Here is a 144,179-nt window from a genome sequence, read left to right as displayed (position 1 = left end):
CCTCCTGCTGGTGACTTCCGGGAATTAGCTTGTTCCAGCTCCGGAGCGCCCTCTGCAGGGCAGCGATCCGCCTGTCCTCTGGCCCCCGTGTCCCTCCCTGGACCCCGATGCCCTTTTACCTGGGGTGCTGCCCCCTGGCAGTACCCCCCCTTAGGGTCTCCCGCTCCCAGGGGAACCCCCACCCACTATCCCCACTTTGCCTCAGTCTTGGCTACTGCCCAGTCTCCATCTAGCCCCCGTTCACTGGGGCAGACTGCAGTATAAGCCACTCATCACAGGCAAAGGGGTTCAGACCTGCTGCCTCTGCCTACCCAGGGGCTGCCCCCTGCAACCAGGGCCGGCTCCAGGCACCAGCTTAACAAGCAGGTGCTTGGGGCTGCCAAGGGAGAGGGGCGGCACCTGCGGCAATTCAGGGTGGCAGGTCCCTCACTCCCTCTAGGAGCGAAGGACCTGCTGCCGATCGTGGCTTCCCACCGCCCCCCAATTGCCGCCGCCGGTCGCAATTGTGGTTTTTTTTTTTTTTTGCTTGGGGTGGCAGAAATGCTGGAGCCGGCCCTGCCTGCAACCCAGTACCTAATAGGCCTTACCCTAGGCCTGCAGCCTGGGGCTTTCCTAGGCCAGAGCTCCCCAGCTCCCTTGGCCTTTCCCCAGCCCTGCTCCACTCTAGGCACTTAGTTAAGCTCCCTGCAGCCAAGCCCTTCTCTCTCTGAACGCAGAGAGAGACTGTCTGCTTGAGCTCCTGGCTCAAGCCTTTATAGGGCCAGCTTGGCCCTGATTGGGTCGTGGCCCCAGCTGAGCCTGCTTCCTCCCAATCAGCCCAGGCATCTTGCCCTTCCAAGGCTGTTTTAAACCCCTCAGGGCAGGAGCCAGTAACCACCCCATTACAACATCTTAGCTGGGGAAAAGAACAGCAACAAGCCCACTTTTAACAACTGCCTAGTAAGAGAAAATTCCAATCAGGACACCAGAAAATTGACCGGCTGTGTGCACACACTTCTATCCCACCATCGAATTCTCTTGGCCAAGGCTACTTATTCTGCTTTTCTTTGTTCTGTTTACATTTCAACAACTTTGGGGGGGGGAAAAAAGTCACAAGATCATAAGTGCAGTAAGGATTTATGATTTGACATCTGGTTAGAAAAAGATGGTCTATATTTGGAATTTGAAACTCTCCATGTTTGAACCATTCCCCTTTTTCATTTCAGCACATGATGCTTCATGTAATGATGTTATGAAAACAGCTGAATGAAACTACACCTCCACTGGAGTGGTTTGTCTCTAAGTTGATTCTACAAGCAGTTCCTTTCTAGACTCTTATCAGTCTGTCTTGCATTAAACAAGGGATCGACTCCTACAGAATTCCAATTGCACAATTCATATACTACTTGCCATTATCAGATTGATTTACTCACATGAGAAAATGTAAAACAAAAGATATTGCTGAAAATATGCCAGAAGACAACATACCCTTTGAACCGAAGGAGAAAAACCTTATGATTTCCAAATCGTTGATGTTAGCTGTTTGCTGTGAATTTTCCTTGGGCTGCTTTTAAAAATGAAATCTCACCTCTGAACTATAACAAGCTTCACTTCAGCATAACAGATGTGAACCAGGTCAACTTCCAGACAAAACAGAAGGGTAATTTTCCTGTAAAGTCAGAAAGAAGAGAGGGACTTTATGTGGCCCAAAAAGGTTCTCAAGCCTTGGCAGAAAGAGACTGCCAAGTGGCCATCCAGGAAATCCTCGAACAGATTTGCTACATCTCATGTCAAATTCCTTCTTAAGCTGCCTGGAATGACAGTCCCATTCAAAGATCCGAACATGGACTCATAAGCAAGTGGAGCTTCTGGAGGACTGTTTTGCTTCAAGCATAAAAAGCAAACAAGAGCATCCCAAATTCTAGGTCATGTATAATTAAGAGCACTGGAATTATAAACTATTGCTACTATATAGTCTCCTCTTGCACTGTGAAAATATTTTCAGATCATTTTACTGGATTTGAAACAGTATTTTGGTGCTGATCTACTTTATTTATTGATAATATTTATTTATTGCTCTTATTTATCATTTTCAGATGTATTTTATAATATTTATTGTATAAATATTTATTTATACAAAATAGCAGCCTACCGCAGTAGTGATTTTTATTCATTCTATATTTAAAACAGCAAAGATCCAATAAAAATCTTATCTTGTTCTGCCTTAAGACTCCAGTTCAGCAAAGGATCTGTCAACATTTGGCTAAGGTTAAGTGCACGAGTCTTATGTTCACGTGTGGATAGGGTGACCAGATCACCCAAGTCAAATATCGGGACGCGGGGGGAGGGTGACGCGGGGGGGGGGGGGGGGGGGCACTTCCGGGCTCCAGGCTCCGGCGCATTTCCTTGTTTGTCCAATGTCCTGACCGCACGTCGGTCAGGACACGGGACAAACAAGGAAATATCGGGACAGTCCCGATAAAATCGGGATGTCTGGTCACCCTACGTGTGGAAGTACCTTGTAAACATAAACTCCGATTCAGAAGTGATTCCATAGGAAAATAGGTATGGTCAGGGCTGCTGGGAGCGGGTTTGGGCCCCGGTGAAAAAAAGGAGTGATAAAGAGACTGGTATTCCAAGGGGAAGACTTCAGACTGTCACAATACAAAATTGCTTGCCCCTCCCTCCCACTAATGAGATGTGCGTATGAACTTCCTCCCAATTAGTCAGGTTTCCATATACACAGCCTCCCTATCCACCACCTTTCAGACTTGTGTGGGCCTAATTTACCCCCTCCATCAGTCAGACTTGGGTGCACTTGCCTCACAATTGACATCAATCAAGCTTGCATGTACCCAATCCCTCCTGCTAAGGTTTGTAAGCACATGGGGCTACCATAGGCGCCGACTCCGTGGGTGCTCCAGGGCTGGAGCACCCACGGGAAAAATTAGTGGGTGCCCTGGCCACCCTCTGGCCAAGCTCCCCTCCCAATCCCCCTGCCCCACCTCACCTCCTCCTCTGCTGCCTCCACCTCCTCCCCTGAGTGCGCCGCATCCCTGTTCCTCCGCCTACCTCCCAGCACTTGCCGCCACCAAACAGCTGTAGCAAGCTCCGGGACGGAGGGGGGAGGAGCAGGAATGTGGCGCGCTCAGGAGAGGAGGTGGAGAACAGGCGGGGCCAGGTATTTGGGGAAGGGGTTGGAATGGGGGTGGAGACCCTGGGGGAAGGGGTTGGAATGGGGATAAGAAAGGCAGGGCAGGGGTGGAGTCGGGGCGGGGCTAGCAGTAGAGGGGGCTTGAGCACCTACCAGCGCCACTACAGTCGGCGCCTATGGGGGCTAACCCTTTTGCCCTCCCCCTACCGGCCTAAAATCAAGCTTGTGTGCTCATAAAACTGGCTGTTGGTGGAACATGCAGTCCATGAGCACNGATTTTCAGTGTCACACCAGCTAGGGAAAAAGAACGAGGAGTACTTGTGGGCACCTTAGAGACTAACACATTTATTTGAGCATAAACTTTTGTGGGCTAAAACCCACTTCAGATGTATGCAGTGGAAAATACAGTAGGAAGATATATCTATATACACACACACACCACATGAAAAAATGGGTCTTGCCATACCAACTATAACGAGACTACTTAAGGTGGGCTATTAATCTCGTTATAATTGGTATGACAAGACCCATTTTTTCATGTCCTCTGTGTGTGTGTATATATATATATATATATCTTCCTACTTTATTTTCCACTGCATGCATCCAATGAAGTCGATTTTAGCCCACTAAAGTTTATGCTCAAATAAATTTGTTAGTCTCTAAGGTGTCACAAGTACTCCTCGTTCTTTTTGCTGATACAGACTAACCCGGCTGCTACTCTCAAACCTGTCAGCTAGGGAAAGATTTCCATCTGCTGGTGAAGTGAAGGAACAGCAGCTTTACACATCACTCCACTGCTCTTATTTGCAGGGTCTGGCAAAAAGAAACTCTGCATTAGTTCGCCCTCTCCCCGCATCTTCCCAAATTCACTGTTATCACTTCAATGCATGGCTAATCTTACTAAGGTAACAGACATTCATACCTAACCATGCTAGCTACAGGTACTTGGGAGTAGACAGACAGGTCCCTACTCTGACCTGTAACTGTAGGATACTGTTAATCATCACTCTTCTTACCCTTTACATTTTCGTTTATCTAATGGGGAAGGGGAGAACCTAAGGAAAGAAATGTAGGGTTTCATTAATATTTAAAAAGGGACTCTTTTTGGTTTTGTTCTTCCGATTGTTTGTTCGCTTCCTTAAATAAAAAGTAGGAAACTGAAAGTAAAAACCTCAGGCATTGAATACCTTGAATACCAGAAAGTGATGAAAGAAAAATCTCTCTCCTACATAATACTAACATTATGGGACAAGATCCTTTTGACGGTCACGGAATGTGGAAACCCTAACATCACCTGCCAGGAGATTCCACTGCTGTAGTCTGGAGCCCAACAGCTCTGCCTTACTCTTGGGTAGTTCCAAATCCCTGACAAGGTCATTCAGTTCACCTTGTGTTATGAGGTGTGGTTCAGAGGAGGAGGAGGATGGGAGAAAATGTGGGTCCTGTGACATTGATGGTTAAGGACCAGAAGTTTCATCCTCATCCTCTTCCTCATCTGACTCAAGTGAGAATGATTCTGGTGCATCAGGAACCGGCAGTCCTTCTCCGTGGGGTACTGGGCGTATAGCTGATGGAACGTTTGGATAATGCACAGTCCACTTTTTCTTCTTTGACACACCTTGCCCAACTGGAGGCACCATGCAGAAGTAACAATTGCTGGTATGATCTGTTGGCTCTCTCTAAATCATTAGCACTGCAAAAGGCATAGATTTCCTTTTCCTGTTCAACCACTGGTGAAGATTTCTTGCACAAGTGTTGCAGCATGTGTGTGGGGCCCACCTCTTGTCCTGATCTCCAGTTTTGCAGCCAAAATAAAGGCGATAGGCTTTTTTAACCATAGTGGTTATATTGTGCTTTTGTGATGCAAAAGTCACTTCACCACAAACATAGCAGAAGTTATCTGCTCTGTTCACACATGTACGAGGCATCTCTGCTCACTTTGGCTAAACAGAAATGTGTCCCTTTGCAAAATCGAACGCTGACAAATAAGAGAGCACGCACTGTATGATTTCTAGAGCGGATATAGGGCAATTTGTTCAGCAGAGTGATGTAAGCTTCGTTATGATTGCAAGGTCAGACTCTTGAAGGTTGAAGCTGTGTAAGCTTCTTGCCCTGGAGACAGTATGCTCAAAGAGAGGAGGCATGCTCCCCCAGAGTCCTGACTGGCTTCGTACGGAGTAGTTCCACAGCATCACCCGGTGACTCCGTGACAACTGGTGGCGGTGGTAGGTTCAAACTGCACCCTGTGGACAGAGCATCCTGCAGTAAGTGACTGGGGAGCAGTAAAACAAAGGGGGATTAGCCAGAGATGTGCATGCTGGAGGCTTCGAGAGGTGCGGCTTAACCCCCGAGAAGGGCTGTCGCACTTAAGGGGTTCCTCCAGGGCTCGTGGGGAGTGGAGAGAGCACAGGCCTGTGAGTCCGTGACCCCTTGGGAACAGCATGGAGATGGCCTATAACCATCTCCTTAAGAAGGACGTCGTAGAGCTGTGCAGAGAGAGAGAGAGAGAGGGCTGCGCACTGAAAAATTCACCAAGGCACAGCTGATTGCCCAGGTGGAAGAGAATGATCGTTCTAAGGAGCCGGTTCCTGAGCCAGCTGGGGCCACAAAGGAGACTAGGAGCAGCCAGGCACTCCCAGGGGTCATCCCAGTCACTGACCCAACCAGGGATGTCGGAGGGGCTTAAAGCAACCAGGCAGCCCCAGGATCCACCTTCCCGACCAGCAGGCGATCTTCCCGACCAAGTTCCCCGTTGGTGGAGCTGAGCCGGTTGGAGTTGTAAATGGGACAGAAACTGAAAGAGCTGGAGGACCGGGAGAAGGAATGGGAGGACTGAGAGACTGAGGCACATGAACTGGTGATGGCAGAGCATAGAGCAGAGAGATCCCCAGCAGAGAGATGAGTGGGGATGGGCCCAAGGTGGCTAAGTCCACAGGGAACTCTGATATAAAAGTGCTGCCTTAGTTTAAGGAAGGGGATGATATAGACACCTTCCTCACTGCCTTTGAGAAGGCCTGCAATGCGCACCAGGTTGACCCTGCAGACAGGTTTCAGCATCTCACCCCTGTACTGGGTCCCAAAGGCACAGAGATGTTCAGCCAGATGGATGAGGTGGAAGCAGGGGACTATTAACTGTTCAAACAAGCCCAGCTGTGCAAGTTTGAGCTGACCCCCAAGGCATACAGGAAAAAGTTCCGGAGTGTGCAAAAGACCCAGGGGATGACCTATCTGGAACTGGTCACGCTGATGGGGGAATACACCTGCAAGTGGGTGAATGGGGCTGGGGCACAGACCAAGGAGGACATGATTGAACTAATGGGGCTGGAGCGACTATATGAACTCTGTCCCCCTGACCTAAAGATCTGGTTTGTGGACAAGAGGCTGAAGGACCTGCAACACACAGAGCTGCTGGCTTACGAGTTTGTAGACAGCAGGTCGGGATATGGAATGGAATCCCAGGGGGACAGGACCACATCAGTGCAGAAGCGTCATCAGTCAGGGACTTTCTGGAAGGGATTGTCAGATAAATCCCTTCCAAGAGGCGCAGCCAATACCAGAGCTGACTGACCGGCCCCAGGGAACCAACGGGACCTGAGGTGTAATTACTGTGGGCAGAAGGGCCACAGATGGGCCCGGTACCAAAAGCTCAGGGACAGGATGTGCAAACCGAGCCCTCACAGAGTTAACTGGGTGGGATCCCAGCAGGAGGAGGGGTTGGCTCCCCAGGTAGAAGGGGCTGGCAGTTTAGCAATGGCCCAAGAGGGAGGAGTCTCCCAGGATAGCTCCTCGGGGAGGATTCAAAGTTCTCAGTCTACAGAGTGGGTGTGGGGCGGCTCCTGAGGAGCGAGTGCCTCATTCCCCTGGAGGCAGATGGGAAGCAGGTCACTGGGTAGTGGGACACAGGCGCTGAAGCGACGCTGGCCTGGCCTGAGGTGGTGGCCTCAAACCGGGTGGTGCCCAACACCTACCTAACCCTGACGGGCATGTACGAACCCCCAGTTAAGGTACCTATGGCAAGGATACATCTGAAATGGTGGGCCAAGGAGAGGCCAAAGATGCGGGGGTGCACCATCAGTTGCCAACCGAGGTGCTGATGGGGGGTGACCTGGCAGCCTCTAGAACGCCCTAGTCATCACCCGTAGCCAGAGCCAGCGAAGGGCACTCTGCCCTGACACCGGAGGTGATGCCCTGCCGGGGGTGCAGGTCCCTACCCTGGCAGGAAAGGAGTCACCGGGGACAGGACTTGGCAGGGCTGCAGCCTTGGACCCAGCCACTGAGAGGGAACAGGTCCCCATCCCTTAAACAGCCACTGAATTCCAGGCTGAGCTGCAGAAGAATCCTTCTTAGAGAAGCTAAGGGAATTTGCTGGCCACAGCATGGTGAAACCCTTGGGGGAAGGCTGCCAGGAAAGATTCCTTTGGGAGAAGGGATTCCTGTACTGGGAATGGGCTTCCCCAAGGGGAAGTGGAACTGTGGGGGATCAGGAGACAGCTAGTGGTCCCCCAGAAGTACCGCCACAGGCTACTGTACCTGGCCCACGATGTCCCTCTCTCGGGACAAAAGGGAATCCAGCGCACCAGGCAGAAGCTGCTACAGAACTTTTACTGGCCCGGGATCTTTGATGCCGTCCAGCAGTACTGGGGTTCCCCCAAGAGGTCCTTATAGACCAGGGCTCCAATTTCATGTCAACTCTGCTCTGGTGCTTGTGGGAGAAGTGTGGGGTCTGACACACCTGGGCCTCAGCGTATCTCCCTCAGTCCAACGGGCTGGTGAAAAGGTTCAATGGGACCCTAAAGATGATGCTGAAAACCTTTATGAACCAGCACCCACGGGACTGGGACAAGTAGTTACCCCACCTGCTGTTCACGTACCGGGAAGTGCCCCAGGAATCAACCATGTTCTCTCCTCTCGAGTTGCTGTATGGGAGGAGAGTGAGGGGACGCCTGGACTTGTTGAGGGATGAATGGGAGGGGAAGGCTTCCCCTGATGTAAAAATCAGAGGTGGAATATGTACTGACTTTCCTGGAAAAGTCCACTGAGCTCATGGACTTGGCCAGGGAGAATTTACCCGGGGCCTAAGGGAAGCAAAAGGTCTGGTACAACCGCTCAGCGCATGCCTGCTCCTATGCTACTGGAGACCAGGTGATGGTTCTCATTCCCATGAGAAAGAAAAACTACAGGCTGCCTGGGACAGGCCCTTTAAGGTCATCAAGCAGCTGAATGAGGTAAACTATGTAGTGAAACCCTTGCGGCCAGAGTCAGGTGCCGGCACAACAAGAGTCCATGAAAATGTTATCGTCCCAGAAGAAATGTTAGAGCCTCAATAGCTGAGTACATCTTTATGAAACTTATTCAACATAAGAGTGGCCATACTGGGTCAGACCAAAGGTCCATCTAACCCAATACCCTGTCTTCCAACAGTGGCCAATGCCAGGTGCTTCAGAGGGAATGAAGAGAACAGGTAATCATCACGTGATCCACCCCATTGCCCATTCCCAGCTTCAGGCAAACAGAGGCCAGGGACACCATCCTTCTTTCCAACAGATTTTGTAATTTAAAGCAGATTCACCCAGTCCTTTAACTGTCATCATAAAGACACATGTACATATGCTGGACATGAACATTAGAGAAGCAATCTGCTACAAATAAGTGGAACAGCTTTTACATTTCTACCGTTCTTATTTGGCCCTGAGAGTCATACGTTTAAACAGACCTCCTTAAAGGCTTCCTCAACATTTGTAGGCAGATTTAGGTGCATGGCAAATTGGTCAGTTACATGTAATTTCTGGCTTTGCATAAGACTTTGTGCAAATGCTGAGGTTTGGCCCTAAAAGATCTGTTCGCTAGCACTCAAACAGGAAACTACGACCTACTTTAAAGCAGATAGGTAATTTATTTACTGGCTTTGAAATATTGGCTCCACCTCTTCAGTATCTACTGCCTGTCCATTAGTCCTCCCCAGAAGGTCAGTAACAATAATATCCTCTTTTATAAATAAAATATTTGCATGCTAAGAAGGGACACCATCAAGGTGAGTTGTCCTAACTCCCTACAACAAGTTATCATGTGTATGTTAAATTGAGGGGAAATCAATCGGTAAAGAAACAGATTTTTGTTTTATACTTCCAGGTATGCATAACAGAAGCAGGAAACAACCCCCCTGCCCATCCCAGATGAAGCCTTGGCTGCAGCAATAATGCCTTTACCTTCCACTCTACTGCCTCAATCAGCCCAATCTAGATGAAACTTCAACTGGTCCAGCATGCTGGCCAGACTCCTGACAGCATCACCTTGGCAACACTTATTAGGCCACATTCAATGCACTGCAGTGTCTCTCCAGTGCAGGATTTGCTTTGAGGTCCTAGCCCTAATCTATAAAGCACCAATAAGGGGAGCTAGATCAGAGGCTCTGTGCAACCCTTCAAGAATACACCAATCCACACAAGAAATATGACTGACAGAGCTTGGGGAGGGGGGAAAAACAACACTCACTGCTCAAGTTACACTTCCCTCTGGAGCTGACATCCCTCGTCTGTGGAGCATCCCTCTGCTGGAGATCAGGAAGGGCCCATATATTTTACAAAATAAAATGCTGCAACATCCTTGAAGGCCTGTCCCCAATAGAGGCCAATGGGGCAAACTTCAAAATGTGTCCCATTCCATAAATACACAATACATCCCATAGGGCTCATTTTCTATACAGCAATGAAAAATTCTTTTGTTGTTGTTGTTTTTTGAATAATGGTGTTGGGCACCTATATAAAGTATTATGGGGATGGTGGTTTTTACTTATGGCTAGGGTAGATACATACTCTGCAGCAGTTGGACATGGCACCAGCTGCACAATTACCTAGCACTTCTATTTTGTGAATTAGATTGGGGGCGGGGATGGAGGTGATACTTTATTTGGGTTTATTTTCTAGTTTGGGGAATCATGCTTGCTATGCCAGTGAGCAAATGAGTCAGATGATCTCAGGTTCCTGTGCGTGTAGGGAATAGGCACATGCATGTATACAAATGAACTGATGTCTGCATGGATATGTTCTGCTTCACCCCACCCCCCTACTTCTTTTTGCTGTCCAGCATGTTGAGAGTGACAAACACACAAGCAATCCTGAACCATGCAGGTCATGACCTCAGACAGGTAGTGAGCTGGTGAAAAAGGAGTATTTAAGAAAGCATATAATTACAGGAAAATTTAAATTACACAGTTTTGGGAGGGAGTAGCTAAATTGGGGCTAATGAAACTGAGTCATTTAGACATACATGCGTACCTGGTTGGATGGTCTCTACACTATGCCATTTAAGACCCTCTATCAAGACTTTCCAGGGCTTGGCATTTATACCTGGGAAGAGGAAGAGTTCTGCTCTTAGGTTGAAATAATCCTGGGAAATGTAGTTCAGGAAACTACTACAATCATTTGAATTAGCTGAATTGCAGCATCAAGTCTGTTCTATATCCTGAGCTACATCTCAGAACTATTCTACCTGAAAAGATCCCACATTCCGTCTGCCTTTGAAGAACATAATTAGGGCACTGACAAACATTTAACATCAGATTTTCAAAAGGCTAGAATGGTGGGAGCTGGCAAGTATGGAGCACTTTTCAAAGTCTGGCCACTTCACTAAAGCACCCAAATGGGAACTGAGCTCTTGAAAATGTGGCAACAAGGGATCAATGCTGCTACAGCACACACTTTTAGTATCTTATTTGTAAAGTTTCCCACTGAAGTCAGGGGGATGACTCGTGGAATAAAAAGTACTGCTCAATGAAAGTAAAGGAGAGGGGAAGCCAGCCCTTAATGCATGGAATGTGCCTTTTCTAGCTTGGAGTTTATTTATTGTTCCAAGGCAGCACAATCTATGTAGAATAAAAGAAAATAAGACACCACACTACCAAATTTGGGCTAGGCCAGGAGCTAAGTAAATTCAAATCTTACCAGCAATACTTATCCCATCCAAAAAAGTTTCAAGTAGGCAATCTTTGATTTCATTTTGTATGAAATTTCTTCCAAAGGACTTATGGAATATGGAAGTAAACATTTCAAACGCAAGTGCAACCTGAAGTGATTCTACTCACTCCCTTAACCTTGTATCCAATATGGACAAAGTAAATCACTTCATGTTAATTTGCTGCTGAAAGAATCCCTTCTGCAGATAGGGGTACATGTACTCACGCAATATCAAAGTGGCCAAGGACAGAGAGTCAGTCATTTACTGTTTGCCAAAGGGGCTATCATCAGTGAGACTGCCTTGGAAGGAAGTAGGAGCTGGATGTAGACTAGGGCTGAGATACAGTGCTTGCCATGAGATGTAGGAAAAGAGAGAGCGGACAAGGAAAACTACAAAAATATAGTTGTTTCAGACATGCTGCAGTTCAAGTCATACTGTAACAGGGTTTACTCACCACTATGCATGGCCAGGCATGGCATCACAGTGTCCTTGTGGGGTAGCAGCCCTTGTCAACAGTCACTCTAGGGCTGTGGTGTTTTCTTTCACATAACTCATCCCTCCAGCCAGGGCACAGTCTTTGCCCGTTCCTTCCAGGGTCAGCCATCCACACTAAAGATGAAAACTATCTAACAGAAATAAAAAGCTTCCACCCTCTCCACAGCTCTTCTTCACTGAGGTCACATTCAGCCTACAGCCCCCTTGCTGGGCTCAGCTACTCTTCTACACCACTTCCTTGGAGCTGGTACCAGAATCCAGTCCCAACCTCAATTCTGGGTTACAGCCCAGGGCCCTGTACTGCACAGCTAAGTCAAATCCTCTACCCATATTGCAGTTTTCCCTGTGCTATTTCCTTCCTCACCTCTTTACTTCCCTTCTGGGTCTCCCCATCTGTACTCTGGTTATCCCAGGTGCCTCCTTGCTCACTCAAGACCCTGCAGGCACCTTCTGACTCCCTGCATTTTCTTTCCTCCAGCCCTTCCTCAGCTGGGCCCACTCAGTAGTTAAACCTGAAATCACCTAATTTCTCTCAGGTGGGGCCCATTCTGTAATCAGGGCTGGCTTAGTCAGGGCTCTCTCTGGATGATCTCTGAGAGTGTTGATCTCTCTCTCCATATATATATGAATTTTATTGTCAGGCTCTGTCTCTGGCCCTCTTACACCAATCACTGTAACTGACTTCTACTCTGGCTTATCTGGATTCTTCTAATGATATTGGGCCAGCCAATGGTGCCATGCTTCATTCCATGAGCTGAGGATCTGCCCATTGTTCTCATGTTGGTGGGACTCTGCCACCCTTATGTTGACTAGTACAATACCCCACAAGCAACCCCCACTGAAATCAGTGTTAGGAAAGTAAGGTATTACTCAGTGTGAGTAGGGGTGGCAGAATCTTGCCTATTACGTCTAACTATTCTTTCTACACGTAGCAATGTAAATTAAAGGCTGTTTTCTAAATACTACATTTTTAAAAGTAGATTTTCTCTCTGCCTAATGCAGCTGCCATCTTGTCCTTAAGATGCAGCACGTTACAGTCACTGTGTTTTCTCTGTCATGGAAAATTTCTATTTGTTCAGTCTTTGGGCCCAATTCTGAGAAGTGCTGAGCACCCACTAGTTCAGTGGGAGTTCAGGGTGATCAGGACCTTACAGGAAGTGGTTAGTGCCTCTCAGGGTTAAGCCCTTTCTTTGATGTTTTTCCTTGACCTGAAATGAAAACAAATCTAGACTGAACAGTATGTTTCACTCTGTGAGTATGGGCATGAAAAACATCGTTCCTGTGACTTGGAATCATCTTTGCCTTAGTCTGTGGAGGTTCTTCACCTAGTGTAAGATTTTGTGTTTAGGTAACAACTACAGCATCTCTGCCTTGTCTATTTATGTCCTTCTGCTTGTACGTCAGTCTGTGTTGTGATCCTGGTGTCATATCAGTGCACTTACGTTTTTTCATACATTATACAAAGAAGTATCTGACAGATGTTCAAGGAGCAGATTTACACCACACAGATGTATACATGGGGAGAATTGATGCATTCTGACTTGTATATTTAGTATATCGTTTTGAAAGTCAGAATATTTCAACATAGAAGATAATTTAACATTTTATTATTTTGCAAATGTCAGTTGCATACATGCTGTAAATATCTGTGCATTTGACCATCGCCAGCATGAATACAGAGTCAAGTAACTGAAAACAATCACCCCGCTAGATATGAAATTGTTCTTTTGTGAAAGGAGTTGTGCTGAAGGGTTGCCACGTTGTCAGAAGTTCAGACGAATATAGGCCAAGATGAGCTTGTCTTTTAGCCAAAACATTCCCCAAGGTTGGAAAGCCCCTCAAGGGAAATTAGGATTAAAGGGGTTTATTTGATGGCCCTTTCTGGTTATCTAGCACAGTTTTGGTCTAACAGGGAGATGAAGCAGTCCATAAAAGGAAAAGTACAGGCAGGTTTGACACAGACCAAGAGAGAGGAAAAAGAGGAGAAATGATGTGGGAAATATGCCATGAATTTTATTGTGGTGCCATAATTGTTAGATGAACAGTAGAAGTAAGGGAAATATAGAAGATAATTATTTAGACCTAGTTTGAAGATCTGTTATTTTCTAAAAGGTATTTATGGACTGGACAGCCCAACAGCGCTTGACATTTTAGAAAATCTCTAGCTTTGTGAAACAGTTTTTATGATGGTGATAGTGTTACCCAGAGCTCTTTCAACCCAAAGCTCTTGATACCTTTTACTCTGTGCGAGGTGGTGTCAGGAAATAAATCAATCAGGGAAGACACGGCCGTCCGACCGATAGATGGCTGGCACAACCAGGACAACACAAGAGTGCTTTCACTTAAAGCTAAGCTTAGCTTTCACTTAAAGCTAAGCGGCAGCCCGTCTGCCGGTGGGGAACACAAGATGCATCCAGAGGGAGAGTCCCGTCCTGAAGAGTCCTGAAAAGTCAAACTTCTCCCCTTATTTTATACATTAGTAACACAATGACATGTCCCTTAAAGAAAATTTGTTAAGCAAGCAGTTTCAATGGTCAAGCAAGAGGTTTTCTTCTGATTATTGATTAACCAGATGTGGGTTTTTCCCAGCGTTTGCAGCCTTGAGGTCCTAATAGACATTCCTGAGGGCACATCCTGCTCTTCTAAAATGCATGTATCAGCAACTTCAACACAATTCTTATCAGGAAGGACACAGGGTCAAGCTACCCTTTCTGTGGCACCCAAATCCCCTCCTCTCCTGCCTTGGTCAAGCTAAGGCTGTTGCATGCCTACTTTATGGCCTGCTGACTTGGCTGCTTTTAGCAATAAGCAATAGTGGTTTAAGGCACTTTACTGATTTGCCGAAATCTCCTCGTACAGCAGGACAATAAACATTATAGTGTCTAGTAGAATGGAGAAAAATCCTCCCCAAAATAAAAACGGTGGAACAGTAAACTGGGTGCCTTGTATAAATATATAGGGATGAACATGAAGAAAAGACACTAAAAATTGTGAAAAGAAACCACCACCGGAAAAATGTATGTATCTCGCTTTCTGTGTTTTTTGACAGGTGGGATATGAATTTCCTCCATGGTTAAGAATCGAAAACAGATCCAAAAATCAGTAGGTGTGCTTCTTCCACCTCTGGTAAGTCTGCTTTCTCTGCTTTGCAGATTGTCTTTCAAAAATTTTAAGCTAAAACCTCATATTTCTTATAAAAGTGCAGGAAGACTTGGAAGACTCTAACCAAATTAATATGCACAATTTTTTTTCAAAGTTTCTTCATATGATTTTTCTTTTTTTAATTTCAGTGTTTTCTTCTTGAATTAAAACACATTTCCCTGCTATGATGGAAACTCCAGCACAAAAGTCTGTGCTAGGGCTTGAGAACCAGAAAATGAAACGTGACCACAGCCAGTGAAGAGAATTAAACAAACTAGAAGAATTTCCCTGCCCAAGCCGAGTAGAAGGCAAATGTTAAAAGAGAAGGAACCAGCAAAAATGGTGAACACTGAATTTGATTTTTTTTTAAAATTATTTGAATTCTTTCATCCCAGGGACACAATTGGTAAAAAATATGTAATGGGACTTCTCTGCATAACCTCCTTCTGACCACATTGTAAATCATAATCATCCATGTGGGTACCTCTCTAGCATGTGTTTCTATACTAATTGCTCATCCTGTTTTATGAATTAGTCTCAATTTTTCACTATTGTCAGCGACTTGGAGCAATCAACAGGACATGATATTCACACCTTCCAACTGCAACTATTCTTCAGCTACAGTATGTATATAAAGACCTGGAAATAAACACTGAGTTAAGGTTTCTCAGAGTATTCTGTCTCCTGTGGTTTCACAGAAGGAAGATACCAATGGTTTGTGCTGGGGGGTCAGCCGAATCTTGTGACCCAGTGGATAGGAATTTTTCCTTATTTATGAGCCACTGACCCCAGTGGACCCTTTCCTGGGAAGTGAGAGAGTGAGAATTTTTTTAGCTCATGAGCTGCTGAGTGGACAGGGCATTTCCCGGAGTGTGAGGGGAAATCCTTTCTAGCTTATAAGCCACTAACCTAGTGGACAGGGTGCCCCCCCCCCCCGAGATTCCCTAGTTTATGAGCCACTAGCAGACAGGGCCCCTCACTTAGTGTGTGTGATTGGAAAATGGGTGGGGGACAGTCTAAGAATTCCCCCTCAACGCCAAAGGGCACCCCTGCGTATTATATGTATGTGCACTATGGGCCAAGGACCTGCAGGTATTTTGAGATTGGAACTGTTACACGCGTGATAACCCATCTAAACAATTCCCACTAGAAGGTACCTTTGATTTAGCTAAACTCACATACCTCAGAGGAACCCTTGCATTACCAAAAGCCTCTGATACACAGTGGGAGCAATTTGTCTATTGGGGAAAGGAACAGATTAATTTGAAAATTCAGCTTGGACCAGATATAAAGAGAAAGCTGCTCTGCGTTCAAGGTCAAGAATTAACATAGACCATGCCAAGTACAGAGAAAAAAAAAACAAAAAATAAAACAAAACAAAACAAAAATTGCTTTCAGCCCCAGGTGGCTGAAAAAAATATAGACAGAGGCAAACCAAAGGCAACACAAATTACAGGACTGAGATTACATTTGCAAAGGTTTGCCGCCCAGTGCGACCCTGGAGCCGGTGTGGTTTGGGGACGCTGAAGAAGCCACAGGCAGCCGGCCTGGACTGGAATACTGAGCAAAGATCTCTGAAAGGGACACCCCAAGAAACCCCAGGGCGGAGAAAAACCCAAGAGCGGAAGCAATTTGGAGATTTTTGCAGTGTACCTCTATTCAACCTGTGCACAGGATAACCTCCCACCCATCTCTCTCTCTCTCTCTGTCTTTCCTATCCGTGGGCCTGGCCAGCCTGGGCAGCGTGTTCGTGAGTAGAAAAAGAAAAAGAAAAAAAGGGTTGCAGGTGGGTCTACCCCCGGTCATAGCAGGACCGGGCAATAAGAGGAGTTGGGGGGGAAAGGGAAGAGATGTGTACCTAACAGCTAGAGAAAAATTGAACAGTTAAAATGCCATTTGGCAATGCATTTTGTCCAGGTGGTAAGCCTCACGGGGAATGATTCGGGTGACCCTTGTGACTGATATTGTTAAGGAAAAGGACCAGAGGGGTGGGGGTTAGTTGAGAAGCCCACTCTCCTTGCTAAATTGGTAGTGAAACAAAGTCTGTGCCCATGGAATGAATGATGCAGAGAGGAAAAAAGGATGGGTCCAGACAAGCAGGCAGGTAGCAGAAAGAAAAAATTGGGAAACGGGTTGGAAACCTTGAAAGCATAGTGGCAGAAGTAAAGGATTAGTAAATGCAAAATGGGAAATTCAGATCTCTAAAATAATAATTGGAATAGTAAAATCTGAGTTGATTGAGGTGTTGTTTTGGGAAAATAAGCAAGTGATTTAAGGAAAGAAAGTGAGAAGTTAACTCTGTAGTTACTGTAGGGAATTAAGTAGTGAAACTTTGTACAAATGTTAAAGAAAAGGTGTTATGAAAGAATTCTTGGTTTCTTTGCAGCCATTCTGAAGGAAAAATGGGCCCTTTTCCAAAGAAATGTCTGTAAATAAATCCAGGCAAAGAGACTATTTAATTAAAATCATTTGGCTATGAACATTTTAGTCGGATTAGAGAAAACATACGGGGTGTCTATTGGAATTTAATCACCCAAATTGTAAGAAGGAATGTCAAGGAAAAGAATAAGTGTAGTGTATATTGTAAAAGGGGTGAGAAAAATGGAAATATGCAATGCTACTTAATTAAAATCCTATTAGGCTCCAAGGGGCTACAATAGTTGGTGTTTTCCTTTTTGAATTACTGTGTGTTTCTGAAAATAGGAGTTAAAAGTAACAGGTAATCAGAACTCTGGTAAAAGTTAATTGTGTTCCTTTTAAGTAAAAGTGAAATATGGGGGTAATTCTTCTGTCTTGCCTGCAATCAGCAAGGGTATTTGTATAAGAAAGAAATATTTTAAACAATGACTGATCGCCCCAGAAGGGGTAGGAATATGTATTGTCTTTTAGAAAATTAGAGAAAGCTAATGCCAGCTAAAGAGCAATCCAACATACCATGCATTTACAAGCACAAAAGAAATTGTGTTCTGTGTCTATGTCCTTGTGGTGTTTATCTTGTGGCTAGAATTGTTGTGTTTAATTTTCTATAGGGCAGTATAGTTCAAAACCAAATAGAAGGGTTAGAGTTAATGCAAATACTTGTTTTATCCAACTTGGAATACAAAGTGGTTTAAATACTATCAGGAAATACTAAGGTTTTAATATATGTGACAGAGGCTCCACCAAGCTGAGAAATGTTCTTGGAGTGCCCTATTTCGAGCAAAGGGGGGATGATTGCTGCAGTTAACGAGATTGGTATGCACCTAATTTTAATTTGCCTGGTAGCTGGTGTTTTTCCATCTTTGTAGTTTTAGATCTGTTGTTTTCCTTTTCCAAAACATCCCGGCTCCGGAGACTGTTTTTTCTGCCTTGGCCTTCACTGTTCTCGCTGTTATCTTTGCAGCCCTGTGTCTCACTTAGTTCTTTTTTTCCTCACAGCTGGTTGAGGGGGGTTGCATCTCCCCCACTTCTGTCTTGGCGGGTAGCAGCTGGCCTTGGGCTGGAGTTCTCTTATCTTTGCATTGAGTTTGTTAGTTGTAGTGATGAATTTCATTCATTCTCTGCTCCATTCTCTTGTTTCTCTTCCCCTCAGCCTCTCATACCTGCTTGCAATAGTGTTGGCCACATACAGTCTGATCTGCCTTTCCCATAGACTCACTGAGGGAAGAGGGTCAGCAATATAATATTGGAATAATACTGCCAGCAACATAATATTGAAAAAGCAGTTAAAACTAGAAAAGCAGCACACCCTTCCTGGGGACCTTTTGTAAATATTCAGATTGATTTTATTCAAATGCCTAAATGTTGTAATTATGAGTGTGTGTTAGTTTTAATTGATATATTTTCAAACTGGGTTGAAACCTTCCCTTGCAGAAGGGCAGATGCCAAGATTGTTGTGAAATTGTTGCTTAAGGATCTTGTACCACAATTTGGCATACCTGTGAGTATCAACGGTGACGGTGGGACTTCATTTTACTGGACAGAAAGTAAAAGAATGCAGTGAAATGTCAGAATGGGATTCTGAAAAACGAACTGGCCAAGATTTGTGCAGAAACAAACTTAAAATGCCTTGCCATTAGCATTGATGAGTATGAGGGCCATTCCCAACCGAAAGACTGGACTTAGCCCACATGAGATCCTGACAGGGTGCCCAATGCAACTTCCAGCAGTGCCTCCTCTGGCCCTTTCCCAGATGGACATTTATTTAATGGATGACACAATGCTTAATTACTACCAGGCACTAGTGAAATGTGTCAGGTCTTTTTATACACAAGTGAAAGAAGCACTACCCAAGGATCCTGAGCAACCCTGCCACTCACTAGAACCAGGAGACTGGGTCTACATAAAGGTCCATCAACGAAAGACTGCTCTGACTCTGTACTGGAAAGCCCTTACCAAGTCCTGTTAACTACCAACATCGCTGTGAAATGCCAAGGACTGACTGACTGCCTGGACCCATGCTTCTCACTGCAAGAAGGTCCCTCCACCTCGAGATGACCCTCCATCTGCTGATCAGCCTGTCCCTCCTTTTGATACTTTTTCCTCCTTCTGAACAGCAAGAGAAAAGGACAAGTTGAAGTGCTGGTAACCTTTCCCTTGTCCACTAACAGAACCACCATACATTCACCATCTGCTGGAGGAACCCAGTTATTACCGGGTGACGTGCTGGTAACCTCTCCCCTGTATGATGCTGAACCACGACTGTTCCAGGAAAGAAGAAGAAGAAGGTATGTTCGTTCCACTGAAATTGCCAAAGTCCAGGGTTTCTTGACTACAAAGACATTAAGAATTGGCCCTGGTGAAAAAGATGGAGTATCGTAACCTGGCAGGGAGAAACTTGTGGGAACTGCACCTGGGACTGTGGTATTGAGTGATGGTTTGGGTTTATTCTGGGGACTGGGCTCTGTGCTTTCAGACAAGTACCTTCAGCATGTATAGCCCTCCCTAATTGGCTTTCAGATGACAAATACCAAAAGCGCCTTGCTGCCACTGCCTCCGCCATTATCCTCACTACCACTACCACCCCTGTAACACATTCTAATACAAACAATACCATATATTTTAATGAAACCCAATGGCCAAGGCCTTACACCTCAGTGATCCCTATGGGATGGTGCCAATAGTGCAGCAGCAATTTGAAACATTTACAAAGGCCAACTATATGACGAAAAATTAGAGCAATTGGAAAAGGCCACTGGTCTTATTACTGGAGCACAGTAATCCAAGTACAGGCTGAGGTTGGTAAATTACATGTTATTTCTGCCCTTAGCTCAATGACCCAGAAGCTGTTGACAGAGATGGTATTGACTATCACCAGGGTAGGAAAGGAATTGCAGTGGGATCTGGCAAGTTTAGAAAAAAGGGATTTTCTAAATGACCAGTTTATGGCCATTCGGAGTGATCTTGAGCATTAGGCGTGACCTACTGCCCTTACAGTGCTTCAGGAATGCCATCTGATTTGTGGCCATGGAGACATACTTGAGAGATTTTCTGGGTGGAAGTGCAGACGTTTGCAGTGCTCCTTCCAAGCATACGGGCCGGTTGGAGGGGTGTGGACTTCCACATACCGAATCCTGCTGGGTCCGTGGGACGGATGCATGTGGGATTGGATAATTCACCGAGACATTTGGGAAATTAAACTATCTGGTATACCTAATCAATTTATAGTCAGTGCTCCTGGAATAATACCCGACATTTGGATAAGGATAGGGAGTCAATGGACACGCTGGCCGTTAGAACTCCCACAATTTCAGTGTGTACATAAACTGAAGCCCGGAGAAGTTGTCACTGTTCACGACAATGTTTGTTGGGAGGGTATGGGACAAGGAACTATCCTGACAGGACACCTGCTTTTCCAAGCTAATGATAGCTTTGTGTATGTTAAGGACGCCACTTTGCAAGACATACATTTTAATCTCACTACTGCTGCAGGCAATAATGTCATTTATTGGCCTGCAGACAGAATTCTACAATCATCCCTTAGATTCCAGATACCCTTCAATTGGACTGTCTTAGCACTTGATCGATTCCAAAATTTGCTTTTACTCCTACCAGAGGTTCAGAAAAATCTCTGAATTACTAGGGCAAATTCATATGCTCCAAAATATATTTATCAAATTGAAAAGTATGCTTTTCTTACAGTCTATAGAGTGTCTACTTTATGTATTAAGTATGATATATTGTGTTCTGTGACTAAGGTTGTACAGCAACCCCATTATATTATTACAATAGGAATGTTAATGCTTTTACTGTTGTTGTTTAGTTTAGGGTTAGGTTATTATTGTTGTAAAGGATGTACTAATAATAGCACCTTCCATGTTCATACTAACTATGCTTTGTTGTTGTATTCAGTTAAACCCCAGAAGGTTGTACCATGTGAGCTAGAGTCAGAAATAAAAGGTTTGATGAAAATTGAAGTTTAAGATTGATAGTTGTGCTAGAAGCACAAAAGGGGGAAGTGTGGAAGTTGGGAAAAGAGCGGACATCTTAGTCTTCCAGGAAGAAGAAGAGTCAGACTAAAACTCTAACAGCTAATAATGCTAGACTTCCAAGCAGGGCCTGGGAGAGTGGAAAAGAACTGTAAGAGATGCTGTAAGAGACCTTGTGTTAGATAAGAACGGAACACAGACTGGAGCAGAAATTGCTGAGGAAAGTAAGATATCAGGAAGGAATATGTATAAACAAAATGCAGTTGTTGATCATTACTGTATGTAACAAAAGGTATAATGCTTGCCCTAATTGTTTATCTTTTGGGAGACCTGCCATTGTGCATTCTTCCCCTTGCAATATTGCTTGAGAATAAACTGCCTCTGACATTTGCAACCAACTTCAGAGTGAGGACTCATTTTTCTCCCACAACCCCCAAAGTACTCTGACTTCTATATATGTAATGTGTTTCTATTATGACCAGGGTTGCTATTTATTAATCTGTCCTCATCATATACCACAGCTTGAGAAGTTTCCTAGAGACATTTATAAAAAATATATGAAGATAGCGTAAAACTTGTGAGATTATGAGGTGCAGAAAAGATATTTTCATTTAATTGATTGACATTAATACAATGGAAAATGTATTTTTCCCTTTGTGTTTCAACCAAATCTTATTTCATTCCAGCTGAGGAGGCAGCGACTACAGAGGTTAAAACAGTTGGATGAAACTCTACCGTTCAGTGGATTCCCTCCTCTCTACTGATCCTTCCCACAGTGACGTCTAAGACTCCATGATGCTTGACCTTGTATTATGCAATACGCTCACTCCAGAATGAAATTCCAACTGCCCATATTACAATTCATGTGATAATACTCTGGTGATTTACTCAAAGTTTAAATTTCAAAATGAAGGATATTGATGAAAAAAAGTTACAAGAAAATTAAGAAAGGGTTAGACAAACATTGTTGACATTATGTGTTTGCTATATATTTCTGTGGTTCAACTCTTCTCTGATCAAATCTCATCTGTGAACTGTAACATGCAGCTTAACCACAGTGTAACAGCATAACAAATGTGAACTGGAAAAACTTTCAAACAAAAAAAAAGTGCATAATTTTCCTCTAATGTCAGAATGAAGAGACACGTTTCAGGTGGCCCCAAGAGGTTTTCAAGTCTTGAGTGTCCCTGAAGGGGAATACCAAGGTGGCAATCCAGGAAGTCTTCCAATATATTTCCTTCTGCTTTTGCAAAAGTCTCTCCGAAACTACCTGAGGTGGGAGTTCCATTCAGAGATTCCAATATAGACTCATCAGCCAGTTGGGCGTCCGGAAACATGTTTGGTTGCAGTGATGGAAAATGGGACTCTCCGACCGGAAGAAAGGACCTACAGTTTCCCAGGATGAACGTGAAGAGATACCAATTATTTCATAAGAGACAAGCAGTTCAGCCTCAGTGCTAGCAGGAGAATCCATGTGGAATTATGGGGTTTTCAAACATAGGACAAACTCATAAAGAAGTTTAGAAATTTAAATACCAACATTTTAGACGTACTAACCGAAATCAAGTAATAATTTATACATGATTTAAAATGAGATGCAGTCAAATTTTAAAAGCTGTTGTTACTATTTATTCTATACGTGCATTGTGAAAATATTTTCAGATCATTTCATGATATTTGTAACAGGATATTTATGTCAATCTATTATTTATTTATTGTTCCTATTTATGTATTAATCATAGATGTTTGTTACTTATAAATACATAATTATTTTATATAAAATGGCAACCTATAGTAGTAATGATTTGAATTAAATAGCTATTGAACTGAAAAGGAGAATAACCCTCCCCCCCCCAGTAATTGTTCAGCCTTAAAACCCCAATTCCAGAGAGTACTTATGCATGTAACTAACAAAATATGTGAGCCATCCCACTGATGTTGATGCTTCCAGTTAGGAACATGCTTAAATACATTGATGAATCTGTGTCCCAGTTCGCAGAAATTCCATATTAAAAATAATCGTTACAGAATGATCATTAGCCTTTCCATTCAAACAGACCACACACCACACCTGAACTCTGACAACTTTTACTATTCTACTTTTTACCAGGTTACTTTTCCCCCCCAAAAATTGTCAAGTTGGATGTTTGGTGTTGTAGACGGTTGTGTTGGAAGAGGCTAGATTGGTGCCCTTTCCCCCAGTAAGCAAGATTGCATGCACTCCTTCACACACACCAATTGTTAGTTTGTAATTAGCCTACCCATACCCCATCGATCAGGTTTATGTGCATTCACATACCCTCTCCCCTCACCAAAATCAAATCAGGTTTGTATGTATCCAGCACCTACCCACAATACTTTTACTAGCACTGTCCCTGATATTAAGTCTGTGCTCACATGCACTCTAATCACATTTGTGGCCCCACTGCCTGATGCCATTACCTCTGTGTGCGCCCAGGCTAAATTCATTCTTGGGCGTACACCACAAACAAAATTACATGTGAATAATGAGAGCAGGAAGAGGCCATTTTGTATTAGGATTATCAAAGTTTCTTTTTGTCACCTCTAAAATGCAGCTCCCCATTTGGTGGAATACGTCAGTCAGTTACTACCCAGGAAAAATATGGAATTCTTCTGAAAAAGTCTAACAACCCCAAACCTATTCAGCTCTGGAGGGAAACTATTCCCCTTCATTCCATCACACCTTTAATAAAAAAGGGGGAATGCTGAACGCAGTGTTCAGTTGAGCTCTTTGACAAGATCACCCATATAATAAGGAGCAGCCATGCCTGTGGGAAATCCCAGCTCGCATTTTTTAAAAGAGAGGAAAAATTAGTAAATATCTCCCTCTGAGATTTCTCCCACAGCCTTTCATTCATGGGCAGGAGGAAGGAGGAGCGGGTTTGTCTGTTGACTTCCTCATGGAAGTGGCTGTCATTCCATCTCCAAACTCAGCAGATTCTGTGGTTTCTGCACTGACCAAAAAGGTTTCTCCAGACACAGAGATCTGCAGCATTTGTCTCAGCTCTGGTCCCATTAGATTCCCTGCCCCCATCTTTTCAGTGCCAAGTAGTATTTTCCAGGGCTGTTCCAGGCTGCCTGCAGTTGCCTCAGCCAACCTTGTAAAGAGTCATTTTTGGGCAGCTAGGATTAGGTGACCAGCTGTCCCAATTTTATAGGGACAGTCCTGATATTTGGGGCTTTGTCTTATATAGGCGCCTATTACCCCCCACCCACTCTCCCAATTTTTCACACTTGCTGTCTGGTCACCCTAGCTGACAACTGGGATCTGTCAGCGTTATAAGTGGGGGCTTCCTATGATTAGGAAATTTCATGGCAACAACTCCATAATATCAACTAGAATTCACAAGTCTTACAGACAAACACCCACCCCCACCCCCACCCAAACAAATCAAGCCATATGAATCAGGCTTGTGAATATTCAAGTCAGAAATTCTCTCCCTCGGTTTTCTGACCAACTGGTGCCACCCCTCCACACCCTCCAAATCAGGCTTGTGTGCTCCTTGCCACCAACAACCAGTTTGGTGTACAGAATGTATTAAACTTTCAGAATTAACATGAGCAATGCCTAAAAATTACCTAAATCCAACATTCAAAATTATAGTAATAAACCTGCTGGTGGTATCAGATCTAGCAAGGATCCACCACTCTACCAAGTTTTGTGTAGGTGGATAGTAGTTCTGAAAATACTACTTGGCATTGATAGGATGGGGGCAGAGAATCTAATGGGACCAGAGCTGAGAGATGCTGCAGATCTCTGTGTCTGGAGAGACCTTTTTGATCAGTGGGAAAACCATAGATTCTGCTGAGGCTGGAGATGGAACAACCGCCAATTCCATGAGGAAGTCAATGGATGAACCCGCCCCTCCTGCCTGTGAGTGAAAGGATGTGGGAGAATCTCAGAGGGAGATAGTCACAAAGCTTTCCTCTCTTTTAAGAAATGCGAGTTGGGATTCTCCACAGGCATGGCTGCTCCTTATGATCCGGGTGATATTGTAAAAGAGCTCAACTGAATTCTACGCTCAGCATGGCCCTTTTTTAAAATTAAAGATCTGATAGAATGAATGGAAATAGTTCTTCCCCCTCTCCCCCATACTGAGTAGGTTTGGGGTAACTAGACTTTTTCAGAAGAATTCAGTATTTTTCGTGGGCAGTAACTGACTGATGTATTCCCTCAAACTGGGAGCTGCATTTTAGAGGTGGCAAAGTGAAACTTTGATAATCCTAATACAAAATGGCCTCTTCCTGCTCTCATTATTCACACTCTTACAATTTGATAAGCATGGAAAAAATTCCTATGAGAGATTGGGACCAGACAAGTCTCTATTAATCTCATGCAATTTCTGGCCATTTGAAATATGAGAGAGGAAAAACCATGTGTGTAGGGAATATCAGAGGATGGACAGAGGGCACTGAGAAACTGGGAGGTTTACTTAAGAATCTGATACCAGCTGTGAAAACCTGAGGAATAGGTACAGTTGAAGGGTGTGAACATGCTATCTTCTCGGGCGTTTCTGAGTAGTTCTCAGTGATGTAGTGTAGTGACATGGAAGAGAGTTGTCCAAAAAGATTGTGTGGTTAGTAATAAATATGCTAGAGTGACTGACATAGGAATGTCACTTTCAAATGTGTTTGCCCTTTCACCATTCAAGCTATATTTTTTTACAATGTGCATTTCACTGAGCTTGAACATTGACATTCAAGTGGTCTGATGAATAAAGTTTGCATCCTGTAGCAACTTTCACGTTCTGTTTTTCATACCATAGCACTAGGTTGTCATGTTGGAGTTTCCCTCAGTGAAGGGGAACGGTTTTCAATCCAAAAATTGAAAAGGAATATTTTAATATTAATTTTAAAAAAGGAAAAGAAGAAAAACATTTGTTCATGTCACTTCTTTTACATCTCCCTGCCTTATCACCTCAAGCACTTTCTTTAATCATAATCTAGAGTTTTGCCTAAACCATTTGGAAGTGTCACTTTAAAGAATGCAGTGTCACTTTAAAGAGACCCCAATCTCACATTCACTCCAGTGGGAGTTCTCTGTGTGCATTTCCTGGAAAGTTGAAGCTTCAGGAGATAATATTTATATGAAAAAGAGAAATTTTAAAATCTGAATCTAAACAAGAAAAGCTAAAATAAGAAAGCAATGGAAGTAAAGGCACATAGTCTTGCAGCATATTTGCATCAGCCATTCACCTGTTTTCTGGGAAAGGTTAGATGCAGACTCAGCTGGGTGAAATATTTGCTAGAATTTGATTAAATATTGTATATTTAAATTTCAATGAAAATAGCAGGAATTTTTATTGGAATTTTTTCCCTCTGTGTCAGCCAGCTTATTTGAATGTGAAATAAGAGATTAGTTTAGCCCCTTTTCCTATTTGCAAATAACCTGCAAATAAATTCAGAATTTGCTAATGTGTTTATTTTAAATGATTTGACAAATGGTTTATATACATTCCACTTTGATTGCTCAGGAGCTCCTCACCACATCTTTTCCTATGAGTATTTGCTATGCATAATTTGCTACTTGTTCTGTATGATGGTTCACCTGAGCCAATGCTATTGTGTTTGTTCCCAGACTGGTTGCCTTCAAATTCAAAACTGCTTTCAAGATGACTGCATGAACTTTTCTGGAGAAAATTCTCTTTAAAATATGTATTTATATGAGTGTGTGTTATACTTTCTCATTACACTGCTCTACAGCCAAAATGCTTCTGGATAAGTGAGTTATAAAGGGAGGGAATCTCAATTTAAACCAGAAATGACTAAAATACCTCTTTGACTGGATCTATGAATAAATCTATGACTGGGTTTGGACAGTACTTGCTTTTTAGGCAAAACAATGAATGATGCAATCTGAAGCTGGTATTGCGTCATACATGATATGAATTGCATCATGTTATTCCTAGAAGTCATAGATGATGCAATCATAACAAAGCTTACATCATTCTGCTGAACAAATTGCCCTATATCAGCTCTAGAAATCATACAGTGTCGTGCTCTCTTATTTGTCAGTGTTTGATTTTGCAAAGGGACACATTTCTGATTAGCCAAAGTGAGCAGAGATGCCTCGTACTTGTGTGAACAGTGCAGATAACTTCTGCTATGTTTGTGGTGAAGTGGCTTTTGCATCACAAAAGCGCAGTATAACCACTATGGTTAAGAAAGCCTATCGCCTTTATTTTGGCTGCAAAACTGGAGATCAGGACAAGAGGTAGGCCCCACACATATGCTGCAACACTTGTGCAACAAATCTTTGCCAGTGGTTGAACAGGAAAAGGAAATCTATGCCTTTTGCGGTGCCAATGATTTGGAGAGAGCCAACAGATCATACCAGCAATTGTTACTTCTGCATGGTGCCTCCAGTTGGACAAGGTGTACCAAAGAAGAAAAAGTGGACTGTGCATTATCCAAACATTCCATCAGCTATACGCCCAGTACCCCACGGAGAAGGACTGCCGGTTCCTGATGCACCAGAATCATTCTTACTTGAGTCAGACTAGGAAGAGGAAGAGCATGAGGATGAAACTTCTGGTCCTGAACCATCAATGTCACAGGACCCACATTTTCTCCCATCCTCCTCCTCTGAACCACACCTCATAACACAAGGTGAACTGAATGACCTTGTCAGGGATTTGGAACTACCCAACAGTAAGGCAGAGCTGTTGGGCTCCAGACTACAGCAGTGGAATCTCCTGGCAGGTGATGTTAGGGTTTCCATGTTCCGTGACCGTCAAAAGGATCTTGTCCCATTCTTCTTCATGGAAGGTGATCTTGTAGCCTGCAACAACATCAATGGTGTGATGGCAGCCCTCAACATCGTTCACGATCCAGATGAGTGAAGACTGTTCATTGATTCATCGAAGATGAGTCTTAAAGCTGTTTTACTGCATAATGGCAATGTTTTGCCATCAATTCCAGTTGCTCATGCAGTCCATATGAAGGAAACCTATGACAACATGAAACAACTTTTGAGGTGCATAAACTATGACCAACATCAGTGGCAGCTTTGTGGCGATTTGAAGGTTGTTGCTCTCTTGCTTGGTCTGCAGACTGGATACACAAAGTACTGCTGTTTTCTCTGCGAATGGGATAGTCGTGCAAGAGAGAAAGATTGGACATCAAGAAAGATTGGACACTCCGACAGTCATTGGGGCCTGGGAGGAAAAGTGTTCAGCATCCACCACTTGTTGAATCAAGGAAGATTTTGTTACCACCCTTACACATCAAACTGGGTCTGATGAAGAACTTTGTCGAGGCCATTGACAAAACACAGGCAGCTTTCAAGTACCTCCGTGGAAAATTTCCAAGGTTAAGTAAAGCTAAGATAAAGGAAGGTGTCTTTGTTGGTCCTCAGATTCGTGAACTTCTTTGAGATAATGCATTTGACCATGCACTGCGTGGCAAAGCCTGGAAAGCACGGAAAGCCTTCCAGTTAGTGGCAATAAATTTTCTCGGAAACAACAAGGCAGACAACTACAGGTTGTTGGTGGAAAACCTCCTCAAGGCATACAAAAACCTTGGTTGCAACATGTCACTAAAGATACATTTTTTGCACTCTCCTCTAGATTTTTTTTCCACCGAACTGCGGAGCAGTGAGCAACAAGCACGGCGAGCAATTTCACCAGGACATTGCAACAATGGAGAAACGCTACCAGGGCAAATGGAGCCCATCAGTGCTTGCAGGCTATTGTTGGACAGTGACAAGAGATGCTCCATTTAATGAATAAAGTGATTTTTAAAGTGTTACATAAACAGGACAGGTGAAATATTATCATGTAAAGCAACCATAAACACATGAAAAGACCTAGGTTTACAATTTATGATTAAAACTCTACTATCTACACAATATACATAGACATAAAATGTAAAAACTTAAATATCTTAGAAACAGTAGCCAATCAGTTGTTTTAATTGTCATATTTGAATTCAGCACATCAAAATACATAATAAATAGCACATTTTATCTCTGAAGCAGATGACTTCTCAAAAATTGTAGACCAGTGTTACAGAGATGTTGTTTTCTAACAAAAACTCACGTGTACAAATATTTCAGAAAATGTTTACAAAGGGCCAAACATTTTTCATAAATGTTTAGGCTGTAGCTGAAATATGTTGTTGGCAGTGCTACTGTTGACTGATAGCTCTTCAGAGCTACTCTCCACCTATGAATGACAGATGAAGAGAACTCAGATCCAAATGCAGGATTTCCCCTGTTTTGTGATATTAGATACAGAAGCTAAAGTAAAGTTTTGGGCTGGGAGATTGACAGGCTCAGGTGGTGAAGTTTTGGGCTGGGACGTTAACAGGATCAGGTGGTCTGGATACCAAAACTGTCTTTGCCATGCTGGCTATAAGGATCAGCTTTGCTGCATTCTGTCTGATCTTGCATAGCACTCTGGGGATCAATGAAATTGAGGAATAGGCGTATATCAGTAGTCCTGACCATGGAATGAGGAATCCATCAGCCTGTAGTCTGGGCTCAAAATGTAGTAAAATCTCATTCTGTGTCAAGTGAATGATAGAAAATTAAGGGAGCTCTCATTTTATTTGTAAAAATCTACAGAATCAATTTCAATTGTGTCACCCTCAGTGGCATGGTGTGTGTGAGGGGAAGGGCGACGCTTCCCCTCACAACTCCTAGTCCTGTGGTTGGTGGAAATTTTGATATGGTAATTTAATCAGAAATCAGTTGAATTGGTTATCTTTCGAAAGCTCTCTCCCATGAACACAATGGTACCAAAATATCTACATTGTTGTTCTAGATTTGTTATGTATTTGAGAAAATGTTTCAAAATCAAATTTTAAATTATGTTTTAACACAGAGATGTACTGCTTACATTAAAAAAAAACACAGGTTTTTGGTAATCCTAAGGAAATTAGCTTTGACATATAAGACTGAAAACATTTATTCATCAAAGTCATCATCGGTGTCATCTCTGCCTAGGGCACCATTGTTAGACATGTCACATTGATTCTCGTCCATGCTAGAGTCATACATCATACAAGATAGGCTGCTGGCCAAACATTTGATGAATGGTGAGCATCTGGTCTTTGCACAAGAGCATTTCATTAGCTGAAAGACTGATTCAGGAGTGTATGATATTTCACACGTAACTGGTGTAATCAGTCCATCGTCCAAGACCGATCCATGCCCACTAGGGAAGGATACTTTTGGATGTGCTTGCTCACCGTGGAGCCATTCATAATTTGCCCTCTTGATAACAGGTGCATCCCTTGTTGGTGGGAATTTTTCGCTGCTTGTCTGTTCTTGGAAAACATCCATCAACATAGCTCTGCAAGTGCCATAATGGTGGTATGCAAATGGTAACCTCAGCATATGAATGCCTCCTGTGCATTGATGACCTCATCAGTGACTGTCACATTCATTCTAAGCCCCTTCAGAGTGAGGAGACAGTCTTTGGAGGCTGAATCAAATGCCTTCCAGTAAGATAATATGATCCTTCCAGCCAACCTTCCAGTAGTGTTACATCCTGAAAAGCTGTGGAAACATGGCAGAATGGTGGCTTTTAGTGGTCCAAGTGATAGTGACACATCTCTGAGGAATATATAGCAATTCTGTTCCCCAGCAGCAGGAACAAAAACAGAATCTTGTAGAAGTCTTGGGAAGCATCTCACAGAGAGAACCTGAACATCTGTGTCTTGTGCAAAAATCCAGAGTTTAGGAGCATCTCTCTTTGTGGCATTGATAGCATTCAAGATAATTTTAGTATCAGCCTCCTTAGAAGAACTATGAAGAAACTCCACTGAACAGTGCAAGGTGGCAGTTTCATTACACCCTGTGACGATAAAATTCTTGTTTACCCTGTCATAATTCCCGGTGCTGAAGTCACTATGACCACCAATGCACCACCTAAAAAAGACATACAGGTCACACAGTATTACTTTTTCAGTTGTTGCATCTGCTATGTATCACTGAAACTCCCACATACTGCAGGATGAAATTTTTCCATAAAAATTTAGCAACTGCAAACAATGTATTCATATTACTGTTGATATCAGCGCTTTCTTCCACTTTTGATAGTACCTCTGTGGGATGTATGTCTCACAAGGCAACAGACACAGAGCAAATGCCCATCAGAAACCAGGATTGACAACCGGCAAGTGAGGCAGCATTTGAAACCCAGGGAGCTGGGCATGCCCCTTAGAATAGGGGTTCTCCCGTGTGGGAGGGTAACTATATTACACTAAGTTACTAATAACTGAAACAACCTCCTAAGAGAAGAAGAAAAAAAAATTGCAGAAAAGAAAACAAACAGGGAAGAGATAGGGTAGTTAACTATTAACTTACTAACTAACTGGGTTCTAAAACGAGTACTCCAAAGTTAAAATTTTGACTAAAGATAAAGCTCAGAGGCACTGCTGATTGCACCGTCTCAAGCCAAGGGTGGTAGAGAAGGAAATGAGGGGGGCATTGATCGCACAGCAGTATGTAACTGCCAGAGACAGCGCAAGACAGGGACAGTGCATGTGCGACCAAACCAGGCACTTCTACTGAAATTCTCCGATTACAAGCATAGGGCTGCAGATTCACTAAAGTGGAGCATCCACTGGGACACTCCTTGAAGAATAATTTGTAACTTGTGGGATGTTTCTTGGACTATCTCCCCAGGAGAATCCAAGATGTCTGTCATGTCATGTAAAAGGTCTTGGAAGATTTTAAAATCATCTGGCTGGCTTGGAGTGGAAGGAACTATTGCCTTTTCTGGGCAGAAGAGGATATTTCTGCTGGAATCAGTCACTCTTCAGCTTCCTGCAGGTGTTCTTTATCACTATCCTGTTCTTGCAGGTACAAGCTATGGGACTGAACCAACTGGCCCTCTTGAGTAGGCCTATGATATCTTGCAGGGGAGAGAGATCTAACTCGAGGGTGGTTAAGCAAGTAGAGGAAGGTTTCCTAGCTGGCTGCATACCCCAAAGGGCCCAGTACGACCAAGAATGTATATTACAGGAGTAAGGGGCTGAGGGCTATGGAGATGAATACCCTGGTGAATTTTCCCCGTAAGATCCCAGGGGCCTATGTTTATAAGGGCAACTCCTGGATTCCCTGTCAAACCAGTAAGGCTCATATGAATGGGAGTGAGGTGAATGCATGGGAGGGTAACACCCTGGGAGGATCAGAAGGGGAGGAAGAGACTGAATACTCTTCTGGGGAGAAGAAGGTGGGGGCTACACTGTCTGGTGTCCTAAGGTGAACTCAAATCCCCACCCCAACCAAAGCAGGAGACCTCATTGGTACCCCAGCAGTACTAGTGATTGGTACGAAAGGTACTCTAATGGCAGACAAGAGCAGTGGTGACTCTGGGTGTGCGGTACCAAGTATGTCTTTGATGACAAAAGCATCTGCACTGCAGGGGTCAATGCCAAAGTCAAAAGTACCGGGGTCACTGGCATCAAGAGAGTTGATATAGGGACTGAGAGGTGGGAACTGGTACTGGGTAAAGTGCAGACTGCTGTCTCAGTGACCAGACCATGCCAAAGTATTTGAGGAATCCAACTTGGTCCTTGAACAGCCTTTTGTTGCATCCATGTAGACAATCACTCAAGGAAGACCATTGTTTTCATTTTGTGACATCAATAATGGCAGACTTGCTGAGCAAGGCTTTGGAACCTAAAGCAAAAAATAAAACCGAAGTAATGGTGGCTTCTTTTCCTCCTAATTTTGTTTTCCTGATAATATTCCCTGATCTTAATGCATCCTATCTATCAAAGTCACTCAAATGCTTGAAAGTTGTGTCCCATTATTAAATTTTCTATTACTTCAAAATCACTGTTAGAATCTGTTTTTCATTCAAAGCAGAGATGAACAAACCACATAAATTCAGGGGCTCTCAAACTTAATTGCACCATGACCCCCTTCTAATAAAAAAAATTACTACATGACCCTGGAGACTGAAGCCCGAGCCCACCTGAGCACCATCGCCCCAGGTGGGGGGACAAAGCCAAAGCCCAAGCCCAACCACCCCGGGCAGGGGAGCCAAAGCCAAGGGTTTCATCCCTGGGCAGGGGGCCTGAAATCTGAGCCCTGCTGCCCAGGACTGAAGCCAAAACCTGAACCCCGAGTGGTGGGGCTCAGTCTTTGGCCTTGGGCTCCAGCCAGTCTAATGCCAGCCCTGGTGACCCCATTAAAACAGGGTTGCAACCCACTTTGAGAACCGCTGATAAAATAATGATCTACCTACATCTTCTGTGGATACGATGGCCAGCCTGGAAGCCAGGAGACCCAGTTTCTATTCTCAGCTCTACCACTTATTTTGTTGTGTGACTTCTGTACCTCAATTTCTCCATCTGTAAAAGGGGAAAAATTATACTTATCCACATTTGTAAAGCACTTGGAAATCTACAGATGAAAAGTGTTCCTTAGGATGATTGGTTCAAATAATTCCTTTTACTTTTGCCCTCCCTGACTTTTACATACCATTTTCACTTGTTTCTGCACTTTCTTGGTTCTTACTGAGACTGAAAGAGAAAATGCTGAAATAACAAAATATTCTTGAAGAGTTTCTTGCCCAGTCAGGGCAAAAAAAAGCATATCCTTGGTTTTCAGATGTGTGGAACAGATCTGAACAGGGACATTAGTAAACACAATCTTTTTTTGGGGGGGGGAAGCAAATATGCTAAAAATGTATTACTTATTAAGTTAATACATTTTGTTTTAGGTCTGCCATTTCCATCACTGTATTTTCATTTCAAGTAGAACTTTAGCAGCATTTTATATATATAGAAAAATACATTATGGCAACATTTGCAAAAACAGCCTCTAAAGTATCCACAAGTTTTATTTTTGAGCGTCCACAAACTTTAGATTTGCAAATGCAAACAGCATGCATGCAAAATGAGTAATCGTTTAGCTATTAAATTCACACATGAATATCCAAGCCCAAATCGTTGCCTAAAATGTACACACAAAAACGTGCAGAAACTAACTTGGGAATTGTCTACACACAGAACTTGCATCAATTTAACTGAACCAGTGAAAACCATTGTATAGATACATCATTTTTAAGTGATCAGCAAACATCAGTTTAGTTTGCAGTTGTAATTTTACAGGTGCACTCTAAACTGCTACAAGCCAGGTTTAAATAACTGCAAGAGTTTCCATATCCTGAGAGTTGCACCAATTTAACTGAATTGGTTTTAAAATCATATCTTTTGTACAACTGTACAACTGTCAGTGGACCAGGCATCATAGCCTGAGTTCAGGCTACTTTGAATAAGTGACATAATATTATTCAGCCTTAAGGAAATGTCAACTCTCCACCCATTCATTCACTTCAATGAATTATTCACTTCAAAGCCATTTGGAACTATTAAAATTCCACAGTATATCAATATTAAGTAAAGGTAGCTAGGAAATAAACACTGAGGTCCAGACAACGGTTTATGGTCTTGTCTCATCTCTCCATCCTTTCTACAAAATCAGCTTTTTCCTTATTTCACAATGGGACTTTCCTGACAGTGACAATGTTAAAAAGAGATTAGCTTCTTCTCTGCTTCTTCCCCCAATAGAATTTTATTACATTTCCCAATAGGCTTTTAGCTTGGTTACAAACACAATTAAGAGCCAGTTTACACTACAAGCTAGAATCATGTTTGTGACCAAGGGCTTCCTCACTGGATTGTAACTGAAGGGTAACCAAGGCTTTAGTTCCTCACCTATATGCACATTTTTTGGCAAATCTCCCAACACTACACTGCCCTGCGACTCCTGCAGGAGTTGTTATGGGCTACTGGTGCCAGGACATACATGTTTTAACCACTGTGTTGTGAGAAGCTCTGTTCAGAGCAGGTCTGTATGACATGATGGTAAAAATGTTTGTAGTTGGTTTCTAGCATAGCTGCTGCTGGTGAAGCTGCACTGGTGGTGCAACCCGGGGAAATTTTCCTAAAAATGCTAGTGTAGGCACAGCCAAACTGGTTACAAATATATTAGAATACTTATAGCTTCACCAGTGCAGCACAACGTATGCTGTTTCCTGTCTACATTGGTAGAGAAAACCTGTTCCTCTGGACCTGAGTTAAAGACCTCATCCTAAGTGTGGTAACCGTTATAACCCAAGTTTGCAAAATGCCTGGTCATTTTGTGTGGGTGCAAGACTTTTTACAGGTGATGAATAGCTCAAGGGGCTTTCTGTAATGCTTTTTATCTATTGTAGTCTAGGCACCTTTGCCTCTTCATCACCGCTACGGCTGAATTCCACCCTTCTTCATTATTCCAGCAGAGTTTTTTTATATGTAACTAAGGGCAAGGACGTGATATACCTCTCTCTTCTGCTTTTAGGTTTTAACTGATAAACACCAATAAAATACCAATTTCTTTTTTATAAAAAGGAAATCTGTGTTAATTCAATAAACACCAGAAAAACACCTGACATGGTTACTTGGACGAAAGAGCTTGCCTACATGGAGCAGTAATGGGGACTATAAAGGTGTGATTTCTAAAGTGCACTGACATGTTGTGCATTAACTGATGCATCTAAATCCCACTGATGCGCACTAAAGGTTCCCTAGTGTGCTTTAACGCAGTTAAACTATGTTAAAGTGCATTAGGGAACATCACAAAGAGATTACTCATTACAGTACATACTATTGTAATGTGTAATGTATATAATATACAGCTATACAAACAGAAATCCTCTGATTCTTGGACTACATAAAACTCAAGAATTGCTAAAAATAAACCCCAAAATATGAAATTAAGAAGCCCCCAAAACAGAATCCATAGCTATATAGCAAATGATCAAGAGTCCTTTTCCCCTTTATTTTTAGTTGCTCTAGGGAAGCTTGACTCTGGCTATCATCATTTGTCAGAGAATAATGATGAAGAGAAGAATTGTATTCACAAAATTACTCTTTGCCAATTTTATTATTTAGTCATCAAGCCTATTTGGCAGTCAATCAATCTCAGGTTATTTCAGTTATCAAACAGGACTTTAGACATGTGAATATACATTTCCAATAATTCTCTTTATAAAACAGGACAGTCCACGAAAACTGCAGACTGCTATGTACTTCTCCAAACAAGCACATTTGCAAATACCTCCATTACAAGCTTACACTTGCCAAGTTATTTTTCATGTAGTCATCTGAAGTTTCACTGTAGTGACAAATAAATTTGCAGAAAAATTCAAGCAGAACTAATTACAATGTAAATAGTATTTTTTAAAACCTGCTAATGGGGTTTCTCCAATTTTCTTCCACGTGCGATAAAACCATGGCATAAATCTTCCTATACCAGCAGGAAAAAAGAAAAGCTTGTGTGACATCATTCCCTCTTTAAAACGAGACTGAATCTCCTGTCTTAAATCCTCCCAAGCAATAATGAAAGTAATTCTACTAAAAATCAACCAAAATAGTCTTGAGAAGAACAAAATCTTAGAAAGTCAATACCCAGTTCCACCACCAAAATGAAAACAACATGCAACAAATGGGCTGGCATATGTGATCTTGGAGAAATTAAATTATCAGATAAGAAATCACCATTCTCCAATGTTCCTTTCTGCCTGTCCAGACATGAGGAACTTCCACTGCAGCACTCAGGTCCAGAACACAGTCAGTGCCTAAAAATTTTTGAGTTGTACTAAAGTACAGCATACAGGCCCTGCCCACAAATGGAAGCACCTGAAAAGAGAGCCACATGCCTGTAATTGTAAAGGCACACATGGTGGCTGCTTTCTACAGTTTTGAAGAGGAAACAATCCATCTCAAGAAGCAGACAGCTCTTAAAAAATGAGGCCTGGTCTACACTACGATTTTAGGTCGAATTTAGCAGCGTTACCTCGATTTAAGCCTGGACCCGGCCACACGACGAAGCCCTTTTTTTCCGACTTAAATGGCTCTTTAAATTGATTTCTTTAAACCCCCTCCGACGAGGGGATTAGCATCGAAACTGGCCTTTCCGAGTCAGATTTGGGGTAGTGGGGCCGCAATTCAACGGTATTGGCCTCTGGGAGCTATCCCAGAATGCTCCATTGTGACCGCTCTGGACAGCCCTCTCAACTCAGATGCACTGGCCAGGTAGACAGGAAAAGGCCCGCGAAATGTTGAATTTCCTGTTTGCCCAGCGTGGTGGAGAGCCCAGTGAACACGCAGAGCTCATCAGCACAGGTAACCATGATGGAGTCCCAGGATCGCAAAAGAGCTCCAGCTTGGACCGAACGGGAGGTACGGGATCTGCTCGCCATATGGGGAGACAAATCAGTGCTAGCTGAACTCCGTTGCAGTAAATGAAATTCCAAAACATTAGAAAAAGTCTCAAAGGGCATGAAGAACAAAGGCCATAACAGGACGCACAGCAGTGCCGTGTGAAAATGAAGGAGCTAAGGCAAGCCTACCACAAAACCAGAGGCAAACGGAAGGTCCAGGGCAGAGCCGCAGACATGCCGCTTCTACGCGGAGCTGCATGCCATGCTAGGGGGTGCAGCCACCACTACCCCAACCCTGTGCTTTGACTCCATCAATGGAGAATCACGAAACACGGAAGCGGGTTTTGGGGACGAGGAAGATGATGATAAAGACATTGAAGATAGCTCACAGCAAGGAAGCGGAGAAACCGGTTTCCCCAACAGCCAGGATACGTTTTTCACCCTGGACCTGGAACCAGTAACCCCCGAACCCACCCAAGGCGTGCTCCCAGACCCTGAGGGCACACAAGGCACTTCTGGTGAGTGTAACTTTGTAAATATTACACATGGTTTAAAAGCAAGCATGTTTAATGATTAATGATTAATTTGCCCTGGCATTCGCGGCCAGTACAGCTACTGGAAAAGTCTGTTAATGTGTATGGGGATGGAGCGGAAATCCTCCAGGGACATCTCCAGAAAGCTCTCCTTGATGTACTCCCAAAGCCTTTGCAAAAGATTTCTGGGGAGGGCTGCCTTATTCCATCCTCCACGGTAGGACACTTTACCATGCCAGGCCAGTAGCACGTAGTCTGGAATCATTGCATAACAAAGCATGGGAGCATATGGTCCCAGTATTTGCTGGCATGCAGACAACATCCATTCCTTATCTCTCTTTGTTATCCTCAGGAGAGTGATATCACTCATGGTCACCTGGTTGAAATAGGGTGATTTTATTAAGGGGACGTTCAGAGGTCCCCGTTCCTGCTCTGCTGAACAGAAATGTTCCCCACTGTTAGTGATAATCCCAGAGAATTGGGTGTGGGGGGGATAGGAGGAGGTTAGTTGCATTTGTGCTGCAAGTTAACCCAGAAACCGCAGCCCCTCCTTTTAAATTGCAAACCCATTTTAAATGGCCAACCCAACGGCCGCTTAGTATGGGAAATGAGGGTGCTGCTGTTTGAAATCATTCCCACATGTTATGAAGGTTAAAAAAGCCAAAGGACTGTGGCTTACCATGGCTGCCTGCAAGCCGAATTCTGTTGCCTGGCACTGCGTGAGTCATCTCTCACACCAAACCAGCAGGCCCTCAATATAAGAGGAAAAATGCAACCTTGTAACGAAAGCACGTGCTGTGTAATGCGAAAAGCAAGATTTAACTTGAAAGAGTGTACCCATTGTTCTCTAAAATGTGTCTTTTTAATTACCACCTCTCCCTTCTCCTCCACCAGCTGCAAATGTTTCTCCTTCACAGAGGCTAGAAGATTAGAAGGCAAAAAAGGCGTACTCGGGCTGACATGTTCTCGGAGCTCCAGATGTCCTCCCACACTGACAGAGCACAGCAGAATGCGTGGAGGCAGACAATGTCAGAGTGCAGAAAAGCACAATATGAATGCGAGGAGAGGTGGTGGGCTGAATCGCGGGCTGAAGAGAGCAAGTGGCAGGCTGAAGAGGATAGGTGGCGTCAGCTTGCTGACAGAAGGCAAGAGTCAATGCTCTGGCTGCTGGAGCATCAAACTGATATGCTCCAGCGTATGGCTGAGCTGCAGGAAAGGCAGCAGGAGCACAGACTGCCACTACAGCCCCTGTGTAACCAACAGCCCTCCTCCCCAAGATCCACTGACTCCTCACCCAGACGCCCAAGAACGCAATGGGGGGGGGCCTCCGGACACCCAGCCACTCCACCCCAGAGGATTGCCCAAGCAACAGAAGGCTGGCCTTCAATAAGTTTTAAAGTGCAGTGTGTCCTTGTCCTTATCTCCTCCCCCATCCCACCCGGCGCTTCCCTCCTCCTCCACCCCTCCCGGGCTACCTTGGCAGTTATCCCCCTATTTGTGTGATGAATTAATAAAAAATGCATGAATGTGAAGTAACAATGACTTTATTGCCTCTGCAAGTGGTGATCAAAGGTGGGAGGGGAGGGTGGTTAGCTTACAGGGAAGTAGAGTGAACCGGGGGGGGGAGGGAGGGGTTCATCAAGGAGAAACAAACAGAACTTTCACACCGTAGCCTGGCCAGTCATGAAACTGGTTTTCAAAGCTTCTCTGATGCGCACTGCACTCTGCTGTGCTCTTCTAACCGCCCTGGTGTCTGGCTGTGCGTAATCAGTGGCCAGGCGATTTGCCTCAACCTCCCACTTACTCTCACAGATATTGTGGAGCGCACAGCAAGCAATAATAACAATGGGAATATTGGTTTCACTGAGGTCTATCCGAGCAAGTAAACTGCGCCAGCGTGCTTTTAAACATCCAAATGCACATTCTACCACCATTTTGCACTTGCTCAGCCTATAGTTGAACAGGTCCTGACTACTGTCCAGGCTGCCCGAGCCATGGCATTAAGGGGTAGGCTGGGTCCCCAAGGATAACTATAGGCATTTCAGCATCCCCAATGGTTATTTTCTGGTCTGGGAAGAAAATCCCTTCCTGCAGCTTTTGAAACAGGCCAGAGTTCCTGAAGACACGAGTATCATGTACTTTTCCCGGCCATCCTACGTTGATGTTAGTGAAACGTCCCTTGTGATCCACCAATGCTTGCAGCAGCATTGAAAAGTATCCCTTGCGGTTTATGTACTCGCTGGCTTGGTGCTCCAGTGCCAAGATAGGGATATGGGTTTCGTCTATCACCCCACCACAGTTAGGGAATCCCATTGCAGCAAAGCCATCCACTATGACCTACACGGTTCCCAGAGTCACTACCCTTGATACCAGCTCTTTGATTGCGTTGGCTAATTGAATCACAGCAGCCCCCGCAGTAGATTTACCTACTCCAAACTGATTCCCGACTGACTGGTAGCTGTCCGGCGTTCAAAGCTTCCACAGGGCTATCGCCACTTCTGAACTGTGAGGGCTGCTCTCATCTTGGTATTCTGACGTTTCAGGGCAGGGTAAAGCAAGTCACAAAGTTCCATGAAAGTGCCCTTACGCATGCGAAAGTTTCGCAGTCACTGGGAATCGTCCCACACTTGCAACACTATGCGGTCCCACCAGACTGTGCTTGTTTCCCTGGCCCAGAATCGGCGTTCCATGGCATGAACCTGCCCCATTAACACCATGATTTACACATTGCTGGGGCCCGTACTTTGTGAGAGGTCTATGTCCATGTCTATTTCCTCATCACTCTTGTCGCCACGCTGCCGTTGCCTCCTCGCCTGGTTTTGCCTTGGCAGGTTCTGGTCCTGCATACAGTCCAGAAAAATGCGCGTGGTATTTAAAGTGCTCATAATTGCCGCGGTAATCTGAGCGGGCTCCATGATCCCAATGCTATGGCATCTGGGCTGAAAAAAGGCATGAAACGATTGTCTGCCGTTGCTTTCATGGCAGGGAGGGAGGGAGGGTGGGAGCCTGACATGTACCCAGAATCACCCACGACACTGTTTTTGCCTCATCATGCATTGGGATCTCAACCCAGAATTCCAATGGGTGGCAGAGACTGCGGGAACTGTGGGATAGCTACCACAGTGCAATGCTCCGGAAGTTGACACTAGCCTCAGTATTGTGGACGCAGTTCACCAACTTAATGCACTGAGAGCATTTTGTGTGGGGGGACACACAATCGACCTTATAAAAACGATTTCTAAGCAACTGACTTCTATAAATTCGACCTAATTTCATAGTGTAGACATACCCTAAGACTTCACTGAAGGCAGGGCCTCTTCCTCCAGGAACGGTAAACTTCCTTAATGCAACGTCTTACTCAATGAACTTGGAAGTCTTATGAGGTTAATAAGCCTTTCTTGGGAGTAAAAAATGATAAACCATTGATCCAAATTCCTACTTTCCAGACTTCTTTTAGATAGATATAGAGTCCTCTCTATTGCAGGATTGAGATGGTGCTTTAATTTCTCATTTCAAGGTGCTAGACAAAAATTATGTAGAGAGAATTCTTGGGGCAAGTAGAAAGAGGGAAAACCATCTGGGGAAGAAACTGAGAAACAAGTTTGAGCCTTAACTTGATGAAAAACCAGGCTGAGGCAGCTGCAGGATAGAGCTTAAAGCTCCCCACTCCCCTGGCTGTACAAATGCCTCGCAGAAGAGCAGTTTAACAGTGATGAGCTGTGACGTTATTGATATAATCTGGGCCCATATAGATCATTGTTGCAACCAAGGTCCTGTAGTGGCACCAAATCTTACATAAAGGGGGTCAAATGAGGTGTCTAAGACAAGATTATGGTTTGCTGGTTATAATTATGCTGTTTATATGTGTGTATCAAATTTTGTAGTTGAAGTCATGAATATTGGCTCTATACTGTCTGTATTTCAAACTTATGCTATGCTTCTGGGAAACATCCCAGACAATTTAGTGTTAGCTCTGCCTAGCCTGCTTGATGGCCCATTAAGGACCATCAGCTATACAACTGACCTATTGAGAGAAGGCAAATACGCCTTGCAACTCAGCAAAGTATGCAGGGACTGGCCCATGTGACTCCAGACTCCATTTTGCTGTAATTTTCCACAGTAAGGACAAAAAGGTGTTCTTATACCTGAAAAAGACTATAAAAGGCTGATGCCTCTCCTCCATCTCATCTTCAATCCTGCTTCATACTTCTGGAGGAACTTTGCTACAAGCTGAAGCTCTGAACAAAGGTCTGATGACCCATCCCAGCTGGGGATGTATTCCAGAGATTTGATTTTGAACCTGCAATTTATTTCATCACTGCTACAAGCCTGAACCAAGAACTTTGCCATTATTGTATGTAATTGATTTCATTTAACCAATTCTAGCTCTCATCTATATCTTTTTCCTTTTATGACTAAACCTTTAGATTTTAGATTCTAAAGGATTGGCAACAGCATGATTTGTGGATAAGATCTGATTTGTATATTGACCTGGGTCTGGAGCTTGATCCTTTGGGATCAGGAGAACCTTTTTTCTTTTACAGGGATATTGGTTTTCATAACCATTTGTCCCCATAACAAGTGGCACTGATGGTGATACAGGAAACTGGCATGTCTAAGGGAATTGCTTGTATGACTTGTGGTTAGCCAGTGGGGTGAGACCAAAGTCCTCTTTGTCTGGCTGGTTTGGTTTGCCTTAGAGATGGAAAAACCCCAGCCTAGGGCTGTAACTGCCCTGCTTTAAGCGATTTGTCCTGAATTGGCGCTCTCCGTTGGGTCCCACCAGAACCGCATCGTTACAGGAGCTGAGATATTTCTTAGGGGTTTAAGAGAAACACGTGAGGGTATTCAGCATCATGCTAAGAGAGTCTCATAGATGGTGAAAATTCAACTTTTAACATATTCTAAAGTAACTCCCCTTCTACGGGTGAGAGTTTATGGACAAACACTCCTTCCTTGTTTGATAAAGGACTAATCAAACTCTCACTAATGTTAAGAAGAGTCTTTCCATTCCCTTCAATGGGCACTAGATCAAAGCCTAGTTGTCACAAACACCCAGGACAGGACTGTAAAATTTAGGACAGTTCCAGCCAAATTTAGACTGCTGATGGCTTAGGCAGGGTCTAATGTGAAACTTTCTCCAGGAGTCCTGTACGATTGCCTGAATGGTTTTAAAGTGGTTCTGCTCTGAAAAATGAATCTTAAAAATGGCATAAGGGGTTTCCCTGTTTATTATCATTCAATTTCTTAATCCAATATGCTCAGTTTACAGACTCAACCTGGGATCTTAAGAGTCCACCTGCATTGTTTGCAAAAGAAGGAATAGGTGTGATAACGGCAAAGCTAATGAGTGTAAAAAAGCAGTGAAAGTGTTTCTCTCATCCACGTCAGCAGATATAACTGAATACAGAGATGAAGCAGATCTACTGTGTAGGTAATATGACATTTTTACAGTCACTTTTCATAGTAGAGCCAAACATGTACTTTTCTGGTAGGCTTTGGGTCCCCCACCATCCTCCCCCAAACAGACATCCCCAAGTTATACAAACAGCTTAAAGGAGGATTTGAAAGACCCCAAAAGCAAATTGCCTGTCTGGTCAGCATATTTCCGTTTTGAATGGAAATGGAAAAGACCCTGGGTAAATGAAAAAAGAAGGGCTGACCTTCTGGGATTTAGCTGTCTAAATAAATATGGTGATTAGCACATCAAGAAATATGTATTTTATATAGCTCTTGTTCAGCCAGTGGAATCTTTGGTCAGAAGAGGGAGTCCTAGGAATTGTGGTGAACCAGCTTGTGTTTGCTAAAAAATTTTGAGGGAAGATGATGGTAAAAGAAGCCAAATGCATTGGAATGAGATCCACACAATGCTAGGGAGAAAGGCAGAAAAGCACCTTGAATTTGGGAGAGGGGACTTCTTTTCTGATCTGAAGGTCAAATTCAAGAAACAGATTAAAGAGGAGTCCAAAGTGAGCAGAACGAAAAGGCTTCCCCTAATGCAATCATACCTGGCACCTTGTTATCAGAAGGGAATCTCGTGGAGGCTGACATGTCTGCCCAGAGCTGGAGCACTCAAGAGACCTCTTCTCCAGGAGCTTGAAGGGGTCCAGGCAACAGGAAGCACAGAAGGCATCACCTGATGAATTGATCATCCCTGATCCACAGCTGGAGCTCCTTCTTTTTCTGTTTACTAGAGCAGTTGCCACAACCTTGCTTGAAGAGCTTTACTGTACCCATGCCCGTTATTTTCAGAAGAAGAGGAAAAAACTGATCTAATGGAAGTGACACAGGAACTCACTGAGTATTCTTGATTGTGACTGGATGGCTATATGGCGATACATGGGAAGGAGAAGCAGTCCACTGGATCTGGATCGGTGGAGCCCAGCCCAAGCAGAAACAAAAATCCATATGAGTTATATTCTATCCATGTTCCTTGTGCAGAACTTCATTTGATGGCAGCAGATGTTATCTCAGCAAAGACTGTGGATACTAGATGGTTATATATTCGCATGTCCAAATAACTAAACATGCAGAAGCCTATATCAAAATTACATTAGTAAAAGTTACATTTATGTGTTGTTGGGTTCCCCCCCATCCAGCATACTGATAAATATTCATATACATACAAAAAATATGAATCTGCTATAGGAAACAGGAAGAAAATAGTTCATCATAAACACATGAAAGAAAAGATTTGACAGAAACACCATTTTGAAAGTAATGAAAATGATTTCTTCTACAACATCAAAGATAGAAAGCAAAAGGTCAAAAATCACTTCATAATGAGTAAGACTATGATTTAGTCACACGTATTTTTAGTAAAAGTCACAGACAGGTCACAGGTGCTAAATTAGTCACTAAATCTTAGGTGCTGGGGAGGAGGGGGCTGCTGGGGGTGGGGGTGGGGGCGATGCTCCAGCCATCGCTGCCGCTCCTGGGGGGGTGAGCGGCCCAGGAACCTGCTGGGCTGCTGATCCTGGGACGGGGCAGCCAGTGGCCCTGCCACTGCTGCTCCCCTGGGCGGGTGGTGGCCCGGGACCCCGCCACTGCTGCTCCCCTGGGTGGGAGGTGGCCCGGGACCCCGCCACTGCTCCTCTGGGTGGGGGGGGGTGGCCTAGGGCCCCGCCATCGCCTCTGCACCTCCAGGCAGGGGGCAGCCTGGAGCCCTGCCGCTGCCACTGCTGCTCCGGGCGAGGGTGGCGGTGCTCCTCCTGGACCACTGCTCTGCGGCAGCACCCGGGACCAGTTGCCTGGGGCTGCCAGAGTAGCGGCCGGTGCGGCTGGTCCCAGGGCCGCCCCAGCTGCTCGGGCGGCCCTGGGGTCAGCCACACCAGCTGCTGCAGCTGCGGAAGTCATGGAGGTCCTGGAAAGTCACAGAATCAGTGACTTCTATGTCCTCCGTGAAAGACTCTCAGCCTTAATAATGAGAGTTTCTTTGAAATATGAAATCTGTAAATAGGAAACCTGTTCCTAATTATTGAAATCATATATGTAATCCAAATCACAGCTCAAAGCTTTGTGGCTTAAATAATTCTTTTTGGCAAAGTTCCACACTGCAAAATTTTTCTGTATTAATGCATGCACACTGGAAAGAGGTGCATGTATAAATTCTTCTCCCACGATGCAATAGTCTTAAAATACTGTCAAAACAAAGCAGTACAGCAACTTGATTTATTACATGCAGATTCTTCTGCATTGTTGCTTAACAGTACACTGGTCCAAAATTACTAAAATACTTAAAAAACTATACATTATGTAAACAAAACATAAATAAGACAGCATAGTTCTTTGTACATATAGTTTAGTACAGATTGTTAAGGATCAGGAATATGTACAATTTTACACCATGGACTGGATTTTTACAATGCATAAATATATTTTTTACAGAAACAAATCAAACAAAAATAAGATTTGACAAAAATAAAAAAAGACACATACTGTTATAAACATGCCGCCTAATGGTTCAAATCGTAAAATGAAACATGTCAATGTAAATGTGCAAAATGCTAGATTCCTTTAAACTAAAATCAAATTTTACACTTTTAACATTTTATATTAACAAGTTGGTCATTTTGACCATTTTATTAAATAACCCTTTGAAAGCTTAGCTTAGAGGGAAATCAAACAGATCCTCTCACATCTCCCACAAGGAAACTGAAAACAGCTGCAATCTAATACAAAGTAGTTTAAAGAAATCAACTATTTAAAGTATGTTTCAAACAGTGTAAAAAATGTTCAACAGTTATAATGATTTCCAAAGTCCAAAGAATGCCCCAAACATGTGAAATTGGCTCGCTCACTCCAAATTCAGGAGGCGGCTTTGTCAGATTTACCTAGGCCAGATGACTGAAAAGCAGGGAAGACACTAGTAGCATTTATGCTTTTGGACACTGCAACTGGTGACAGGGATGAAGACAGAGAAGAAACCACCTTTGATGCTGGAGTATTTATAGCATTCAAAATGGCTCCTTCTGGGCTGACCAACAGTTTCTTGATAGATGTATCCAAGTGAAATACTGAAGTGCTATTTGGTAACTGAGAGTTACCAGCATTTATGGCAGGAACCAAAGAAGTTTTAGCTAAAACATTAACTGGAGGTTTTATCACTGAAGACACAGACAGTGTTGTTGTAGAGGGTGGAGCGCATGATTTAGCAGCAGTGTTTACTATCTGTGGTGTTGCATGTACGATAGGCAGAGTGTTTGCTGTCCCAAGAGAGTTCACAATTTTTGTAGAGCTTTTCAGAGGATGTTTTGATGTCTGCCAACTTAATGAATTACTTGGTGCTAGTGTGATGTTCTGGGGAATATGATTAACAAATGGTACACCTCGAGCCCCTTGGCCATTGTTAAGAAGTAGAGGAAGCCCATGTTTTGGATTAGCAGAGATGAGAAGAACATGGCTGCCTGCTCCAAGGCCTTGCGGTGGAACAATAAATCGAGTGCCATTAATCATGATGTGAGTTCCAGGTGCCAAAGGTGTACAGGTGTTAATAACTATTTTCTGTTGAATACAAGTTTCATTCAACTGACCCATTGCCTGGCTAGTTACAGTCGGTGAAGCAGCAGCAGTCTGAATAACAGAGGCACCTGGAGCACAAGAGTAAGCATGAGCTGTTTTTGCTAAACTAGGAGGTATCTGCTGGCATGGGAGAGAAGCAAAGTTGGAAAAACTAATTATTTTACCTGTATTTGGTGAAGCAGATGGCAATACATTTTGAGGTTTGTGAAAGTTTGCATTAGTTGGCACTGCAGCTGAAATTCCTGGTGACTGAATTTTTACCAGTGTGGGGGGCTGACCTTTTGGAAGGGGCAGACACTGTGCAGCAGCTGGAACTGCTGTCAAGCGAGGAACAGTCTGAATGACTTTAGTGGAGGCTGCCACAGGTCCAGGCAAGGTAACTGGAAACTGTAAAGCAGATGATACACTTTGAGAAGATACTCTTGGTTGGGTAGTTGAAATAAGAACAGATGACGCAAGATGTCCTGTTTTCACAGTTGATATGGCCATAGTATTTCCAATATTTGATGTACATAGTCGATTAGTTAAAACTGGCCTTATTCTTGAAGAAGTGTCATTTCCACTAACCAAAACAGAGGGTCGCGTGCCAATAGAAGTCCCACTTGGTGTCACTGAAACAGAATCTAAACATGCATTTGCTGTTGTTACTGTAAAAACTTTTGCTGCTTTTGTTGCAATACCTATAGATTCATTAACAGATGTAATACTTTGACTCACAAAACCTGAACATCCTGGAACTAAACTACCACTTGTTGACAAAGGCAAAATAAAACCCTTGCTGTTTATGTCATCTGTTCCTTTGGGGGCTGCAGATTTCAATATGTTAATTGGTGGAACATGCTGTGCACTGCCTGTGGTATTTACAATGGCTTGACCTATGTTTAGTCCAATTTTAACATCTTTTACTTGAGACACAGTAGGTGATGAACTTACTTTTACTGGTGCCCCCATTGTAGATGGAATTAGAAGTAACTGAGGTTGTTCCGGGGTGTTAACATATGTTTTGCCTATGGAGGAAGGCAGGGCCTGTTTTAATGATTCTGCAACTAGACTGGTGTTTGACGGGCTACTGGGAATTGGAGTATTAATGAAAACTAATTTTTGGGCAGTAACACCAGTGGATGTTGGAGCAGGTATTATATTTACTCCTGTAGCTCCACAAGGAGAAAGAATAGGTGGATTTGTGACCAACATAAGTTTTTGAATCGGAGTACCACGGATCACATCTCCATTTGTTGCTGTAGCAGTCTCAGGTTGTGTAACAGGATATTTTTTGGTTTTAATATCAACTTGTTGCTGTGTTGAAGGAGTCTGGGTAATGCCTGTGCTCCTTTGTTCAATATTTCCTGAAGAAATGCTAACTACATTAACAGTACTGTTTGGAGTTGCTGGCACCAAAGTGCTAGTTGATGAAATAGAGGACAAGAAAGTAGGAGATACTTCTTGAGTTTTCTCTATTACTTGATCCAAAGTGCCACTAGTGGGAAGCTGCCCTAATGGAAATTTGAGATTTTTCCCTATTATCTGGTTTAAGCCTGCAGGAATGGCTGGAATGGTAACAGAAGATGTTGTTGAGGGGGCAAACCCAGAAACAAAAGACTGACCAAACAGTGGGAGACTAGATGCAGCTGTCACCACAGATGAAAAAGTAGAGGTTGACAACGTAGTGGATTTTGGAACCAAAAATGCCTGAAGCTGAGGTGCATAAGTGAAAACTGAATTTGGAGATAAAGTATTAGGTGAAATCTGGTCTGGGTTTGTCTGTACTTTAACAATTCCAGTGTTCCCCCCTCGTGTTGTGACAAGAATGGACTGCGATTCTCTTATACAAACTGTTTTAAGCTCCTGTTTAGCTTCACAGGAGTCACTAGTCTGCTGTGGTGCTACACTGTGAATGGAACAAGTAGTATTTGCAGATCCACTTAGTGTTGTTGCTGATGCCAAAGGCTGACCTAATGTGGAAACAGTGGATGAAGGTAAAGGTACAGAGAATGTGGCAGGTGAAACTGAAGTCTTCGTTTTGCCAGCTTCACTTTGGCTCATTTTAACTGCTGATGCTTGTAAGTTACTTGTTGCAGTTACAGAGGACAAAGTTTGTGGTCTGTTCACTGGACTAGTCACTTGTGACAAATGTGTAACACTCTTGTTAAAAACTGTACAAGACAGTTGAGTGGTAGCATTTACAGCTGGATTTACAAGAACAGGTGCTAAAGAATCATTAACATGTGCTGCCTGTGGAAAAGATGTACAGTGCAGCTTTGCCACGGCTTTTCCTTCTTTGTGTTGTATGAGAAAATTTTGGGGTAAAATAAGAACTTGCTGCATGACTTTTTCTCCTGTTTTAGGGTCAATCACAGGCTGCATTTGAATCTTCACTGAGCTGTTATGGACATCTATTGGTACACAACGGCCACTTGGCATTTTGTATACCATTTGTAAAGGACTATTTGAATTGGTCTCGCAGGGCAATGCTGGCTTTAGTGGGGATGACTCTACAGGTGACATAACTGCCTTTTCAGAAGCAAATATGTCCATACCCATAGGGGTTGTCAGCTGATTTGTTAAGGTCACTTTGTTCCCAATATTCTTAGCAAGCAAAGCCTGGATGGGTTTGGTCTCTTTCAGAAAGCTTGATACTGACGTTGCAGAATCTGTCAAGGCAAATGATTCTAGAGGTGATAGCTCGCTTTGTTTCAGTTCACTCAAACAACTGTTAGTGTGCATCTCACTTTCTGCAATCTGGACTGTAGCCTCATTTGTGCTTAATTTAGCTTTCTTCCTTGGTGAAAGGTCTTTTGTGCTATCATCCAGGTAACTATTTTGCTTGGACTGACGTTTAATAGATTTGAGCAGTGTCTTCTGTATTTCTTTAGAAGTCAATTCTTTCTTCAGTAGCCTGCTCCTTCCTGCAGGAAAATCCATTTCTAGCAGTTTCATTTCATCTGCAGAAAGAATTAAAACAAGTAATTGTAAATATATCACAAGTTGAATGTTTGCAACTGACACAGCTATATGATAGTTTATTAGTGTTTAGCTAAAAGCAATGCAGTAGTTTATAAGCATGCTGTCATGTCAAGAATAGTTTCTGATGGGATGACAGTACTTATCATCACATTACCTACATGCTTAAACAATTTAAAAAAACCCATAACAACTTAGGCTCCAGCCAATTTACATTTAAAATCCAATTGAGCAAGCACAGAATTTCATTTAAAAAATCATTAAGTCCCAAATTTGTATTTATGAATGCATCAAACTACAACCTTTGCATTCTAAGTGACAGCACAGTTTCCAGGATTTGATGTTACAATACTTTAGTTTAAAGAAAATTCAGGAATTAAAAAAAGAAATCCAGAAGTTTTTATACAAAACCAATAGATAGTTATGGCTTCACTGCCTTTCACCCCAATTCATCCTAACTATTAAAAGAGCACAGAGAAAATACTAGGGATTGATCAGGAGTAGGAGGGTACACTGAGGTCAACAGGAATTTGCAGTATCGAACTATCCATAGACAGTCCTGTAGCAGATGCTGTCAGTTCTAAGCTCTAATTCACGTTGGGTACCATTTCAGCACCCACCACAGGCCAGAATCCAGAGGGAACAAAGGTAGCACAAAGACACCTTTGCCCATCCTTTCTCTCAGCTATGCTTCCAAGGAGGTCAGCACAGAATCTAGACCAATATAATTCATTATAGTAAAAATAACATGTAATACACAGCTATAACAAACAAAAAACCACAACACCAAACACAGGAAAACTGTAGGCCTTGTAGCACATCCACATGGTCACTAAATCCCAGCTAAGTGCTTACCAAACTCTGAGTGAGCTTTTTGCAGGATCTCCAGATGCTCTGCAGCTTCTGAAGATTTACTGGTTACTGCACTGAAAGATTCTTTTCCATTATCAACTTCACCTTCTTCATTACTCCATAGTTCTCTGGTAAATTTATCATGGTCTGGCTGTCTTTTGAAATCATCATAGTCCTTCTTCAGTCGAGACCTTGAACAGAATGTCAGACATAATGACTAACTTCTGCAACCTATTTTAAATATTTTATTAAGAAAATACTTAACTGTTCATACTTGTACCTATACTTACTGCCCAAAAACAATGTTCATTAACATAGTTAAGATTCCCTAGCACAGGCTTGTGCCCTTCCCAACTGACCACAGTGACTAAACTTAACCCTCTGAAAACCAGGAAATACGGAGCTAAGGTAACGTCTCCCCTCTTGCCACAACCAAAATTCTGTCCCCCTGGAGCTGGCAATAGTTACTGGGACCAAATCAAATCTGACCTATTGCTAACAGTATCTGCCACTTTTTGTGTTGTATCCAACACTATTCTATGCCGTCATTCCTCTTCATACACTCTCAGAGACCCTCACTGTTTTTGGTGCAGCTGTATTGGTTCAGGAATCAGTTGCAGCAAGTTCCCCGAGCTCACCTTGACATCTGAGTTGAGGTACAGCTCCAGCTAGAGAAATCAGGGATCTCTGCTTTTGGTCAGTGTTATATACTAGATCCAATTAGATGATCATAATGTTTCCTCTTGACTCTAAAAATCTAAGCATGCCTGAAAGAATTTTTAAAATGTCTCGTCTCAGGGTTGCTACATCAGTTGCTATTTACCTCCAGTGCCCGATATTCCACTAGGTATGTAAAGAAGATGGGACCATAAGAGTGCTTCACCCCATTTTAATACAATTTTACATATTCTCAGCGCTCACCAGAATTTCACATCTGTCCTAGCATTCACACACTACCAGGCACTCTTTGTCCTCTGTTCTGCACTTCTGCTCTGAGAAGTTCTACAGTTTGTTGGAATATATCGAAGAGAACCAGAAGGATAAGATATTGGTAACTGAAGATGATGACTGAGAGGGAATCCTTAGTACAAGGTGTTAACAACTAGCAAGTCTGGAGATTTGTCTAGAACAGGTAAAGTGGTCAAGTGTAATATACAGAGCTAGAAAGACCTATTAACAACATTTTAAATACAGCTCCCTTGATGTGGAGCTTGGTGCTGATCTGCAGTGGAGGTCAAATCTGACACCAGCTGAGGTCAGTCCAATCAGGTAATCTCAGTTTCGTGCAAATCAGTGCCAAAGTTTGAGCCACAAGTGGGTGCAAAAAATTTGTAAGAACAGGAAAATTTTATTCAGTTAAAGGTGTTGTATCTCAGGACCCATGGGACCGAAGGAATCCAAATTTCCATAATTAACTCTACTCTGGGCATTGGCTTGGCATACTAATTCTAAAAACAATCTGAGTATGCATGGGGATTTTAGGGCATTTTGAAAAATCAGTTGTTAAGTCAAAAAGCTCTGCTCAATCATATCTATGGAGTTGTTAGCACTCCTGCATAACATAAAAACATATAGCTCTTTAAACTAAAATACTGTCTATACCTCACACATAGCCTTGAAGGATTGTTGTCACCAGGATTTTAGCATCAATTATTACTTTTAAAAACGTAACTTTTGAGTTTTGTTCATCTCTCTGACATTGTTCCAAAGGGTCTCTCATTTACCTGTTTCTCTGAAAAGCCTTCATTAGTTTTGGTTCCCATGGTAACAATTCATTTAGCAGTCGTACCAATGTACAATGCAATTCCTTTACTGCTTGTTTCCGATGGTACCATCTTCCCTGCAAACATAAAAACATTTCTTTATTATTGCATTATAGCTGCATCTAATAAATATATTAGTTTGACACCAATGTCAGTGTACTTCCGTGCAACAATATAAAAAAGAAAATACAAAACTAAATATATATTACATTTGACTTTATCAATGCAGTCCAGTCTCAGCTTTAGTAAGGCAAACGCTAATCTTATTCAGAATACTTTTATTGAAAACAAACCCAGAAACAAAATCCTCATAAAGGTCTCTTACTGAAATGTTTACCTTTTCAGGGTGCTGAAAACTGGGACTAAGGTCCAATCCTGCAAACGTTTAGACATGTGCTTAACTTTACTTCTATGAGTAACTTTAAACATGTGAGGTAGTCCTATTGAGCTCAAAGGGACTACTCAAATGTGTAAAGTTTCATGTGTAAATGTTTACATGATTAGGGCCTAAAATTGTATTACAGCAAACTAAACACTATTTTTAATTAAAGGTACATATTTTATGAATTATCAGATTTATATAGACACTTTACAAAAAGAAAAGATATCTTATAATTTTTCAGATTATAAACTTCCCAGAAAATTACTTTTAGCGCTAAAGTGTTTTACAATTGTATTTTATCCAACGGTGAGTTTCTTGGGAAAGTTCTATACCAGGGCTATATCTGAGTTATCAGAAAATAGAAGGAGGAATACTTTCCTTTTGTGACAGATTTTTTCTAGGGCTGTCAAGCAATTAAAAATATTAATCATTATTAATTGTGCAATTAAAAACATTAATCAGGATTAATCTCACTGTTAAACAATAGCATACCATTTATTTAAATATTTTTGGATGTCTTCTACATTTTCAAATATACTGATTTCAATTACAATACGGAATACAAGATGTACAGTGCTCACTTTATTTTTAATTTTGATTACAAGTATTTGCACTGTAAAAAAACAAAAGAAATCGTATTTTTCAATTCACCTAATACAAGTACTATAGTGCAATCTCTTTATCATGAAAGTTGAACTTACAAATGTAGAATCATGTACAAAAAAAACTGCATTCAAAAATAAAACAATGTAAAATTTTAGAGCCTGCAAGTCCACTCAGCCCTACTTCTTGTTCAGCCAATCGCTCAAACAAATTTGTTTACATTTTCAAGAGATAATACTGCCCGCTTCTTGTTTACAATGTCACCTGAAAGTGAGAACAGGCGTTCGCATAGCACTGTTGTAGACGTCGCCGCAAAATATTTAAGGGCCAGATGCGCCAAAGATTGGTATGACCCTTCATGCTTCAACCACCATTCCAGGGGACATTCGGCCATGCTGATGATGGGTTCAGCTCGATAACAATCCAAAGCAGTGCGGACTGACGCATGTTCATTTTCATTATCTGAGTCAGATGCCACCAGCAGAAGGTTGATTTTGGTTCAGGTTCTAGAGTTTCAGCATCGAAGTTTTGCACTTTTAAGACTTCTGAAAGCATGCACCACACCTCGTCCCTCTCAGACTTTGGAAGGCACTTCAGATTCTCAAACCTTGCATCGAGTGCTGTAGCTATCTTTAGAAATCTCACATTGGTACCTTATTTGCATTTTGTCAAATCTGCAGTGAAAGTGTTCTTAAAACGAACAACATGTACTGGATCATCATCCGAGACTGCTGTAACATGAAATATATGGCAGAATGCAGGTAAAACAGAGCAGGGAACATACAGTTCTCTCCCAAGGAGTTCAGTCACAAATTTAATTAACACATAATTTTTTTAACGAGCGTCATCCTGGAAGCATGTCCCCTGGAATGGTGGCCGAAGCATGAAGGGGCATATGAATGTGTAGCATATTTGGCACGTAAATACCTTGCAATGCCAGCTACAAAAGTGCCATGCAAATACCTGTTCTCACTTTCTGGTGACATTGTAAATAAGAAGAGGGCCACATTATCTCCCATAAATGTAAACAAACTTTTTTGTCTTAGTAATTGGCTAAACAAGTAGTAGGACTGAGTGGATTTGTAGGCTCTGAACAAAAAAAAAAAATCTACATTTGTAAGTTGCACTTTCACGACAAAGCGATTGCACTACAGTACTTGTATAAGGTGAACTGAAAAATACTATTTCTTTTGTTTATCATTTTTACAGTGCAAATATTTATAATAAAAAATATACACTTTAATTTCAATTACAACACAGAATACAATATATATGAAAATGTAGAAAAACATCCAAAATATTTAATAAATTTCAATTGGTATTCTATTGTTTAACAGTGTGATTAAAACTGCAATTAATTGTGATTAATTTTTTTAGTTAATCGCGAGTTAACGGAGATTAATCGACAGCCTTAATTTTTCCACTCAGATAACTCAAAAATGGTTTTACTTTCCAAACTGAATCTTAGTTTGTATAATCCTCAATGAAGAATGCATGTTAAACAGAGTAACGTGCATGTATAGTACATTGTTTTCCTTACTAGTTATTTAAATGGGCATCAATTGTGATTGTTAAAAAAAAATTAGTAATATAACACTATCAATTTACAGGGCACTTTATATATAAGCATACATGTCCTGCTGTGTGTGTGTGTGTGTGTGTGTGTCTCAATAATTAAGCGCCTGTGGCGTGCGTGCGTATCTATATATATAATATATAGAGAGAGAGCGATACACACACACACACGCACGCATGCCACAGGCGCTTAATTATTGAGATAGTCATAAAAATGAGTCTGGATATCCAGACTCTGTCCTCATACTTTTGCCACCCCACTAAGTTCAGTGTACTAGAGGAATGAACTGGACTCAATGGGCCAAATCCTAGATTCGCTCTTGCCATAGATGATATTGAGACAGGGAAAGACGGCATGGTTCTGCTGCAAAAACAGGGAGAAGAGTTGGTGGGAACTCATCTCCACATTTGATCTACACCCTTAGTTTGCTGCAGAGCTCTGCTTCTGTACCCCAGAATGCATGGAATTTTGAGTCAGGTGCTGCAAGAAGAGTTGGATTAGGGCCTGAAGTTACAGCCCTTCAAGAGTCTGCAGTAGTCTCCATGGCTTGTTGGAAGGATTCTTTTCCACCTATCCCCAGGAGACTTCCCCCAGTCCACAGAATGATCACTCAGGTTGCTAGCTGGTTTGAAAACAGTCCACTGTTTTTACTATGATGTGCAATCATTTGCATTTTATACAGCAGAATGAATGACTACTCATTGCTTATTCATTAATTAAAACTACAAAAAACAAGGTACTTGAATGAAAAGCTATACATTAATGCCAAATTATGATTAAGATTTAACACACAGAGAAGTCAGGAAATTATGTGTTTTAATTCCCCCATGTGTAAGTTGGTCACACAGCACATATTATATATTGAAGTAAAAAACTGTCAATGGATACTATAATAAAAAGTTATATAAGTGCAATATAGCCTAATTAGAATCCTGATACTGATTACTCGTGTGAGTAGCCAATAGAACTATTTACAATTAGTTTGAGCAGATTTATTTCATTTTAAAGAGTATATTTAAAATCCCAAATAGAGAATTACAGAGATAAATGCATTTGTATATTATATATTACTATTGGAATACATAAAATGGGTAACACTAAAACAAAACATTAAAATAATTAAATAGAATGAGACTGATTTCAGGACATTGAGATACTGTACATGTCTTGAATTCAGCACAAATTAAGACACATAAAAGGAAGATAAAGACGACGGATTAATATGTGAAATGTAGCTTGGGTGGAACAAAGACTGAAGGAATAAATGGATTTTTCTGAGACTCTTTTACCTCTAGCGATGACTGATATTCTGATTTGGGCAGGGAAAGCAGAATTTATATTAGGTGTATTGGGCCACTGAATAAACTTTAAAGTAAAAAGTTGTATAATGTGCTGACCAAATTGGCACAAGCATAGGCTTTAGTGTAAGATTGGACTATGACCTTTTATTAGATTAAAATCACCTGAGGAGGGAACATCAGATGTGTAGAGGTCACATTCCTCTAACTTAAAAAGCAAGATGAGAAATTCTAAATTCAATTTCTTAAGAAAATTCATGTCATCCAGATTAAAATCTCTGGACAACTCCACATTCTGTTCATTTTCCCAATCATTTCTGTGCGACTGATACAAAATATCACGGCTTATTTGAAATCTAATTATCTTCTTGAATCCCAACTGTTCATTTTTCTCAGGATCCTGGAGTATAGCTGTTGGAGATAAACCCACTGGTATTAATGCATAATGATGAGTAGAACAGAATGTGCAGAGTACTCTTTCCTCACATATGTTCAAAGCACAGTCGATAAGAAAAAAAGGTGCAAGGCCATTTGTTTTACTGGACCAGGTTTTTTATCAGTGCAGTTCAATGTAGCTTTCAGGACAGAGAGTGTGATTTGTGAGAAGACCCTTTGTGGAATAAATGATCTGCTAGCATACTTCATACATAAAACTAGTCAAAAACAATGAAAATAGAAAATATGTTTTCTGAGGTATATTACAAAACCCAGTATTTTACTTCCTACACAAGTGCAAAATAACCAGGACTCTATTTCACATCTATGATAGAATATATAGCCTTGTATTCTTTATTACAGAGAAAACTAATTCACAGTTAAAGGCAGGGATCAGATTGGGTCAGCTCATGGTATTACGCTTATATAAGCAATTCCTTGGTGGCCCACTAGTTTCTACAGAAATTAAGCCTTCATTTAAAAATAATTATTTCTAGTCCCTATTGTCTCAAAGACAATGTTCTGAATGGGACTGGATTCAGTGCCGAATCTACAGACAAATTGAATGAAAAATGGCTGTTACAACCAAATGCTGCTTTTCTTCCTTGGGCACAGAAAGGGCCAAATGCAGTGGAACAATGATGATTCAACTGCACAAAGAAAGAGGGTTTGGCTGCACAGGGAACTCTACAGAAGTGGTTTCATGAAGTGACTAATAAATCTGTCACTTTCCATGCACAACTCCTTCCCTCAGTGAGGGGGATATGTATATGGGTTTCAACATTACCAAATCCTGTGGGTTGTATTAGTGGAAGTGGATATGCTCCACATCAAGCCACTGTACTGGAGGGGTAAGGATCCTTTCCCCCAAACACTTTTTGAGCAGAGGTCCAACATTTGTTCTTAAGAGAAATGTGACCTCTTACAATTTGTTTCCTTGAGCTTACTGCAGACCATGATTATAACACTTTACAATCAACATTCTTAACTATTTCTCTACTGATTAAACAAATATCCAGCACCTTTGGGGTTGTAGGCAGAGCTTTACATTGGGGGGCAGAGCTGGAAGAGATTACCAATACCACTGCTTTTCTCCCCAATGTGACTCCTATTTATAGGCAGTGGCAAAAAATTTGTATTTTTGTTCTGGTAGCAATAAGTTATGATATTTGGACCTTTGAACAAATGATCAAGAATTTGTATAAAGAAAGGTGTAAAATGTGCTCTTTATTGGTGGCTTATAACTAAATTTAACCAAAGGAAAATATCATTTAGAATGATGTGCTGAATGTTCCCATATGACGAAGGTTAGAGAGACAGTCAACAAATTCTGAACTTAAAACTTACCTTTTTTTTTTTTTAAATTAGGTTTCCGACATCCAGAGCAGCCATGGAATGCTGACTCCGCTCTCCGTGATGCCCCAGCATACACTAGTCTGATAATGGCATACTCATCATGGAACCCCAAAGCAGACTGGAGCCAGGATATGTATACAAGGGGTAAGGACTAAACTTTTATTTTTTAAATAAACACACACACACAACCACAATATTATGCAGTTTTATAAGATTTTTAAAAATTCTTATTTTATATCCTACAGGACATAAAATAAAGAATATTAGGAATCTTATAAAACCATGCAATATTGTGGTCAAAAAGGGTGGTGGTGGAAGGAGAAAACTTACCTTACCCTTATAGGCCTGCTCCATTCTGCAGCGGGGTTCGGTGGAATGTGTGACATCACCAGTCTAGCGTGTTCTAGTGATGTTACACGGAGAGGGAGCTGGTGAACTGCAGCTGCTTTGGACATCAGACACCTAAAAACAAAAATTGGTAACTTTTAAGTTCAGAAAGTTTTGAATGCCCTTCTTACCTTAGTTATGGGAGAAATCCTACAACAATTCTTACTCAGTCCCACTGGATTCAATAGGTGTTCTGAGTGACTAAAAATGCAGGATTTAACCTTATGGGGGGCATTTAAAATATAAAACACAGGTGCTTCCATTTCAGTTAACAACAAAAGTGGCTGCAGGTCAATGACATGCATTTTAACTTCTGCAACATAATTTCCAAATAAAAATTACGTATAAAATATGTGGCTTTAGTTGTCATCTGAGGAACAGGAATGGAAACAAATGAAAATCTGTGAACTGTCTTTCATATTCAGAAAGTAGAACTTCTAAAAAACTCATTGCACATCTCTGCATCAATTTAATAGTTAAGAATTTCTTCTGTGGCTATGGAACTGGCAGGGAAATTATCAGACTTCAGCTCAATATGTTTCTTTAAAAATATCTGGTTGGGACTGCAAGATGTGTAGGGAGAGCCAAGAAAACCAAGCTGTTCCCAGAAATGAGGCCTAGCCTTTCAGTGGCTGTCTACTATTAACAGTACTTCCTTTAACAGAAAATAAGACTTAATTTCTAATACAAAATGAGTAATAATTTGTTTCTCTTAGCGCTTATGTATTCTCTTAGCAGGCAAATGTGCCAGACTACAATAAAAAACTTCAGTAGATCCTCAACTAATGGTTAACAATTCTTTTCCTCATCAGTGGCACATCCCAATTTTACCTGGTTAGTTACAACAACGTTCTCCACATAACAGAATCCTGAGAAGAGTACAACTACCAACAAAGCGATTGCTGGACAATCTGGAACTATCAAACCTCAACAGTTATCTCCTCAGTGAAGATAGCACTGTACATCAAGGGGTTCTCAAACTTCATTGCACCATGACCCACTTCTGACAACAAAAATTGCTACACGACCCCAGGAGGGAGGACCGAAGCCTGAGCCCCGCCAAGCTAGGCCTGGGGGGGAGGGTGTCAAAGCCTGATCCCCCCTGGGGGAGGGTGGGGGGGCAAGCCCCGTCACCCAGGGCTGGGGGGGGGAGGGGGGAGAGCCCTAAGGCTTCAACCCCAGTCAGGGGGCCTGTAACCTGAGCCCCGCCACCCCGTGCCAAAGCCCTCGGGCTTTGGCCCCGGGCGGTGGGACCCAGGCTTTGGCTTCGGCCTCAGGTCCCAGCAAGTCTAACACCAGCCCTGGCAGCCCCATTAAATTAGGGTCACGACCCACTTTGGGGTCCCAACCCACAGTTTGAGAACAGTTGCATCAGACTTTTGCTATACTAAACCCTTAAACAACTACTGCCAATTATGTTTTATCATGAAAGATAAACAAGCTGATACACTTTCAGAATCATGCAAAATACAACCGATTACATCAGCACTTTTCTTTCAGAAATGGGTCTTGAAAAACAGTATCAATGAAAATAAAGAAATCTTGTTTCTGTTTTCAAAATACTGAGGCATCACAAAATGAAAGCAAATTAACAATAGACTCCTAGCTGCTGATAATGTCTTCATTTTGTGGTTTAGTCTTTATTACAATAAGCCTAATCAGAGAGATATGGTCAGCCCATTCAGCAGTGTTCTAGTTTCCTTAAGGAAACATAAATTATCATTTCATTAGTTAATTTATAGCATCTTATTTTTTAAAGAAAATTTGGGAAAGCGTAATTCAAAAATAGCAGACATTTTTTCTAGTCTCAGTATGAGCTCTGTAAATTTTATAAACCAATGGCTCTCAACCTTTCCATACTCCTGTATCCCTTTCAGGAATATGATTTGTCTTGCACACCCCCAAGTTTCACCTCACTTAAAAACTACTTGCTTACAAAATCAAATACCAAAATACAAAAAAGTGTCACAATACACTATCACTGAAAAATTGCTTACTTTCTCATTTTTACCATAAAATTACAAAATAAATCAATTGGAATATAAATACTGTATTTACATTTCAGTGTATAGTATTATATAGAGCAGTATAAACAAGTCATTGTCTATATGAAATTTTAGTTCGTACGGACTTTTCTAGTGCTTTTTATGTAGCTTGTTGTAAAACTAGGCAAATATCTAGATGCGTTGATGTACCCCCTGGAAGACTTCTACAGACCCCTGGTTGAGAACCACTGTTATAACCTGAGACAGTAAGATTCTTCAACACAGGACTAGTCATTTGTTGCTCTCTGTCAAAAGAAGCTCCTGGTTTTTACCAACATTCATTCTCAACACATTACAGCATATACTATATGCCATCTCTTGAAGATTTACAGAGTTTTCCTTTATGGATACTAACAATCCTGTTAAATTCCCTTCCAGTTAGTTGAATCTTCCACCCTCTTAACTGCTGATAACCAAACATTTCCCTACACCTTTTCATGCCAATATTTTAAAGAAAAGTTAGATATTTAATTATAACTACTGCTGATGTTTGGATATGTTGCCTTACCTACTTTTGAAGATTAAGATAACCTTCAGATATATAAGGCACTTTAGAACAAGTTGAACAAATAACAGCATCTCTATCATAAATATTTCACAGTCTAAAGGCATGAATCAATACAATGCAGAAAACTAAAATGCAGAACACCCAGAGTAGTGTGTGGCTTTTACAGCTGGAATGGTTCAGAGAACAAGTAGGTAGTCAAGAGTTGCCAGAGGATGGCTCTTGGAAAATATTCACTGGAAAGCTGCTCCAACAAAGAGAAAGCATGAAAGAATACACAAAACTGTATGAGAAGGAGCCAAACGGAGCAGTTAGAAAAAAGCTTGGGTTAAATACAGGGAAGGAAGAGGCATTACAGGTGTTTTAAGAAAAAAACTGAAGGCTAGGGCAAAAATATACAGAGCCTTGAAAGTGGGGACAAGTATCTTGAAATTGATGGGCCTGTGAAAGGAATCTGAAAGAGGAAATAGGTGGAAATATAGTCAGAGCAGTAGAAGAAGAAAATTATTTTGGACTTGATTTCAAAAACTGGAACCTAATATTTGACTTATTAATTCATATTTAGGCCCCTTATAAATGACCTCATTTTCCAATGTGCTAAGCATCCAACAGCTTCCCACTGATCCTCCAATGGGAAATGCTAGGTTCTCAGAAGTTTTCAAAATCAGGCCACTCCTAGGTATGTAAATATAAATGTACACGCCTAGCTTTAGGTTCCCATTTTTGAAACTCTTGTTCCTTGACAACACTACCATGGAAAGACTGGAGGAGGGAGAAGTGGTGTACAGACACAGGGAGGCCAGAAAGTAGAGGTAACATTAGTCAAGACATTACAGCCATTACAGAGGAAGAAGTGGCAGGGCAGTGACAAGCTGGCTGTAGTAAGCCAGAGTCTAGATGTAGGGGAAAATAAAATGTTTCAAGGGTGTGACAATTTTTACAGATTTTTTTTATTCTAATGGAAAGTGAGTTGCATGTACAAATCCCTGTACATGAAGATGAAACTATATCCCTTACTCTCCACCCCAACGTAACCCAAAAGCAAGCCCAGATTTTGCCCTTTGTGGTTCTACTTTGTCAGCAGATCATCTTATTTTTCACTTTGTTACAGCCTGCTATAAAGGAATAAAGGTCCATTCACCTTTCCAACTATTTACTTTTCCATATTTATCTCAGGCAATAGCATTACCTATCTCTTAAGTTTCACAACTATAGAAGAAAATTAAGAAATATAACAGGCAACTCCTTATGGCAGTGGGTCTCAAAGCATTGTGTACATATCACCAGCAACATGTACCACAATCAGTAGGTTTATCAAAACGAGAACCTGCTATAACTACATTGACCAAATATTATGAAGGTGGTACTCAAAGAACAAATGTGTTTTGTAGGTTATACATTTTATGACCTAACATGGAATACACCACTCACAAAAGTAAATCAAAGAGAATGAAATTAAGAGGCAACTGAATGACAACAAAAGTATTCTTACCACATATTCATAAAAAACAAGCAACAATTGGGTTTCCATGGGTGCTGAATGAGAAGACTCCATAGGCTTCTTTAGTTTATCAGTTATGGAGCTTCAGTGAATTCACTAACATTTTGGTAGGACCTCAATCAATTATTTCAGATTCCAAGAATTTCAACAAGCGAGTGGTAGCAAGTCCGTTACAAAATGCGTAAATTTAGTTACTTAAATGTTCCATGTATAAATGTGATGATACACTGGCATGTTGCTGGAATCAGAGACATAGGAAACCCAGTGGTTCTACTTGTCCCATTCCTCCCTTCTGGACAGAAACTAGTTACTGTAAATGGACCTGAATCCTGAACACCACATGCTTTACATTAACTGGCCAAAGTAAAATCACAAAATCTACATCAGTCATGTCCATCCTTTTCATCCTGAGGAACAAACAGTTTCTGAAAGCTCAAGGAGCCAAAATCAATATTTTGAGGCAGACACTCTGCCCTATTCTACTCCCTTTATACCATTCAGGCAGAGAAAGTGAGGAGAAACCACACACTAGCCTCCACCTGGAGATTCCCCTGGAGCTACAGTTAGTACAGCCAACTCCTATGCCTCCCTTTTTACAGCCCCTGGCACAAGCGTGTGTTGGAAGTGAGAAGAGGAAATGGCTGGAGTGCACGGTGTTCTCATTATCCCTAGCTGGTGTACGGCTCCTCCTAGAAGATACTGCCAGCTAGGATGAGTCAAAAGCAGCCATCAGAAAATCAGGGAGCTGTACCTGGTTGATAGTTTTCAGCTTCTCCTCTTTTTATCCTCTCTGGGGCTGCCCTGACCTGCATGGGGAAGAGGAGCCACCATCCTTCACTAGATACTCCTCTAGGTTCAAGCAGATTTGCATCTCTTTGACTCCCACAACCCAGAAAGCAAGCAAGCAATGGATTAGCCAGATTTATTCCCTGCAATTCAACAGGTAAGCTAGCAGGGGAGCTGCTGACCAGCTGCAGCAGGGAAAGGACATTAGCTGCTCAGGAAGCACCCAGCTCACATCAGAGGTACTGCTGTGAAGGGCTGGGGCAGCAAGGAAAGTGGTGCGAGGCGATTTGGCAGGACGCAGTGATGGGGCTGATTCAATTCCAGTTTAAAAATGAATGGAGTACCTCATTTTCAGTTCATAATCAAATACACATTTTCTTCTTAACAGGTCATCCTCAAGGGCCACATGTTGGACAGCTGTGATCTATGCCATTAGGCTGCTACAAATCTAGGAGTAATCAGGAGATTGATCCTCTTCTGCACAGTTTTTCTTGATGGAAGAACACTACCCACGACTAAAGCAAAAGATATTAAATTGTACAGAGGAGTCTAGGATCAAGCTGCTTGATACATCCAGACACAGAATGAGTGAAAAACTTTTTCAATAGGTCCATTATTTTCATTATTGCAGGCGCAGCTGATAGCAACGCTGATAGCTAAATTAAGGTTGCATATCACTTTCCATTATACGAACCCATTTTCAGTTGCTTATAATTTTGTAAAACTTAAAACCATAAGGTCTGAAATTTTCCATGCCACAAGTCTACCTCAGGCTGAACTGTCTTGAAAATTTCAGATAAAACTGTTTAGCCATTTCAGAAAATGAGATCTGAGGAAAATATGCTGTTTTTCCTATGTTAAAGAAACCTTACAACTGTTTAATTAAGAGGCTCTGGCACCTCCATGTTTTGGAGCAGAGATCTGAAACTTGGCAGCAGTTACCTTAGTATCAAGAAAAAAGAAGAACAGGAGTACTTTGTGGCACCTTAGAGACTAACAAATTTATTAGAGCATAAGCTTTCGTGGACTACAGCCCACTTCTTCGGATGCATATGCATAAGCTCTAATAAATTTGTTAGTCTCTAAGGTGCCACAAGTACTCCTGTTCTTCTTTTTGCGGATACAGACTAACACGGCTGCTACTCTGAAACTTAGTATCAAGGATATGCTTATTTGCTATTCCTGGGAAAATCCACCCAAATTTAACCAAACGATGAGACTCTAAAAACTGGTTTGCATGTGGTCAGAGGTATGTTAGCTTAGCAACTAAATTCTCTGAAGATTTACTCCGCACTGAGAATGCTCCATCTCCTCACAGTTCTTAAGTGCTGACAGAACAGCATATGAACTAACCCAATACATTCATTGAGCATGTTCCTTTCTAGAGCTGCAGGAGCTGAGCAGGACTTTCCAAGTAATTGCTCATCGTGGCTCTAGGGATCCCCTGTGGTGCTGGGCAGAGGAACTGAGAGAAGGAGTACTACTATCTTGCCTGTGTTCTGAATGCTCCTGTTGCTAGTGCCCAAGCAGCAAGGAGAAGGAAAACGTATGAATGTATGTATGAAGTATGTAAGTCTGAAGAAAGAAGTTTGGAATGACTAAATATCAGGAATAAAAATCTCTGGCCTAGTTAGGCTCTAGCATCAATTCTGCCGTTTCTAAGAAGTTAACTTCTTCTGATAGTCTCTCATGAAAAAAATCTCTTAAGAGGTGAAGAAGCTGGTTTTAAACTAGAGGGTGTGCTCCTCCCATCATCAGATAAACTCAAGGACTCACTGGTCTTCAGAAATATTTCCAAATCTGGCAAAAATGAGGACAGATGGTCCCTAAATGGAAGAATAAGGGTAAGGCTACCAAAGTCCTCTGGTAAATCTTCATACTAGCTTTTTAGCCAGAATTACAAAAACCTGATGGCCTTGAGACCAATCAAAAAGACAGTTTATGCCTCCACTAGCCCTTAATCTTTTCCAGCTCACTAGCCCTAGAGTCTTGGTAAGACTGGAATCCACTTAAGGAGGAAAAGCAGCTGATGGAATTGGCCCTTCTGATACACCCTTTTTCTCCCCTCAAATAGCAGACCTATCACCGTTGTCTGCATCTTTATTGAAAGACCAGAATTTCATAGCTGTGTGCCTACAAGCAGCATTGATTTCAACCAAAAAGAAGTTAGTAGACAAAATCCTAATATTTACAAAAAGCAGTAACCTGCACAACTATGGACTATGCAACACACTATAACAGTGACCAAGTTTTAACAGAGTAAGATAAGAAAAATCTAACTAAATTTAATAATGTAACTACACAGGGAGAGTGTTATATTACATGACAGAACAGACTAGTGGAGAGAAACTGAGGGATGACTTGTGGGTAGGAGATTTTATACACTGTTTTAAAACAATGGGTTTGAGGGACATACATCCTCCCCCCAGCAATGTTTCACTGTGACAGATAATACAACTCCTAAAATGGGGATCAGCAGGGGGAATGTCATGAAGGAGAGAGAAATTCCAGTCGCTTCAAAGGGGTCATAATTCCAAAAAAAAGGCCTCTGATAATTCAGCTTCTTCCAATGATCCTGCTAGAAGAGTTTCAGTGTCACTCTTTGGACAGCCACACAGAGAGAGCCAAAAACAAACCAGGCCTCAAGAGGAGTACAGCTCAGCCCAAGACCATCAGATATAAAAAGCCGCTGAACTTTTTTTGGGCAACAAATTAGAAGAGTCTGGTCTTAACTATCAAGACATGATAACACGCAATATAACATAGGAACTGCCATACCATATCAGACAGTGGTACAGCTAGTGCAGTGTGCTGTCTCTGCGAGAACTAGATGTTTCAGAGGAAATTGCAAGAAACCTCATTGCAAACACTTATGGAATTGCCTCCCAAAAAGGGAATGTTATTCTTAGGGTTTATCCACAGGAAGACATAATGCACACTAGCCTGCCATGCAATAACTGGCTCTGTAGATCCTGCTACTGCATATTAGAAGTCCAATAGTACACTTCGACATACGCAATACAGCACTTTTTAGTGCATGGTAGCAGGGTCCACAAGACCAGTTAGTACAGAGCACGCTAGTGTGCTGTAGATTTACACCCCAGCTTGCCACTCACTAAGTTTCCATGTGGATAATCCCTTAGCTTCTGTCAAAGAGAGACCGGCCCATGCTCTGAAGAATTAAAATGTATATCAATTCTATTTTTTAAATTTCTTATCGAATTTAACTGTGGATGTTACAACTGTGGCTTATTATCAACATAATTTTATCATAATTATCAAAATAATTATTATCTTATTATCAACATAAATTTATTTGAAGTCTCCTAAACTCTTAGTTTCAATGACCTCTCCTGGCAATAAACTCTACAGGTTAATCATGTGTTGTAAAGAATTACTTCCTTTTATCAGTTTTAAGTTTGTTGCCTAATGATTTCACTGAATATCCTTTTGTTCTTGCATAGTGAAAAAGGGTAAATAGAGCATATGATTTACCTTTTCTATAGCATTCATTATTTTGCATCATTTCCATTATTATTTATTAATTCCCCGTTTAGTAATCTCCTCTTTAAACGAAACTAAACTTAGTCCCAGTCTTTTAACGTTCTTAAATTTTTATTTTATTTTTATGTACCATTTACATTGCTGTAGTGCCTAGAGACCAAGCAGGTCTGGTCCTCATTATACTAGGCCTATACACATGTATAGAATGTGATGGTCCCTCCCCCAGAGAGCGTTACATGGAAATCTTGTCCTGACTCTGTGCATTGTTTGTATCTGTACTCCCCAGGATTAATGCTATATTCTTTTAGAGACAAGGCAACCAGAACCAAGCACAGCATATATAAAGGTGTTGTTACATTTCAGTTTAATGAGCAATTATGAAAAATTTAGATATTTACATACCCTTCTAAAAGTCTTGCTGGTATTAGATAATCCCTGATAGGAGGAACACCAGCAGAATACACATACAACTATTAATTTGTACTGCTGTACATATATATTACTTCTATATTACTAATCTCTGCCATTCTGGTAAACCTCTCTCAGATTATTGTCTTGAAACAAGGTCACAGTCTTGCAGCTATAAAATAATTTCAAATGGGGTCCATAACTGCAGCTTTGAGTGTTGTTATATGCATCATTCTGAGTTTTTAAAGTGAAGTCTCTATTTTTCATAGTCCAGGTTAACATTTAATACCTCCTCCATTTCTCTAAACCTACCAAATCCACTTTTTTTCTTTTTTGCAAATAGAACATTTGTTGTATCAATAACCTAAGGTGACCTGAACATACGTCTTCAAGCACTTGAAGCAATATAGGCTGAATAGCCTAATTTTCCTTCTAAAATACAGAGACAAAGTCATTTAAAATTGTTAGGCATTTCTGTGGCATTTTTATGAACTCTATTGATCACAGTTGTCATAGATGAAACTTTTATCAAGAGGCAGAAAGGAGAATGGAGCTCAATAGTAGAAGGGGTTTGAGCCAAAGAGTCAAGAAAACAAATGGGTTCCACCATTTATGCTTTTAAAAACATTCATCTTGGTGGGAGACTCTCCCTCTTTGCCACCACACCCAATATCTGCTGGATTCTTTGGTCTAATGGGTCTGATTTTGGTGTCTTGAGTTATGTGGTCCAACGTCTGCTAGGTATGAATCTGTCCCTCAATCCCTACTCCAAAGCCAGATGAAATGATCGTGATGCATTGCCTCCCCTGAATGAACGCTTCAGCAGCTGACTATAAATACAAAAGTCAGTTAAGCTGAATCTGACTACACATTTGTAGAAGGGGAGGAGTCAGACATCAGCATAGACATTATGTGGCTACATCACAGGGCCCTATGTAACCATGTGTCTGTCTGGATGGAAATCTAAGCAGAACCACAAATATGTGAGGATTCCATATTTGAATTAATATCAGAAAGGCCCCAAGGAAAGGTGCTCAGAGAATAAGTACAAATAAACCTACTCTTGTCTAAGGTACTATTGCCCTGCCCAAGCTTTACTAAATCAAAACCCTGAAAAAATGGTTAAAGATTGCTATATACTTATTAATTTCACTGTTTCTTGACAGTAATTGTGAACTGAACACTAATATAAAGATATGATGGAAATAAAAAATAAAATCTTTCTAACTAGTTAACTCTAAGGGCTTCCATACAACTACTCATAAGACCCACATTATAACAATTCACAGGCTCCAAAAAATAACTGGAACAATTTTATACCCATACAAAAGAAAGTTTTTGAACATCACATACCGATTTCTTTCTAATGTTCTCCAGATCTTTGAGTTCATTCTCGATTTTTGTGATTAATTCCCTGAGTTCATCAAGATTAGTGCAAATAAGCTAAAAACAAACAAACAAACAAACAAAAAAGACTTGGTAATGCATCATTTAAAAAACACACTGAATTTGAAAAAAAAAAAAAAAACATCTAAAAAACACATTCTAATGCTTAAGTTTACCACTTGATCTTTTCTTTACTTCTGCAATTAATATAACAACAAACAAGGAAAAAATCCCCATAACTTTTATAGAAAAATCTTATTAGACAGACTTCAGTCTTCAAGCTTACATACAGATGGAACAGCTGAAATTTGGATGTGTGGCTGCGTCTCCATAAGTTCTTACATAATTTACACTTCCCCACTTGTCAATGCCTGCATCAGAATCCAGGCACTTTCTAAAAAATAAACTCACAGTGCAGAATAACACAGATCAGGAAACTTGCCCTAGTTTTAACTGTGCCTCTGAATACCTTTGTGCATGTTCCAAATGATTCCTTAGCAAGTGAACCCATGCTAACACTGAGCTGCAATTGTGCTAGTAAGGTAATTACACCTTATTTTTGTTTGTTTATACAAAGTACCAGTAAATAAGTGTAACTAAAATAGAAAGTCAACAAAAGACAATGGGCCAAATTCAGTCTTGGTGTAAGGAAGTACAACTTCATTGATTTTAATGAGTTGCACATGTTTTCACTAGACACCCATGAAAGGTAATCCAAATAACACAGCTGTTTTCACAAAGTAACATGATTTGAACAAAAATAAAGCACCCAATATAATGTAACCCAATATAATGTACTGTTACTAATTTCTTCAACAAATGGCTTGTTTTCCTAATATTTCCTTTCAGAATGTGGCTGTTAATTTCTTGATTAACTATGGGCTTGTCTACATTAAAAAGGCTGTGCTGATACAGCTATGCTGCTGAAGTGGTTCTGTAGATACCATCCACAGCAATGGGAGGGATTCTCCCATTGGCGTAGGTAACCCACCTCCCCGAGAGGCAGTAACTTGCGCTGTCTACATGAGGATTTAGGTAGTTTTAACTATGCTGCTAATTAGTGTGGATTATTCACACCTTGATGTAGGTAAACCAACCTAATTTTCTAATGTAGATCAGGTCTATGAGTACAAACATAATGTGAGCAAATAGTAGAAGAATTCTGGTTTACTAATGTCAACAATATGATTTTAATCTAGAAGCCATAAAACTAGAAATTTTTTATTCATAACATTGAATTTTAGGAACTGTAGGTCGGTGGTGGTGGTGGTGGTGGTGGTGGTGGTGTGTGTGTGTGTGGAGAGAGATTTCAGCTGACAGCAACTTTTTTCCAAAGGCTATAACTCTGCATGGTTGGTCACTGGATTTAAAATATCAAAATAAGTGATATCAAAAACCATTCAAGTCCATCTTCAAAATGTTCACTAATGATTACAAACATAATAAAATCTTTTAACAACAACAGAACACAAAATAAAAAACGACAGAATACAATTACTAATATTTATGGCAAATCATCAAATTATTCTAACTCACTCTGATTTCAGTTGTTTTAACACAGGAAATTTTAGCATGGAAGCAAGTTAAAATAAAATTGTATGTACACTGATTTGACTATTTTAGCGTCCATATGCCTACCTTCCCCCAATACAATTTTTTGTTGTTGTTTCTGATACTTCCCTTCTCCAACTCTATTTTTTTTAAAATAGCCTTGTTAATAAAATATAGTACATGATCTTTTGGCAAGATACTGAGGTTTGAAAGACAGCTAATGCATACAGGCAACAATTACTTTCCATAACATTTTACTGAAAAAAAAGAGAAGTTTTATACACACTTCAGAGGGTCTTTTTAAGAAAGTGGAGTCACTCTAACTTTATTAAAAAAAGCAGAAATGAGAGAATAAGTGAGCAAATGATCAAGATATCTTAGGCTTTTTCAAAGTATTCCTTTTTTACTGCAAAAACAAAAAGTATATGTTTGCACAATCTGCTCTTCAGGTAGCTAGTAGTGCCACCTATTCTTAAGTTGCCCAACTCTTTCCATTATAAAACTGTTTTCAGTTGCTTATAACTTTGCCAAAACTTGAACCATTTGGGCTGAAGTTTCCCAGGCCAGGTTTCTGCCTCAGACTGATGAATTTTTTTTGTTTTTGTTTTGGTTTAAGTTTCAGAAAAAATGGTCCAGCCATTTCCACAAATGAAAATAGGGAAAATACATTGTTTGGCCCAATGCTGAATAAATTATTACAACTGTTTTGTATAAAACTCTAGCACCTCCATGGTTGGGGGCAACAGCTTGAAATTTGGCAAGGAGATTACCGGGGGAAGATGAATTGTGAGGGAGAAGGGATAACTGGAACTCAGATCTAGAAGTTAGACCTGGATGGGCATGGAGACTGGGAAAGGGAAAGGGAAAAGTTGCCCACAGTTGGAAACTGGGATTAGCTAGATGAGAACACTGGGATGAGGAGCTGTGGAGGTGGAGAAAACAGACTGGGATAGTGACTGGATGAGGGGGATGGGGCAGAAAGTGTCAGGCTTAGGGAGAACAGGAACAGAAGGACTCACAGGACTCCTGCATCATTCAATGTACAGGATGTACTGTGTTCTCAGGATGAATCAGAATTATATAGTGAAGGAGGCTGTAATACCCCTACCTCATTTGTTGCAGAAGTTGGAAGGTGTGCAGTGAATAAGGCAAGGAATTGCAGGAAGAGAAAGGATGGTCTCATGATTAAGGCATGAATACTACCCTAGAGAACTGGATTCTATCCCTGCCTCTGCCGCAGAATTCTTATGTGATGCTGGGCAAGTCACATCCAAACTTTTCACAGATGTTCACTAACTGTGTGTTCTTGGATGCCCAAATTGAGACCCTAGGGATTGATATACAGAAATGCTGAGCACTTATAGTTGCACATGAAGTTAATGGGAGATGTGCTCTGAATATATAAAGGGCTATATAAAACTAAGTTGTCTGAAAAATCAGATCTTAGGTGTCAAGTTGGGCACCCAAAGTGGATACTTTTGATTTTAATCTCTAGGTATCTCAGTTCCCCATCTGTAAAATTGGGATTATATCATCCCCTCACCTCACACGTGTACTGCGAAGGTAAATTAGTTAATGCTTATGAAGCACTCAGATACTATACTAATAAATGCCTTAAAAAGTCCATGAAAATATCAGTAATTGTGTATTTACAGCAGGATTTGAAGAATTTGCAGTAAATAAAGCCTGAGGCCACACACTGAATGAGGATACAACAAAATATTGAAAAAACAGCTCCGTCAGTGAACACTATCAATTCTGTGCACTGAATGATGACAGGATTCTATGGAGGGAAAAAGTATGTGATGATGTAATTATAGACTGTACCATAATGCATAAGCGCAAGAGGGCAGAATTAAGGTTGCACAGGCTACTTTAATTTTTAAATTTCCTAAATTTTGGGTACTTGACTTTGAAAACTTAATGATTTTTAGCAGTTTTTGTGGGAAATATAATTTAAAGGATAGTTTTATGGCCTCTTAATGGAGGATCAAATTATTTACAATATTTCAAATATGAGACAAATCAAAGAAATATTTTCAGCCTTTATTCTGTATTTTCTTGCATTTGCAGCTTTAACCCAAGACTCTTTACTTTAACTTCTACTATATTAGGGAAGAAAAAAGACTGTAAAATCATAATGTACTGTTTCCCCTTAATACAAGATTTAAAATACATTATTCTATCTTCCTCTATAAAGCCCACTAACACATAAAAACAACAACAAAAAGAAGATACGTTTCCTTATGCATGCTACTTTGAAATGGGAGCAAGCAGTCAGTTGTTTGAATGAGACTGCATAAAGAAACATACCTTCTTTTTGTTGTTGTTGAAGGACTAGTAAGCTGAATTCAATGTTTCATTTTTTTTGTGATAATATTGCATTCTAAATTGGTTCAAAGATTTTGCCACTCAGCTTAAGGGAAAATGCCACTAAGGAAACCAGAACACCTACATTTTTCTTCATGTTGTCATGTCCTTATAGCTAATTGCTCGGGGGTGGGGGGGAGGGCAAGAGAAGCATGTAAAACAACACACTTTCTACTACTAAATATTTTGAACAAGAAAAAGAATGTGGGAAGAAAGCCGTGCCCTTTATGGTTTTTGCAGGTGGTGATGGAAGACAAAGTTTGGGTTTTTCAGGCACCTAGTCTGCAAATATTTATGTATATGATAAAACTAAGCGGTGTGAATAGTTCCACTGAAGTCTATGCACATTCGAAGTTAAGCATGTACATAAAAAAGAATAAAGGATTTGGGCTGATTACCAAATATGGGCTTGATTTTCAGAAGTGTTGACTAATTACTATGGCACGCTGTACCTCAAAGCAGCACCCTGGAACCCCCATATTTATGCCATGTAAGGTATCAAATGAAAGGTCATGATTTGCTGAAACCCATTTTTCTGCCAAAATATGTATATCATTAGTGTGTATGAAGTAATCAGATTTTGCTGTATGGTTGTTACTGAAATATGCTGTAAGTTTGCTAGTGACATGATAATGATGATGGGCGATCACTCATTACCGAGTATGATCATCTTCCATGAGAGTTATGGGTCCTCAGGTGGCTAATAAGGCCAATCTTTGAACCACAAGTTCTATTACAATGAGGGCAGATATTTTCAGGCTCAGCAGGAGGCTGTTGACCATGACTGGAGACCAGTCTCTCCTTCCTCCTGCGCCCTTGTCCTCTTTGGCTTGTTGGCAAGCAAGTTCAAAATGCAGGGAACCATCACGTAGGACTTCACTCCAATTTAAGCGATCCTGGGCAAGTGTCTCCCAAGTATCAATATTAAATTTTTTAGGTTGTCCTTCAGCAAGTCCTTATAACGCTTCCGTTGTCCATCCACGTTACGGTACCCTTCTTTTAGCTGAAAGAACAGGACCTGTTTTGGGAGGCGATGGTCTGGCATCCGGACAATCTGACCAGTCCAACGGAATTGCTGACTGATGATCATTGCCTCGATACTGGTGGTCTTTGCTTCTTCCAGAACACTAATGTTGGTGCGCCTGTCTTCCCATTTGATCTTCAGAATCTTACGAAGGCAGCGTTATTGGTGCCTCTCAAGGACTTGCAAGTGGTGTCTATAGGTTGTCCAAGTTTCAGACCCATACAACAGTGTTGGGAGAATAACAGCTTGATAAACAAGAAGCTTGGTGTCTGTTCGAATGTCATGATCTTTAAAGACCCTGTGCCGTAAACGAGAAAAAGCTGCACTGACACAGCTCAGGCAATGTTGAATTTCTGCATCAATATCTGCCTTGGATGAAAGATGATTTCCAAGATAGAGGAAATGATCGACATTCTCCAGTGCCACTCCTTTGATTTTGATAGATGGGGCATGTAATACCTCATTTGGAGAGGGCTGATAGAGCACTTTAGTCTTCTTGATATTAAGAGTGAGATCAAGACATGCATAAGCATCAGCAAACACATTCAAGATCGTTTGAAGTGGGCAAAGATTGCGTTGTGATCAGCATACTGTAGTTCCACAATAGATGTTGTGGAAATCTTACTCTTGGCTTTCAGCCTGCTAAGCCTGAACAGTTTTCCATCCATTCTGTTATTTCAACGCCACCTGTAAACTTCCCAGCAATTAGGTAAAGAATGACGGCAATAAAAAGCACAAACACAGTTGGAGCGATGATACATCCCTGTTTGAGTCCTGTTTGTACTATGACAGGTTCACTCAGAGCCAGTGCTGCTCAGAACAGTTGCTTTCATGTTATCATGAAGCAATTTTAGGACATTGATATATTTATCAGGACATCCAATCTTAGAAAGTACAGTCCAGAGGGCACGGCTTTAGTTAGATCAATAAAAGCCATGTATAGTGGTCGGTTTTGCTCCTGACACTTGTCTTGCAGCTGCCGTGCTGTGAAGATCATATCCACAGTTCCACGACATCGGAAACCACTCTGTAACTCCAGTAAAATTTCTTCCGACAGGGCAGAAGGCGGGTTGCAAGGATCCACACCAGAACTTTGCCTGCAATAGCTAGGAGGGAGATCCCACAATAATGTCCATAATCCACTTTATCCCCTTTCTTAAAGAGGGTGACAATCAAGACATCCCCTATTTCACGGGGTAGCCCCTCCTTTATCCAGATTTTAAGGAGAAGCATGTAAAGCTGCCAAATTAACTCTGGTCCACCGTTTTTAAAGATTTCAGCAGGGATCCCATTTAGACCTGCTGCCTTGTTGTTCTTCATCTGCATGGTGGCATTGTGTACCTCATACAAATTGGGAGGGTCTCCAAGCTCATCCCTAAATGGTCATTGAGGGATTTTCTCAAGGACTTCATCTACAACCACAGAATTACTGTTAAGGAGATCTTCAAAATGTTCTTTCCAACAAGAATTAATGGTTTCGTTGTCCTTCAAAAGTGTGGTTCCGTCCTTAGAGCCAAGAGGATTCATACCATGACAAATTGGCCAACAAATAGTGCCAGCCTTAGTGGCACTAAAGATACCACATGTATTGTGGATGTCCGTGAGACATTGGAGTTCTTGCACTTTCTTAGGCCACCATTTGTTCTTAAGTTCTCTGGTTTTACATTGTACTTCCGCCCTCGCTTTGGCATGGGCTTCTCTCTTTATATTACAATTTATGTTGTTTTGCTTAGCATGAAATGCCATTCTCTTCTCATTGAGGAGTTGCTAAATTTCAGCATCATTCTCATCAAACCAGTCCTGATGTTTTCTGGTGTGGTAGCCTATGGTTTCCTCACAGGCATTGATGATTACTGCTTTCAATTGGCTCCAATGTTCTTCAATTGCTTCTGGAAACTCTGATGGAAGCTTTTCTTCTAAGACTGCTTGGAAGTGGTCATGCTTAATAGGGTCCTTCAAATCTTGAACCTTCAGCTTGCGCCTGACCTGCTTCTTTTGCAGCCTCCATTTGGGAGCCATCTTAATTTTCATTGTGGATCGAATAAGGCAATGATCTGTCCAACAGTCATCAGCACTTGTCATTGCTCTTGTGAGAATTACATCACTACAATCTCGGGCACAAACTATGACGTAGTTGAGGGGATGCCAGTGCTTTGACCGTGGGTGTCTCCAAGATGTTTTGAACTTTTCTTTTTGTCAGAAAAGGGTGTTCGTAACAATAAGTTTATGTTCAGCACACTTGGTCAGAAGCAGAATTCCATTTGAATTGCTTTTGCCAACTTCTTCTTTCCCAATAGTTCCTTTCCACAGGTCTGAGTCTTGTCCAACAGGTGCATTGAAAGCCCCCAGAAGGATGATCTTGTCTTCTGTAGGGGTCTCCCATAAAATGGTTTCCAACTGAGAATAAAAAAAATCTTCCTTTACATTCTCATTGGCATCCACATAGGCACTCACAATAGTTGCCTCTTGATTTTTGGTGAGCCTCAGTCGGAGTGTCATAAACCGTTCATTCATGCCAACTGGTACCTTAGAGAGGCACCTTACGAGCTTGTTCTTTATAGCAAAGCTCACTCCATGCAATCGGGGTTCATCTATAGATTTTCCCTTTCTTCTCCCTCACCTGTCCTTCATCAGCTCTTCTAGTTTCGGACAAAGCAGCAATATCGACGTTAAACCGACTCAATTCACAAGCAATAATGGCTGTACATCGCTCTGGTCGGTCACTGTTTGAATTGTCCATCAGGGTACGTACATTCCAAGTTCCAAAGTTGAAAAGTTTTTACATTTTCGACCGCTGAGGTGGTGATCCTGCTGAATGCAGCTATCCAGCCAGGAAAAACAGAGGAAAGACTATTTTTAAGGTACCTTTTCTAAACCCTCCCCATGTAGGGTGAGCAGAGTGAATCTTAAAAAGGACTGCTCAGTCATGGGTGCAGCTGCCGAGATACTCAACCCGCCTCAATCCTCGAGCAAGACAACTGTATCCCACACCCACCGCCTGTGTGTCGGTCTGTGACTAGGAACTTCCGGATTTCAGTGTCCTGTTCCCATCACCACTCGCGAATCGCCACCGGACTTTTGACTTGTGCAAAAGTCATTTTCCTAAAAACTGGAAGATGCCTGTGCGGAACTTCTTTTAAAGTGGTAAGACTGATGCACAACCGTCACCACACTATCCTTGACAGATAGAGGACTTTAAACCAATGGAATGGACACCATGACAATTGGAAATGCTCTATTTGCTGCAGCCTTCATCCACCTTCACAGCTGTTGTAACATTACACAACAGTTTCACCTCCATTGTGCAGTTATCCTCCATCTGCTCTGCTGTTAGGGACTTCTAAGAAGTCCCAAGAAGAAGCTAGTGACATACAGAGGTGACTGTGGCATTATCTGATTAAAATATGACCATGTAGATTATTGTTGCTACCACTGTGATATAATTGCAACAAATTTTATACAAGGCCGTGTCAAGTAAGGCGTCTATGGAACGGTTCTGATTTGCTGAATAGGATTATACTATTTGTATGCATGTATCATTTTGTATTTGAAGTTATAAGTATTGTCCGTATTCCTGTATTTCAAATATGTTTGCTCCTGTGGTAACGCCCACAAGGTATTTAGCCTGCACATCTTGAAGGGACTATACAAGTTAAACGGCTCATCAAGGAACACTTAACTCACAATGGACCATGGAAGACGCCCATGCACACCTGATAGACGTCTAACTAGAGTATCGGTAATGGCTTCTGCTATGACTGAGCAAAATCATGCATGGACATGTGACTTGCCCATGTGACTCCAAACACCATCTTGTTACCTGTAATTTTCCACAGTAAGAACAATGGATTTCCCTTCAACTGGCAAAAGCTATAAAAGGCCCTGGAAACACCTCCATTTTGCCTCTTTCCTGCTCAAACCTCTGGACTGTGAACTTATGCTAATAGGAGCATTCTAACCAAAGGACTGAGGACCTTCCAATGATTTGGAAGCAACCAGAGATTTAACAAGACAGCATGGGCGGCGAGTTCTATGGGCCCGTGGTGCCTGGGCACCATGGGCCCGGCTCCAGCATTCTGAGGCCCGGTCTCTCCCTTGGCCCCGCCTTCCGTCCGGTGCATCCCCCAGGCCATTTAAAACAGCCCGTGGCCCCCACTCATCACTGGCAGCGCAGCAGAGCTGAGCAGCTTCCTGACTGCTCACTCCACGTGGCTGCCGGCCCCTCCCTGCAGCCCCTGGGCAGGGTGGGTCTGTGTGCCATCCCAAGAGCCCCTGTAGCCAATGGGAAGCTGCGGGGGCAGTGCCTGGGGGTAGCGGCACATGGAGACTCCCGGCCCACCCTGCCTAGGAGCTCCAAGTAAGTGCCACACTCCCCCACCCCTTCCCAGAGTCTGCACCCCGCCCTTTGGCCCCCAAACTCCCTCCCAGAGCCTGCACCCCGACTCCCAGCCCAGAGCCAGCACCCAAACTCCGACCCAGAGCCTGAACCCCCACCCCCTTCTCCCACCCCCTCTCCTGCCTCCAAACTCGCTCCCAGAGCCTGCACTCAAACGCCCTTCCAGAGCCTACAACCCTCACCCCCTCCTGCACCCCAACCCCTTGCACAAGCCCAGAGCCTAGATCCAAACTCCATCCCAGAACCTGCACCTCCACCCCCTGCCGCACCCGGAGCCTGCATCCAGCACCCAAACTCCATCTCAGGGCCTGCACCCCAGACCTCCTCCCCCGCCCCAAACCCCCCCCCAGGGCCTTAGGCAGGTTGGGGATGGAGTTGGGGGGGGGGGCAGGTTCTGGGCACCACCAACATTTCTACAAACCTGCCGCCGCTTGCAAGCCAGCAATTTATTCCATCACTGCTACAGGACTGATCCAAGGACTTGGCAATTATTGTGTGTATTTGATTCCTTTAACCAATTTTAACTCTCACCTTTCTTTCTTTTTTTATAAATAAACCTTTAGATTTTAGATACTAAAGGATTGGCAACAGCACGATTATTGAGTTATATATTGGGTATGTGGCTGGTCCTTTGGAATCAGAGGACCCTTTTGTTTGATGAAATGGGTTTAAATAACCATTCTCTTTAAGTATAATGTCTGGGTGTTGAATCCAAGATTGGAATGCCTAAGGAGACTGCTTTTTTGACTTCTTGTTAGCCAGTGTGGTGAAACAGAAATTTACCTTTGTTGCTGGTTTGGGAGCATAACTAGCAGTTTTGGGTGTGTCTGCCCTGTTTCTCAGCAGTTTGTCCTGAATTTGGTATTCTCAGTTGTGACCCACAAAGGCACAGTGACAGTGACCCCCACCCAGCTAGGGTTGCCAGGCATCTGGTTTCCGACCGGAATGTCCAGTCGAAAAGTGACCCTGGTGCCGCCAGTTAATACTGCTGTTAGTTACATGTTTGTATTTTGGGCATTCACACCTGGTGGCTGTTAGAAGGTGTGAATAATAATTTGCTCAGCCACTGATATTCTTTTTAACGGATCTCCCCAATAAGATCTATCCTGATAAAATGAAGTTCAATAAATAATATGTAATTGGCATGTCCACATTATGGTTTTGTACATACAGCGTGAAGAGTTTCTATATTGCCAGATATGTCTCATGTATATAAAGCAACTTTTGAGAACAATTCTGACCTTTATGTATTTATTTTACAATAGGTCTATGTGCAAGGATAGCAATACTCTTATGATTATTAAAGTGCCTCACTTTGCATATTTCATACCCTAAAAACAGGCTTGCAGAGCCTCACTTAATTAAAAGACTACCACTATTAATGAAATGCTATAAATATTTCTTGAGTACATATTTAGAGCACAGGTCACCAGGAGAGCATTATAAAGGCACACTTTATCCTGCCATATCCAAAAACTTTAACAGTATTTCCACTATAACTCCTTTCATATGTATATATGCTTGGACAGGACTCCTCTTTTTCAGCCCTGCCTGCACACTATTAAAAAAGATTTCCTGGTAAGGCTGAACTGTCAGTATTGACAGGTCATAACTTAGTTAAAATAGTTTTAAAACTCACTGGGGCTCCATATTATCTGGAAGACAGTTTAGATAAGTTATGTCTTGCCTACATTGGAATCATAGCTCGATTAACAAACAGTTTTTAAAAAACAATAGCATATTCAGGGCCTTATGAATATTTAATTGTAAATTAAAATACATGTGGATAATATGCCAAGAAAATACAATTTTTGTGGCATACTTGACATATTTTCCTTTCTCCCCTCTGTTGTACCAGTACCCTTTCCTCCTCCATAATCTAGCACTTCTACAGATGCTAGTTGCAATCTAGTACCATACTAGGAGCACAACAAAAATGTTTAGCTATAGGTAGTGATCTAGCATCTAGGGTTAGTTACAAAGCATTACCATTTAGAAATTCTTCCTGTGACCTCTTCTGGGACACTGCATCTTCACAGAAGAAATGGTTCTATTTGTGGTTTTCCAGAATTATTCCAATTTATGTAAGGCCTAAGTGCTAAGAATATTATTGATGCCTTTTTTTAGGTAAGAGATATAAAAGAGTAAAAAGACATTCTTGTAGTTACAGGAGCTCTCCAATCCAAGTGAACAGGCATACATAAATCATGATCTATAATAGAAATCCTGAAAGACTTTAGCTGTAGTAGCACAAGAAAACAACACTATTAAAGTTAGCATTCTCTGAGCGCTCCAGTCTAAAGTTCATGTACAGATAAGAGTTAAAACTTAAAAAAAAAAAAAAAAGATTTCACAAGTCTGGCTTTTTTCAGTCTCAGAGTAAATCAAGCAAAGTCTCCCTTATACAAGGATATGCAATGTCACACAACATGTAAAAATGCAACTAATTATACCCATAGAAACTACAGGTCTGTTAATATGTACATAGTATTACCTGAACCACTATTAGTTTTTCAAAGCATGTTCTGTATTTTTTCCTTGACAAACGATCTTACTTACATAGCTCTCAGCAACACTACGTAAGGTTGTACATGATTAAATATATACGAAAACATTTACTACCACAAAAAGCAGCACACACATCCAAAGAATTAATCTGATAGGATTTTCAGATCTGCTTGTCTGTGATGGGAAGAAAATAAGAGTCACTCCTCATTAATTGCAAGCGTAACTTCTAGAGTCACAGTCAATTGCAGAAGGAGATACATGCTCTAAAGACATTTAGATTTCAAGTATATTCAACAAAAATTAAGACATTTACCTGAAATTCTGGCACCGCAGGCTTTGTGACAGCTTTCCTCTTCTTTGTAATTGCTTTTTTAGATATGGATTTTTTTCCTTGTAAGATTAAAAGAGAAAAGTTTCATAATGCTGTTTATTGCGCTTCATTAATAAAACCAAATTACATACAACCTTGAAAGTTATAATTTAACTAACAGATAGCTGATGGTGAGTCATGCAAACATCATGAAACAGAACCGGACTCAGCAAAAGCAAACATTAAACTACAAGTACCTGTGTGCGGGGCAGCCTTATTTCAACAATGAACAAACCCAGTATAAACTCCAACACACCAAATGAAAATTAAGAACATTAGTAAACTATGAAAGAAACATTCACACTACCATTGTGATGGGGGGATGGGGAGAGGGGGAAGATGCATAATTTAAACCAGAAACATAAATTGGTTTAAAAAAAAAAAAAAAAAAAAACTTACCTACAAAAACTCTTCTCTGATGTTAGTATCCCACATTGATCCACACACTAGGCCTGGGGCCTTTGGCATGTGATATTAAGTGTGCTCTCAGAGCACAAGTAATTTCTAGAAATCACCTCATGGACACACTGGAGTTACCATACCAGAGGAGACCACTGCTCAGTCTAGTCCAGCAACCTGTACCTGGCTGCAGCCAAAACCTAATCTTGCTTTAGAAAAGGCAAACACTTTCCCCACAATGTGTTTCCTTCCCAATTGCACAATGTAATGATATGAAAGAAAAATTCCTATTCAACTTTAAAGGCAATCAGTTTACCCTTGAAATATCAGGGATAATATTCCTTGTAACCTCTCAATCTAACAAAATAGCTATAAATGTTACATGTGGGCAAGATACCCAGGGAATAAATTTCTTTATTTCTACAACCACCCAGAACTGTACATATTTAACATCATTGATCTCTTCATTTGCACTCTAACCATTAATCCATCTCTGCCAAGACTACTATTACTATTCCAAATCTCAGAGTAATTTGCAAAAAGCTGCAAATGAACAAAAATAACCAAATAATTTAAAAACAACCTACCACATAAAGTTCCCTTTTTTCCCCCCTCTAGTATGAATCAGGTAAAAAATTACCAAGTTCTTCTCATTGACTTTCCTGGAGTAAGTGTTTCGGGTTTTTTTGTGAAGTGATTAAAATTTCATTAACCATATTTTGGTCCATATTTTTCCAAATTTAGTCTGATAAATTTTAATTATTATTTTAGTGTGCAATGTACTTTGTAGTGAATATTCAAAGATATGGCTCCTGTTAAGATGTATCCAGAACAGCATAGAAAATAATAGTGAAAATATTATTTATATATATCAATGATACATTGTCACCTGGAATACTCTGTTATGGAATATTCTGTTCTCATCACACTATTTCAAAAAAGATATAGCAGAAACAGAAGTGGTCTAGAGATGGGAGACAAAAATAACTGTGGACATGGAAAGACTTCCATATGAGAAGCAGCTGAAAACCACTGGGATATTATAATTTAAAAAGAACTTGAATAAAAGAGGACATGATAGATGAACACAGAATAATTAATAGTATAAACAAAGACTGAGCACTCCTACCTGCTATAACAACATATGAACAAGGGGACATTCAATTAAACTGAAAGGTGACAAATTATACAACTATTAAAAGGAAATGGTGCAACAAAGAAATGCAAGGTCTGGTTGCCCTAATGAAACAACATCATGAGAAGAAGTGTTCCTTCTCAGGAGGAAGCTGCGTTGAAGATGATGAAAGGAACAGGTCTGAACACGGAGGATCTTCAAGTTGGTAAACTTTTTTATTTCATACTTCTTTCTTAAGGACTGCCTGTCTTCCTTCTGGACTATTCTTGAATTCTCACGTTTGAGCAAAAAATATAGTTGTTACTCTATGGTACTATCATTTTAGATGCAGTTGTGATTAAAAAATAGCTGAAATAGGCAGATCTTTCTTTTACAATTTCACCTTTAAAGTAGTACTGAGTGTCAGTGAATGCAATGAGTAATATGAAATGAGCAGTATGCTAATAATAATTAAATAACTGCATTGACTTATTTTGTTTAGGAGAATCAATCCTCAACATACAGGATTCTGAAGACTATCCATCTTCAAGATCACCATCATTTTCTATAATTTCAGAGTTATCTGACAATGGTAGTGTTTGTCACATCATGTATGTTACATAGCCACAGTATAGCACCTGTAGCAAAAAGGAAAAAAAAAAAAATCTCCATCATCCAGAACAATAGATAAGTTTGTGATAAGAACCAGCAGATTACAAAAAGAGGTAATTGATGGAAAAATTGCCCTGTTTGTTTACGCACAAACTCTCCTTTCCGTATGACTGAGAAACCATATTTCATTAACATGGTTCGGTCATTAAGACCAGGATACAGTCCACCCAACAAAGCAGATGTAGAAGGCAAATTGCTGGATAAAGTGTATGAAAAAGAAATTGAGCAGTGTGCAAAAGGTCTAGAGGGTAAAATTGTTACCTGAGTCTTGCTGGGTGGAGCAATGTCCACAATGATCCTGTTGTATGTGCTTGTGTGACAACAAAAGAAGGGAATGTCTTCCTTACAGAAACAATTGATACATCAAGAAATGCACACACAGCAGAATACTTACAAGAAGTAGCAGCAAAAGCCATAACAAACTGTGAAAAAAAAATTCAAATGTCTAGTACGCAGCTTGGTCACAGACAATGCTGCAAATGTTTCCAAGATTAGAAGAAACTATTTAGAAAAGAGTGAAGAGAGTCCCAAGCTAATAACATATGGTTGCAGTGCTTATTTGATGCACCTCCTCGCCAAAGACTTCAGTGTTCCAGAAATAAAGGCGAATGTTGTTGAAACTGCAAAATACTTCCGTTAACAACCACTTTGCAGCAGCTGCACTGAAAAAAGTGGGAGGAACCAAGCTAACTCTCCCACAAGATGTGCAATGGAACTCAGTAGTGGACTGTTTTGAGCACTATATCAAGAACAGGCCTAATCTGATGAGTTTATGAACAAAATAGTGAAAAAATAGATAGCACGATCATAGCCAAAGTTCTCAACATTGGGTTTAAGTTCCATTTCTTTCCCTCACTCTGTCTTGTTTCTAATTAAATCTGTATTCTTTCTTAAACAAATCCACTTTTGTTTTATTATAAGTGCTCACAGGTACTACCCTGTTTCCCCGAAAATAAGACAGTGTCTTATATTAATTTTTGCTCCCAAAGATGCGCTAGGTCTTATTTTCAGGGGATGTCTTATTTTTCAATGAAGAAGAATACGGTACACATCGGTGGATGCCTTATTATCGGGGAGGTCTTATTATCGGGGGGATGCCTTATATTACAACGAGAGGCAAAACTGTAAGTAGGCCTTATTTTCGGAGGATGTCTTATTTTCGGGGAAACAGGGTATGTAATTTACAAGAGCAGTGGTTTAAGGGAAAACTGGTGAACTGGGGTACACTGCTCCTTTGGGGGCACAGGATTGGGGATATCTATGAGTAGCCAGTGTCAGGGGCTAGACATCACAGGGTAATAATTCAAAGAGATTCGGGAATTGGGACGCACCTGTTAACCTGCAAGGTGAAGACTGGGTTAGCATTGCCCAGATGAAAGTGCTTGAGTGGCTGAAAGGCTGGTGATGTTAGGGAGCTAACACTCAGCTGCCATAAACAAGACTCCCTCATGCTGGAGAAAGGGGATAACAAGGTGACTCTCAGTCCTGGGTACCCCAAGAACTGTCTCAGCTACATTTTAAAAAATGTTACTAAATATTCAAAAGCTAGGAAATTACAGAATTCATTATGCCTTCATTAATTCTGCTTCCTTATGAGCACTTAGAGATTTATTGATGAAAAGTGCAATGTAAGAACTACAAGGTATTATTATGTGAATGCACCACAATTCAGTTGTTAATCACATGATCTTTTTTCCATAGGACCTTTGCCTCAGTTAGTACTCAGTGAAAGAATGAGGGGTGTGTAGTGAATATGGCCGTTGTTTTTACGACTCTGAGTCATTCGCTGTAGAAGGTGGAAGATGTGTAGAGAATGAGGCAGAAAAGGCACACGAGCATTTAATTTTCAGCCAAGAGAGAGTAGGTTTTGTGATATATTAAACTAGGATTAGATTACTTGCTGTTAGTGCAAAACACAATGTGATATGATTTTAGGAGGGAGATGGCTTCCCTCTAATATTATGTGACAGCCTTGCAATTGCACACATAGCTGGTGTTGTCAGGGACAAGACATTTAATTTGCAAATCACTCCTTGCATTACACACTTATTCAAACACAGGTGTATACAAATTATATATGCACAAACTTTTTTTTTTTTTTTTTGTAAATATCTGAAAAATGTAAGCCAATGAGATGACTGAGCAGACACATTATTCCAGTAGTGGTCAGACCAGTGCTAAACACAGACATAATATAACCTCCTTACTACTCCTATTTAATATTCATCTGTTCATGCACCTAAGGATAGCATCAGACCTTTTGGCTACAACCTCACACTGGGAGCTCATGTTGAGCTATTATCCAACAGGACCCTCCCAAGTCTTTTTCCAGAGTCACAGCTTCCCAGGATAGAGTCCCCCCATCCTGTAAGTATGGCATTGTACATTATTTGTTCCTAAAATATATTATTTTACACGTGGCCAGAATAAAATGCATATTGCTTGCTTGTGCCTAAGCTGACCAAAAGATCCAGATAGGTCACTGATCCAGAACAATCTTCTTCATTATTTACCATTCCCACAATCTTCGTGTCATCTGCAAATTTTATCAGTAATGATTTTCTGTTTTATTCCAGGTCATTGGTAAAAATAACTAGCATAGGACTAGCACTAGAAGCACAACTACTACTTGATGATTTCCCATTTACATTTTGAAACCCATCCGTTAGCCCATTTTTAATCCATTTAATGTGTGCCATGTTGATTTTGTATCATTCTAGTTTCTTAATCCAAAAGTTGTGCAGTACCAAACCAGATGCTTTTCAGAAGTCTAAGTTCAGGCAGTCCTCGATTTTATGACGTTCAATTTACGACAAACAGCACTTACGACGCTTCTCGATTGACACGCTGATTCAACTTACAACAATTGGTTTCAACTTTACGACGCTCGGTCCCGCAATGGAGTGGGTTGCAGTTCCCAGTTATGACGTTTCAACTTAAGACGCAATTTTTAGAAACCAATGACTGTGTTGTAAGTCAAAGGACTGCCTGTATATTACATCAACATGTCTATTTTTATCACCCAAACTTGATATCTCAAAGAGTTAGCTTGACAAGATTTATCTTCCATAAATTCATGTTGACTGGCATTAATTATATTACCTTCTTTTAATTTTTCATTAATCTAGACCCGTATCAGTCATTCCATTCTTTTACCTAGGACTGATGTCAGGCTAACCGATATATACCTATCCAGGTGGTCCCCGTTTACCTTTTTCAAATATTGGCACAACATTAGCTTTCTTCCAATTCTTTGTAACTTCCCAGTGGTAACAATATTTTATTTTATTTGAGAGAATGAGACCAAAGCCCAACAACGGGAAAAGCAACAACAAAAATTCTTGTTGGACTACTAAATTTGAAGTGCCTGTGGAGAAATCATCAGAATTCACTTTCCGCAGCCTGGGAACATCTAATTGCAGCTCCCTCTTTTCTCCAATAGACAGAGAGAGCTTTCCTTCCTTATTCTGAACTGGAGTAATATGTACTATATAAAGTTCCATAGGTCTGTTCTAAAACAAGGACCTTATTTTTTCTTAAGTTTTAGTGCTTAAACTACCATATTGACAGCCCTGGGGACTACTACACAAATCAGGCATTAGCAATAAGAGTACAAGTTTCCTCCGTAATGCCATGTCCATGGGCCTCAACTCAGACCTAGAAGACCACCTTTAAAATGCAAGAATATAGTGTAGTCCTATACTTGATATACCTTGACCTCTCTGCAGAGGTCCAGTAAGACATAGACAAGATAAATTTATAGCAAGTCTAAGCAAAAAATAAAAGTATCAAATACCCAAATAACTTCTGCACTCAGCAGGTTTTATATTCTGATATTTTAATTCCTTCCTCAAAGCAGTCTTTGATCAGCCAAATTTCCAGGTTTGAAAATGCACACTCACTGAATATATGAGATAGAGCTGACACTAGACTAGAAAGGAATTTATCAAGTGATGCACCACTAAAATAATATCTGATAATTAAACCAAGTGTTTTTGAAAGCCATGATTTATTTTAACAGGGACAATGGAGATCATATTTACCATTCTGACCGACTTTAAACAAGTCTACTTGTATTTGTAAGTTTCACGGTAAGGTCTCACTGATGCAATTCTCTCAAAATATCTCATAATGGCAAATATAGTGAACATCCCAGAAAGATATTTTTTGAGACTCTTGAACAATGCTCAAGACCTAGCTTTTGGAAATTATTTTTAGACAAAATTTTGCAAATGCTATCACCTGTAACCTGTGAGGAATTCCTCTTGACTTGAAATTGTAATGGTTTACAAGATCTGGAATCTCTTATAATAAAGAAGGGTGGGGTTAGGTGAAGGTTTGCTGCATAGAAAAATATGGTTTGAGACCTTGTGGCTCTTGATAACTTGTTTTAGTAAGATGCAAATATTTTCACAATGGAGCTTTTTTGAGTGGAGTGTCTGAAGCCTATGCCATCAGATTCTCATAAATCCAAAGCAGGGACTAAAAACAGGGAGTGTCTTAAATTACTCTAATTCTTGCCATTAGCCACAGCAAAATACAGGCTTATTATCTACACTTGAAATGCTGCAGCTGAATTCCAGCACTATCTAACCAGGGGTTAGGTAGGTTTAACTGCGTCATTCAGGGGTGTGGGTTTTTCACACCCTTGAATGACACAGTTACACCAACCTAATTTCTTAGTGAGAACCAGACCTAAGGGTGAACTCACATAGCCACTTGGTCCTCATGCTTCTTAACTCCACGAATTGTAACATTTTCAATCCAATCCCATCAAAAAAATTGACTTGCCCTACCAGATCTTAAATTGAATTGCAGGCCTGAACTATCTGTTAAAAATAGTAACACCCGGTTACCTTTATAAGGGTGTAGGACACACTTTATCCCCTCCTTTTGTTCCCTGAAGTTCAGAGGGCAACTGAAATCTCATTTGTTAGGTGCTTCTTTTATTTTTAAATGTAGACTATTCTAGTCCCACCCAACAGCTCCTCATCTAGAAATACGCAAGGTTCAGGAGTCCAGCAAATCGAGAGACAGAATGCATGTCAGGGGTTTCTATGCTGACATTGTCTGCATCTGCCTGTTCTCAAAACAGCAGAGGTCTTACAACAAATGGATAATTAACTGACTCACAACACAGAATGATGTTAGCAAATAAAATGAAATCTCAGTGACACACATTTCTGAGGACATTGGTGCTGAATGACAAACACAGAGGCCTGATGCTTCAAGAACCCTGTTACAACTTAGAAAAATAAAGTGGTCCTACAGTATTTCATTATATGCTCATGACCTAGTTGACAGGCCTTTCTAAATCTAGATCAGTGGTTTTCAAACTTTTTTTTCTGGCAACCCATTTGAAGAAAATTGTCGATGCCAGCGACCCAGCGGAGCTGTGGATGAGGGGGCGCTGGGCTGCAGGGCTCAGGGCTGCAGAGTGGGGGTAGGAATGAGGGGGTTAGGGTGTGGGAGGGGGCTCTGGGCTTGCTGCAGGCTCTGGGGTGGGGCCAGGGAAGAGGGGTTTGGGGTGCAGGAGGGGGCTCAGGGTTTGAGGGGGCTCAGGGCTGGGACAGGGGGTTGGGGTGCAGGAGGGGGTCAAGACTCTGGGCTGGGGGTGCAGGCTCTGGGGATGAGGTGTTTGGGGTACAGGAAGGGGCTCCGGATTTGATGAGGGGCTCAGGGCTGGGGCAGGGGATTGGGGCACGATCTTACCTCGGGCAGCTCCCGGTCAGCAGTGCACGGGGGTGCTAAGGCAGGCTCCTCGGAAGCAGCCAGCAGCAGATCCGGCTCCTAGGCAGAGGCACAGAAGCAGCTCCATGCAGCTCTCACCCACAGGCACCGCCTCCCCCCCCCCCCCCCCCAAGCTCGGTGCTCGGGGCAGGGGCAGCACATGGAGCCCCTGGCCCCCCTGCCTAGGAGCTGAACCTGCTGCTGGCCGCTTCTGGGGCACAGCACGGTGTCAGAACAGGCAAGGACTAGCCTGCCTTAGCTGGGAAGTACCGCCAGCAGGACTTTTAATGGCCCAGTCGGCGGTGCTGACCAGAGCTGCCGTCATCCAATGCCTTGCATTCCGCGACCCACTACTGGGTTGTGACTCACAGTTTGAAAACCACTGATCTAGATTACATTTTATGCTATTGTAACAGAATTTTTACATCTCCAAGAACAGAGTTGAGGGTGTGGATGGAATTTATACTAAACACCACCAGATTAATTACCCATGTGTTAAAAGGAATCAGTACTTAAATCTCAGAGTCTGAATTCCATACCAAACAAACCATGTTTATGTTCTAAATAAGTGTTTGCAATTTTGACTACAAAGAAGGGAGAAACAGTGAATACTTAGCAAGTGTATTGCTTTGAAGCTCTTAGAACATTATTACAAGGTTCAGGATTTATATCAAAGCTCCTTTGAAGCCAAGTATTTCAGGGAATCTCTTGCATTCTGGTAGAGCTGTCGCACCATCCCAGAATGGGCTTTCTAGATCAATGAATCAGATTTACAAAAATCAAAATAATTATTTTAATCCACTTTTGTAGAGTTGTCACAGTACTGCACCTCTAATCTTTCCTGGTCTCTCTAAGCACACCCCTCTAGATCTCAAGCCTCAGGAGCTGTCACCGCTCAATGTGGATTCACACAACTGTCCCACACTCAGACCAGGCCTTGAGTTGCAGTCTCCTGTGTATCAACCATGATCTATCTTAGCAGGTCTGACTTGCGTGATTAATCGTACTGTTAAACAATAATAGAATACCATTTATATAAATGTTTTTGGATGTTTTCTACATTTTCAAATATATAGATTTCAATTACAACATAGAATACAAAGTGTACAGTGCTCACTTTATATTTTTTTTATTATAAATATTTTCACTGTAAAAATAAAAAATAGTATTTTTCAATTCACTTAATACAAATATTGTAATGCAATCTCTTGATTATGAAAACTGAACTTACAAATGTAGAGTTACATACAAAAAATAACTGTATTCAAAAATATAAAACTTTAGAGCCTACAAGTTCACTCAGTCCTACTTCTTGTTCAGCCAATCGCTCAGACAAACAAGTTTGTTTACATTTGCAGGAGATAATGCTGCCCACTTCTTGTTTACGTCACCCGAAAGGGAGAACAGGCGTTTGCATGGCACTGTTGTAGGCAGCGTTGCAAGATATTTATGTGCCAAATGCGCTAAAGATTCATATGTCCCTTCATGCTTTAACCACCATTCCAGAGGACATGCGTCCATGCTAATGATGGGCTCTGCTCGATAATGATCCAAAGCAGTGCAGACCAACGCATGTTCATTTTCATCATCTGAGTCAGAGGTCACCAGGAGAAGGTTGATTTTATTTTTTTTTTGGATGGTTCAGGTTCTATAGTTTCCGCATTGGAGTGTTGCTCTTTTAAGACTTCTGAAAGCATGCTCCACATGCCGTACCGCTCAGATTTTGGAAGGCATTTCAGATTCTTAAATCTTGGGTCGAGTGCTGTAGCTATCTTTAGAAATCTCACATTGATACCTTCTTTGCGTTTTGTTATATCTGCAGTGAAAGTGTTCTTAAAATGAACAGCATGCTAGATTGTCATCCGAGACTGCTACCACATGAAATATATGGCAGAATGTGGGTAAAACGCAGAGCAGGAGACATACAATTCCCCCCCAAGGAGTAAAGTCACAAATTTAATTAATGCATTTTTTTTTTTAAACAAGCATCATCAGCATGGAAGTATGTCCTCTGGAATGCTGGCCAAAGCATGAAGGGGCGTACGAATGGTTAGCACATCTGGTAAATACCTTGCAATGCAGTCTACAAAAGTACCATGTGAATGTCTGTTCTCACTTTCAGGTGACATTGTAAATAAGATGCGGGCAGCATTATCTCCCATAAATGTAAACAAACTTGTTTCTCTTGGCGATTAGCTGCATAAGAAGTAGGACTGAGTGGACCTGTAAGCTCTAAAGTTTTACATTGTTTTGTTTTTGAGTGCAGTTATGTAACAAACAAACAAACAAAATCTACATTTGTAAGTTGTGGTTTCACGATAAAGAGATTGCACTATGGTACTTGTACAAGGTGAACTGAAAAATACTATTTCTTTTATCATTTTTACAGTGCAAATATTTGTAATAAAAATATAAAGTAAGCCCTGTACACTTTGTATTCTTTATTGTAATTGAAATAAATATATTTGAAAATGTAGAAAAACATCCAAAATATTTCATGAATTTCAATTATTATTCATTGTTTAACAGTGCAATTAAAACTGCAATCATGATTTTTTTTTAAAAATCGCAATTAATTTTTTTTGAGTTAATCGCGTGAGTTAACTGCGATTAATCGACAACCCTAAATAAAATACAATACAACTCATCTAGTTTACCAGGTGTTCAACCATCTTCCACACGGGGACCCTAATAGGACCCGCTCCTTATAGACTCTTCTGCAGAGTCTTTCTCTGTCACCTTGTCTGCCTATCAGAGCTCAGTGACATTCTCTGGAGAGCTTCTGGTGACTCCTCCTGCCCTCTGCGGGGATAAAGATACTTTTTAAGTGATGATAGCCCTTTTGCTCACTACCTTCCCAGCCTGAGAAAACAGCTAAGTCACTTCAACCTAGAGCCTGAATGGATGCCATTGTCTTCCAACAGTGTGCTTGGGTGTTCTTATGTGGAAAGCCATTGTGTTACCACCATGTACAAACAATACTGAATTCAAGCATTACAGTTGTATAATGAACATTCTTCTATTTCCAATATAATTTAAATCAATATAGTCACACAGGAAATTCTAATAAAAAACCATAGTTATACAGTAACTTTACCTCACTGACCTTGTCACAAATTATTCATAAAATGGTTACATTTCAATATTCATAATACTATATCAGTTGCACGTCTATCACAAGGCTCTTGATAGGTTAAAGGCAACTTTCTCTGGTGAGTCATATTCAGAATTATGAAAAGTTTTAAGCTAAGCAATGCATAAACTATAATTGTTTATAAAGATATTTTGTGAGTTATCTTGGGACGAAACATGAAGATACAAAATGTGTTTCTCCTTCTGAGACTCTTATGGGGGAAAATGTGTCATATTACAGAGGTGTGCTGGAGCATCTAGCTAAGTTAAGGCTGTACCTAGTTGTTCAATTTAACATAACTCGAAAACCAGCCTATTAAAAACACAGAAGAGTATTTTAAGAATCAAAAAGTGAAAACCTGTTATTTCTGAAGGAGGAAGAGTATACCTAAGAATAAATATATACTGATACCACTGCTTCTGAGATTTTACGACATTTTTTACCAAATCCCATTAACTGCTCTCAGTTAACATACATACCTATAAACTGGCAATATTTAGAAAGAGTATGTATGTGAAATCATGCTTTTTATATTCAAATATGCTAAAACAATAAGACATAATTTCTATTATTCAGTGTAACTTTCAGTATAACACAAAACCAATTCTGCCATGGGGTGGGGGGGGGGGAAGAGGCAAGGGTTCTGCTTCCAACAAGTACTCCTGCAGTAATTCTGCGCTATGCACAGACGCAGAATTTATGCGCGATGCAGAATTTCCCTCCCCCCCACTAAATACATTCTGCTGGAAAGGTGTTGCAGTTATGCCTTTTGCCAATTGGGGCTGCTGTGTCACCAGAACAGAGAGCAGGTGTTCCTAGGCCAGCCCCAGCTACAGATAGGGAAGAGAAGAGGCTGCCTTCCTCACAGTGCCCTGCCCAGGGGGCCCTGGTAAGGAAGCATGGGAAGGAGGTGGCTGAGTGGGGACACATGGTCACATGGCGGAAGGGGAGAGAATGCAGGGCCATATGGCGTCGGGGGGGGGGTGCAGGGAGATTGTGGAAGCTGAGTGGAGGCACAGGGACACATGGGAACAGAGAGGTGCAGGGACAAATCGGGGGTGTGACTGAGTGGGGATGCCAGGCCACATGGGGATGGGGGGAGGATGGGTGGCTGAGTGTGGGCACAGGGACACATGAGTGGAGGGGGTTGCTGAGTGGGGGTACAAGGCCACATGGGGCAGGAGGAGGGGGGGCAGGGCCACCTGGGGATGGGGGAGTAGGAGTGGCTGAGTGCTGGTTCAAAGACACATAGGGACAGGGGAGATGTGCCTGACTGAATGAGAGAGGCTAAGGGTCAGCCAGGGTCTGCCTGGTGGAGGCTCCCTAACAATCCCTATTCCATACTTCTCCCACCCACACCCAACAACCTTCCAAGTTCACACCCAGACTCCTTCCCAGCAATTACTTCCCTCTCCCTCAGCTCCTCCATTACCCCTGACTCCTGCAAGCCTTTTCACTGCTTCTGAGGGGTGCAGGAAATACATTTTTGTACTGTAATTTAAATGAATTATTACTCAAGAGTTCTGTATTAACATGCCTAGTAAGAAATCTATTTGTCAAAAAACATTTATTAAATCTTTTTTGTTGTCCATATTGGTACAGACATATAGGTGCTGACAGGTATTTTGAAAAAAATTACCAAAATAATTGAAACTGGTGCGATTATATTGTGTTATTTTGAGAAAATATGCAGTATTTGAAAATACTGTACACAGAATTTTTAATTTTTGGCACAGAATTCCCCCAAGAGTAAACAAGCCATATCTGAGGGTCATTGAAGGGCTGACAGTCTGAAAGAGCTGCACCAGCAGATTTTACAGATCCACTCTGCATCTGCCTTTAGCTGCTATTCTCCATTCTTTCTGCCTTGTAGTAGCTACAAAATCTGCTGCGGCAGAGCATCCTGACTGCGTATCTTCACTTCAACAAACCTCAGGTGGCTCATCAGAAGCAGAGCTCTGCAAGGTAGATTTCACCCTACCCTCCCTATATCAAGCATATCTAGTGTCGATGGGATGAGAAGAATGCCCAATATCTCCTTCACGGTTTATTGTAACCTCTTCTCCCTCCCCTGTTGGTGTGGTGAGAATGGGGTAAGTAAGGACTGATGTTACTGCTGGGAGCAGACAGAGAAGAGGGACCCGGGGAGGTGAGCCCACCAGTGTTGGAAGCCCATATATCTACCACTCTGGGCCATAAATGCTGAATGGGCTAGGACAGACCCAGGACAATCTCTTGCCCCATTCAGTCAAGCAATCTTCCTGACCCTATATGTCCCTCATTATGGCCCGTGGTCATGCTCCCACATTGTGCATCCTAAGACTGAGGAGAAGGGGTTCCCTTACTGCTGTGAGATCCATGTGTCATATAACAGTATCTCCACAGCAGCAGCTCCTCTGTTTATGAAGATGAGGATTTTCATCACACAAGAGAACAAGCTGAGAAAAAAAATGTACGTCACGGTTCTCCCCAAACCCAGCTAGGATGTTCCCTCCCACCTTTTCCTTCCCTCTCCCCTGCCATGTCCATTTCTGGAATTCAACTTGAGTGATTGTCTCTTGCTCTATGTTCCTGTCAGACACTGTCTGGGGTGAACCTTTTTCTCTCTCTAGGTTCTTACATCAAATCATCAGTATGTGGATGCCTTGATTTGCTCTTGGTCTCTAGGCTCAATCAGGGCAAGGCTGTAGGGAAGTTCCATGTCTGTCTGAGGATCTCAACTGTGGAAATTCCTCCTAGAGGAGGTCCACAGAGCACCTCACTCACTCTCTTTAGTGCATGCTAGAAGTTTCATCTACTTCAGTTGACCCATTTTTTTAGTCTTTGGAGTCCCTCCTTGGGCATTTTTTTTTAAATTTTTTTTTTATTAACCGTGTACCTTTTATCTATTCCTCTTACTAGATTGAAACTGATCCTTTGGTGCTGTTCTGGAGTTTTTTTTTATGCAGCACATTGCACTCTTAGCTGATTTCGCTTTAGTATTTTTTGTATTTGTCTCCTTTGCATGGTACTCAGATGCCTTGTGATAAGCACACTATAAATGTATTACACACAAAAAATATATGGAGGCTCTGGCATCCTGTACAACCTCCCCCACATTCCCAACAGTCACCTTGATACAGGAAATACTGAAAAACTCTTAATGTGTGAGAGCATTCCCACGCCATCTGCTGTAGCCCACTTAATTTAATAGTGGGAATCTATGAAGGAAAAGTGTAGATAGTAGACTAGAATTACAGGGAAATGTATTTTTTAACAAATCATTTACATTCTTTAATATTTCCCATGAAAAATTCACCATAACAATTCCAGTGTGAAACTAGGATTCCTTATCATACAAAGTGCAATTTGATATAAATAACCAGGTACTCCCATTAGTTTACTGCTAGATTTACTACTTAGTTACAGAAACTCATTTTATGACTAATATAATACTATTTCATTCCCACCTTTTTTTTTTTTTTTTTTTTTTAAATTTGCAGCTTAGCATACTCATTTCTGTTATAATAGGCTCTCCCAATATAACATGCTTGGTACCCAAAGTATACCTTAATAAAGATTAGTAGAAATAAAGAAGTCCTTAAAATAGAATCAAACAAATTACAACTGTCTACAGACTCATTTGACAGTAGATCCTAGCTCACAAAGTTGCCTTAAGCAAGATAATATTGTTTATGTTTTAAGCATTAAAACAAAATGAAAAGTTAGTATGTTACAAAAATTGAGCATCAAATTACAGCCACAGCAGCTAACACAGATGAGGAATTTGTGATAGCAAGATTTTTAGTGCTCAATGCACTATATATAAGATATACAAAGTGAACCAACTGAAAATAGCAATTTTTCCCTGATCTCTGTCATAGTAATCAAGTTATCATATTAAAAAGTGTATTATTTGTAACAATAGTTAGTTAAAAAAAATCAGACAGAATAATTTTTAAGGGCCTGCTCCTGCTCCCTTTGAAGTCAATAGCATAATTTCCATTCATTTTAATGATGAAAGGTCAGGCACTTTGCTCAGTCCAACAATCTGAATATTCAAAATGTAAAAAACTTTTCACTATGTACACATGGCAAAATAGTTTGTAAAATCATTTCTTTAAAAAACAATTGGTATTTCTGAGAGCACTGCTAGTGATGACCACCTTGCTAAAGAGTTTGACAATACAAGTATGGCAGCACCATGTAAAACAGTGTGCACAATTTATATCCTGTTTAAATACCACGCTGCTATTTTACTCGTGCTAGTGGGCAGTGGTGTCTGTACTCTATACGCTACGTAAGTGTAGATATAGCCTCAGATGCTTTTTGCATCAAGTGAAAAGCCTCCCAGAAAACTACACTCACTACAGGCTACCCTGAAAACTCTGCACTTTAATCAAGTTTTGTCAAATTTTATCAACTGATGGACCTGCTCTGTGCATACCATATATTGGATGTGAAACTCTTAATATCAGAAACATAAAATGCGTGATACTGTTCCCATTCACAAAACAAAATACAACAAATACAGCTACAAAGTCTATTTTAAGAACAGTCCACTATCACCTTCTCTCTCATTTTTAGCATAATAAAATCAACTTACCAGATTTGTGCTTCTTGTGTTTTGTTTTCTTTTTGATGATAAACAACTTATTCTGGATCTCAGGTTTGTAAGTTTTGAATGGGTGAGGATGAATCTCACGCTTTCTTTGCAGGTCATCACGCTTTCTCTGCAGATGTGCATTCAAAATGTCTTTCAGTTTCTTTTTTTTCTTTTTCTTCTTTTTTGCCCGCATCTTAGTAAGTTTTAGTTTCTTATTATTCCATAGTGAATTCTCCAAAATCATTTCTCTAGTAACTTTGTGGCATTTCATGTCTGGATTGTTGCTATGACTCCCATTCACATGTGCTTGGCAGGTTTTAAGGGTATTTGTTTTTAATGGGCTGGGCTCCGTTTTTATTAGGGAAGCTTCATGATCTTTCTCTCCATTTTCTACAACCCTGATTTCTCCTGGGCTGAGAGGTTCTCCAAAGCCAATAATTTCTCCTGGACTAATTGGCTTCTCCTGGTTCTCTTTACAGCAGCCAGGGTTTTTTTTGTCACAGGCTCTATGCATTTTAATTTCACAGTTGGGTTTCATTTCTTTTTCCGTGGTGATACTGAAGCTATCCAAGTGAATTTTTGCTGGACAACAAATAAGAGAATCCATACTTTTCCCTGCTTCGATCTTACAGTGAGGTAGCCGCTCTTCTCTACCACCAAATCTGACTTCCCCATTGCTTTTGCTGACATACTCACATTTCACTTTCTCCAATTTAATCCGTGGTACTTTTTTTACTTTGATGGGTGGAGTTGGAAATGCAGGGGCTTGAAAAGGCTTCTGTTTGTAAATCCGTACATCAGCACCACAGAACTGTGGAAAATGAACATAGGCATTCTCCAAGAAATCATAACCAAGGATCACTTCCCTGCATTCATGGATAGGCTGCCCAAGCACAGCATCTTGAACATCTTTTTGTGTTTCATATACAAAGTCACAGAGGCCTTTTAGCAGCCATACTTTTTGGTAGAAAGGGAGCTCATGAAATGGTTTTCCCTCCAAAGGATTAATTTCCCCAAGGACTTTAAAAAACTGGGGGCATAGCCCAAGCTTTTCTGCACAGCCATCAGGGTTGTCAGTTTGCCCTACAACAGTGTACCACTGTTGCACTTTCTGTCTAAGTGCTGCTTCCCAAGTCCTGTAAGGAAGAGTTGGTCTTCGATGCAAGGTAGATCTGCGATGAGGAGGACTTAACAAAGAAGTCATTATTTTGGATAAAAAAGCATTACATTGAGGCATTAGAAGACAACGTTCCAACTCATAGAAGACTATTTCAGGCAAGTTTAGAATTTGTTGTGCTAAACAAAGGAAATGACCAATAGCTGGAATTTCCCACATGGTCTCCATCCTTGTAGGTGCTGCTTCAGCTAAAAGTGACTTTTCCCATTCTTCTATTTCTTTCTGACTAGCTTCTTCTGCCTCTTTTCGTTCTTGCTCTCGTAGCCTATTAAAATAAAAGAAATTTCACAAAAATTCAGATGTGATTTACCTTAAAAAACAGTGAAGGAGAAAAGTCAGAAATACAGAATGAAAAACAAATAGACATTGTTTAAAGCAACAAAGAACACAGCACATAAAATCAGAATTCAGTTTGTCTTTAATATGGATTACATAACACATCAGTACTCAGAATGGGAAAGTGTAGGTGATTATACCTTACCTACACTTCTTATTGCTGTCAATTGGAAAAAGAGGTGAGGGGATGAGAAAAATCTTGGCAGATACTATCAGGTATTCCCCCAACAACACTTCTACAGCCCTTTTATCGGCAGACACTGTTTTCTCACCAAGTATCCAATTAAAATCCTATTGAACTGCATACCTCTTGAGACTTTACCCTCACACTGCTGTACTGTGACTTCTAACAGCTATCTTGTCTCGTTTTCACTTAACATCTTTCTGATTTATACATAAATATACACACTTAACAAAAGGTATTCTAATGTATACATACCCTTTTTCCCCATGTGTGTTTTATTAGCCAATGTGCAAAGTGGGTTAAAAAGAGCAAATAAAATGTGAGGATGCATAAAGAATGAGATGGAAAATAACACAGAAAATATAACGATATTACATTTATAAATGGTATGCCCTCAGCTGGAATAATGTATTCAGTTCTGGTGCCGCATCAAAAAGGATACAACAGAAATAGTGCGTATTCAGAGGCAGGTGATATAGAGACCTACCTAGAAAAATTTCAGTAGAGAGGTTGAAAAGACTAAAGCTACTTTAGACAACACACTAATATGAGGGAATTTGATAGATGTATACAAAATAATAACTAATATAGAGAAGACAGACAGGACACTTCTATTTACCTTTTTCATAATGCAAGTACACAGGTACATTCAATTAAATGCAAAGGCAACAAAATTAAAACTGTTTGAAGGAAATGTTTTCACTACACACAAAATTGGCCTGTGGAACTAATTGCCACAAGATAGGATAGAGGCCAAGAGGTAGCAGATTTCAAAGAAGAACTGGACATACATATGGACAGTAAAGAAAGATTTTTATTTTTATTTTAAATTTGAATGGGGGTATAAACCTTCTTGTTTGAGGGCATACACTAGACCAGGAATTGGCAACCTTTCAGAAGTGGTGTGCCGGGTCTTCATTTATTCACCCTAATTTAAGGTTTTGCGTGCCAGTAATACATTTTAACGTTTTTAGAAGGTCTCTTTCTATAAGTCTAGAATATATAACTAAACTATTGTTGTATGTAAAGTAAATAAGGTTTTTAAAGTGCTTAAGAAGCTTCATTTAAAATTAAATTAAAATGCAGAGCCCCCCGGACTGGTGGTCAGGACCCAGGCATTGTGAGTGCCACGGAAAATCAGCTCGCGTGCCGCCTTCGGCGCACATGCCATAGGTTGCCTACCCCTCACTAGACTAACTCAGAGGTTCCCAAAGTGGGCAATACCGCCCCCTGGGGGGCGCTGGAACAATCCAGGGGGGCAGTAGTAGCCTCAGGTGCAATTGGGGGGCATTGAATAAAAATAAGGGGGCAGTGGAAGCATAAAGAAAGAAGAGAATATAAGAAAATTTTGAAAAACCGTTCGTACATGTTTCATTGGTTGTGTAACAGAGTTAAAGTTGTAGTGATTACTTTATTTTCCAAATAAATTCACAAATTATAACCGATCAGGTGTCAAGTCCGCCAACAGCTCTTAACAAGCAAGTGTTGGCAGGCGAGCGTGTCGCGCATTGTCGGGAAGTCCAGCATGCATCAGCAGGAATATGTGCGTGTAATGACTTGTTTACAATACGATACTATAAATAGGCGACATGTATGAAATCTAATTTAGATTGTTTCTGAATTGTGTAAAAAGCAGTTAACAATAGTGCAATAAGTATTTAAAAATTTTTATTCATATTCGATACCTTCGATCTTTATGATTACGGATCACATACAAAGCAAATTGTATTATTGTTGTTTCAATAAAACAGCAATTTACACGTGAGTATTTTTATACATTTTCTTACATATCTACTGTATGTCTCTGTGTCTCTAGTGCTTACTAATAATAAAATCGTAGCAGGCTTGTGTCGGTACAGTACAGTACTATTTGAAGTGTACAGTCAATATATTTGTCATATTTTTTATTACAATATTAATGAAAACAGGGGAATGAAATCGTAAAAAAACTGTTAACTATTAACATTTATTTAATAACTTCTTCTGTACAAACGAAATTTAGGACGAGGAGAATTCAGCCAGTTTCCAAATTTATCAACAGTAGAAAAACATGATGAAGACTTGCTTACCTATTGTCAGCACTTGGAGGCTCTCCATTCTGATTGGGTTTTGGACCCTTTTTCAAGTACAAACACAGAAGAATCTCCAAAATTACAAGAAGAACTGATAGAAGTAACAACAAATGAGGAACTGAAATTTAAATTCAAAGACGGCTACCAACAGTTCTGGCTGCAAAAGCAGATACCTACACTTTATCCTGGATTATGGGCTATAGTACAAAAGTTTTTAATTGCATTTTCTTCATCATATTTAGTGGAACGTGGGTTCAGTGCGGTCACAAATCTGTTAACTAAAAAAAGAAACCGACTGCAAATAGCTAATTGCGGTGATTTAAGAATGCTGCTGACAAAAACAGAGCCGAACATTAATAAATTGATAGCAGCGCACCAGGTTCACCTTTCTCATTAGGATTATTTTGAATGTTATTCGTAATTTTTATTTTAATATTATCCTTCGTTATCTTAATTTTCTGTGTGTAATGCGAATGTTACTATGGTTGATTTTAATAAATAATTTTATAATGTCAAGCTTCAAGGTGTCTTATTTACAACAACACCTTTCTTTACTATATTGTAGGACGTAAGTAGAAATATAGATACACAAAAGAACGCAAATTTGTCACTGCATCTTTCTGTTTGTTCGCTTAAAGAATGTAGATTTCCAGGGGGGCGCTGAGTAATTTTTTTTCTGAAAAGGGGGCGGTAGGCCAAATAAGTTTGGAAACCTCTGCTCTAACTCATAGGTTTAGGGAAAAAATTTCCCCACGGAAAAGTTATTCCAGAACTGCGTAGAGTTTCTTACACTTTCCTTTTGAAGCATCTGGTACTGACCATTGTCAGAAACAAGGATATTGAGCTAGCCCAATCTCCGGTCTGACCCAATATTGCAGTTTCTATTATCTTATTTTCAAACTGCTTGCCTCAATTCTCCCCCTTAACACAAAAAAAAATTAATATAAAACATAAATTCAAAGGATTAACTCCTCCCAATTAAACCAAAAGACCCAACCAAACGCTGACTCTATTTGATGACAGAAAACTATTAATGAGTACTAGCCTCTAAAATATACATAGAAATGTATAAAGTGGCAGATTTATGTCTATGTATTGCATTAATAGCCTAGTTTAGATTGCACCTTTGTTGCAAAGAGGGAGAAATATACCACAGACTAGCACTTTTCACAGAGAGAGTGTGCTATATGTATTTATGAATGTGCAAGAACTACAGACAAGTATGTGATATCAAAATGTAATTCCAATGAAAGTTTCATCTGACAAATCATGAAGAAAGTTCAAATGGTTTGTAATGGATCCCCAAGATGAAGTTTCCTAATACTATATTGTTGGATATTTGTTATTTATGTACCTATTAACGCAACACTAAAACATTTAAATTAAAAAATTTCAGTAAATTCAAAAGTTGATGTTCCCACATCAGGGTTAATTCAGCCACATTATACGTATGAGGCCAAATCTTGCTTGCTTTACTTGGATGATTAAGCCCATTGAAGTAAACAGGACTACTTGCATGAGTAAAGTGAGCTGTATCTGTCTTGCATTATATTTCAAAGTTAGCAATTACAGGCAGTCCTCGACTTTACGACATTCGATTTAGGAAGAACAGCAATTACAATGTCATAAGTCCGAGGACTGCCTCTATTAAGGTTTTAAATATATGCCATTAACAAACACACATGTACAAAGGTGTCTGAATTCATTGGGAACCTTCATGTCTACATTTTCTAACTTTTGTCCACTGAAATGTTATACAATATTGTATTAACATAGGGTTTCTCAGTTAATTTCCTGAGGGTGGGGCAGTAGAATAGAAAAAGAGAAAGTAAAAAAAGTTAAGTGCTCAACACCCACGCATTCCTAAACCTCTCCTCCACCTGTGAGAAGCCTGCCGTTCCTTCGCAACTGCATAAGGCGGCTTCCAAATGCCTTATTTCCTCCCAAGCAGCTAAATACTCTAACATACGGTAGTGTGTTTATTTGAATATGTGAACTCTACATTGAAATAGATGTATAGGTAAGTTCTGTATATTAGAGCACTTGGGCTTGAAAAAAGGTGGGACCAAAAGGGTTTCTGCATCTTGGAGATGGGAGTGTCAGGGTTGCCACTGGGAAGGGAATGGTCAGGTTTAGCAGATGGTGAAGGGGGCCTGTCACTAGGAATAGCTGTTGTTAACCAAAACCAATCCTTAATTTATTAAAGATGTTGAAATTACAACCAAAGATCGCATGCAGGCACACCCATGCAGAGTATAAGTAGTAAATTTGGCTATATAAATATTTTCCCTATATCAGTAGGGAAAAGCACATTTAAGGTTTTTTTAATTTTACTGTTCTGATTATCAGTTCAATAGAACTTTGAAAATATTTTTGAAAGTGATTAAAGTAATTAGTAAAAATTCATGCAATTAGTACTGCATTGGTGAAATGTATAGGCATCAATATTCCCTCAATTATCATTATTATTTTTTGTACTGAGGGGACTACAAACTCCCCTGAACATTACATTTTTGTCCTCTGGTCACTTACTTAAAAAACAAAAACAAAAAAACAAAAAAAAACCCAAAAAAGTGAGGGGTGAGCACAAGGGCGGGGGAGGGTAAAGGAAGAGGGGAGGGTGCAGTAAGGGGTATGTACGGGAGGGATTGTGCGTGTCTGAGGTACAGTGTTTAGGAGAGGTTCTGGGGGGGAACTGGGAGAATAGGGTGAAGGGAGGGCTGCTCCAGGGTGGCTCCTCCCCAGTCTCACACATTAGTCTCTACTGCCACCATTCATGATGTCCCAGAGGAAAATGCTTTGCTATGCAGCAGCTAATTTAGGAGCCTGGGGTAGGGAGGGAGTAGGGTGACCAGACGTCTCTGGTCAAGACACAATTTGTCCTGATATTTCGCTCCACCAGCTTTTTTTTTTTTGCTCCGCCAGCAGACTCCCCCCCCGCCGGGGTCCCGATATTTTCTTCCTCTCATCTGGTCACCTTAGAGGGGAGAGAGACAAACACTCACACACCCCACACACCTTCCCTGGGCTATGGGTTTCAGACCATGCCCACTGGGGACTAATAGGAATGGGGCTGGGCTGGAGCTCACTCCCCTGTTGCCTCTTGGCAGCAGCAACTGCCTTGTCCTTGGACACGAACTACTGGGCAGATGAGATACGGGTATAGGGTCAGAGGTGTGTGGTTCTGCCTTTTCAGGCCACAGCTCTGGAACCTCCGCTAAACCAGGCCAGCACCACAGAGCCCAGACAGGCTCCTCATCTGAGCTCCTTCACAAGGGGCATCCCAGAGCCACAACCTCCTCTTGGTTCAGCCAAGAATGACACAAAAACAGAAGCACTTGCATTCCCTTGCAGGAAGGAAGAAAGTCCAAAACCTCTGTCATGGGGGAGGGAACAAGCCCATTCGTCAAGAGCCACACCACAGGCTTGCTGGGGCCACACAGAGGAGAGACAAGCAGCGTGATTTCTGACATGAGCCATATTATAAGATTGCTGCACAGTTTACATGGAATTATGATGGGTTTTATTAAAACAAACTACAAAAAGTATGCCACAGTGTACTTGTTAGTGTAATGTTTTTACTCTAATTCCACTAAACAATATCATTTTTGTCAAAATATTACCTTTATTTGTCCCTTTATTACCAAAAAGACAATCTAAATTAAGGAGGAATTCTCAAAATAAAAACAAAATCCCAAAGACATCTTTGCTTACTGCTTGGCAAAAACCCATGCAACTAGTGTCGATTTTATTGTTTTTAAAACCTGTTCTTGAGAATGAATCTACATCATTTAATAAACATTTATTGCACAAAGTCTTTCCATTTCATTTTATCACACAATATTTTGCTGTGGCCATATTTTATCTCCAGTATTGCATAACTAGTTTGGAAAGAGCAACTAGAAATTAAAACATGATTTCAATATTTGGTGTGTGATTGTGTGTAAAGTAACATTTAAAAGGGAGTCTGTTTTTCTCTGCCAATCACATAGGTAATAATGGGAAGTACTGTACATTTGGTAATGTCAAAACATTGACATGATGAAAACACTGCAAAGAGTGACTGCAACAAAACGATACTATTATCTGACTAATAAAAATATCTGATCTGAACATTTTTCTCTGAATGACATGTCCAACAAGCTGTCATAAATAGATTTCCTCTTCTTATAGTGGAATCCTACATTCCTTAGACAAGCAAAAATTCACACTGACTTCAACTGGATTTACACTGAATAAAGGCTCTAGCTGAATTTTAATGGCCATATGAACTTGTCAATTCTGGGTCTTGCACTTAAAGACTCCTCTTATGCTTCCTGTGGAGAGAGAACTTTCAAAATTTTAACTATTTGAAATTAACATAAAAATAACTCCTGGATGGTAAATATATCTGAAACAAATTAAGAAAGCAAAGCATTAAAACTCTACATTTGAAAAAAAAAAATCATACTCTGAAAATTATTTACCTGCTACTTTTAAAAGTAACAGAGTATGACAGAAAGCGATTAAAAACTATTTTTTTCTGTTTATTGATTGCACCTTGTGTATAGTCAGATAGGGCCCAGTTAGGCACAGGCCTTAAACTGGTACATAGTGCAGGTGGGCACAACAAACATGTGCCATGCCCATGCCCCGTGCATGTTATAGTTGCACATAATACATTTTGTTGGACATATTTGTTCTTTAAAAATACAAATTAGGAAATTATATTCAATATGACTATGTTAAACATTATCTAGGTTGCTCAGTCAAGCACTCAATAGTTATGAAATACTAGAATTATGGTTGAGCACACCACCTTAATTCTGCCACCTTGTTCACTTACCCTATGACAGAGTCTTCAATTACATGATCAAATACAATATTTTTCCAGAAGACCCCTGCTTCATTCAGTATACAGAAAGGACACATGGGCTCAGAATTAAGGTTGTGTTGCCAAACCCAATTCTGTCATTCCTGAACTTTTGAGTGCTTGACTTTGCAACCTAAATTACATTCTTTTAACACTGGGTTGGGTTTTTTTAAAATGTAATTTTCTATAAAATAGCTAAAGGTCAGATTTTGAAAAAATATTAGGCGTCTAAAATGCAGACAGGTGCCTAGTGGGATTATTCCACTAGGTGCCTAAATATCTTTGAAAATCTGGCTCTCCATCACTAAACCCAGTTTTACAATTTTTATTCTTAATTCAAGCAAGCAGTCAATGGGGTCTTACAAAGCTCCCACAATGCGGAGCTGATAATCCACAGAATCAGGAAGATGGAGAAAATTGAATACAAGGAAACTATAAAAAAAACATAGTCAGATGTTATTACGTGTATATGCACAATTGCAAAACAAAATATAATAAATTTGATGCGAGTGAAACAAGTACACAAAAAATGTCAATTTCAATAAAGTAAAATAAACTACTGTAAATAAACATTCTATTAAAAATGTTCACACCCACTGGTTCTTCAAGGGGTTCTTTTCAGATTGGGTCCACCCTGGTGAACATGCCATTCAGAAAAGAAATGAGCAGGCAAGAAATGTTCAGTTTTTCCTCTCTCACGGCTTATCTGTGAATACATTCTAAGTGGGAAGTAACAAAGAATCACCAACGGGAATAGCAGTATTGTACGAATATAACCTTAAAAAACAAGAGAAACTTATCAGCCTGGTGTACTCATCTCCCAAAAGATGCATCCAAAGACACTTGTAAATGCAATCTGTAATATTCTGCAAAAATCACAAATGAAAAACCAAGCTACTATAGTTTATTTATTTCTTTCACTGAAGGAAAGGTTCCTTCTGCCCAAAATAAGACCGAGTATATTAATGCCTGATGAGTAGGATAATCCATAGGTTATTATACTTCTGATGTACAACATCTGATCCATCTTGTGATAATAGATTTGGACAATTTCATTTCTTCTACACCTTTAATGAAATGAAATAATCAGCAACAATGGCTAGCTGAATCCCTCTCAAGTAGACCTTGAGCATTCTTCAGGCATCCAGTTTTTTACCATGAATGTTCTTTATTAGCATACTTATCATTGCATGGGGGAAAAGGATGGCGAACTAATTTTTTGTAATCTGAAAAAGACTGATTAATCTTTTGGTAAAAATATAAATTATCTTTAATGTTATTAAATTGTACTTAAGATGAATTAGCAGCTTTAAACAAAGTATTTCCCATCTAGCACTCTTTTTCTTGATGTGATTGCTGTTTACATGGATAAGTAGCAGATGTGGCAATATCCTGGGAAAACCCTACTGAATTAAGTTTTAGAATCTTTGGAGTCCATCCTATTAAATGCAAAGATTATATATTATTGTGGACATGAATTATCAAAAAAACTATACTGAACGTGGCAGACAGAATAGTCTTCTGAAGGACAATACATGTGAAGTGGATTTCCTGGGAAATATATAGAGGGAATTGAATGCAAATTCCTTCCACCCCATCTTCAGTTATTCAAAAACCCAAGTTTTTGATACTACACCCTGAAGAAAGAACCATTGTCTCCTGGTTACCTGTTCCTGAAGGTTGGAGAACAAAGGTGCAAGATGCATGAAGAAACAGGATGATCTGCTTATTCTGAGCTAAAGCCATTATTAGTTTGTAACCACAGAAAAACTCCATGGTGGGGTTTGAAGGAGTGACTCCTACAAGAGCTCCTACTGGAGATGAGGAGGAGGAGGATCTCTGGTAAGGTTATTAGCATGCACGCAGGTTTTATTTTTTTAGTATGTTTTTTCTGCAGTGCTTTCACCTTAACAGATAAGGCAGCTTAAGTCGACCTAACTCTGTAAGCATCTGCACTAAAATGTAGCTCCCACTGATGTAACTCGCCCACTACACTTACTTAGCTCCTCCTCCGAATAAATAAGCATATAGATTGATGTGGTTCGATTGAATCAAAATGTCAGTGCAGACACTGAGTTGCTTAAATCAACTGTTGCTTCAGAAACCATTCCACAATGCCCCACACTGACAGTTAAATCAAGCTAAGCACTCCTGGTGAGGCACTGCTGACACAAGGAGCGTGCTGTGGACATGCAAATGCAATTTAATTACTCCAGTGGCTGTAGGTCGACGTAACTTAAGTCAACTTAATTTTGTAGTGTAGACTTGCCCTCAGATATTTAAGGCCCGAAACTGGTGTTTATAAACAAAACACCCCATCAACCTTAACTACCCAAGAAGTTAAAAGAGTCAGAACAGGCGCTTGACATGGCATGCTCTACTCCCAAGGAGGCAGAAATGGGGGCTAAGCAACCATGGAAGTTAATGCTGTTTGATGCTTCATTAGTTTCTCCTAATGGTGGTCCCCACAAAAAAGTCACATAAAATAGATGTGAGCCAATTCCAGCATGGTTAGCTCAATGGTCATGCTGCCATTGAGGAATCTGGAGAAGAGAACTGGAAACTATGCAGTGGCATCATGAAGGTACATGAGCCAAGATCCATGAAATTACCTGCGGATCTTCAGCCTTGTTCCTTTCCATTCTACTGTTTTCATATCTGGAGGAGAATGATAGCGGAGAAATAGGCTTCCTAAGAAGACTTCAGATTTAATAAGTAAGTTCTCCCTTTCCACTATTTTCTATATGGATGTGGATACTACGACCTTGAACTACTACACATTATAGCAAATGAAAAGGAGCACAAGCGATATGCCCTATCAACATACAGTCCTTGTAAGAATGATTCCCAAACATAGTTCACAGAGCCCCAGAACAGAAAAAGAATACTGTGGGATAAGTTTGGGATTGATAGGAGACAGTCCATAAGTGGATCTCTTTCAAAGTGCTCCACAGAATGAAATATTTATTGAACAATACTTTAAAACATCCTATACAGAACATATAAATGGACATACACACACCATACAGAGAGAATAAAAAAGGTGATTGATTATATGCTATTGGTATCAGGATGAATATAACTATTCTCAAAATGTATTGAATTAAGGAATTATAAGGAATGTATTGCTCTAGACTAAAAGTTATATGTAGTTTTTTATTTCAACAAATGTGGCTGCACTTCAGTAGTGACTGCTTATAGTTCTGTTATAGTCATACAAAAATGGTCGTAGGGGAAGTATGGTAAATCAGGATTGAGCAAACAAGGAATATGTCCACAGACTACTGCATTCTCACTTTCAAATGCTATTACAAATTTCCTGATATTAAAATATCAGCAGTTTTAAAATCATTTACACCATTACAGTGTTTGGGAAATTTTCCAATAACAAAAGTGAATTAAGACTAACTAGAGCTTTGCAGATACCATTTTGTAATGGTAAAATTATGTGTAATTCATGGCACAGTCGCAGTAAAAAACAAAACAAAACAAAACAAAAAACACAACAGAATTTCACACTATGGTCACAGTAACCTCATGGACCCTGCTGTCGCACATTAACAGTTTGTTAGTTCACCTTGATCTAGTTCTCTTTGAAATGGGACTAGATCAAGGTGAACTAATCTCCTGTTAATGCACAGTAGCTGATCTTATGACCTGTTAATGTGCAGTAGCAGGGTCTACATGAACAATTCATTAGTAAGCACTGACCATCTGCTGCACATTAACTATATGTCAGTTTACTTGGATCTGGCTCTTTTTTCACTGAGAACTAGATTGATGCAAAACTAAAATTGCTAACGTGTGGCCACGGGGTCCATATACATGGCAAAATGGTTCCATGACAATGGTGACCTTTCAGTGTCAAGTTCAAATATATGGCAAAATTCATGGGTTCTGTGACAGTGGCAATCACCATAATGTAATTGTGTTCTTAACTATATTGTAGTCTAGGGTTCAAAAGTGAACTCTGTACCACAAAAAATAGGTGATGTATTTGGTCTTCCAGAAGAGAAACATTTGAGAAATGGAAAGGCAAGACTACAAAAAAATTTACTTTTTCCTTTTACCTCTTTTCTTCTTTTGCTCTCTGTTGTTCTTCTTGTCTCAGAACCTGAACCATTATGGACTCAAAAAAGCCTGTTGTCAAGCCTGCTAAACTGCGAGGTGTGGAACGACGCCTTGTTGAAGTGCATGCTGTTCCTTTCTCATCTTCCAACCCATAGTACCCTTTGGATGTTACTGCTATTGTTGTCTTCTCTCTCAAGTGCCTTGCAAGAAAAAATAGATCAATGCAAAATAATTTTTCCTGACCAGCAGCAATCCACTACCTACACCTTTAAAAACGTACAACAACTAGGTTAGGTCAGAAAAAACTGATATTGTTAGAGTGTCATCACTATCTACAACTGAACTACCAAATTCTTCAGAGATGAAATGACCACTCCTTTACAAAATATTAAAACTTAGATGCCATCACCTGAGACTTTTTGAAAGCCTACACTATTAAAAATGGTGAATAGCTATCTCCTAAATAAATAATTAGATTTTCTAAATTAATTTCCACATTACGTATTTTTTAAACATCTATACACACAAGTATTATAAATTTGAGCTCAGATAAGGCCATTTTCAGAACACACAAAAGCATTCCGAAACAAAAGATATGTTGCAAACTCAACATGACAGATTAAAATTTGAAACTTTGGCAGATTACAAAATTGGGAATATTTTACTTTGAAATATTTAGAAAATGAAATAGCTGAAAACAAAGGAATTATCTTTTCTTGTTTTAGATCTCTCTCTTACACTGTGTTAGGAAACTAATGAAGTTTAATGATAAAAAATACTTTTCACAACACTGTCTTTTTATTCAATTAGTCATCATTTTAGATTGTCAAAAATCAAGAAAAATTACACACACTTTTCCTGGGTTACTAAAGGTAAGAACCCAAACCACCACCAATTTCCCAGACTGTACCTAACAAAGTAGAGAATGCCTTTCTCTACTACAAATAAATAGGAAAAATATATACACAATAAGATATTAGAATTGTTAAAGACTGAAGAGTTAAAGGTTGTTTTGTAAAGAGTGTTAACAGCAAAACAGAGAAAACAAACTACCAGTTATTAATAACACTAGGCAATTATATTTTGTAAGCTAAGATGCAAAAAATAGTAAGTAATTCAGGTTGTGAAATTTTATGAAGGCAAAAAATACAGATATTGGCTGCCAACGTATTTGAGGACCTTTATTATTATTAATTTAATATATTCCCTGACATACTGGTGAAGAAGTTTTGGGTACAAAGAATGCATCAAAGGGAGCTACTGTCCAAAAAAAACTTCTCACATTCAGGTTCACAGGGTGTGAAAAAGCCACAATGCCATTCCAACATCACTCATCCAGCACACTGAGGATGAACATGATGAGAGCAAGAAGCAAAATATAGAAATACCTAAAACAGCCATGTTAAAGCAATGTCTCCTCACTACCCCGGCCTGAACATGAAGCAGTTAAAAGCAGGGCTTTGGAGCGGAGCCCGGAGCAGGAGTGCGGAGCAGCAGAGCTGCAGATTTTTGCCTGGAGCTGGAGCGGAGCACAGCTCAAAAGCCCTGGTTAAAAGTGTAATCCTGGGAAATGTCAAGAACAGAACATTCCCATCTGTACTTGTACACTACTTCTACTTGTTCCTCTCCACTGTAAGCATAATAAAAAGGTCCATAGCGTTTGGTCACTTATAGACTATACTGCAATTTACTCTGAGGATGTTGTTAGGGCCCACCAGCAAACAAACTGGAATAGCATGCAGCAGGCAATAACAAGGTAGCACTTAGATTGTAATCTCATTTTTAGGATGTAAGCTCTGCACGGCAGGAACCTTGTCTTCCTATAGGTCTGTACAAACCTAGCACATTCTAGGCCAGTGGTCACCAACCCCTCAATCACATTTAACTGATCAATCCTGTAGGATCTCCAAGCGGGGCTGCCGCTAAGACAGGCTCCCTGCCTGCCCTTCCCCCATGCCGCTCCCAGAAGTGGCTAGCATGACCCGGGGCCCCAGGGGTCTGCTTTTGCACGCTACTTGTGCTTGTAAGCACCACCCCCGCAGCTCCCATTGGCCAGGAATGGGGAGCTGTGGAGAATGAGAGCTGCAGGGGCGGTGCTTGCTGGAGATAAATGCTGCCCAGTGGGAGACCACACTCCAACCCCCTGCCCTGAGCCACCTCCCGGAGCCAGCACCCCAAACAAGCCCTGAACCCCATCCCGGAGCCAGCACCCCATACTCTCTCCTGCACCCGAACACTCTGCCACAGTTCACTCCTGCACCTAAACTCCCTCCCAGAGTTTGCACCTCTCATCCCCTCCCCCATCCCAACCTCCTGCCCCAGGCTCAGCCCAGAGCCCCCTCCCACACTATAAACCCCTCAACCCCAGCCCAGAGCCCACACCCCTTCCTGAACCCCAACCCCCTACCCCAGCCCGGTGAAAGTGAGTGGGGATGGGAGAGAGCGAGTGATGGAGAGAGGCAGGGATGGAGTGAGTGGGGCGGGACTTTGGGGAAGGGACGGGATAGATTCTGTGTTGCCCTTATATTCAAAAAGTAATCTTGGGCATAAAAAGGTTGGAGACCACTGTTCTAGGCACTGCTGTAACAAAAATAATTTATCAGAATGGTTGCCACTTGCTTTGCAACCCCCACCCCACTTGTTATCCTCAATGGTAATCCCTTGGCTGATGGAGTCCAAATCTGAGCTCAGGAAATTGGGACAAGACTATCCTTGGTGAAGAGCCCATGATTATGAAATACATATATACAGGAGATAAAGCCAAGTCCAATTCTAACCATATTTAGAGTAGTCTCCCAAATTACTCAACACAAAAGGAATGAACCACCAACACAATAAACTGGCATAAAAAGAGAAGAAAGATTATCTCTGCTTACTACAGGGTAAATACTGTGAGCAACAAAGGAATCATTGGAGTTTGTTAATTTGCTTGCTATCCCCACCTTGTGTGATGAAACTACAGGAATTCTGGCAATGTACCATGAGAAAAATCAAGGCACAGAACTGAGTGGCAGAGCATTGCACCATGGGATGTCTATCCAGACTACTGAGTGGTTAATTCGAACAAGCACAGAGCTACATGGACACAATGATTAGCAAGGAAAGTACCTTAAGCTGGAATAACACAATGGTGTGAACACACTTCAGTTCAATGGAGTTAAATACCTTCACTTATAGCAAACAAATTAACTGGATTTAACATCCCCATATAGACATGGCCTAAGAGCTTGTCTACATGGGAAGCTATGACGACTTAATCAAAACTGAAGTTAACGCACATTAACTTCAAAACTTTAGTTACTTCATCTTAACTTTCCAGAGTGTCCCCATGTACACTAATTCTAATTATAGTCTGATCTAGAGTGGTGAAAGGAAGGAACAGAATTAGATGGCAACTATGCTGCCTGGCAATGAGATGAGTGCACAGGTGATCAACACAAGGTAATCTCAGAGATACTCCACCTTGCACAGGTGCTAGAGTGCTTAGCAGAAAAGCAATCCAGTACCTACCGTGTGTGTATATTTCACAGCCAATACAGTACCAGAAGAAAGAACTACAGTTATTAGATTTTTAACATCTAGCCTATATCCGTAGAAATGTCTTTAAATGCAGAGGTGTGTGTATAGTTTGAGTTGGGGATTGGATTACTGCCCTGTAGCAAGGTGGTCACCCCGCTCTGGGGCAGAGAGGTTAAAAACAGCTTGGGGGGGGGAGGGAGACTGTGGCTGGAGAAGGCAGCTTGAAGGCTGAGCTGATTGGGGGAAGTGGCTGCAGCCGGGGCCACGCCCCAAACAGACTCAGCTGGCCCTATAAAGGCAGAGAGCTAGGCACTCAGACACAGTCTCTCTCTATGTACAGAGAGAGAAGGGCCTGGCTGTAGGGAGCTGAAACAGAGTACCTAGGTGGAGCAGGGCTAGGGAAAGGCTGTGGAGCTCCAGCCTGGAAAGCCCCAGGCTGTGGCCTAATGGAAACCCAAGGTGATACTGGGGGTTGCAGAGGGCAGCCCAGGGCTCGGCCAAGGCAGCAGGTCCAAACCCAACCTTGTCTGTGATGAGTGACCTATACTGCAGTCTGCCCCAAGGCATGGGGGCTAGTTGGTGACTGGCAGTGGCCTTATTCTGAGGTGAGGTAGGGATAGTAGGTGGGGGTTCCCTGGGGAGGGGAGACCCTAGTACTGAGGGGGTACTGCCATGGTGGCAGCACCCAAGATAAGGGCACTGAGGTCCTGGGAGGGACATGGGAGCCAGAAGTGGCAAGGTGGCTCACTGGCCTGCAGAGGATGCTCCAGAGAATGGATTGAACTAATTCCCTGAGAGACCAGCAGAAGGTGCCGTGGGGTGAGTCCGCACCCTTACATGCCCTTATAAAAATTTTGTTCTTTAATCAAAAGTCATGCTTTCATACCCAAAGAATAATTTTATAATACATGTGTTTAGATTAAAAAATGTTTACTGCACAAGAGCTTCATCACCTATTTATCTGTACATTCACATGCCAGACAATTAGTAGGTAGCCTTCATTTTACAATTATTGCTAAAGAATGATACCTGCTTTTTATGCCACAAACCTCAACAAAAATCCTAGTTAGCGTGATGGTACTGACTTTTTTTTTTCCTCCTTGGTTGCAAATCTTATGAAAGTTTTCATATTAAAGCAATGTGAATTTTCTTCTTTTGTATCTCATTCAAATATCTTTTGCAGCTGTACTGTTTCATAATATTTTATGACCAGTTTCTTCTCACTTTTAACTGATTTTTTTTTGGGGGGGGGAGGCCTTTTGTGTTGATTTTTAAGAGTTTTCTACTTCATCAAGTTCAGCAGAAGCTTTAAAATTACACACATTTTCATCAGTCCCTAACTCTTGACCGTATTAACAATATGGTACCTCATTTAGCCAGTTACTGAGTGACTGCTGGCAGTCACTCGTGTTCAGAAACTAAATTCAAGGTCAACCAATTCACTGTGTCAGTTTGTTTAGGAAGTGGTTTTCAGAGTATCTTTTAAATCTATAGAGAATTTGATTCTAAAATGCACCCTTATATACCAAAGGTTTCCAAAACATTTTTGTTGAACTACTCTTCTGAGATTAGTGTTCCATGAGTGCCCCCTTCTTTCTAAGAAACAGGAGGCCAAGGGGTCACCGATAGTCAGGGGGGCTGATACAGTGCGCCCCACACTTAGAAAACTTCTGTTACACAGTGAACCCATTTCTTCACAGATATGAACTAATTTTCTCTTTTCAGATATCCCATATCTGACTGGAAAAGCCTTCTAACTGACAAGAGCTAGACACAGTGCACCCCAAAGCCAGTCTCCTGTGTTGTCTAAGAGGAGCTGCTTCAGGTAATCACAAGCAATCAAGCTCCAATCCCACTAACGGCATTGGTGCAACCAAGTTTCTAAGACAAGGCCTGAAATACACTAGTTGAAAAGCAAAAAGGTTTCTGAGGTAAATCATTGTCCCTGTAGTTGACCACCTTCCTACAAGCATTTCTTTCTACATGGTATTATCATTCCCAACCAAGCTGAGTACAAAAATCTTGTATATATCCCTGCAGTTCAGTCCTGAAATATTTAATACGAAGTTTCAACTTTCTATCTGTTCATAGCTGTACTACTTTTAAAAAGTACACCTTAAAAATTGGCATCTTTCACCACCCAGACAAAACATCTGATTCACCTTTTATTGATGAGAACACCCTCAATGGGCTTTGACTTCATCTTCTTGTAAACCTCAGGTCTTATTCCCACACCATTCTTGTGTACACATCACTCAGGTCTGGTCTATACTACCCACCTGAATCAGCAGGTAGAAATCGACCTCTTGGGGATCGATTTATCGCGTCCCGTCCGGACGCGACAATCGATCCCCGAATCAGCGCTCTAACTCCACCAGCGGAGATGGTAGTAAGCGCCGCCGACAAAAAGCGGCAGAAGTCGATTTTGCCGCCGTCCTCACAACGGGGTAAGTCGGCTGCAATACGTCGAATTCAGCTACGCTATTCACGTAGCTGAATTTGCGTATCTTAAATCGACTCCCCGCTGTAGTGTAGATGTACCCTCAGGCTAAATGTAGTAATCTAAAGGCATTCTTCAGTTCCTGTTCTAGAGATGCTCACAGTCCATTGCAGCAGGTGAGAAGTCCAGGACTCAGCACTAGAAAAGCTTTTATATAGCTCTCTTAGAGAGTCTTCTGCCATTTTCTGCTATATTTGCCATTTTGGATTAACTGGGTCCTATTTTTTTCCCCCATCAGCAGTTTATAATATGAATTTAACTAGCTGTTGCAGCTATACTTTTATAACAATTATAGAATTAGGTCCCTCTGAGAAATTACTAACGTCCAAGTCTTCACTTATTATCCAGATTCAGCTTTCTTGAGGTTCAGTCCTCATAACTCAGATGGCCTAGTTTGAGGCTAATGTGATAATTACTCTCAGTACCAACACTACCTGTTTTCAAAATGGAGAAGTACAACATCCCTCATGATAAAACTCACTTGTTATCATTCCATTATTGTGACATGCTGTACTTCAAATTAGCATCCTGGAACACCCATATTCACACTGTCATATGACTAATACCTCTACCCCGATATAACGCAACCCGTTATAACACAAATTGAGATATAATGTGGTAAAGCAGCGCTCCAGGGGGGTGGGGCTGTGTGCTCCGACAGATCAAAGCAAGTTAGATATAATCCAGTTTCACCTATAATGCAGTAAGATGCTTTTGGCTCCTGAGGACAGCGTTATATCAGGATAGAGGTGTGTGTTTCCTACAACACATGCTTTTTTAAATCATTTTAAGTCTTTATCTGTTGAATTGTATGTACTATCATTGTATGTTAAGTTATGAAGTGTTGCTGTATGTATTACTGAAATACTTTGAGGTTGGGAGATGCCCACAGCTGGCCCTTCATTGGGACAAGGAGCAACCGTCACTGGCCAGATAGGCATTAATGGCCCATCAAGAAGAATCCACTATCCCAGAGACTTCTCAGAGAGGGCACATATGCAATGGGGACTGCCTCACCCATAGGGACTCCCCCAGGTGAGGGCAAGGATCTTTCTAGCAGCTGGAAGAAAGTATGAGAGGTACAGTGACATCACTTGGCCCCTCTCTCCTCCCCACCCAAATCTCAACACCTGAAAGAACATCTGGAAGATAAAGACTTTGAAATAGGGAGATTGGTCCCAGGCTGGAAGGGAGCTCAGTATGAGTACTGAGAAGTGTAAGCTGCCTGTAACTTCTATCAGGGTGAGAGACTGTTTGATTCAAATCTTGCTTAGTCTGTCAAAGTTAAAATTTAGACTGAATTTCTAGGATAATGAACTTTGATCTCTATGCCTGTTACTTATATTCACTTAAAATCAGTCTCTCTGTAGTTTTATGTTTTACCTAAAACAGTGTGGTTTTGGTTGAAGTGCTTGGGGAATCTCAGCTCAGATTACAAAGGCTGTTGCATGTCCCCTTTCCTTTGAAGAAGTGGCAAACTTATTAATGAGCTTGCCCTGTCCATGTGAGCCTTGAGCAGTGTAAGATGGTATATTTCCGGGGTGATTCGCTGGTGCCTCTCCCTGTACGATTCATAAGTGGCTCAAGGATCATTCATACAATTTAGCTGGTTGTGTGGCTCCAGACGTTGATGGCTGAGTGATTACAGCGCTTAGAGGGGTGTTTCTGCTTGTCACTGGCATAGCTTTCTGAGAGACAACCCAGGCTAGACAGCTAAGGAGGCACAGTGGTCCCATAGTTCCAGGTTGTACCCTGGGAATCCCTGTCACAATTATAAAGCCATTTGTAGAGGTATAACTGTGTAATCCTATTTGGTTAACTGGCCAAACTTTGAAGGTCATATACTTAACTTGATAGCATTTTTCTGTTTGATCAGATGTGGCATTGAGGTGGATAGACAATTCCAAACTTTCAGGGAATGTTCTAGGCACCAATGGCCAAAACTCTGGAAAATTAGAAAACTGCAAGAGAAATGAGGATTTTTGGAGCCCCTGCCATCTGTTTAACACACAAGCAGCTTCAAGCATCTCTGCAATTGCCTACAGATCAAACAAATGGTTGGTGGCACCAATGCCTTCCAGCACAACAATACCTATATTTCATCTCTGCCCATCATCCCATTAGAGTTTAACCCTGAATGACTGATCTCCTAGACCAGTGGTTCCCAAACTAGGCTTTGTGAACTCCCAGGGGTTCACAAAATGTTACAGGGGGTTCTCGGGGGGGGGGAATTCCCTAATGGTGGACAGAGCTGTCCCTAGGGACCGCAGGCAGTACAGGGTCAGCAGCCCGGAGCCCCTAGACTTCAAGAGCTAAGCAGATCAAAGCAAGCATATCTATCACATGGAGGAGATTTAAACTTTAAGACTCCTTATAGGAAAGGGAGGTAGATATTTTTTGCTGTTTTTAAAATTACATAGGCAGCTAGTATTCTTAAAATTATGAAGAACAAGTTTAAGCTTTGTTGTAACATGCATTGTGTGCCTGGACTGCTCAAGACCTGAATGCTTGTGTAGGAGAAACTCTGTGAGGTGGATTCTTAAATACATCTGATACTCCTTGAAGAAACATATGAGCCTTGCCTTATAACAGGCTTATTCAAAGTGATACAAGCTACGAAAGTGAGATCTTGGAAGAGTGTTGCCATTTTCATAATGTAATAAAAATACTGTAATGACTTAGTGTGTAATAAGCATGTCATAAAAACAAATTTTATATTTCCAAGATCACTGCTTTTATAGTTTATACTCAGGTAAAGAAGAAAATCCCTGGAACTATTCATTTTTAGGAGGGGGTTCACCAGACTTGACATTTTAGTAAAAGGGATTCACAGGTTAAGTTTGTGAACCACTGGCCTATACAAATAATAATGGTAGGGGAAAGTGGGAGGTAGGTGTGCACTCAGCCCCTTTGAATGGGAGAACAGCGGGCCCTGAAATAGCACGAAGAGGGAATGGGAGGCATACAGAACCTCTGGTGAGGCGGAAACTGGAGACCCTGATATGGGGTGAAGGGAGAATAGGGAGCACAAGAAGCCCCATGAATGGGGGTCTAAAAGAGACATTGTCATGAGGGAATGGGAAGTGCACAGAGCTCCAAGCATAAGGGAAAAGACACAGGGAAAATTCCTGAAAGAGGCCAATGGGAGGATGGCACACAAGGACCTTTTGTGTTGGAACACAGGGATGTAAGGAGTCCCTGATGTCCAATGAGCTCAGCGTGCAGAAGGTACAAAGTATGTTACACACGTAATGATTTATTTACAAACCATTATTATTCTAAGCCACCAGTAAATCTGAAGCTAGTCCACACACACAGCCACCAGCAGCTATCCACTTCAACCTATCAGAGCTAATACTTGTATTACAGGAGACACCCACAGATGTTCCCATTAAAGATTGATTCATCTTTCACTGTCAGACCTGCCCACCAATTTCAGATCCAGATTAAGAAGTCTAGCCAAAACTCTACTTTTGATGATAAAGAAACTTCGGAGATAGAAGGGTTAAATTTAATCACTATTTTTAAATTTCACATTCTCCAGTTGTCTTGACTAAGAAGAAAGATGCTATGAGGGATATACATGCCTATCAATATTAAAAGAAATCTGCTAAGGATCTAGAGGGTTAGCGATATCATTGGGTCTGTTTTGCCTCCTTAGATTAGGGACGTCGGGGCAGGTACTGAATCTTCCTCTGCTTGTATGGCACCAACCACACCATTTATGGGCCAAATGAAGTGAGGCAGGAGCAGCAGAAGCACCCTGAAAGTGGGGGGGGGGCAGAGGCACCCAAATGGTGGCCCCACCCTCGGACTGCCCCTTCCCCCCACCAAGGCCCCACTCCACCTCTTCCCCCCCAAGAGCCTACCCCTCCATTCACTCCTCTCCACCACAACCCCATTGCTTGCCCTGACATCCACTGAAAAGTGGGGGGGCCATGGCACCATCTGTTCCAGCACCCCTGAAGTGAGATCTAATGCAAAGTTCTTATCTTGGCTTTACTCTTTGGCCCAGATCCACAAAGGGACTTAGGTACTGCAGCACCTAACTTTTAGGTGCCTAGAAAAAAATCCATGGAACAACAATGGGAGCCACAAAATCTAATTTAGTTGTACCCTAGGCTCCCTAGTAGGGTTACCATATTTAAAAAATTAAAAAAAGAGGACACTCCACGGGCCTTGGCCCTGCCCCTTTCCCCACCCTCCAGCCCCGCCCCAACTCCGCCCCGCCCCAACTCCGCCCCTTCCCCAAAGTCCCCGCCCTAACTCCCCCTCCTCCCTCCCAGCCACGCGAAAAGGGCTGCCCGAGCGCTACCAGCTTCACGGTTTGCCAGGCAGCCTCCATACCCTGCGCCCCCAGACGGCGCTTCCCCAGCGCAGCTGGAGCCCGGGAGGGGAAGCGCCCAGCCTGGGGTGCAGGGTCTGGAGGCTGCCCGTCAAACCATGAAGCCAGTAGCGCTCGGGCTTCGGGCAGCCCCCTTGCCTCCGGACCCTGCGCCGCCGGAGCAAAGCAGCTGGAGCCCGGGAAGGGAAGTGCCCGGACGGCGGATCGGGGTCTGGAGGCAAGGGGGCTGCCCGAAGCCGGTAGCGCTGGCTCGGGCAGCTTGGCTCTTAAACAGAGCCGAAGTCTGAGTCGGGGAGGAGCAGAGCAGAGCAGCCGCGGGAGAGGAAGTGCCCGGCCAGTATTTTTCCCAGACATGTTCGGCTTTTTGGCAATTCCCCCCCGGCCGGGGGTTTGATTGCCGAAAAGCCGGACATGTTCGGGAAAAACCGGACGTATGGTAACCCTACACCCTATAAAATGCACAGGGAAAGATAAGCGCCTAAGAATGAGATCACAAAAGTCAACATGCTAGGCAGGGAGTGCCTACACTAGCCAATGGGAGATGCCAAGGGGTATGTCCAGACTACCCGCCGTATTGGCAGGTAGCAATCGATTTATCAGGGATCGATATCTCATCTTGTTAAGATGCTCCCGGTCGATTCCAGAACTCCACCGGAGCGAGCGGCGGTAGCGGAGTCGACGGGGGTAGCCACGGCCGTCAATCCCGCGCCGTGAGGACAGGAGGTAAGTCGGAATAAGATATGTCGTTGCGCATCTTACATCGACCACCTCCCCAGTGTAGACCAGGCCAAGGAGAGGACACTCAATCTCTTCTGTTGAAGATGTTCCACTGTGTATAAATACTTAAAAGTCGCTGGGACAGAGAAAGAGTGAGAATGACTCTAACCCGGTGAAAAGGGCATCCACCCGGAAGGTAGGAGACCCAGGCTTCATTCCCCTGGCTCCAATTACTATCTAAAGTAGAACAACTTCAACAGGAAAGACTGAGGGGGATTCACGTAAGGACTATCCTACAGTCCAGTGGCTGAGGCACTCTCCTGAGAGGTGGCAGAGCCCTGTTCCAATCCTTTCTCCATCACAGTCCCATCAGGAACTGAGCCGGGTCTCACACTGAGGTGAGAGCTCTAATCACTGAGATAAAAGATATGAAGTGAGCACCACCACTTCTCCCACCCACAATTTTGGGTGGGATCCAATCCAGCAGGCAGCCTCTGACACGCATACTAGATTGGGCCCTGCATGTGAGATATGCATTTGGGTTCACACACTGCTCTGGAGCTTAGGCAGGAGACAGGTGTCCAGACACTTACAGTGAGGCAATAGTGCATATAATCAAATGCAGAAACTTAGGTGCCAAGGGAACTTTTCATGAGCAGCACGTATCATGGGCTGCGGGAGGCTACGCCTCCCCAAACCGCCCCTCATGGCCCCGCCCATGCTCCGCCCCAAGGCACCCTCCTGCTTGCCACTTCACCCTTGGCCCCAGCCCAGGAAAGCTGTTCCTCTTCCGGGAAGCGTGCTAGGGCTAGGGCAGCAGGCCTGCCTGCAGCTGGGACATGGGGCAGCCCGGCGCTGGAACCGTGCTGCCTGGCGCTCAGGCTGTCCAGCACCGGGCTGCAGTGCCCGGAGCTCCAGGGCTGGGGCCATGGACTAACTAGGCAGGGCTGGAGGCTCTGCGGCTGCCCGCCCTGTGCTTGGGTGGCACTCGGGGGTTGGGGGCGCTCGGGCAGGGCAGGCCAGGACTGGGGCAGCACAGCTGGCAGGCACGGGGAGCAGGGAGGAGCTCGGGGTTCCGGTGGAAGCAGAAGGAGCGGGAACCGAAGGGGCCTCGGGCAGGAGGGGTGGGGCCAGGGACTAGCCTCCCCCCAAAGTTGGCTCATGCACCACCCATGGAATTTTTATAGCAGAAACTTAGGCGCTGAGAGAGATAGGTGCCTATCACATTAGACAGCTGCCGGGCGGGGCGTTCGTGGATCGTAGTGGTGCCTAACATTGGGGATTTATGGATCTGGACCTTTAGGTATATCTGTAAGTAAAATAACGTTAGAATGCTTATCACTGCGTAAGTGCCAAACAAAACTAAAAGATGCATAATCTACCTCTAGCAGTAAAGCTCTCCTTTCAAAAGGAGTTTCTCCATTGGCTATGCCCTTTTACTTGGTTCTACCAGTATCAAATATCCAAGAGGAAGTAGCTTGGAGGCAATACTAAAATAAACAAATACATTTTTTAGCTGTCATTAAAGTTGGGAGGCTTGGGCTCAACCCCTCCTTCAGAAACAAGTTCCCTAAGCACAAAGTGTTGAGCCCTAGTGTGCATGTGGTTTTCATTACATATTTGCCTCTGCACATTCACAAAACGAACAATTTAAGGAACGTGAGGCAGAAAGTGGCTTTTGCCAGGAGTGAGTCCCCAAACCCTATAAGGTTCCCTCGTAGGAGTGTGCCCCTAACCCACATATTTGGACCAGTCAGAATCTCTTCAGTGTCTCAGGGAGACAGAGATGTGCCCGCTACACTTACCGGGACAGCAACGCCAGCTTTTGTTCCAGCATCATCTCCAGCTTCTGGGCCTGTTTGGAGAGCCAGTGATCCACCCCGTGCAGCCGGTAACACGTCTCAAGCATTAGCCGAAAATCGGCCACGAAATCCGTGATTCCAGTGTATTGTCCACTGGAAAATTTTTCTTCCATCTTCAGCAGCCACATCCCGGCCGCTTGCTGTGCAACAGAGTCGCTGCCGCTGCGACCTGCCAGGGAGGCGGCTCCTCCTTCCTCCGCGACAGCGGCCTGGTCTCCCAGGGGCTTCAGAAAAGGAGCCGTCAGTGGCCGGTGCTTCTCCAGCAGAAACTCGCCCAGGATCCGGTAACCCTGCTGGAGCTCCGGGCTCAGGTTCTGCTGCCAGCGGCAGCGAGGGCTGCTGTCCCCCGCATTCTCCTCCTCCGGCTGCTGCTCTTCCTCCGCTGGGCCGCCGACTAGAGCTGGAGCGTCTGAAGTATCTCCGGCGGCCGGAGACTCCATGTCCCGCTCGGGCTGCGCCAGGCTCATGCACCCCGCACACGCTGGGTCCGAGCTCCGCTGCTACCCGCCAGCGACCGAGCCTGGGGACGGGCTCCTCAGCGTCAGCCAGAGCCCCCTGGGGCCAGTCACTCGGCGAGCGGCCGGGTGGGAGGCCGGGCTCCCCGGTGTACGGACACACGGCTCGGTCCGGCTCTGTGCCAGTCGGAGAGAAGCTGCTGCCTGCTTCCGGCTGTCTCCCATTCACAGTCACCGAGAAGTTGCCGCGGTCTGTCCCCGCACCAGCCTCCCTCCCTGCCGGGGTCTCCGCCCGCCCTAGGAAGCGCCCAGGCAGCCGCTTTCGCTCTTTGTGCCTGGTTCCGCCGCCCGCAAAGGGGTCTACGGCCTCCCCTCTCCCGGCACATAGCCGGGCATGTCTGCGGCCGTATCGGCCTCCCTCCGCCGCGGCTCGGTCTCCCCCCAGCCAGCTACGGGGGAAAGGGAAACCGCCCCCGCCAGCCGCCGCTCGGGTCAGGCCGGGCTGACCCTACCTTGGGCCGGCGAGAGAGCCGAGCCTGCCCAGCTCTTCCCTGGCCCGGGCAGCTGCTGCTGCCCCGCTCCCAGGCTCTGGGTCACCCCCCACGGGAGCTGGGGAAGCGGCCGCTCTCCGTGCCCGGCCCAGACTCCGCAGCCAAGCCCGGCTGGGGCCCCCGCTCCTCAGCCGCTGGTCGCTCGGTGCCTCGGCCAGGCTGCGGGGCCTGGGTGCGCGGCGGCGGCCTGTCTCCTCCCGCAGCTGCCTCCGGGGCCCGTGTCTGCGCTCCGGCAGCGGCGGGGACCGGCCGGGCGTCCTGCCCCCCTCCCCTCTACCCGTGGCGGGACATGGCTGCGGGCGGGGAGGCGGCGACGGCGGGAGCCGGCAGCGCTGTCAGTTAATGGCCGCGGAGGGGATCGGCTCGGCCCCCCCCCGGGCAGGTTGGGAAGGGGCGAGAGAAAGAGAGGCGCCCCCTCCCTCTAATCCAACGCGCATGCGTAATGGCAGTGGCGGCCGCGAAATAGTGCGCTGGTTGTTTTGGATGCCAGCTGAGATGCCGTCATTAGACAGCGACTTCTTGTGGGACGGAGTGCGAATCTAAGGCGCATGCGCGGCCTGGGGGTATTGCCTCCGGGCGGGTAAGTCAGTGCGCATGCGCGTTCTGAAGACGGCGCTGAGCATGGCCTTTGTCAGGAGAAGTGAGGCAGGCTTCAGGCCTTAGGGTAGAGCGGCCTGGCAGCAGCGAGGGTGCTGCTGGAGATAGGTGCACCAGAGCCACCCCTTGCTGAAGTGAGGGTGTTTGCAGGCTATGGGCAAGACCAGAATACTGCTGTCATCATTTTGCAGCTCAGCCACTGCAATTTCCTCTGCTCTGGCTTTCACAAATGCAGCCTTGGCCTGCTCATCTCGCGTCAGCGTGCTGCTGCATCGGTCATTGTCGCTTTGTATCCCTCCACCTGCTTCCCGCTTTACTAGCTCATCAAATGGAGCTGCTTCTGTTCACTGCCAAGGCCTGTCTCACCTCCTGCCCATCCTCTCTCGTTTGCTATCAAAACGTCAGCTCCCGCCACTGATCCACTTAGGATGCTAACTTTAATCTCCTGCTTGTTGCATTCTCAGACAATTTTGTGCTTCACACTTTGTTACATAATGGGCCTGAGGACAACAATATGGTCTGCAAATGATCTCAGTGGTCTAAATCCTGCTTGTTTCTCTCTGCATTTCAAGTCTATTTGTTTCTTGATACATTCCAAGATGATGTTGCACATGATTTTCCCAGGCATTAAGAGTAATTTGTTTCCTCTCCAGTTATTGCAGTTGGTAAGGTCACCCTTCTTTGGCTATTTTACAATAAGGCCTCCCTTCCAATGGGTTGGGTTCTTTTCTCCATTCCATGTTCTATCCAAAAACAAGGAAAGTCTGGAGGATTGTTTTGTCACTTGCTTTAAGCATCTCTCCAATAATGTTATCCTCTCCATCTGCTTTTCAATTTACTAGTTTTAATAACTTCTTCCACTATAATATCTCCTAAATCAATATCAAGCTCTAGTGAAGGCCTGCATCACATATTTATAATAGTTTGCTCGGGCTATTTAAAAGAGCCTGAAAATGTTCTGCCCATCTTTTCCTTTGTTCTTCTCTGTATTAAGAGTCTTTCCATGTGCCTTTTGAATAGGGCCTCCAGTACTGTTAAAGCTTCTTGTTAACACTCGTATAAGACTATCAAACAGCTAACTTACAGGCAGTCATTCATCTTTGACAAAGTATTTCAAACCCTTTCCTCAGGCTCTATCCTCCTTGGCCACAGTGTCATTCCGTTCTTGGGTCAAGTGAGAGTGACCTCACTCCCTAGGTCAGGTTCTTTGTTTGATAGCCTTCTTTAACCAGGTCAAACTAATACATCAATTTGGCTAGGGGGTTAGGCTTCCTCAAATAGGTTATTACCCTCCCCCAGTGATTTTAGTTCCTGTAAGAAACTCCTGTAACTCCCTCATGGAGCAATAATACAATCCCTAGCCCACAATTATACATACAACATTTATAAAGTTGACACAGTAGTATTTTGAGATGCCAAGTATCCATAATATCTCTCACATCTGTACTATAGCCAATCCACAAAAATCCAAATTAATACCAAAAGTAATTTTCAACATGTTGCACCTAGAAAAAGACAGCTAAAGATACTAACATAGTCATCAAAAACACTCCTCAAAGTGAAGAGTGACATTTTCAACACCTTCCAAGTTTTGTTGTCTAAGACAGCTGCAGATTTAGTGGCATCCAGGGCCAACTGTAGTGATGTTTTTGCCACCAGTTGACCCTCCCGAAAGATGGCCTTGAAGGATTCTCACCTCTCCGGCTGCTTATCAATAAAGTCAATAAAGTTTATTGTACTTTGTATTATTGTATTTTGCTGTGAGCACCTGGTAATTGGCAATATGAAATTGTAAGGTGGCCGAGGAATACGCCTTCCTGCCACAGAGATAGAGGCGCTTCCAGTCCCTGTCATAGGGCTTTGCCCTGGAATGATGTTGTCAGCCTCAAGAGTTTACAGCATCCACCATGATGGAATTGGGAGGTGGGTGGGAGAAAATGAACTCTGATTCATTGGCGAGGACATAATATTTCTTGTCTGCATGCTTGCATGTTGGGCAACCAATGCCGGAGTTTGCCACACCGGTGTAGCTGGGTCTAAGATGCCCTTGTTGATTGGGAGGGTGAGTTCTGAGGAGGTCAAAGAGTGGAGGTTGTCAATGCGCTGGTGGTGTGTCTTTGACCTCCTCCAGTGGTATGTGGAGGGCATACACTACTCTTTTTGCCAGCTCCTGGAACAGACAAAAGTTGTCTGCTATGAATGGGGGTGAGGGCTTGTTGTCTGTTTCCTGAGGCTCTGAGGCCCTCAATGCTCTGGCTGAAGGAGCGTGCCTGGAGAGTTGTCAGGCGATGCTTGAAGCTCACGAGGCAGGCTGTTGGTGTGCCACCCAAGGGTCCCAGTATGGTCATTGCGGTGGCATAGCACCTGGTGGAGGTGCCCATGGATGGCTGTACCAAGATGGTGGAGGTGCCATCTGCTGGTACATTCCTGGACCCTGTTGATAGTGGGTTCCATATGGCACTTGGAAGGAGTACTGTGAAACCTCCTCAGGCTCACTATCTGACCCCTCACTTAACAGTGAGGGGGCATGGCATGATTGCGAGGAAATGCCCCATGCCCAGCCAAGGCTCGGTGCCATGATCTTGGTACTGAGGGGCGGAGAATTGGATGTCTCCGTCATAGCCAGGTCACTGGCCTGATGGAATTCTACCGATAGTATCGGTCCGAAACTAATCGTCATGGTGGCCGTGCTGGGGAGGGTGAAGTCCTCATTTGTACCAATCTCTCCAGTGCTGAGTGGGCTATTGTCACTGGCAATACCAATGTGGATTTGCGTACCGGGAGCGTCTCCTTAGGGTGTTTGCCCTATCGGTACTGAAAAGTAGGAGCCCATGCCCAAAGGGTCTGTGGGCCCATCAGTGGCACCAGATACTGATGGTCACTGTGGGGCAGGGGTGTCAGATTGTGGTCCCAGGTCTGGCGGTGCTGAGGATACCAAGGTAGATGGCGATCATTTACGGCTATTTCTGGACTCGCTGAGGGGACTTCCCGCTCTATTTTTTTGACTTGTGGGAGGAGTCCTCAGTCTGTTTCTTTGACCCACTATTCTTCAAACTTGAAGGCTGAGGGGAAGACTCACACCCACCGGAAAGTTGGGGTCAGAACGCTGCCTGCATAAAGACGATTTTTTGCCAAAGCTCTCTGTCTTTGCAGGATCTTGGCTGGAGCTGCAGGCAGAGGGAGCACTTTTGTTGGATGTGGCCCTTGCTGAGGCAGATGCTCTTGGAATGCTTTTCCACAACAGGGATTGCCTCACTACAAGTGCAGCACTTCTTAAACCCCGGAGAGCTGGGCATACCCTTGTCCAGGGGAGTCCCTCCCCCTCCCCCACACCAGTGGTTGACAAAAGAATGAAATCCTTCCTTCCTTCCCTTTTTTTTTTTTTAAGGCAATAGCGTAGTAGAAAAGAAGAATGAGGAAAAGAAAAAAAGAGGTTTCAAAGGAAGCTAAAAATTGAAGTTCTCCGATCAGCAGCACAGGGATGCAGACATGCCTACAGGGAAGCACCCATAGGGACACTACACAAAGGAGAACACTATTACTTTTAGGGAATGTGCATTTGTAACTTCCTGTACGGTTTCGCCCTGGTATTATCCCCTGATGTGGGCTGAGCACTTGCCCTACTTCAATAAAAGTATCGCTTTGTAGGGAGCACTGTCCATTTCTGGGGCTACTTCCGACCTCCCCAAAGGGGTACCACTACAGTTTCAGGTGGATGGGCTAGGTCATGTTATCCCCTCAGCCAACACCAGGGTGCTCCTGCCTGCCAACTATAGTATTTTGTCCAGAAGAAAACAGTACCAACTTAGTTAAGATTGTTTTATAAGGTACTTTTCATCTGTTCAAGGAAGAGTGAAGTGGCCACACATTTGGCTGTAACTGAAAATCATCCACTTCCAAAAATAGGTTTTCTGATGCTAGATGAAAAAAAATACATGAAAAATATTTCAAAGGTGTCCAGAATCATATCATGGTTCCTAGGTTCTCAGTAAGTTCACTCTGGGAATTAAATTTTATACTAGTCAAGCCAAAGCCAAAGGGCAGACTGTTGGGTAAGTTATAGAATCATAGAAATGTAAGACCGGAAGGGAGACTGAGAGGTCATCTAGTCAAGTCCTCTGAAATGAAGCAGGACCAAGTATACCTAGACCAGGCCTGACAGGTGTTTGTCTAATCTGTTCCAGTGATGGGGATTTCACAACCTCCCTTGGAAGCCTATTACGTTTCTGAACTATCCTTATAGCTAGAAAGTTTTTCCTAATATCTAACCTAAATCTTCCTTGCTGTAAATGCAGTAAATTTCTTCTTGTCCTACTTTCAGTGGAAATGGAGAACACTCACTGTACTCTTTTTAACAGCCCCTAACATACTGGAAGACTGTTATCAGGTTCCCTCTCTGTTTTATTTGCTCAAGAAGTTTGATGTATGGTTTAACAAAATATTTCTAAGATGCCTATAATTTTGGAATCTAGAAATTTCCATGATAATTTTGGTAAACCTTAGTTTGGGAAGAGCTTTTACTCCCTGTTGCATAATCCCTTTGCTCTTCTCAAAACAGCTGTGAGTAGAGGACACATTGTGTAGTTCTTGGTGGGGGGAGGCTGCATGGGTCTGTTTTCTTTAGAGGCTTCTAATGAACTCCCACTTATACCTCAGTATGTAGCGAGGTTAATCTAGTGTCTGTTTCAGTGGAGGCCTGTGTAGCTGCAACAGGCAATTTTCTATTGGCACATTTCAGACACCACACAGTCTCAGCCTCCTAGTCATGGACCAAGACCTCTTATCTCCACTCACACGAGTGATCCCATTTTACTCACTTTACAGTTGTATAAGTGGCTACACAAGTTTCATGGTCATGGGAAATTAGACCTATGACATTTTAAAGTTGATTATTTGGTTCTTTCAAGGACTCTGTTTGTCAGGTATGCACACGGAAACACCTACAATATCTGTTGTATAGGTCTGATTCCTTCCTCCTGAGAACCCAGTCTTCAACAGCTGAACTCAGATCAGTTATTGCAAGATTGGGCTCAGGGTTCACTGGTGCATCTGAGGAAGCATGCAGCTTCTTTTCTATATCTGCCCTGTGAGGGCACCCATAGAAGGGACTGATATATCAATTATTCTGTGAAGATTTATTGAAGGAGACGCCTTTCAGTACTGGCCATCTCTAAAGGAGTATAGTATCATGACAATAGCTCAGAAACCACGTTGTCACTTATTGAAATTAGTGATGTAATCTGAGACTGCAGGAATGCATTTTTATAAATATAAATAAGTCTCAACAGCTTTTGTTGACCTCAGTGCAGCCTTAATCACTATTGGCCATTCAGCTTCCTAAAAGTCTCCATAGCTGTGAAGGCATCTATAATTACCGAAAATAGTTTCACAAATAACAAGGCTGTCTCTTTTTCACCCCGCAGCTGTGGTGGTGGTTCCTCTTGTTCACCATGACACCTTCTCTAGGAACTAAAACACAAGTTGCATTCTTAACTCTCTGCTCTCTTCTGTGTACCATATCTTCTTCCAACTGGTCATTACCTTTTCCTGTAAGGTTAACCACCACTCTTATGCTGATATTCAGCTGTCCATATCTTTTTCACCCCTTTAATGACACTCCCTGCTCACAGTGACCAAATAAACTTATAGTTTTGTCTCCACTTTCTTCAGATACAGTAAGAGTCTCTAACATAGAGGTGCTTCTTTAATACAAGAGTACAACTCAATCTCTTAAATTGCCTCCATTGTCCATAATCTTGGAGTTTATTCTTGACCCTGAACTTGCTTCTCCTACATCTGTAAATATACTGATAATTATTTCTTCATTAGTCATTTATAATGCTGCTTTGCCTATATCTACTGGAACTCTCTTCCATATAAGTACCTACCATACTTTTAGGCAAAACCAGAAGTCTCCTTACTTTGACTATTTCAACTCCATACACTATGGATTCCCAAGACCTGGCTCTCCAGAAACACAGACTGCTACTTCCCACCTTCTCATGCATTTGAAACAATGCAAACATATAATTCCATCCTCAAAGAACACTACTGACTTCTCTTCCATTTCACATTCCAATTTACAGACTGTATCAATATGATCTCGATCTCTCTCAATAAAGGAATAGCTGCCCAAACTGATTTGCGGCCACCACCCCTTTCCAGTTCTGGCTTCCCTCAGCACAGTCCCAGTCATAAAAGAAACAGGCCAACTTCCTTCAGCCTAGCCCAGATTTAAAAAAAAAAAAAAAAACTTGATTCACAGCTTCCATCTGGCACATCTTCTTTGAAGAGCAAGGAAGTAAGTTTCAGAGATTTTCTTCACTGACTCTGAACTAGTTCTTTACTTCAGGAACTCTGCTCCCTAGTTCCCAACCAAACAGGAAGGGGAGAGATTTTGTCCATTCAGAATTCCTCACTATAACAATCTCATCACTTCTTATGATTTTTGAGCTGAGGCAACACAACTATAGACTCCACCTCCCAACTGCATAATGGGCTCCACCTGTTTACTCCTTTCTCCAGGCTGACACCTCTCTCTGGAAGAGGCTTTACCTCTCCAACAAGTAAAGGGGTTCAACCTCTTCTAGGTTCAATTAGGGATAGGTTATATACATCCCATCACCACGCCTAATTCAGTTATCACCTGCCTCCCCTATGCAATTCCTACCAACTGCAACAGGCTTCTTGTATCTTTCTCTTTCTGCCTTATCAGCTCTTCATCTCTTTTCAAGTATCTGCTGAAAACCCTTCTCCCCCCCCCTTACCTACACTTCATTTTCCCTACTTCTGGCATCCTTACTGTCCCTGTTATATATTTCCAATTCTATTTAGGTCAGTAAATATTAAATCCATAAAACTTGTGATACATCTGGCATAGGTGCAATATGATAGGAAGTAAAGATTATTAACATCCTGTGTCGATACCAGCAGTGTGCTATTGTCTAACTCAGAGCCGTGATGAGAGGGGCCCGGTTGCTTGTTAAACATGGAATGTGAAGGAGATTCATAGAGGTGCTCTTGAAAGCATGTCACCTGTAATTAGTGGAAGCAAGAGACTTCAGGAAGGAATTTTGAAGTAAATATGATTTAGTCATTTGCAAAACACAAAATGGACAAGCTCAAATGAGTAAAGGGGGAAAAGAGACCTAACCTTACAACAGTTTGAGAGAGTAATTCTAGATGGATGGAACCAAGTATCTTAATGGAACTATAGGATTGCTTTAGCTCCTGTGGTGTGTTGAAATATCATGTCCTCCATCTCTGAGGTGTTCTGTAAAAGGTGGAAGTAATGGCAGATGATTTGGGCTGAAAATGATTCAATGAGAAGCTGCAGGAAGAGAGAAGATGTGGGCACAACTGTCACTCCTGAGGGATCATACAAAGAGAGAGAGTGGGAAAGAGAAGCTGCTGAACCTACCCCTTTGCAGGATGATAAGGCAGGGAGAAGAATAGAAAGAGAAAGTCCCCTCCTGGGCAGGAGTGCTGCCAGCTTTTTTGCCGCCCTAGGCGGCAGAAGGTCCCGCCCCAAAATGCCGCCCCCCACAAAGGTGACAGAAGGTCCCGCCGCTGAAATACTGCCGCAGTCCCCGCCCTCCAAATTGTAGCACCCTAGGCAACTGCCTAGGTCACCTAATGGGTTGCGCCGGCCCTGCTCCTGGGCAGAAGAAAGTTGAACCCCACACTGACCTCTGCCAACAGCCAGGAGGAATGCAAGTACTATCCTCCTTCGAGCTGCTGCTCCCCATGTTCTTTAGCAACAGACTAAATTCTGTAGCATAATTCTGAGTTTTATAATAAAATTCATAAAACAATATTCACAGAAAGGTCTTTAATAAAACAAACAAGATTTATCATTCATTTTAATATTTCCTACTTGTTTCTTCTTGCCACAGAATTCAGTACTGTCTACAAGAGAAAACAGGAAGACTTGCTGTAGAATTTCAGTCTGGTGTGCTGCAGAAAAACACAGAAGGAACTGCTCCTATTTCTGTGATCTTAAACACATATATGTGTTTTGTATTACTGCTTATATGTTATGAGACTCCATACCAAGATCCAACTTGAATGCATACACCCAATCGAAGAGTGAAATCTGAATTTCCTGTTTGTAGCCAAGGATAAAAGTTAACAGGTATAGTTAGGCATAAAGGTGAAAAATAAGAATTAATGTTGTAATACTGAGCCTACAGGCCTCAGGCTTATACAATATTTAGCTTAGCCAAACAAGGCCTCAGGCCTAAAGAGAATCTGACAGAAGTAGCATGACAGAAGTGATCCTATGTCAGTTACAGGAATAGAAGTGTTAACTGCTAAATACATATTGCAGTGTACCAGTTAAAGTCATTTAGCGTATTTTGCAAACATAGAGTGTCAACAATGTGCTAACCAAAAGTTGTTATGGTGATTGAGTGATGTAAATGTTAAGAGTATAAAGGGAGCTAATAAGAGCCTATGAAAACTGGGGCACCCAAAAGGTAGTGGGTGACTCACAAAACTGGGTGCCTGGGCAACAAAATTGCAGATCAAATTCAATGTTGATAAATGCAAAGTAATGTACATTGGAAAACATAATCCCAACTATACGTATAAAATGATGGGGTCTAAATTACCTGTTACCTCTCAAGTAAGAGATCTTGGAGTCATTGTGGATAGTTCTCTGAAAACATCCACTCAATGTGCAGCAGCAGTCAAAAAAGCAAACAAAATGTAAGGAATCATTAAGAAAGGGATAGATAATAAGACAGAAAATATCATATTCCCTCTATATAAATCCATGATATGCCCACATCTTGAATACTGCATACAGATGTGGTCACCCCATCTCAAAAAAGATATATTGGTATTGGAAAAGGTTCAGAATAGGGCAACAAAAAATATTAGGGATATGGAATGGCTGCCATGTGAGGAGCAATTAATACGACTGGGGCTTTTCACCTTGGAAAAGAGATGACTAAAAGGGGGATATGCTAGAAGTCTATAAAATTGTGACTGCTGTGGAGAAAGTAAATAAGGAAGTGTTATTTACTCCTTCTCATAACACAAGAACCAAGGGTCACCAAATGAGATTAATAGGCAGCAGGTTTAAAACAAACAAAAGGAAGTATTTTTTCACACAACCCACAGTCAACCTGTAGAACTCCTTGCCAGAGGATGTTGTGAAGGCCAAGACTATAATAGAGTTAAAAAAAGCATTAGATACGTTAGGGTTACCATACATCCGGATTTTCCCAGACATGTCCGGCTTTTTGGTCCTCAAATCCCCATCCGGGAGGAATTTCCAAAAAGCTGAACATGTCCGGGAAAATAGGGAGGCATGGTAAGGGGACCCCGAGTGTGAGTGGTTGCAGCAAAACTTACAACTCCCGTGATCTGCCGATCTGCCGGGGCACAGAGGTGGCGGGCGGCATCCGAGCACGCAGCCACCTCCTCCCCAGGCTCCAACTTTCCAGGCTCCCACCGCTCTCCACCGGGTGCCGGGGCCGAAGCAACTTCCCCAGCGCAGCAGCAGCTGGAGCCCGGGAGGCGGGAGGGAGGAGGGGGAATGCGGGGTGCTCAGGGGAGGGGGNCCCAGCCTTGGGCTTTAACTGCCCTGCTCTAAGCAATTTGTTCTGAATTGATACTCTCAGTAGTGTCCCATCAAGGGCAGCATTGTTAGTGTTGCAGCCAGCAGCAACAAGGGCCGGGTTCAGTACAGTAACTCCTCGCTTAAGTCATCCCGGTTAACGTTGTTATGTTGCTGATAAATTAGGGAACATGCTCGTTTAAAGTTGTGCAATGCTCCCTTATAACGTCGTTTGGCAGCCGCCTGCTTTGTCCACTGCTTGCAGGAAGAGCAGCCCGTTGCAGCTAGCTGGTGCGGTAGGGTTACCATACGTCTGGATTTTCCTGGATATGTCCAGCTTTTTGGTCCTCAAATCCCCGTCCGGGAGGAATTTCCAAAAAGCTGGCCATGTCCGGGAAAATAGGGAGGCATGGTAAGGGGACCACCTCCTCCCCGGGCTCCAACTTTCCTGGCTTCCGCCCCTGTCCTCCGCGTGCTGGGGCTGAAGCAACTTCCCCAGCGCAGCACCAGCCGGAGCCCAGGGAGGAGGTGGCTGCGCACTCGGATGCCGCCCGCCGCCTCTGTGCCCCCGCAGATCGGAGAAGTTGTTAGTTTTGCTGCTGCCACTCACACTCGGGGTCCCCCCAGCGTCTTTTGCCCGAGCACTACCGGCTTCACGGTTTGCCGCCGGGGGCGGAGTTGAGGCGGGGCCGGGGCCCCCATGGAGTGTCCTCTTTTTTCAGTGTTGAAATAGGGTAACCCTAAGATAAGTTCATGAAGGTTAGGTCCATCGATCGCTATTACCCAGGATGGGCAGAGATGGTGTCCCTACTCTCTGTTTGCCAGAAGCTGGGAATGGGCGACAGGGGATGGATCACTTGATTATTACCTGTTCTGTTCATTCCCTCTGGGGCACCTGGCATTGGCCACTGTCGGAAGACAGGATACTGGGCTAGATGGACCTTTGGTCTGAACCAGTATGGCTGTTCTTATGGGTGTGGAAGTTCAAGTAAGAAAAAGGGGTTGAAACCTTCCTAAATATGTATGAACCCATAGGGCGTCAGCATAACACATTATAAAAGTTGTCTCCTGGCCTGTGTGCCAGGGAGCTGTAGGATGATGAGCACTGGTAATGATGGTGAGAATGAAGATAACTGACACTTTGGTTTTCTCTGCAAGGGACAGTGTGAGTAATGGAAATGCTAGACATTTCATATTGTGTTCTTTCTCCTTTACCAGATTGCTGTGTGTGTATGGTTTGGTTGGCTAACAAAAGTAATTATTACAAAAAGACCACCGTGTTGTCCCAGTTGTACACCATGGGGTCCCCCCTCTATTTGTAACTTCTTTACTGTAGAGAATCTTGGGGCTGAATCCTCACAAATTAAAATAGGCGTAAACCCTAACATTGGGGTGGGATGGGTTAAAGTAACCCATAACTCTAGATAAGGCTACAAACGTGCAATTAGAATCACAACTTTAAAGCTAAAGAACAGTACAGTCAGTATATAATTATAATACATGCAATGGATTGCTGCCTTCTACAACAATTGCAAAACATGCTCCTATTTCATAACACCTGCAGAACTGGATCTCAGCCTCTGCCCCATTCCAAAAACAGCAATCTTAGATATTTTTGGCTCTCATCATGATACCATAGTATCTGATCACTTCACAAGCTTTAATACATTTATCCTCAACATCCTTGTGAGATAAGTGGGCACAATAGGGAAGAACTAACAGAAGGGGAACCAAGGCACAGAGAGCCCAACATGACATAGGAAATGTGTTGCAGAGCAGGGACTTGAATCCAGGTTTTCAAAGTCCCAGGCTAATGCGCTAAACACTAGGCCATCTTTCCTCTCCACTATAAGTCTGTGTGAATTGACATTCATAATTTCCTGGCCCTTGTGGATTTTCCTGCATATGGGTCAACACTTTCCTTCAACAGAAGAGTTAAAGTTGTAAGTAAGACACATCCCTTGCCTCTCTTTTTAAAAAAGCATCAAAGAAGCCTAGCTGGATATGGCAGGTTTTGTGCTGAATGGGAATACATACATTAAAAATAAATAGCATGTTAGATTGCAATCAATTTCTGAGTGGGCAATTGAAATATTTCTGTAAGTGACACCATCACAACCTGGACCAGTTCCCCTCCCTGGGGCAACACGTCTGTTGTGAGTAGACCCAACAACTAGATACCATGTGTTTCTACGCCCCCTGGATCTGGGTAAAGCCAGGTCATTAAATAAAATAAAAGGCTACAAAGTGAATTTAGTGATGTTGTATTACATCATCATTGGTTCGGCTCCGGTTGCCACAATTTCAGACTCAGAGTGAAATTGCCTCTAGTGCTTTTATCAAATTTGGAGACTCTAGGAACACACAAAGTCCAAGGATAATGACTGCAGACACAATCACAAGAACAAAGTCTTGTCTGTACTACAAGTTTTATTAAAGCAATATGTTACAATTACCCATGCATATAGAAATCCTACAAAAAACCCATGCAAAAAACGGTTACTCACCTTTGTAACTGTTGTTCTTCGAGATGTGTTGCTCATATCCATTCCAATTAGGTGTACACACGCCGCGTGGACGGCCATCAGAGAATTTTTACCCTAGCAACACCCGGTGGGCCGGCTGTGGAGCCCCCTGAAGTGGCGCCTTCATGGCACTCGATATATACCCCAGCCGAACCAGCACCTCCTCAGTTCCTTCTCGCCGGCTACTCCAGCAGAGGGGAAGGAGGGCAGGTTTGGAATGGATATGAGCAACACATCTCAAAGAACAACAGTTACAAAGGTGAGTAACTTTTTTCTTCGACTGCTTGCTCCTATCGATTCCAGTTAGGTGACTCCCAAGACTTACCTAGGCGGTGGGGTCGGAGTGAAGCAACGTGGATTGTAGGACCGCTCTACCAAGTTGTGGCTCTGCAGATCTCCTGGATCGGCACCTGGGCCAGAAAAGCCAACGACGAGGCCAGGGCCCTTGGAGTTAGCAGTGAGGGGAGGGGCAGTACACTGGCTGGATCATAGCAAGCGCGGGTGGATGCAGGACATGATCCATGAAGAGATCTGCTGAGAAGAGGCAGGGAGGCCACCGCAATGAAGAGCTAGGTCATCTTCCTGAATGGCTTTGTATGCTCAGTGTAGAAGGCAAGGGCCCTACGGACATCGAGGGAGTGCAGCCGCTGTTCCTGGCGACTGGCATGCGGTTTTGAATAAAAAACCAGGAGAAAAATGTCCTGGCTGATATGGAAGGCTGGTACTACCTTGGGGAGAAAGACCGGGTGAGGCCAAAGCTGCACCTTATCTTTATGGAAGATCGTGTAGGGTGGTTCCAAGGTAAGGGCTCTGAGCTCAGAGACATGCTGCGCTGACATGATAGCAACAAGGAAAGCCATTTTCCAGGAGAGGTAGAGGAGGAAGCAGGGGCCAGCGGCTCAAACGAGGGCCTCATGAGTCTGGAGAGGACCAGGTTAAAGTCCCATGTGGGGACTGGCTGTCAAACCTGTGGATAGAGACGGTCCAGGCCCTTGAGAAATCTGCCAACCATGGGATTGGCGAAGACAGAGCGGCCATTCGCACCCAGGTGAAAAGCCGAGATGGCCACAAGGTGAACTCTGACAGAGGATGCTGCCAGGCCCTGCTGTTTTAGGTCCAGGAGATACTCCAAAATGAGAGGCACGGACGCCTGGAGAAGGGGTGTGTTGCACTGAGTGCACCAGCACGAAAACCGCTTCCACTTAGCCGTATATGTGGCCTGAGTGGAAGGCTTCCTGCTATCCATCAGTACTTGTTGTACAGATTCCAAACAGAGAAGTTCTGAAGGGTTTAGCCATGCAGCACCCATGCCGTGAGGTGGAGAGATTGTAGGTCGGGATGGCAGAGGCGACCGTGATCCTGAGTAATCAGGTCTGGAAGAAGAGGCAATGGGACTGGAGCGTCCACAGAGAGCTCCAATAGCGTGGTGTACCAAAGCTGTCTGGGCCACGCCGGAGCCACCAGAATCACTCGTGCCCTGTCCCTGCGCACTTTGAGCAGGACCCTGTGCACAAAGGGAAATGGGGGAAAGGTGTAAAATAGTCGACCTGTCCACGGGAGCAGGAAGGCATCTGTGACAGAGCCCAGGGAGCGGCCTTGGAGGGAGCAGAAAGCCGGGCATTTCCGATTGCTATGGGAGGCATACACGTCAACCTGGGGAAACCCCCACCTTCGGAAGATGGGGTGGATGACATCTGGTCGAAGCAACCACTCGTGGGAGCGGAAGGACCTGTTCAGGTGGTCCGCCAGCGTGTTCTGGACCCCTGGGGAAAAGACGCTACTAGGTGAATGGAGTGGGCTATGCAGAATTCCCACAGTTGAATGGCCTCCTGACCGAGGTTTGTTGATGTAGAACATGGCCGTGGTGTTGTCTGTGAGGACTGTCACACAATGACCCTGCAGCCACTCCTGGAAGGCTTGACAGGCAAGGTGCATCGCCATCAGCTCCCGGAAGTTGATATGAAGGGAGAGCACAGATGGGGGCCATAGGCCCTGCGTCTGAATGTCCCCAAGGTGGGCGCCCCATCCCATGGCTGATGCATCCATGACCAGAAACAAGGAGGGCTGCGGGCTGTGAAAAGGGACTCCTTCGCACACCATCCGGGGATGTAGCCACCAGCAGAGGGAGGCCAGGACCCGCTCCAGGACGGTGACCACCAAGTTCAGGCTGTCTCGACCTGGCCAATAGACTGATGCTATCCAGGTTTGTAACGGGCAGAGTCGAAGTCTGGCATGCCTGGTCACGTATATGCAGGAAGCCATGTGGCCGAGAAGACTAAGGCAACTTCTTGCCGACGAGGTTGGGAATCTCTGAAGGCTCCGGACGAAGCCCACTATAGCCTCAAAACGAGCGTCCGGCAGGAGGGCTTGTGCCAGCACGGAGTCCAGAACTGCCCCGATGAATTCTGTTCTCTGGGTCAGTTCTAGTGTTTACTTTGCCACGTTGAGAAGGAGGCATAACTGACGAAACTTGTCCATGACCAAGCGGAGGGGGGGGATTGCACCTGTTCTCTGGTACATTCCTGGATAAGTCAGTCGAGGTAAGGGTATACCTGCTCCCGCCGTCGACGAAGGAAGGCCACAACAACCGCCATACATTTGGTGAACACTCGGGGGGGGCATGGATAGACCGAAGGGAAGGGCTGTGAACTGATAGTGTTTGCGGTTGACCACAAAGCGGAGGAAGCATCTGTGCGCCAGATGAATCGCTATGTGGAAATATGCGTCCTTCATGTCAAGGGCAGCGTACCAGTCTCCAGGGAAGGTATAATGGTGCCCAAGGAGACCATGCGGAACTTCAACTTTACCATGAACTTGTTGAGTCCACTTAGGTCCAGAATGGGCCGAAGCTCGCCCTTTGCCTTGGCGATTAGGAAGTATCGGGACTAAAACCCCCTGCCACTTAGCTCCCTCGGGACCTCCTCGATTGCCCCCATGGCGAGGAGCGTCTGAACCTCCTGAATAAGGAGTTGCTCATGAGAAGGGTCCCTGAAGAAGGACGGGGACAGAGGGTGGGAGGGCGGGGAGGAAGAAAATTGGAGAGAGTATCCCACTTCCACCGTTCGGAGGACCCAGTGGTCCGTGGTTATGCGAGACCAACCACGGTGGAAATGGGATAAACAATTCAAGAAAGGTGGGGTAGGATCCTGAATGAGGTCCGGTACATCGTCCTTGGGCGTTCCTTCAGAAGGCCTGTTTTGAGCCTGACGAAGGCTTGGATGGGCCCTGGCCTTGCCCAGACTGGGGGTTGGAAGACTTCCTCCTGCCATTACGCCCCCGCCTCCTATAGAAATCCTGCCTCAGCCGAGGAGGAGGATAGGAGCGTTGTTGCAGTTGCTGGGGTTTGAAGGGTTTCCACTGGGTAGCTGGTGTGTGCATGCCCAGGGACTTCATCATCACCCTTGAGTCCTTAAGGCTTTGTAGTCTTGAATTGGTCTTTTCCGAAAACAGGCCCTCTCCATCAAAGGGGAGCTCCTGAAGTGTTTGCTGAAGTTCCAGTGGCAGACCAAAAGCTTGCAGCCAGGAGATATGCCTCATCGCGATCCCTGAGGACAAAGTACGTGTGGCAGAGACCACAGCGTCCAGCGAGGCCTGCAACGAGGTTCGTGCCACTGTTTTGCCGTCTTCCACTAAAGCCCCAAACTCCTCTCTGGACTCAGGAGGTATTAACTCCTTAAACTTCAGCATGGAGTTCCAGGAGTTACAATTGTAACGACTCAGGAGCGCCTGCTGATTAACGATCCTTAGCTGAAGTCTCCCCGAGGAATAAACTTTGCACCCAAACAAATCAAGGCATTTGGTGTCCTTTGATTTGAGCGCAGGGGCCTATTGGCCATGCCGTTCTTTTTCATTCACTGACACCACCACAAGCGAACAGGGCTGTGGGTGGGTGAACAGATAATCGTACCCCTTCGATGGGACAAAGTATTTTCACTCCACTCCCGTAGCAGTTGGGGGGATGGACGAAGGTGTCTGCCAGATTGTCCTGGCAGTGGTTTGGACGGTCCGAATAAGGGATAGGGCCACCCTTGATGGCGCTTACGCAGACAGAATATCCCCCACGGGGTTCTCCACCTCTACCATCTCTTCTGCCTGCAGGTTCCTGTTCCGTGCCACCCTACGCAGGAGGTCCTGGTGGGCATGGAGGTCTATTGGAGGAGGACCTGAGACTGCAGTGCCTGCCATTGCCTCGTCAGGTGAGGAGGAGGAGGCGGCCACGGGGGGAAGAGGGTTATATAGGGCCTCTTGCGGAGCTGGGGCCAGTTGTCCTGTGCCAGCGACCTCAGGGCCCGGACCAGGAATTGGTGTTGGAGGAGGTCCTGTAGCGGGGAAAGAAGCTGCCACAGTCTCCATGCCCCCTGGGGCGGGCCGACTGGCAGTAGCCTCTGGCACTCATGGCTGGTATGGGGCTGATTGAGAAGCCCCAGACGGAGCACCCTGGACCTGGTGGTACGCCCAGGGCATCCAGAACGGCCATTCAGTGGGTCCTTGAGCGGGACCCTGCTCCTGCGCCTGCCAAGGCCCAACCCCTGACTCCAACCCCTGGCTATGGTCCAAATGGCGATGGTCCGAGAAACACGGCCCCACCTCCGATCCCGAAGAACGAGAAGCGGAACGTGAGGGCCACTGTGGTGGCGAGCGGATCTGCGCTGGGTCACATCAACAAGACGATGGGTAACGGTGCCGCGATGCTGGGGAGCAGTGCCAGGATTTGGACCGATACCGAGACCTGGAACGGTAGCTGGATTGGGATCTGGGCTGAGATGATGACCAGCGTCGAGAGTGGCGTCAGGCCCAGGATCTGCTCCTCGATGGCAACTGGTGGGCAGAGTGGTGCTGCGACCGGGACCAGCGTCGGGAGTTGGAGCAGTGCCGCGAGTACGACCGGCACCGCAAAGGAGAGGCTACATGGCAAGAGACTATAAAAAGCTGCTGCAGCTCCTTCATCTTGTCTTCAATCCTGTTTCTTACCTCTGGAGGGACTTTGCTACAAACGGAAGCTCTACACAAAGGACTGATGACCCATCCCAGCTCTGGATGTACTTCAGAGACTTGATTTGAACCTGCAGTTTATTCTATCACTGCTACAAGCCTGAACCAAGAACTTTGCCATTACTATATGTAATTGATTCCATCTAACCAATTCTAGCTCTCATCTATATCTTTTTCTTTTATGAATAAACCTTTAGATTTTAGATTCTAAAGGATTGGCAACAGCGTGATTTGTGGGTAAGATCTGATTTGTATATTGACCTGGGTCTGGGGCTTGGTCCTTTGGGATCGGGAGAACCTTTTTTCTTTTATTGCGGTATTGGTTTTCATTATCATTCATCGCCATAACAAGTGGCACTGGTGGTGATACTGGGAAACTGGAGTGCCTAAGGAAATTGCTTGTGTGACTTGTGATTAGCCAGTGGGGTGAAACCAAAGTCCTCTTTGTCTGGCTGGTTTGGTTTGCCTTACAGGTGGGAAAACCCCAGCCTTGGGCTGTAACTGCCCTGCTTTAAGCAATTTGTCCTGAATTGGCGCTCTCCGTTGGATCCCCTCAGGACCAGCATCATTACAGCTAGGGAGAGTGGAGAACAGTGAAGCAGGACTCCACAATTCCAACGAGTATTGTGGGCGGTAAGAAGGAACTGAGGAGGTGCTGGGTCGACTGGGGTATATATCGAGCGCCATGAAGGCACCGTTCCACAGCCGACCCACCGGGTGTTGCTAGGGTAAAAATTCTCCAACGGCTGTTCCTGCAGCGCGCGCACACCTAATTGGAATCAATAAGAGCAAGCACTGGAAGAAGAATAATTATAACTGTAGTCATACTCACATTGTGAAAGATATTCTAGGGTACAATGGACCCCTCAATAGATGATCATCGCTAGAGGAATGGTTCCTGTTGGGGTTTCCCGTAGGATCATTCCTTAGGTCTTCCCACTTTTATCCAACCATGGAACCCTCTTTTGTATTGTAATTCTATCCACAGTTAACACCTTATGCATATGCATGAAGGTGTTAACCCTCGTGTCTTTATCTGTACTTCCACACCCCATGAATATTGGGGTGCCCCATTTTTCATAGATTGTTTGTAGTTCCTTTTATTCTTATTAGCATCTACACACAACATGTACCCTACAATCAGGACAGACTTTTAAAGAGGTTACAATCAGGTGTCTCGTGGTCTTGGACGATACATTGCGGTCTACTGCAATCTACTTTTTCATAATATCAGCTGTGGAACATCTTTACAGTAATCTTACTGGCATAGGGTTATTCCTTGGTCACCCACTCATGTCAAGCATTCTTAAACCTATGGCCTAGTATGGTTAAGCTAAAGTTTTACACTTCTCAGCCTGTAATCCTTCAGTTTTAGCCACTTTACTTATATACTTAATACATACACACACACACACACACCACTCAAATACTTATCAATCCTATACTCATATAATCAATGTATGATAAATAGATTTAAACTGTGTAGGATTATAGATGAATAGCATATGAATTGACCATAACCTCACATAATATGTTAAATGGATGCTAAAATGAATTAATTGGTTACACCGCCGTTCCTAAGTCTGGATCTCTGAGGCACACTCCCAGCTGCAGAATGCATGTCTGCCACCCTTCCATGGGATGTGGGGTTTTGCAGCCCATTCCTCTTTGAATTTCTTAATTTTAATGCACATAGAATCTGAACTTTAATGCCATAACACTTATTTTTGCTTTCATCCTTCCCCACGCCCCCTTTTTGTTTTAAAAAAAAGACAATTATGCAAGCGTATAAATAAAATTTACTCCTGGACAACCAGAAGAAAAATAAGGAAGTAAAAAAAGTGTTTGGCAGCATAATGTGTCCTGCTGTTACTTGTGTTTGCTCTTCTAAAAACAAACAAACAAGCCAAAGAAACAAACCCACAACCTCCTCCACCTCCCACCTCCCCCCCACACACACACACACAGAGGATAAAAGCAGTGTATTTTGTGCTAAATGCAAAAAATCAAAACATTTTTTTTTAAATGCAGTTTGTAAGTCTTACCACAGGAGAGTGATATTGCATAAAGACCAAATGCTGGTCCCACTGAAGTTAAAGGCAGAACTCCCATCAGTTTGAAATGAAACCAGGATGTGGTTCTTACAGCATAAAAACTACTAATTAAATACAAAATTAAGTGATAAGATACAGTTTGTTATACAGAGCCATGGGGGAAAATATTTGTGCCATGCCATGTCCAAGAAGGTGGTATGATATTTTGAGACCACAAGTAAAGATCATCCAACTATCAGATTAAATATAATTTATAAATTTAATTCCTTCATAGGCCTTGCGTTAGCTTTCTAGATTATGGGTGAATTTCACCCATAATCTTTTCAATATGTCAGTATATATTTAATGGGACGTTTTGGAAAATAAATGTCAGATCATGGTAAACTTTTTCAGCCTATAATTAAATTGAGGTAAAAAATTCCTGAAGAATGTAACTGTTTAAAAATATTTCAGATCATGCATTTAGGCATATTTCCATAGAAAATATAGCTGAAAGTATATTATATTTAAGACAGTTCTCTATATTTTGGAGGAGAGGGACTATATTATGCTTCTACCTATGAAGAAGGGGAAATCATTTTATTTTTGGTTGTTAAGATCCTGGTGGCAGTAAATGGAAAGATAAGAAAGCTACATATTATAGTCCAGTAATATGAAACCCAGGATCTCCCTGTTGCTATTTAGTTACATTTATCTTCAGGCACAGAATCATCAGCTGCATAAAACCTTTCAGTTGAGACAAGGTTGGAGCATAGATAAAGTATTACGTACCAACAATTATATTTCATGTTCTGAGTCCATTTGGAAGCTCAGTATAGCCATGAAATTAAATTTTAACCACATTAAAACTTTTCTATCATATGCAGAGGCTTTAAGTTCAGACAGATTTTTGTTGCCAGACTCCCTTCCACCACTTTAGAATTTTATATCTTTCCTATTCTATTCAGCATACACTAGCCTTTCTGACAAGTTATCTCCTGGTCTCCTCCTGCTACCTGTTATGATGAGTCACACAAGAAGCATCAGCAATGCCTCTTTGGTAGCTAGTACTTCATAATTTGTTTTTTCAGATTTATTAAAGACCCTCCTAGCAAGCTGTCAAAGTGAGTTTGAGGAGGAGCTCTCACTCACTAGAAAATGCCTCATGCAGCTAGCAAAATATATTAGCCTCTCACAGCTAAACTTCCTACCACTTGCCTTCTCTTGGCAAAGGTGTTCTGAATTGAAAAATGGGAGTGTGAAAGGCAGGTGGTCTGGAACCTTATAAACCAGATTGTTCTGGGCAGATAGAGCTCATTAGCCATAGTAGGCAGTCCAATTAGGAAAAGTGACTGA

General features: G+C 42.5%; 1 protein-coding gene across 2 annotated transcripts; it reads right to left on the bottom strand.

Moving 5' to 3' along the window:
- Positions 1-45,633: 45,633 nt before the first annotated feature.
- On the bottom strand, positions 45,634-123,551 carry KIAA2026 (KIAA2026 ortholog). 2 transcript variants are annotated; one of them, XM_034773108.1, is made up of 8 exons: positions 122,049-123,551; positions 109,162-109,362; positions 96,471-97,912; positions 80,781-80,857; positions 68,586-68,675; positions 52,408-52,523; positions 50,687-50,874; positions 45,634-49,812 (listed from the first exon to the last, which is right to left on the bottom strand). In XM_034773108.1, exons 1-8 carry the CDS (start codon positions 122,570-122,572, stop codon positions 46,157-46,159), a joined length of 6,294 nt encoding a protein of 2,097 aa, XP_034628999.1. In that variant the 5' UTR covers positions 122,573-123,551; the 3' UTR covers positions 45,634-46,156. The 2 variants fall into 2 exon arrangements, with proteins under 2 accessions (XP_034628999.1, XP_034629000.1); XM_034773109.1 differs by lacking the exon at positions 109,162-109,362.
- Positions 123,552-144,179: the final 20,628 nt, after the last annotated feature.

This window comes from Trachemys scripta, chromosome 6 (genome assembly GCF_013100865.1).
Source record: "Trachemys scripta elegans isolate TJP31775 chromosome 6, CAS_Tse_1.0, whole genome shotgun sequence".
Classification (NCBI taxonomy): domain Eukaryota; kingdom Metazoa; phylum Chordata; order Testudines; family Emydidae; genus Trachemys; species Trachemys scripta.
Note: the sequence above shows the minus strand (reverse complement) of the source record. Positions and strands in the feature narration are given on the sequence as shown.

Coding starts and splice junctions, on each gene's coding strand:
- KIAA2026 (XM_034773108.1), bottom strand. CDS start 122,572: ATGAGCCTGGCGCAGCCCGAGCGGGACATGGAGTCTCCGGCCGCCGGA. Junction 52,524..68,585: donor AGAACATTAGAAAGAAATCG/GTATGTGATGTT, acceptor TTATGTTTGCAG/GGAAGATGGTACCATCGGAA. Junction 50,875..52,407: donor AAGGCTTTTCAGAGAAACAG/GTAAATGAGAGA, acceptor ATTCTGTTCAAG/GTCTCGACTGAAGAAGGACT.